The sequence below is a fragment of the Emys orbicularis genome, chromosome 1, assembly GCF_028017835.1.
Source record: "Emys orbicularis isolate rEmyOrb1 chromosome 1, rEmyOrb1.hap1, whole genome shotgun sequence".
Lineage (NCBI taxonomy): Eukaryota > Metazoa > Chordata > Testudines > Emydidae > Emys > Emys orbicularis.
Window position 1 is genome coordinate 201,779,791 of NC_088683.1, and position 110,051 is coordinate 201,889,841.

The following is a 110,051-nucleotide window of genomic DNA, read 5'->3' on the forward strand; positions in this document are numbered from 1 at the left end:
TGAAGGTTGTTGCTCTCTTGCTTGGTCTGCAGACTGGATACACAAAGTACAAAGTACTGCTGTTTTCTCTGTGAATGGGATAGTCGTGCAAGAGATTCCCACTACATCAAGAAAGATTGGCCACTCCGACAGTCATTGGAGCCTGGGAGGAAAAGTGTTCAGCATCCACCACTTATTGAATCAAGGAAGATTTTTGTTACCACCCTTACACATCAAGCTGGGTCTGATGAAGAACTTTGTCAAGGCCATTGACAAAACACAAGCAGCTTTCAAGTACCTCTGTGGAAAATTTCCAAGGTTAAGTGAAGCTAAGATAAAGGAAGGTGTCTTTGTTGGTCCTCAGATTCGTGAACTTCTTCGAGATGATGCATTTGACTATGCACTGCGTGGCAAGGAAAAGACGGCATGGAAAGCCTTCCAGTTAGTGGCAATAAATTTTCTCAAACAACAAGGCAGACAACTACAGGTTGTTGGTGGGAAAACCTCCTCAAGGCATACAAAAGCCTTGGTTGCAACATGTCACTAAAGATACATTTTTTTTGCACTCTCATCTAGATTTTTTTCCCACCGAACTGCGGAGCAGTAAGCGACGAGCACGGCGAGCGATTTCACCAGGACATTGCAACAATGGAGAAACGCTATCCGCGCAAATGGAGCCCATCAATGCTTGCAGACTATTGCTGGACAGTGACAAGAGATGCTCCATTTAATGAATACAAGAGACAAGCCAAGAAGCGCCGAGTAGGCACTGAATAGGACTCAACTATGTACATAATAGTTTTTTGCCTTTTGTTTCATAATAAATTTTATTTATATAACCCTTTTGCTGATTTTTAAAGTGTTACATAAACAGGACAGGTGAAATATTATCATGTAAAGCAACCATAAACACATGAAAAGACCTAGGTTTACAATTTATGATTAAAACTCTACTATCTACACAATATACATAGACATAAAATGTAAAAACTTAAATATCTTAGAAACAGTAGCCAATCAGTTGTTTTAATTGTCATATTTGAATTCAGTACATCAAAATACATAATAAATAGCACATTTTATCTCTGAAGCAGACGACTTCTCAAAAATTGTAGACCAGTGTTACCTATAGACAGATAGACTTGTGTCTCAGCAAAACCTTGTTTTTTTCCTCTTAATCAAGCAATGCCTATTATTCACTATTATTGTTGGTGTTTATTCTGAAGAGCATTATGCCTCTACTCAAAGGATGTACCTATAAATCTGACCTGTGCAGCCTAAGTGGGTTTTATTAAAGTTGATGAAGATGCTAGAAGTACATTAAGGCTGCAAAAGACAGATTCCTGCCCTGTGAATTTATTTTCTGATAATTGTTATTTCTATTACAATTATCAATATAGTATCTGAGTTGGGAGGAACTGTGGTTTTCAAAATTACCCAGGGTTTGTATAAATTTACTATCATAGGTGCTGGAACTAGGGGTGGGAGGGTGGCTTTTAACACCCCCATTATAAAAATTGTTCCAGCACCCTTGCTTACTGTTGTTGTGTAATCAATAACATTAGTGAAGGTGTGTGGTTAGAATATAACCACGTGTTTGCAGTGTGCCAAATGCAACAAGTGAAAGCAAAGGGACTTTTTAACCACCTGATGCAAGATTTTCTCACTTAAACCACAAATCTATACACAATACTGCACACTCCTCTGTAAGCTTATACCACGTGTGGTCATGATAACCAGAGCATGTGTGTCTTTATTTCTCAAACCATGGAATAACTATAGAACTACTAAATACATTGCATGTAGTTGGCACTTTTGGTCCCCTCAGTACTGCTTCTATTAAATCAGGTTCATTTAGAGCATTCCAGATTGTTCAAAAGTTTGGTTTTCTGCCAGTTTAAAGGAAAAAAATCTACCCCTACCTAAGGTAGCCCTGCAAGGGGATTTTGCACGCCACAGGGATATCATCCACAGAACTGGATCTGCTTATTACGGGATTGGGGCCTACAATTTTATTCTTCATCCATTATATATTTTCTCATTTTACATGGTTATATGGTGCTATAATTTAAAACAATACCCTATAAACACTAATTTTTAATTGAACTTACTATTCAGACTTGTATTCCATCACCACCTGCTTTCACATGCTCATACTATCCTTCTCCATGCTTGGTTTTAGTCTAAAGCTGAACTTTCCTGTAAACTGAGCAAAATTCACTCACACATTTTTATTGTTTAATTAAAGGAGAGGCAATGGAGTCTAGTGCGCTGGCTGGGAGCCTGGGACTTACGAGCTGGAGTTTGGCTGGGGGTCTCTGTAAACCAGGAACAGGGTTAATTTTAGGGTTACACGTGCCCTCCGGGACAACTGCAACCACAATTAGCAAACAAATAACGGGGCCAAAAAGCTGCAGGAGGCCTTGGTGCTCTTCCTCGGGGGCAGGGTCATTTTCCCAAAGGGCTCAGCACTCTCGGTGAGTGTGAGTGGCCCAGCCCGGCAAGCCGGGTGTGTCCCAGTCCCACCCCCTCCTGCGGCTGGGCTGAGGGCGAGGGCTGCGGTAGCTGACGCACCAGGAAGTACCGCAAGGCCGCGGCTTCTCTCGGCCACCACAGGCGGGAGGGGGCTGTTGTGCAGCAGGGACCGCGGCTTGTGCCCGCCCGCAGGGTTATTAGGCGAAGGGCAGGGGCGGGCGCGCAGCAGCCTCCGCTGGAACAGCCCGGTCCGGCCCAGCCGCCGGGGCTCCGCAGCCGCGTCACAGTCGGGGGCGGGAGCCCTTCAGCGCCCCGCTGCCTCAGGCCGGGGCCCCACGCCGCGCCGCCGGCGGCGTCTGAGCAGCCCGCGCGGGGGTCCCCGGCTTTGCTAAGGAGGCGCTGGGCCGAGCCGCCCCGGGGCCCGCTCCCCTATCCCGCCGCGGGCTCTGCGCGGCTCCTCCCTGCCAGGGGGCACTGCTGGCCGCCGCCCCGCCCCGCCCCGCATGTGGGTCGGGCCGGAGCTCCGGGAAGAGGTGGGTCCCAGGCGCTGCACATAGATCCAGGAGCAGCAGCGGCCGAGCAGTGACCCGCCCGGGCTCGGAGCCAGCGCAGTGAGCAGAGCCCACCCACTCCCCGGTCAACAGCAGCACCCCGACCTCGGCCATGCCGCGCCTCGGCGCCGCGCTGCTCCTCTGCCTGCTGGTGCTGAGCCTGCCCGAGCCCCCTGCCGCAGGTAGGTGCCGTGAGCCCTAGGCCGTGGGGCGCCCCGGGGCTGTGCGCGGGGGGCGCTGGCCCTTGCAGCCAGCGTGGCGGGACAAGGCAAGGGGTGTGGCGGGGAGCTGGGGGGCTTGTTTTGCTGCAGAGGCCCTGGTCACCGGGAAACCAGGCCTTAGTAGCGATCTGCCTGGGGCGATTCCTTGGCTGGGGGGCTCCGTAGGGGCGTGGGGGGAGAGAGCCCCTCGGGGAGGTTTCAGACAGTGGTTAGTCGGAAAGCCGCTGGGGACGCATGTCCCTGCGCGAAGACTATGAAAAGCGATAGATGAAGCCAGCGATGTGTTAAGGTGAGCAAAAGTCTCCCTTGATTTTCAGTTCACGCCTAGGGACAATCCTTTGGAGGGAGGGAGGGCGGGGGTTGTAAGTTCTGGGGACATCACTCGCCTTTATTTTTATTTTCAAACTTAATTGCTGGTTTTAAAATGTGTTGCTGTCTTTCGTATACACTACAGGCAACTCTCCTCCCCATAACGCCTTGACAGTTGCTAATTTATAAAAATGCTACGTCTAGATACACAGTGATGCACAGTGCTTGTACCTGGGGAATGGATTTTTGCTGCTCTAAATCTATGGTAGAGCCAGACCTTCTGTGGTAGATAGGCCTTTTCCCCTTTCTAAGTTTTATTTTTTTTTAATGGCTAAGCTATGTATCTCTTTGGATTTCAACTTGTCTGTAAACATTTTACTTATTGGGAAGTAAGTCATTCTTACTTGTGATGTTATGTCATTGTGCTGCCGCCTGGTTATCCCAACATCAGGGGCGGAAATCCCCGTTGCAACTCGTGCCTTGCAGCAAGCTGTTCCAGTATTCTCACGGGTAGGGGCTAGAAAGCGAGAGGAGTGTATTATAGTTTGCCTGCCATCTGCTATCCTATGCTTCCCAGATGTAATTTTGCTTTATAAAAAATGCTAACAGGCGAAGTGTCGGATACACAAAAGTTTTGAGACACAAAACTATGTTTTGATATTCAAATTAATAGAAGAAATCAAAGAAATTTAAATACTGGAAGGAACTCATTTTGTGTGTTAATACAGTGTAGCAATACATGAATAATACATAACATCATATAACTCAGATAAATGCAAAACAGATGCACAAAAGGGCCATTTAAAATGGTGTTTGTCTTGCCTATGAAATTCATTGTTCTGTTTTATACTTGGCTGTGTTTGTCTGTGCTGTGGGTGTGTTTTTCTCTGTTTGTTTTAGCTGCGTCTCATTGGGGACGGGGGGGGGGGGGCTCATCTGTTTCAATAATGGCTGGCAGACTTATTCTGCATTTATTAATTTGGGATGTTTTAACCCAGTTGACTTGCAGTTGCATTCTTCACAATCTCAGACTGTAGTAACAAAACCAGTAAAATATTCTTTGAAATTAGAGGCAGTTTTGTATAGGTGATCATTTATTTGTTCTTTGGATTTTTGGTTATTTTTTGTTTTATGTGTGAGTTATCAGATACTAAAATTTGAGTAACGATAATTAAGTGCCACAGAAATTGAGACCTGAGATAATACGAGGCTGCTTTTAAAATATAAACCAGAGTAAGCAAGGTACTGGACTTCACTGTGTAATGTGGCCCTATTATAATGTCTTTTCCTGTATCTCCAGTAAATATGGGTAATATAAAGCAGAATCACCTTTTATTCCAAAACATGTATTATGCTAGTCCAAATAAAATGAGAAGGAAGAGTCCTTACAAAATTGATGGTACAGTTTGAGAAATCAGTCATCTGAGCTGAGTATTTTCCTTTACAGTGTTCCATGGAACCAGTCCCATTTCGCAATAATTTGCCGTTTGGCATGTGCCCCATTAGCTTGGTATACAATTGCAAAATTGTAGTTTAAAACAGTGTGTGTGTGTGTGTGTGTGTGTGAGCAGTTAGTTACATGAAGAATTGCTATTGAAACTTTGTTACAGTGTTTAAATGTGGATAAATTCTAGTTCTGAGAGAACATAAGTAAAAAATGAAATTTGACTATTTTAACTATTACCCCAAACCCTCTATCTTTTATCTATTATGTTTAGGGTTGGAAGAATTAGATTTTATCAGTAAATGTCAAACATTGATTTCAGCATATAAACACAAACCAACAAAAAATATTTCCCTCAATAATAATTGAAATTTACAGATAGGCAATGTAGGGGAAACGCTGTTTGAGAAATTATTAGGGTTTGATTTGAGGATATTTACTTTGTATATTTTTGGTGTGATGTTGACAGTTTGTGTTTTTACAGGTTTAAAGTTTAACAGCTTTAACTTTCTGAATCTCAATATCTGTCAATAAATAACTATTGTCTGACCCCATCTCTCATAATTTTCTGCAATTATGAAAATTTAAATTGATGAACATTCAAAAAAAGCTTTAAATCTATAATCATTGAAATTTTCAAAAAATAAAAGTTGACCTCTGCCTAACTATGTTGCATAGATTTCTGACTCCTGAATTTCCATTTTGTGCCACTGCCTAAATCTAACTGCACCTTGAGGTATTGCTTCTCAAAGGCGATTATTTTGCTTCATGATCAAGTTCATGATCTGTCTGATATAAAGATCTAGAATTAGACTGATCTGTTTTGACAGATTTGCTGCCAGGTGATAATGTTGGAGTACTTACTTCAAACCTAAACTCAACCTTAATTATTACCCCAAACCCTCTATCTTTTTTACTCTTACAGTCACTTATTCATATTTATCTTATAGTATCTTTAGTGTTCTCAATGGTGAACATTGGGAATTACTTGGAGGGAAACAATAAATCTTTAATTGTATCTGGACTATGTCAGAAGTTTCTGAAGTCCAGAAACAAATAACTTGTTCCCTCCTTTGTAAATGCTCCTTTTTCTGAGAGAAAAGTTATTTTAAAATGACACTAAATGTGGGTCTCGAACATTAGAAACATATAACAAGTCAAGGTTTCTTGTCTGCAGCATCTTGCAATCTAAATTAAATTGAACTCTCTTCAGACATTTCCTTTTCAAGAAGACTTAAGTACTGGATGCTTGGAATTATATTTTAATAACCTTGTATTTGATTTTAAAAAGAAAATGCTAAACACAAAATTATCAATTCCATGGAAATGAAAAGGTTGTTATAATGAAGTACTGCAGATTTAAATGAAAATTATTTAAATTAAAGCAATTTAAATCAGTGTTTTAAATCATTGATTTTTAATCAGCTTTTCCATTTGTACTTCAGTTATTTTCTAAAGAAAGATGCATTCTCATTGGTTGATATAACCATTAAAACATGTTGATTTACAACTAAATAGTTTTTACATTCGACTTGTTAGCAAAAAAATTTATCTAGTTAGAGCAATGGTTTTCAGACTGCGGGTCTCGACCCAGTACTGGATCGTGGAATGTAAGGCACTGGGTCGTGGCTGCTCTGGTCAGCACCGCCGACCGGGCTATTAAAAGTCCCGTTGGCAGTGCTGCCTGGGTAAGGCAGGCTAGTCTCTACCTGTTCTGACAGCATGCTGCGTCCCGGAAGGGCCAGCAGCAGGTCTGGCTCCTAGGCAAGGGGGCCATGGGGTTCCGCGCGCTGCTCCTGCCCGAGCACCGGCTCTGCACTGGGGGGGGACGGGGACAGTGCCTGTGGGCGAGAGCTGGGCGAGAGCCGCGTGCGCCTCTGCCTAGGAGCCAGACCTGCTGCTGGCTGCTTCTTGGAAGCCTGCCTTATCACTGCTGCTGACCGGGAGCCACCCAAGGTAACCCTGTGCCCTGCCCCTTTGAGCCCCCCCAAACCCGGAGCCCCTTCCTGCACCCGGACTCCTCATCCCTGGTCCCACCCCAGCCCAGAGCCCTGATCCCCTCCCAGCCCCCGCCCTGAGCCCCCCAAACCCAGAGCCCCCTCCTGCACCCCAAACCTCTCATCCCTGGCCCCAGCCCTGACCCCCTCCTGCACCCAGAGCCCTGACCCCCTCCCACACCCCAACCCCCTGCCCCAGCCCAGAGCCACCTCCCACACCCTGAACCTGTCATTCCCAGCCCCACCCCGCAGCCCTCACCCCAACCCTCTGCCCCAGCCCTGAGCCCCTCCCACATCCCAAACCCCTCACCCCCAGCTCTGTTGGGTTGCAGACATCAACAATTTTCTTCAACTGGGTCTCCACAAAAATGTTTGAAAACCACCGAGTTAGAGAATACCGCACTATATACATTTATTTAAGCAATTATATAACTTAATATTTTCAGATTCTTAATTGTACATTTTTAGTATATTAGAAAATGGTGAATGATTTGTCTCAATCTGCATTAGGATGGTAATTGGAATTTAATTAAACACATAAAGCAACATATACAATTTATTAAAACACCCCTAAACGTTTTGCATACATAAACTTCAGTGTTTTTCCATGAGCAGCAGAGTAAGTTTTCATGGTGGGTGGAGTCATAAATAATCATAATTTGACAACTGAGTCAATCAGAGCTGAGGTAGAAAGAAGCTATAAAACAGGAGTATGAAACCACCCAGGTGGGGTCAGTGGATGGTCCTGATGAGATACATGATGGTGTTTCCTAGAGTCAGAGGCCGGCTCCCTATGATAACTTTGCCAGCCTGTTGCACCCAGTAGCACAACTCCTGGCTGCCCCACACGATCGAGCCCTTAATACAGTACATACATATCGTGCCATATTTATAAAGCTTGACCTCAAAAATTAGATGTTTTCCCCCTGATTCTTTATATAGAAAAACAGTCCCTGTAACTCTAATTCAGAGGGTTTTTAGAGACTCATGGATTCAGCATATTTAGTTTTTATTTAAATGTTGAGAGATTTAGGCCTTAATTTGTTGTACATTGATTTAATTTTAAATAGGTTTATTTTTAAAAAGAAATATTTTAAATATAAAAATAAAAAAATCCAATTTAAATAAAAAATATTTTTCTCCCCCTGCCCCCCATTCAGTTTTATCCACCCTGAAAATTACACCCACCTTATTTGGCACAAAGCTCAGAAGACTCATGTATAGAAATGACCTCTTACTGTGTATCAACTGTCAAGTTAAAGGTTTTGATTAAAGTAGTCATTTCGGAGCCCACTGACTGGGACAGTCCTGCTTCTGAATAATGATGTTGCTTCATACCAGCAGTATGTGAACCCAGTGTCAGGAAAAAATGAACTAGTTTCCTTCCTCTTTTGTTACTTCAGTAACAGTCCAGAAAAAAATTAGAATGTGCATTTCTCACCTTCAGCATTCTTGAATTGGCACCTATCTATGGTTGGCTAAGCGAATTAGCTGGTTATACAAGATACTGTGCCATGTGCATCAGACTAATAGTGAGCCCTAGCTGTTCAAGTATTCAGGAGTTTGCATGATACCATGATTCAAGAAAAGGTTGCTCTTAATATTTAAGCAAAGGATGCTCAGCAACCTTAGAAATACACACTAAATAGCAAATGAAACTATGCTGTGAACACCATTTAAAACTTACTTTTCATTGATCTTATGACAGCCAGCCCTGCCACGGATGGCAAGTTCATATTGTTCCTGATTCTCCAGAGTCACAGTTGCCAACTGTCACGTGGTAAATAAGCACCTGACTTTCACAATAAGCCAAAAATCAAGCTAATCCCATTTCAGAACAAGACCAAAACAAGCCAATCCCCCCAAACCCCAACACTGTGACTAGATCCCCCCTGGCGTGCAGTCTGGGAGTGTGGTGGGCCCACTGTGCACCCCAACTCTCTTCCCCACCACCCTTGCCTCCCCCTTGCCCCTGCTTGCCGGGAGCCAATTTAAAAAAAAGAAGCAACAAGCTACAATCCAAAAACTAGCCAACGAGCAACTCACAAGCCAGTTAAGCCAAAAACAAGCCCAATTTCTGCATTTTTTTTCATGGGTTTGGCATATTTGCCCAGAGTGTGCTATATTGGTGACATCAAGTGAACTGCAGTAGGCTCAAAGACATTTTTCCCCAGTATTGTCCAGTTTTGCAAGTTTAAAAAGACAACATTGCAAAACCAGGAAATGTAGTAAAATTCTATACATACCAGAGGCCCTGTAGGCAAGTTCTGTGGTTAATGTCACCAGGAAAAATGTACTCTGTGGTATTGCAGTGAGACTGGGCACTCAGGAATTATTATTATTTATTTTAAAGAAGGGCTTCTTAAGCTAATACGCTAAAAGTTCCTAACTAATGAGACCATTTGGCATATTACACAAAGTTATTGGAAATTCATTAAAACTGGATGGGAATTGTTTTACAACACATTTTGTACAGGTTGTATTGTACTTCCCAATGTCTTCAAAGTGCTTTGGAAACATGCTAATTATTAGCAAGCCTAATAGTTTTTTATAACTATTTTTTCTCTCTCAATAACTATCCCTTAGTTCCTTTGACTTGTTTTGTTAATATCTGGTTTTGAAGTTCTTAAGCTGCATTTCTGCTCCTCAAGCCAAAACAGCAATAAACTACCCAGAGGAAAAAAAAATCTATTCTGATAAATAGAAAGCATCATATAAGGCCTAATTTTATGTGCAGAGGCTGGGCTTAGCATGGGCTCTGTAATATACCTAGGTTTATATCTATTTTAATAATAAGAAAAATCATATGAACTTGAATGAAAAATGGATATTTTAAAAAAAAATCACAACACTTTCATAACACAAGGCTGCCAGTCCTGTGTTAACTTTCCCTAGCTTAACTTGCCCGTATACTGTTTTCTAAGGGCTAGTCTACACTGAAAACTTACATTGGCTTAGCTACTTCACATGGGGGTCTGAAAAATCCACACCCCGCGGGAAATATAGTTAAACCAACCTAGCCCCCCAATGTAGAGAGCACTAGGGGCAGGTCTTCACTTAAAATGCTGCATCAGCACTGCTGCATTTCTTCAATGAAGACTATCTGTGCTGATGGAGAGCTTCTCCCGGCATAGGTACTGCACCTCCCCGAGAGGCGCTAGCTACGTCGATGAGAGAATTCTCCCATCAACCTAGCATGCCTACACTAGGAGTTCGGTTGGCTTAACTGCGTTGCTCAGGGGTGTGGATATTTCACACCGTTGAGCGACGTAGTTATGCCAACTTAATTTCCTGGTCTAGAGGAAGAATTCTCTCATCGACATAGCTACCACCTCTCGAGGAGGTGCATTGACTACAGCAACAGGAGAACCCTTCCTGTAGCTGTAGTGAGTGTCTACACTGAAGTGCTACACTGACTCAGCTGCAGTGCTGCTGTAATGTTTTAAGTGTAGACAAAGCCTAAGTGACTATATGAATGTGAGATTAATAATGTGCATAGCATTTCTTTATCCCAAACGACCCCAAACTGATTTTCAAATTTTGATGAGCTACCTCTGGAGCCACTTCTAGAGTGGTACGCAGCTTGTATCATGTTGCCCACGTGTAGTAAAATACAAGTTGAAAACAGGAAGTGAATAATAAAACATCTAACTGGAACTTTAGAATAAGTATACGTAGGCACAACATAAATTACCTTATGGGAACTGGCCTAATATTTGGGGTGTTATGCAATCATATGGGATTTGTAATAGTTATATTGTTGTTTTGGTTTAAAATATACATCCTCACAAAAATAATGCTCTTTAGTACATTGTCATTAGGTTATGGCAAGATATGATTACCCAAAATAAAACAAGTTATCTCCCCTGGGTCAATATTAAATATTTATTGAAAACGATTTTTGAAATAAAATAGAAATTAATACAGCTCTGAAATTGTCAAATGCATATTAGCCACAAGCATGATTAAAGAATTAGAAAACATGATCTATATAATGACAGGCTTAAGGAGCTCAATCTATTTAGCTTAACGAAGATAAGGTGAAGGGATGAATTGATTACAATCTAGAAGCACCGATGTGAGAAACAAATATTTAATAATGGGCTCTTCAGTCCAGATGAGAAAGGTATAAGAGAGTGCAATGTCTGGAAGTTGAAGCTAGACAAATTCAGACTGGAAATTTTTGACAGTGAGGGTAATTAACCATTGAATAATTTACCAAGGGTTGTGATGGATTCTCCATCACTGACTATTTTTCAGTCAAGATTGGATGTTTTTCTAAAATACGTTCTAGGAATTATTTTTGGGAAGTTCTGTGGCCTTGATACAGGAGGTCAAACTAGATGATCACAATGGTCCTTGGAATCTATGAATAAGTGTATGGATGTTTGATATTTTCACATTCAAATGAGAAGACAACCTTTGAAAGGCATAAAAGTCATTGCATATGCTGTGAGCAAGTCAACTGCAAGATTGCATTGAGTGGGAAAAGGTGAAAAACGAATTCAGCCCAGGTACAATAGTTTTCTATCCCATCTGTCATTGTATACAGAACAAAACTCAATGCTTGGGGACCACTGTAGCTTTCAATACTTGAATCCATCTTCATTGATTCAAATTATAAAGCTAGATGCTTATATGGGATCTGAATATTAGGAAAATAAGAACATAAGAATGGTCATACTGAGTCAGAACAATGGTCCATCCAGCCCAACACCCCATCTCCTGACAGCAGCCAAGTGACACATGCCTCAAAGGGAATGAACAGAACAAGGCAATCATCAAGTGATCCATCCCCTGTCGTCCAGTCCCTGCATCTCGCAATCAGAGGTTTAGGGACATCCAGAGCATGGTGGTGTATCCATGACCATCTTGGCTAGTAGCCATTGATGAACCTATCCTCCATGAAATAACATCTATTGGATCTACAGCTGAAAAGTGCTATATAGGAGCCAGTTATTTTATTTTATTATATGATGTTTTTCATCAGAAGATGTCAACGTGCTTAAATAGTGTAAAGAACAAAATCAAGAGCATAAAAGTTAGGAAATGCCAGAATTAAGGTTACCTGTGCAACCTTAATTTGGCCCTTTTGTGCATATGCATTATGATACAGTCTTTAATTACATTATCTCACTTTTTCCCCACAGGACCTTGCCTCATTCAGTGCACTGGATAGATGGTGCCCACTTAAGGAGCCTGTTATTCTCTTCTTACTGTTCCAGTGTGGCCCCATGCCATATGTACTACACTTTATTCAAACCCTACTCTGAATTATTGATTTCCTTATGGTTCTTCTGTGGCATTCATTGAGTGCTTTACAAAGATAAATTAAGTTATTTGCACAATACTGCTGTGAGGTGAGAGGAGGTATTATCTCCAGTTTACAGATGGGAACTGAGAGAGAGGTTAAGATGAAAATTATGCATTAATTTTGGGTGTCCAATTTGAGATGCCTGGGACCTGATTTTTTCAGAGTACTTAGTGTCCAAAGCACTTCACCCACTGACTTCAGTTTGCAGCTGTGAGTGCTCAGAACTTTTGCAGCTCAGACCCTAGTCTCAAGTTGGGCACCCAGAAAAGGAGGAACACACAATTAGTGACCACCTGTGAAAAGTTTAGATGAAGTGACTTGCCCAGCATCACTCGGGAACTCAGAGGCAGGGACAGAATCCTGTTCTCCAGAGCACCATTCAACTGCCTTAACCATGAAACTGCCCTTTCTCCTCCTCCCAATCCCCTGCCTCATTTATCACACTTTCAACTTCTGCAGCAAATGAAGAAGGGATCCTACAGATAATAGCCACCTTCACTACACAACCCTGATTCATCCATTGAGCAGGTCTATCTTGTGCACTGAATGAGGGTGATCTGCCTGGTGCATGGGCACTGACTGAGGCAGAGTCCTTTGGAAAATGTGATCATATAATTAAATACTGTATTGTAAATGCACAAGGGGTTGCACAAGCAACCTTATGTCTGCCATTTCCTAACTTTTGAATGCTTGAGTTTGCAACCTTAATGTTCTTTTAATGTTAGGGTGGTGGTTATTTTTCTTTCGTGTAACATCCAGTTTTTTTTAAAAAAGCAAACTGAAAAAAACAAATTGTTAAGCATTGGAATAAATTGCCTTGGGAGATTGTGGAATCTCCATCCTTGGAGATTTTTAAAAGCAGGTTAGACAAACACCTGTCAGGAATGGTCTAGATAATATTTAGTTCTGCCATGAGTGCAGGGGACTGACCTCTCGAGGTCCATTCCAGTCCTATGATTCTGTGATTTTTAGCTCCAGAACTCTAATAGGTCTGCTGAGCATGTGGACACTGAGATGGTTCAAAGGGTCGTAATTTAGCTAAATTTGGGCATTTTTTTCATGAGAATGGCAAAAGGACATCACCTGTCAAATTTCAAGTTCCTCTGCTCCAAAGCATGGAGGTACTTGAGCTTCTCAATAAAATGGCTGCATGAATTTTTCCTAACTTGTTTTTGAAAATGGCTGAACCATTTTGCCTGAAACTTTCCTGTGGGGATGTAAAGTTCCATGAGAGGGTAAGGGTCACAATGGGACACTTGCCTGGCAATAAATCATGGCCTTATGTAAGGCCCCCTGGTGGTTATATAAGATGAGGCCTTATGTAAGCCCCCCTGGTGGTTATATAAGATGAGGCCTTATGTAAGGCCCCCTGGTGGTTATATAAGATCATGGCCTTATGTAAGGCCCCCTGGTGGTTATATAAGATGAGGCCTTATGTAAGGAACAATTGAACCAATCTGTGTGGGGCTATACATGTGATAAACACATGATTCTCCTTCTTGTCCAATCGGTAGATGTGTAATTATAGCCTAATTGTGTTATGTAATGTTAAGAAAGACTATAAAAGAAAGCTTGTAATAAACAGAGTTGGAGTCAGCTTAAGTCAGCTTGCAACCACATTGGTCGTGTGCTTTATCCGCTCGGCATGGGACCCCACACTTTCCAACAGATTCAGCTTGAGCTAGACACCCAGCATGGAAAATTTCATCCCAAACAATTAAAGTTTGGCAAAGTTATAAACAACTGGTTCAGGGTTCTATAACTGGAAGTGTTGGGTAACCTGTGTATCAGAGTGGTGTTGTCAGTTAAATCACTTTATTTTTATTATAGGTGAAATTTTTTCCCCTATAGTTTCCTCTCCCAAATCCTTCCTTCAGGATATTGGATTTATTGCAAACTGTAGCTTGTATCTAGTATTAGGCAATAGTGCAGAAAACAATAATAATGGGTAATAGAGATGTAAGGGCATTGGTGCATGGTACACTTGGAAACAGAGGGTGGGGAGGTCTCTTGTTCTACAGTAGTTGGGGGGAAAAGGGGCAAGTTTGTGGCAAAGCTATATAAATACGTCTCATGAATTTTGGAGACGAGGAAAGGTGATTTCAAATCTGTAGTTACTGTGTGTTGAAAGTTTTATTTACTGTTTTGATGTTTTTCTCTCTCTATTTTAGAATCTCCGCTCCAGTTACCAGCACCACAGAATGTGACAATTTACTCATATAATTATCAGAATTTATTGAGATGGGCTCCTGTTAAAGTGGACAATGGCTCAGTGTTATATACGGTCCAGTATAGTACGTAAGTAAATAGTTGCAGTATACTAAATTGGTTTCATTCTAATAGAAAAGTATAAGCTTATGTACAAAGTGAGGTTTTTAATAGAAAGGTTTTCAGGTACATGTGAAAACAATAGGGAAAGCAAAGTTCTTGGACTAAATTATTTCCACTAAACAAGGAAAAGAATGAAATGCTTCCTTTTTCCCAATTTTTTTCACTCTTGTTCCAAACCAGTTTTGCTAATATTCTTCTTGAATCCCATGGTTATTTATACTCAGGACGTTCTTATTTTAAACATCAGTATAGATAATAAGACAGAAAATATCATATTGCCTCTATATAAATCCATGGTACGCTCACATCTTGAATACTGTGTGCAGCTGTGGTCGCCCCATCTCAAAAAATATATATTGGAATTGGAAAAGGTACAGAAAGGGGCAACAAAAATGATTAGGGGTATGGAACAGCTTCCATATGAGGAGAGATTAATAAGACTGTGACTTTTCAGCTTGGAAAAGAGACGACTAAGGGGGGATATGATAGAGGTCTATAAAGTCATGACTGGTGTGGAGAAAGTAAATAAGGAAATGTTACTTACCCCTTCACTTACACAAGAACTAGGGGGTCACCAAGTGAAATTAATAGGCAGCAGGTTTAAAACAAACAAAAGGAAGTATTTCTTCGTACAACGCAGTCAACCTGTGGAACTTTGTCGGAGGATGTTGTGAAGGCCAAGACTAGAACAGGGTTTAAAAAAGAACTAGATAAATTCATGGAGGATAGGTCAAGGAATGGGTGACAGGATGGATCACTCAATGATTACCTGTTCTGTTCATTCCCATCTAGCCCAGTATCCTGTCTTTCGACAGTGGCCAACGTCAGGTGTCCCAGAGGGAATGAACAGAACAGGTAATCATCAAGTGATCCATTCCCAGTTTCTGGCAAACAGAGGCAAAGGGACACCATCCCTGTCCATCCTGGCTAATCGCAATTGATGGACCTATCCTCCATGAATTTATCTAGTTCTTTTTTTGAACCCTGTTATAGTCTTGGCCTTCACAACATTCTCTGGCAAGGAGTTCCACGGACTGACTGTGCGTTTTATGAAAAAAAATACTTCCTTTTCTTTGTTTTAAATCTTCTGCCTATTAATTTCATTTGGTGATCCCTAGTTCTTGTGTTATGAGAAGGAGTAAATAACACTTCCTTATTTACTTTCTCCATACCAGTCATGATTTTATAGACCTCTATCATATCCCCCCTTAGTTGTCTCTTTTCCAAGCTGAAAAGTCAATGTTATTCATCTCTCCTCATATGGAAGCTATTCCATATCCCTAATCATTTTTGTTGCCCTTTTCCAATTCCAATATATCTTTTTTGATATGGGGTGACCACACCTGCACGGAGTATTCAAGATCTGGGCGTACCAGGATTTATATAGAGGCAATATGATATTTTCTGTCTTATTATCTATTCTTTTCTTAATCTCAACATTCTGTTTGCTTTTTTGACTGCTGCTGCACATTTGAGTGGATGTTTTCAGAGAACTATCCACAGTGACTCCAAGGTCTCTTTCTTGAGTGGTAACAGCTAATTTAGACTCCCATCATTTTATATTTGGGATTATGTTTGCCAATGTGCCTTACTTTGCATTTATCAACATTGAATTTCATCTGCCATTTTGTTGGCTAGTCACCCAGTTTTGAGAGATACTTTTGTAGCTCTTCACAGTCTGCCTGGGACTTAACTACCTTGAGTAGTTTTTATCATCTGCAAATTTTGCCACCTCGCTGTTTACCCCTTTTTCCAGATCATGTATGAATATGTTGAATATGACCAGTCCCAGTACAGATCCCTGGGGGACACCACTATTTACCTCTCTCCATTCTGAAAACTGACCATTTATCCCTACCCTTTGTTTCCTATCTTTTAACCAGTTAGTTGTTTCCCATCTTTTAACCAATTAGTGATCCCATGACAGTTTGCCCGGTACTGAAGTCAGGCTTACTGGCCTGTAATAGTTGAAGGTATTCAGCCTCTGGGCTTACAGAATGTCCCCTGTCTCATTAAATTTTTAATTGGTTACATTTTGAAAAGAGTTTCAGATGCTTTGAGAGAAGGCGTTGCATGGTTATAGAGTAAAACTGCTTGAAAGTTGTACTTTTATATCAAATGTTGATTCTTTAGAAACTGGCTAGGTGTAAAGAAAGAAAACTCTCTCCGAAATATCAATCAGTTGTGCTAGATGCAGCAGCGAGGTGATTCCACTGACTTATTCTTCCTTCATTTTGTATTGTAGATTGGCCTATGACTGGGAAGAAATTAACTGCACAAACATTACGAAGACTGAATGTAATTTCACACATCCAAAGATCAAAAGCTTTTGGACAATTACTTTACGTGTTAGGGCTGAGCTAGGACAAATGAAATCTGACTGGGTGGAAACAAATAAATTTTTTGCAGACCAAAACAGTAAGTCTTTTATGATCTCAACCTCTCACCCCCTTACAGAAAATATTTCTGGTAATTGTTATTATATTGTGTCTTGGTTTTCTTCACTTCGTATAATATATGAGAGGACTCATAAGAGAGGTGATGGGACCTGCTGTGTTAGGAATCTGTTTTTAAAGTCTATTTCAGTTTATATTGCTATGCCAGTGGTATAGATACAGAGACCTAGTAGAAACTGGTATCTGTCAACTTTTCTGTAATGATATTAAAACAAGTTTCTCGTCTACACTTAGCAACTGAGCTCTTTTCAGCACCAGTTGATGGGGGAATCTGTTAATGACAACTAATTTTCCTAGATTGAACAGAGCCCAGGAGAGCAATAACTTAACTTTTTTATTTTCCTGTAAATTTCGGGCTTTTCTGCGCACCTAATTTTGTGATAACTCCTAAACACATTTTAGCACCAAACACACACAATTTCAAAAGTACCTACATTATGCCCTAGTTCTGTAGTATAAAGGGGTCAGGGATATACAGGGAGTACTAATACAGTATACTCCCGTTTATCCAAAACCCCTATTAGCTGAACTTCCACGTTATCCGAATCCCTTTCTTGTCCCCCAGCATGAGATGCCTGACCTCTGCAGCCTGTATCTCATGCTGGGGGGCAAGGCAGAGGTTCAGATAATAGAGCATCCATCCCCAGCCAGGGCTGTGGGGAGGAGGACGAGCCCCTGGCCATGGCTCCTGCCCTTTTAATTATCCAAACAAAATCAGTGTCCCCTGTGCTATTCAGATAACGGGGAGTATACCATACTGACAAAATAGAGGTTAATGTGGTGGCTGTGTGAACACATTTAATGTTAACTTTTAGAAGTATCCATGAGTTCCCTTGTTATGGTTGGTTTCTGGGCTAGGAGGAGATTCAGTTGTGGGTTTTCTTTGTTCAAAAGTTAAGTCTGAAATAATGTTTAGAGCAGAAGAGATTCATTCATTATTCCTTCTTATTTCCCAACCTGGGGAATGGATCCTGTGGATGGGGGCATCCGGCTAGCTTAAAGGGAGCGCAAAGTGAAAGGGGGGGGGGAACTGCATGATTCCACACCTACCCCTTCCCCGCTTGTGTATCCAGTGCTCTGGGAAGTTTCAATTGGCCCCTTGAAAGCCAGCAGCCTTCTCTGCCTTCTCATGTGGCACCTCATGTAGCCAATCCTAAAATCAATTCCTGTAAACTCAGATGTTAGCCTTCTAGCTTGTGTGTATTTTTCCCTATGGCATTCAAATCAGCCATGTAGATCACACCCCAGATCATGTTTCACACTCTGAGCAGTGAGAGAGAGAATGTACGGGGGGGAGAGTTACCTGCCAAGGGAAACTTACAAGCAAAATGTACAGAAGAGAGGACACATTAAAGGAGAGACAGCAGTTGCAACTGTAGTAGGGCATGATGCAAGAAGAAACTAAAAAGTTCATGATCCAATGTATTAACAAGAGGGCCAACTTTCTCCACAATAATTTTGAGCAGAGCAGAACCATTTGAATGAAGCAGGGTAAAGTTTATTTTTGTTGTTTGTCTGTTACCGTAGCATGGATGACATTGCAACATAATGAATATAAACATGTCCTGCCGTTATAAGTTAAAATAATAAGCAGAAGTTACAGGAAAGGATCAGTTTTCTCTTGTGTTCGGCTAGGCTTTCTGACTTTTTTTTCTGGTCTTTTAACATTTGTTTTTTATATATTTGTAAAATGGCAGCATGTAGAGCTCAGAACCCCAGTGTATTAGGCACTGTCATACAAATTACTTCCAGACTTTGGTGACCACCAAAATGTTCAATGGGAAAATTAAAATATAACTTATGAACATAAGTGTGACGGGTTCGGTCACAGGGACCCCCTTGGGACTGCGACCTGATGGGCTGAGACTACCTCTGAGCCTGGCAGCTTGGGACTTCAGTACCCTGTCTTTTTGAGCCAGACACGCAAGCCTGCTACAAATACAGACTCCGCTCTGAACCATGTCCCCCACAAGCTGCAGACTTAACTGAAAACAGCTTAAGAAGTGCTCCTGTCTCTAGCACCGAGACACACAGTTTCCAATGGGATCCAAACTCCAAATAAATCCATTTTACTCTGTATAAAGCTTATACAGGGTAAACTCATAAATTGTTCACCCTCTATAACACTGATAGAGAGAGATGCACAGCTGTTTGCTCCCCCAGGTATTAATTACTTGCTCTGGGTTAATTAATAAGTAAAAAGTGATTTTATTAAATATAAAATGTAGGATTTAAGTGGTTCCAAGTAATAACAGACAGAACAAAGTAAGTTACCAAGCAAATTAAAACAAAAACACCCAAGTCTAAGCCTAATACAGTAAGAAACTGATTACAGATGAAATCTCACCCTCAGAGACGTTCCAATAAGCTTCTTTCACAGACTAGACTCCTTTCTAGTCTGGGCCCAATCCTTTCCTGGGTATAGTCCTTGTTCCAGCTCAGGTGGTAGCTAGCAGATTTCTCATGACTGCAGCCCCCTTTGTTCTGTTCCAACCCCATATATACCTTTGGCACAAGGCAGGAATCTTTTGTCTCTTTGGGTTCCCACCCCTACTTCTAAATGGAAAAACACCCGGTTTAATATGGATTCCAGTACCAGGTGACATGGTCACATGTCCTGTGAGACCCAAACCTTCATTCTTCCCGGCCTCACTCACAGGAAGGCTTGCAAGTAAACAGAGCCATCTACAGTTAATTGTTCTAATTGATGGTAACCATAAAGATTCTAAACCACCATTAATGGCCCACACTTTGCATAAGTACAAAGGACCTCAGAGTTATATTTTATATTTCTAGTTTCAGATACAAGAATTATACATTTATACAAACTGGATGACCACACTCAAAAGATTGAGCTTTGTAATCATACCTTACAAGAGACCTTTTGCATGAAGCATATTCCAGTTACATTATATTCACACTCCTTAGAATATTTTCATAAAATCATAAGGAGTGCAACGTCACAATAAGATCCACTTCTTTTCCTCTTCTTTAAGCCTTGGCTACACTGAGAGTTTGCTCCAATCCCAGCCATTGGAGACTAGTCACTGATGTAGCTGGAGCAGTGCAAACTCCTAATGTAGGCAGGCATAGCTGCTATTCACACTGGTGGGGCCTAGCCTTGCTTGAAATAAAGGTAACCAGCGGTAGTGCAAATAGCAGCTTTGCCTGTCTATACCAGAGGTGGCACCAATGCAGCTACACCTGTGGCTAGAACCAGGATAGATCTCTAGCAGTAGACAAGGCCTTGGTTCTCCTTCCACCATGTTGCATGCATCTAACTTCTCCTCCTTGCTTGCATCAGTCTTCTCATCCTTCTTCCTCTAGAATCTTTTGCTTTCTTTTTCTCTTCTTAGCAACTGCAGCATATAACAGTAGTGCCGTGATTGAAATACAGGAGCACTTCACAGATGCAGCTGGCTGTGAATTGAAACTGAAACCCCCCCCAAGCCCCTTCACCCCCCTTCCTGGGGAAGCTTGAGAATAATATACTAACCAATTGCCTTAGCAATGTGAGCACCGATCAGACCCTTTGTCTTCAGGACACTTAAATCAGTCAGGTTCTTAAAAGAAGAACTTTATTTATAAAGAACAAAATAAGAATCACACCTGCAAAATCAGGATGGAAGGTACTTTACAGGGTAATAAAAAGATTTAAAACACAGACGATTCCCCTCTGGGCTCAGCTTCACAGTTACAAAAACAGGAATAAAACTACCTCTGTAGCATAGGAAAAGTCACAAGCCAAAACAAAAGATAACCTAACGCATTTCCTTGCCCTACTTACAATCTCTGTGGTTTTAGATGGATTATTCCAGGTATATTTTCAGGAGATGTTGTACCTGGTTGACTTCTCCCCCCATCCAGAGAGGGAACAACAAAAGAGAACAACAAACAAATCCTTCCCCCCCATATTTGAAAGGATCTTCTTTTCTCATTGGTCCTTCTGGTCAGGTGCTAACTAGGTTATTTGAACTGCTTAACCCTTTCCTCTACATTCATGACACAGCCAATATTTAGTGCTATGAAGCTATTTGAAATAATTAAGGAGTAAATGTATTTGAAAACTTTATATCTCTTCCAGATAACAGGCTGTTGTATTCAGTAGTTTCTTATTATGTATCAGATCAAAACTAGTAGGAACTGTGCTCATTTTTTCAAATTCCAAATGTTCATCTATTTTTTGTTCATTTTCAGCTACTATAGGGCCTCCTGTTATAGTAAATGTGGATTCAACGCCTGATTCAGTTTTCCTTAACTTCTCGCCCAATGTAAAAGAAGATAATTTACAATATCTTGTGCGCTACTGGGAGAAATCAACAAATGAACGACATGTAAGCATTCTTCTTATCTCTCCTTTCTTTGGCAAAATGGTAGAAAGAAATGGAGGGCAAAGTTGTAATATTGACCTTTTTTCCAGCAGAAAAGAAGCTTGTTGGTTAACTGAAGGGAAATTAATCTAATCTGGGCTCAAATGTATTATGTGTTGTTAATTGAATGGATGTAAAGTTTTCCAAAGCCCTTAAGTGACTTAGGAGTCCCATTTTCAAAAGTGATTTGGGCTCCTAACACCTTCGTCACTTCTGAAAATCAGACTCTTAAGTCACTTAGGCACTTTTGAAAATTTTACCTAGGACCTCTGAGATTTTTCTCTCTATCTCAGGTCTTGTTTGTACTGGGAATTTCAGCCACTTGTGTCCAGTTACTGGAGTAGCTATGCTGGTTCAAATCAAAGCCTTAATGTAGACAGGTGCAAAACTGCTACAAGACGTGATTTGTGCATTATCAAGTAAGGTGAGCTGTGCCAGTTCAAATCATGGCCTATAGATAGGGCCCTACCAAATTCACAGTCCATTTTGGTCAATTTCATGGCCATAGGATTTTAAAAATTGTAAATTTCATGATTTCAGCTATTTAAATCTGAAATGTCATGGTGTTGTAATTATAAGGGTCCTGACCCAAAAAGGAGTTGTGGGGGGATCGCAAGGTTATTGTGTGTGGGGAGGAGGGAGACGGGGGGGCAGGATGGGTTGTGGTACTGCTACCCTTACTTCTGCGCTCTGCTGGTGGCGGCACTTCCTTCAGAGCTGGGCAGCTGGAGAGCAGCGGCTGCTGGCCAGGAGCCCAGCTCTGAAGGCAGAGCTGCCGCCAGCAGCAGCGCAGAAGTTAGGATGGCATGATATGATATTGCCACCCTTACTTCTGCACTCCTGCCTGCAGAGCTGGGCCCTCAGTCAGTAGCCGCTGCCCTCCAGCCACCCAGCTCTGAAGGCAGCAGTGCAGAAGTAAGGGTGGCAATACCGCGACCCCCCTAAAATAGCCTTGTGACCCCCTCCCCACTCCTTTTTTTGGTTAGGACCACCAATTTGAGAAACACTGGTGTCTTCTGTTAAATCTGTATAGTATAAGGTAAAAGCACACAAAAGACCAGATTTCACAGGAAGAGACCATATTTCATGGTCCGTGATGAGTTTTTCATGGCCATGAATTTGGTAGGGCTCTACCTATAAAAGTTTTGCAAACATATGGTGTACTCCAAGTTACTAGTGTAGTTCTACTTTTGTTTGGACTACCAGTGGCTATAAGCAGGGCAAATTCCCAGTCTAGACAGGCTGGCTTTGGGGTGAATAAACTGCCCACAAATGAGGAATTTTTGTTTTAAAGACAGCCTTTATCACGCTCCTGCCTCAGGGTCCTCCTTGCCTTTCATCTCTCCAGCCTTGGGGTTCCCCTCCCTGCAGTACCAGGACCTGGGTCCCACAACTCTGCTCTCTCCACCACCAACCAGGACTGGGGTCCTCCATCCATCTGCTTTTCCACCTCCCCTCCCCCTCCCAGCCCCCCAGAGAAAACAGATCTTAGAGCCCCTCCTCCATGCTAGAGCGTCCTGGGGTCCCCCAGCACCAGGGCATATATAGGCCCTCCAAGAGCCACCCAGTTCCCGAGACATGAGCTCTAAGTGTTGCGAATGCGTAATTACATTTTTAAAAAAAAATCCACTGAGGGTAGCAAGACCATATGCATCTGGGAAGTGAGTTTGCTGCGAGGAAGTCAGGGAAGGTGGATTTCAGAATGTAAGTGGCATGACACTGATCGTGATCAGTGAGGTGTGGTGTGGTTTTTTTTTTAATTATATGAACTTCATTATAATTATATTGTAGTTCTTTTTTATAACAACATTATAATTTATACAGCTGGGCGCTATCCATATTTAACCTGCGGCCAGCAGCTGCCCTTGAAGTTCACTGTAACTAGATTACATCTGTATAAAAAATGTTAAGCGTGGCCCCAGACATGCTGATTTGCCCTGGGCCCTGCACCCCTCTAGGGACGGCCCTACCTCTGGCTTTCCAACTACTTACCTGTTTCATTTCAGTTAAGCTTAGCTGAGCATTTTTTTTGAAAAAAGACAGTGCCAAGGTTAATGCACCTCCCTCCTTTCCCAGAAAAATTGAGTTTTCTGACACACTTTTAACATACTCCTCTTCCTCTAGCTGACATACAGATGAGACAGAACTCAGACCCTCATGTCATAGCTTTTAGCTTTGACATTAAGAATTAATCAAGTTCTTAACTGAGCTACCCAGCACTGAAAAAGGCAAACTGCTAGCTTTGTTAGGACTGTGGACATAAAAATGCATTTAGCGTTGCCCTACAGTTCTCCCTGCTAGCTCCATTCTTGTGAGTAGGCAAAGAGATAAATTGAAAGTCATGATCTTCACTGGACAGAACTTCATCTAATTCAGTTCTTGCTGTCTGGGGCCAGTGGCTCTAGTGTCAAGAGTGGAGGGTTGATGCAAAACTTGAACACCATACTTGCATCTGTCTTTAATCCCTAGATAATGGTTCTGGGCATCCTAGCCTAGAAGCTGGTATTTTAAAGCAGCAGATTTGTTTTTGACGATATTTTTGTTTTGTTGTTTTTCCAACTCCTCCTCCTTCTGCCAAATCACCTTTAACTGCAGGAATTGGCACAAAAATACTGCAGACTTTCAGAGATTCTAAGGGTGTTCCGTGTACAGTGAAATTTTACATTAACCTACATGCATTCACAAAATAAATAATCATGTCCGTGGTAGATGGGGAGCGTAAATAACCAGACTTTGTTTCATTGAAGCAGAACGCCTCTATTTAATAAGATTTGCATTTAAAATGCACTGCAATAAGAAGCTCATACTGTTACACTACTTCTTTTGCATACTGTATAAATGTTAGTTATGCAAAATAATACTGTGAAGCTTTTGAATGGAAACTTGTGATTTCAAGTTGATTGTATTGAAGAAAACTCATAGTAGAAATCTGTTTTTTGTAATATTACTTGCACTAACAAAGAACTTAACTTTTTTTTTTTTTTTTTTTTTAAATAGGAAACAGAATGGACCAAGAATACCCGAATCGGACTTCTGAATCTAAAGCAACTGACAGTGTATTGTTTTCAAATACGAGCAAAACTTCACTTATTATTCAATGACAACATTGGACCATTCAGCAAAACAGATTGTCACAAAACTGCAACTAGTGGTATAAATCTTATTTCATGAACACCTGTTTTATCTCTTGTGTAATGAAACTGGTATAAAACTTGAGTCTTAAATGGCTGGCTGTTTGAATTTACTGCATCACACAACCAGTACCTGTCTTCAGTTCTAAAGGGCACTGTTTTTAGTAGTTCAAGGGCATATTCTCGTTCATTTTCACATAATGAGTTTTTCAGCAGCTCAGTAAATGAGAGAGTAAAACAGAGCATCTGCCTCCCTTTCCTCACCCCTCCTAGATAGATTTTTTTTTTTTTTTTTTGATGGCGCTATTAAGGTACAAATACAAATATATATTGGTATTCTAAGGGAAAATTACTTACTGGTAATTCCTTTTCTCCCCTGGGGTCAAATTTGTTTGAGGGAAAATGATGGTACTCTCCCAAACTCACCATGTCCCTCTCTGCCCTATCCCATTCACCTGATCACCTGCTGTGCCATTGTGTGGAGAACCAGGGCAGGAGAGAGAGAGATCGGAGGGGAGGGGTGAGACAAGGTTGGGGAGGGCAAGGACAATTCAGAAACTGGTAAAGTTTGGTCCCATCTATACTGTTGGCCAAAAGGTTAGAATCCGGTCTGTCTATATCTGAGCTTAAGCCTGGTTTTAAACTCTGTTGTAAGGCCTGTGTAGACTTAGGCCCTCATGTTACGTCTCATACTCTAACCTGGAGGAATCACCTCTAGGCAGTATAGGCTCCATGCTCACATACTCCTTTTTCTCTCCTCTCCTTACACAAATGTGTCAAACAAGGTGCCGCTTTAGGGCATGATCCTGCAAAATGCTGAGCACTCTGGCTCTAACCTAGCAAAGCTCTTAAAATACAGTAACTCCTCACTTAACATCGTCCCGAGTAACGTTGTTTTGTTGTTTCGTTGCTGATCCATTAGAGAACATGCTTGTTTAAAGTTGCCCAATGCTCCCTTAGAACATTGTTTGGCAGCTGCCTGCTTTGTCCACTGCTTGCAGAAAGAGCAGCCCGTTGGAGCTAGTTGGTGGGGGGCTTGGAACCAGGGTGGACCGGCAGCCCCCCATCAGCTCCCTGCTCCCCTAAGTTCCCTGTGTGGCAACCGCCCAGCAGGCTATCAATTGCCGGCAGTTCAGCTGTCCCTTCCCCCACTGCCGTGTGCTGCTCCTGCCCTCTGCCTTGGAGCTGCTCCCGGGAGCCTCCTGCTTGCTGGGGGGGTTGCGGAAGAGGGGTGCTAATGTCAGGGTGTCCCCCTCTCCCTGCTCCTGTACCCCATCTCCATAAGGCAGGGGGGGACACGACAGGGCTCAGGATGGAGGGAGCTTGCTGGCAGCAGCTGCTGTCTCAACTTGCTGATCTACTTAAAAAGGCAGTTTACTTGGAGTGGGGTCAGCATGCTTAAAGGTGCAATGCGCATCTCTCTCTCTCACGCATGCATGGTGTGTCTCTCTGTCTCTCTCTGCCATGCTGTCTCCCCTCCCTCCATTCGTGCTGCCTTGTAGAGTGTGTAGCTACATTAACAACAGGGATCAGCCGAATGCTAGTTCATAATTTAGCAATAAGGCATTCCCTGGGAAATATCCCACCCTCTTCCACCCACTGACTTCACCACCTCAACCAAGCTTCACAATCATCATTGCTGTGTACAGTATTAAACTGTTTGTTTAAAACTTATACTGTGTATGTCTGTATATGTCAGGGGTCGGCAACGTTCGGCACGCGGCTCGCCAGGGTAAGGACCCTGGCGGGCCGGGCCAGTTTTATTTACCTGCTGACGCGGCAGGTTCGGCCGATCGCGGCCCCCACTGGCTGCGGTTCGCCGTCCCGGGCCAATGGGGGCGGCGAGAAGCCGCGGCCAGCACATCGGTCGCCCGCGCCGCTTCTCGCCGCCCCCATTGGCCCGGGACGGCGAACCGCGGCCAGTGGGGGCCGCGATCGGCCGAACCTGCCGCGTCAGCAGGTAAATAAACTGGCCCGGCCCGCCATGTTTACCCTGGCGAGCCGCATGCCAAACGTTGCCGACCCCTGGTATATGTGTGTATATATATACTTTGGCAAAAAAAATTTCCCTGGAACCTAACACCCCCCCCCCCCCCCCCCCCCGTTTACATTAATTCTTACGGGGAAATTGGATTTGCTTAACATCGTTTCGCTTAAAGTAGCATTTTTCAGGAACATAACTACAACGTTAAGCGAGGAGTTACAGTATGTCCTTAACTTTAAGCACATGTGCACACCACTGGAACGTCTCATATGTTAAGTACATGCTTCAGTGTGAGAGTGCATTAGGAGGGCAAGGTGGATGAATTTAGATAAGAGTTAAGCCTCTGGGTCTGCCATTCTGGTACCTCACACTGAATCATTGTTTAATAGAACAATGCAAATTATCCAGGGCAATTCACTAATATTAATATTTCTTCTGCTTAATGGGATTTGGATCTCAGCCTGTGAATTTCTACATTGTTTGGCTTAAGATTGCAGTGTTCATTTTAAACAAAATTTTGAGAAGTATGTGTATGTCTACACTATGAAATTACTCCGATTTTACAGAAGTTGATTTTTGGGAACAGATTGTATAAAGTCGAGTGCATGCATCCACACTAAGCACATTAATTCGGTGGTGTGCGTCCATAGTACCGTGGTAAGCGTCGACATTCCGAGCGGTGCACTGTGGTAGCTATCCCACAGTTCCCGCAGTCCCTGCTGCCCATTGGAATTCTGGGTTGAGCTCCCAATGCCTGATGGGGCCAAAAATTTGTCGCGGGTGGTTCTGGGTAAATGTCGTCAGTCAACCCTCCCTCTGTGAAAGCAATGGCAGACAATCATTTCGCGCCCTTTTCCCTGGATTGCCCGAGCAGACGCCATAGCATGGCAAGCATGGAGCCTGTTCAGCTCACCGCAGCAGTTATGAGCATTGTAAACACCTCGCGCATTATGTACTTGCTATTGATGTGTTTCTCCTCCTTTTCCTGACAATTTTGGATAAAGTTTGTGTTTCCCATAGCTCTTTTACTCCTGTGTTAAAGCTGGAGAGTATCATTTTGTCTTGTTTTTTGATAGTGTCCGTCACTGTCATGTCTAAGCCTTGATTCTAGGAAAAGAGTTACATGTGCCTCTGGCAGAAGCTACGCATGACATATAAGTTATGCAGTTATACTGCAATGCACAATAGGTGAAGCTTCTGTATCATTGTGTTAAACAAAGGAAGTCTATAAAAGCCTCCTGCTTATTATGATGCAATTTAAATTATTATCCAAGACAATTGATTAGTTTTCACATTAAAAAGTTATCAAGACTTGTTGATAAACTTGACACCAGTGGAGTAAAAAGAAAGAGCTTTTGATACATATATTACATAGTGATGCTACTTTTTTTTCTCTTTTCAGATGGAACCAGAGCTGGATTCGTAGTAATAATATTTGTTGCAGCCACAGTTACTGTGGTGATCTTAGCAATTGTCTGTTTCCTTTTTATTCAGAAATTTCATCAAGTCATTAAATATTGGTTTCAACCACCTTTTAAAATTCCACTGCATATTGAAGAGGTATGTATTTTTTATCTTTCTGTTTAGCAAAAGAGGTGGTGGTGTGACTGGAATGAACTGGTTAGGTTAGTTGAGGTCACGTAGAAGCTACAAAATATTAAACTCTTGCCTTTCTGAGTTTACATCCAAACTCCATAAATGCAGTATAGCTTGTTGTTTTTCATAGTTAGTGTGGCTGTAATGTTACTCCAATTTATGCCATTTTACTTAGCTGGAATCCCTTGCTCACTCTGTACTTAAGTACAGATATTGTGGTGTTCCTTTGTGTGAAACTGTCGTAATATGAAAAAAGACTCAATTTTTTGTTTTAAAATAAAAATAATATTGATTAATCAGGGTTGACGCAGACCAATTCTTCACTACAGAACTGAGACCAAATTGCAGGTGGTACAGTATTAGTAGTTTCTTTGGGGGTTAAGTAGACTTTTTAAGGATCAGTTACTGAATTACAGGTGAGCACGTTCCATTGTGGAGACCAAATATCAGAATCTCTGAGGGCCTGGGGAGATGGAAAGTATTGGGTGTGGGGGTTTGATCTTGGGGTTTTTTTTTTTTTTTTTTTTTTTTTTTTAATGGTTTCTTGCAATTCACAGATGAATGACGAAAGATGCATGTGACTTCTTTTCTGGCAGGTCATGCGTCTCTGTACTGAAGAACATTTCAGCTCTGTTCATCTTCCTCTTTTTATGTTTTAAACAGGAAATGTTTTTCCATTGTTCATGAATTAAAATTTATGGCTTGAGACATCTTCCACATCATGGGCGGTGCTTGGGGTGGGGGCAGCGTAGAAACATTTCTACTATCAAAAACAATCCTTTGAGCTAGGGTGCTTTTGAGATTAAGGAACTGGATCAGGACTTCAGGATCTGGGTTCAGTTTCCAAGTCTGCTATAGATTTTCTGCATGACCTTGAGCAAGTCACTTAATCTGTGTCTGCCTCAGTTCCTATCTGTAAAATGAAGATGATGATTTCCCACCTCAAAAGGGTTTTGTGAGGATAAGTTTAATAATTTTATGCAATTAGATATTATTATGATGGGCAGGGGGGCACATAAGTACCTAAATATGTTCACTTTTTAAGAATACACAGTATATTATGGAAAGGATGGTAAGAGTTAATCTGTTTTCTAATGCTTACTCTCCATCAGAATTTATAACCCTCAATTGGCGTGGAGGTCATTAGGATTTCAACTGGATAGTAAGCAGCAGAAATCAGGCGAATGCTTCAGCAACAGTGAACCTGTTTTCAGGCAAATAACACTGATAATGATACATATTTAGAAACGATTCTGCTTGCATTATTTGTTTTCCAAGAGGGCTTAGATGGCCTAGTGGTTTTCTTCTTCTTACAGCAGGGGTGGGCAAACTACGGCCCAGGGGCCGCATCCAGCCCTCCAGACATTTTAATCTGGCCCTCGAGCTCCTGCCAGGGAGCAGGGTCCAGGGCTTGCCCTGCTCTAGCCGGGGAGCGGGGTCGGGGGCTTACCCCGCTACGCGCGGCTCCTGGAAGCAGCAACGTGTCTCTCCTCTGGCTCCTACGCATAGGGGCAGCCAGGGGGCTCTGCACGCTGCCCCCACCCCAAGTGCCACCCCCGCAGCTCCCATTGGCCGGGAACTGCGGCCAATGGGAGCTGCAGGGGTGGTGCCTACAGATGGGGCAGCGCACAGAGGTGTCTGGCTGTGCCGCCGCATAGGAGCTGGATGGGGGACATGCTGCTGCTTCTGGGAGCTACTTGAGGTAAGTGCCACCCGGAGCCTGCACCCCTGACTCCCTCCCGCGCCCCTGCCCCAGCCCTGATCCCCCTCGCATCCTTCAAACCCCTCGGTCCCAGCCCAGAGGCCGCACACCCCGCTGGAGCCCTAATCCCGTGCCGCACCCCAACCCCCAATTTTGTGAGCATTCATGGCCCACCATACAATTTCCATACCCAGATGTGGCCCTCGGGCCAAAAAGTTTGCCCACACCTGTCTTACAGCTATGGATATGTGAAAAGATTGTCATTAGAACAAGTTACCATAGTTAATATATGGCAGTGGCTTCTGTTTCATATGTATTTTTTTAGCGTTTCAGAAAGTGTCACAGTTCCTCCTTTAGAGCAAATTCCAGGCTTTCAACATGTGAGTTACAGGAAACAGATTTGATATTGTCCCACTCCTTAGGTGTAGCAAAAAAAATCACAAACTGATTATTTCTTGAATTCATTAAAATGTACTTATTTGCTCTGTCTTTAAAATCTACCTGTAAAAAATAATTTGAATCTGATTAATGGCAGAGATAAGTGTCATGATAAAATAACTTTAAATTGTTCCTTTTCCCTGCCCTGTCACCTGTATCTATAATTAAAACTCTGTTAATATAGAAGCCAACTAAAATGCTATGCCATGTTGTAGCTTGTAACATTATGAAAGTTTTTGGCTTCTAGGCTTTCTTACTAGCCCTGCAATAACTCCTCAACTCCCCCGAATCCACAGGTTGGGACTCCCGATCCCAGCTCGGTGTCCGACTGCATCCCTCTCCTGCCGGCGCCACGCACTGCTGCCCTGGTCTACGGTCCCAGTGCTAGCCCTGCGGGGGGGGGGGGGGGTGTCTTGTGGGGGGGGGGGAGGGAGGGGGCTAGTGCTGGGGCCGAGACCCGGGCAGCAGCGTGCGTCGCCAGCAGGTAGGGGACGCAGCCCTCCTGACAGACACCAACCCAGGGTTGGGAGGGGTGGATGGAGCTCGAGCCCTGGTGGGGCCCCCCCTTTGCCCCATGGGTGTGCCCGGCAGCCTGTGTGCCCCAGGTGCCTGCTAAGTGGTAAGGGGTGATGTGGGGGAGGTGGGCCCCCCATCCCTCCTGCCCCCCCTCTGCAAGGCCCCTATCCTTCCTGCTCCCCCACCCCCTGCCCGGGCATTGCCTGCCCATGTGCCCAAAAGCTAGGACCCAGCCAGTTTTCCTGTCCTAGCTATACCACTGATGTAAAGTGCATGAAACTTTTGTTTGCTCCACATCCAGAAGTGAATTTCTGGTGGCAGGCATGCAGCCTGATGGCAATTCTATAGTGCTTTATACTGTGTATAAAATATAGTAGGTATATTACAGCCCAGTTCCTGTACTTGACCACCCAGTCTTAACATTTGAGATGTCAGCTAACTTGAACACCTACCTGTGAAATTAAATAACTCTAGCTAATAGAATGCTGTGATTAATCAACATGTAATGTACTCTATTGACTTGCATTATATTGATGAAGAATGTATCATTGGATACTTTGACTAATTCAGCAACTAAAAGTTTCCAACTTAGAGCTGTAACACTTAAATTTTGTTGGTAATGTCAGAGCTCTGTTTGTAGGTGACAGGCTATCAAATGGTTAATTTGTGGTGTGTTTTGCTTTTAAAAGATAGTTGGAGTAGGTCATGTTTGAAAGTTGTTTCATGACAAGTGTCTCTAAGATGGGAAACAGGCTTTTAAAACATTTAATGCTGTGTATTGATGAAACTGGTTGTCATAATGGAAACCTTTTAAACCAATTAGAGCACTGTGTTTTGCAGAAAATGACTTAACAGTCAAGTCTGAGCTAATCAAGTTAGGGAAAAAAATGTTAGTTTGCTGTACTGTTAGTTTAAATACCTATTTGACCTTTGATTTAGTTTTTCTTTTTTTAAAGCTCTTTGCATTTATTTCAACATTGCACTAGTACTGTGTTTCTATCAAATGAGTCACAGGTGTGCATCTATGCTCACAAGTACAGAGTCTGATTACTGTGTACGTGTGATTATGCAGCCTCAAGTTCTGTGTGATGGACGCATTTTTGAAAGGACTATTGATGGTAGCTTTGGTTTTTGTAATGTGACCTCTAAATAGAGCCAACTTTTAAGATCACCCTCTCCAAATTATTACACTAAAAATTGCTCCATATAGATACTGTAAACACAGTACAGTTGTGAAATGTATGTTAACTATGTAGGTAGAGTGAAAGTAAGTTTGGATGCTTCTATATTAAAGTGATATTTTAACATGGAGAAATTCCTACTCTGGGTAGATAAAGTGGTAAGAAACTACAGAATGCTCCTGATGCATATGTGGCTAAAATTACGAAGTAGTTAGAGGCTGGAAAATCCCTACTAAATTTACTTTCATTTTGCCTTGCCAAGTTTTCTCAGCTGATATCAATAGATGATAAGAAATAGAATGGAAATTCCCCAGTTCAGTATGAAATGAAAGATGCTGCAGGTTTTCTCTGCTGTCTTCCAGTAAGCAACAGAATCCCAGTAAATTTAACAGAAAAGTACATTGGGACATTTGTGGTCATTTAAAAATGATTAATCGTATATCAGATTAACTTCTCAGAGTTATTCCTGTCATCAAAAATAGGAATGATTCTAACACGAAAATACTTGAAGGCCAAATTCTGCAGTCCTAATTCAGGCAAAATTCTTAGTGACTTCAGTGGAAAGTCAGTGACCTAAGGACTGCAGGGTTTGCTCTTTAGTTTGTGGGGATTTGTTTGCATAAAAAAAAAATTACATTGCAAGAAACATTATTAATATTGCAAAGTCAAGCACTTAAAATTTGGGAACTACCCGAAATAAGGTTGCTGCTGCAACTTGAATTAAACTCCCATGTATGTATGCATTCTGATTATAGTCTTTAATTACATGATCAAACATGACTTTTTCCACAGAATTTCTGTCTCATTCAATGAGTGGGTTATTCAATATTTCTTTTTATCCCCCTCATTCTGTGGGTGGCCCTACACACTTCATTTACTGCACACCCTTCAAACTCTGCTTTCCCCATACCATCTTTAGTGCTTCACAAATGTCAATGAATTTATCTTCACAACACGCCTGAGATGAGTGGGTAATATCCCCATTTTATGGCTGGAGAGCTGAGGTATAGAGAGAGAGTAAGGCCAAAATTACCAAGTATCCACTAATTTTGGGTGCCTAACTGAAGACATCTGGGGGCCTGATTTTTCAGAGAACGTGGTATTTTTATAGCATGTTATGTGTTGAGAGCACAGCTCCCATTGACTTCCAATTGCTGGTGTGAATGCTTAGCGCTTCTGCACATCTGGTGCCAAGTGGCTTATTTCAGGCATCCGGAACTGGAACACAGAGGCTTGGTCTCCATTACCAACTTATGTTGGTATAACTGTTACACCTGGGGGAATTCTGTGCCACTGCGCATGCACAGAATTCATGTCCCCCACACATTTCTTTGCTTCCCTGCAGAAAAATGACTTTCTGACGGGGAAGCAAAGGATCGCTCTTGTGGCTTTCAAGTGACCCTCCCCAGTAGTTACATTTTGGGTGCCCAGGGCAGCCGACAGAGAGGTAAATCACTGTGGGGCAGAGGGAGGGACTGGGGAAGACCCAGCTGGTGGCTCCTACCCTGCGCCAGGCTCAGCTGCTAGTCCCAGCAGAGTTGGGGAGGATGGGACTTCCTCTTCCCCTGCACAGCTGGCACCCAAAGTCAGGTCAGACCCACCTCCAGATTTCTCCCCAGGCTCCAGGAAGCTCTGCAAACTCTTCCACACCCCACCCTTCCCACCCACTTCCGGCACCCATTGCTCCTCAGCTCTAGGGGGAGGGAACACTGTACGGGGAACTGCTCCCCCATCTGCCCAACCCCTGTGCATCGAGACCCAGATCCTCCCACCGAGCCTCAGCCCCCCGCACACCCAGAGCCCCCCACCTGAGCCCCACTCCCTCTGCACCTGGACCGCACCACTGAGCCCTCCCCCACCCAGACCTCCCCCACTGAGCTCCAACCACCTTCACCGGCACCCCCCTGCAGAGTCCTATTACCATTGCACCTGGAACCCCCCAACAAGCCCCTGTGCATCCAGAACCCCCCACTCCTGGATCCCCCACTGAGCCACCTGCACCCAGATTGCCCCACACAGAACCCTCCCAACCCACACATGGATCCCCCCGCACTAAGCCCCTCCACACTTGGATCCTGCCTTACTCAGCCTCACTGCCCGCCCACCCTGGTGTGCCTGGCACGGAGGGGCAGGGCCCTGGGGTGTTTCTGGGGCAGGGCCGGTCCTTGTGCTGTGTCAGGGTTGGGTGCAGCCTCACACCACTGAGTCCGTGTACCCGGGGAGGAAGCTGCACAGTGATCTCCCACCTCTTTGCAGCCAGTGGCCTGTGCTCCCCAATGCCATGATGGAGCCTCCACATTTATTTGACAAATAACATTTTGAAGAATTTAAAAATATTGTGAACAGAATTTTTAATTTTTTGGTACAGAATGCCCTCAGGAGTAAATTGCGTCATACAAGGGTATGGAAAATCCGCATCCCCAAGCAACAGAGGCAATATTTTGAACCCACTCCTGTTTATATAAAAAAAAAAAAAAGATATAAACCCTAGCAGAAATCTGGAGGGGGCATGTGACCCCACGTGCGCACCCCCCCACACACACACACACACACGTCACCTCTGCCAAGCGACATAGTTATACCGACCTGACCCCAGAATAGACAGTACTATGAACTGGAGGGCTTCTCCCATCAACGTAGCTATCACTTCTTGGGGGGGGGGGGGTGTATCTCCACTGTCCTGTCGGCGTAGGTAGCATTTTCACTAAGCGCTACAGTGGCACTGTAAGTATAGACAATATCACAGTGGCCACCTGTGAAATTTTTGGATTACCTGACTTGTCCAGTTTCACATAGGAAATCTGTGGCAGAGGCAGGAAAAGAATCTAGTTCTCCAGGATGTTGTTCTATGTCCCTAACCAGGACAGAAGACCATCCTTTCTCTTCATGAAATCCCTTGCTTCATTCACCACACACCCTCCAACTTCTGCTACAAACAAGGCACGGGTCCTATAAACAATAGTCTCATGCACTACACAACCTTGATTCATTCCCAGAGCAGGGCCATCCTGTGCACTGAATGGGGAAGGGACGGGGTGGAAAACATAGCATGTGATCATGTAATTAAATATTGTATCATAACGCGTACGTACAGAAAGGCTGAATTAAGGTTACAGGCAACCTTCATCCTGGGATTTCCTAACTGCTGAGTGCTTGACTTCAAAGGCACCCTAATGTCCTTTTAATGTAGTATTTTAATGTAATTTTCCTAATCTTTTAAAAAATGAGGAAAAATAATCCCATCGTGTGGAAGCAATTTACTCCCACCTGGGTCATCAGCAGGGTTCAGACCTTTAGATCCACAGCACGGAACTTTATCACTTGAGCTAACTGTTATCCTCTCTGTGAGCCGGTCTTTAGAGGGGGATGAGCCACACATTTTGCCAATGGGTTTCGCAGAAATCTTCTGACAGCAGGGAAATGTAGATATCTGGGAATCCTGGTTTGATTCCGGATTCTGTAGTCTAATGATTAGGTCCTTCTTTCCCTATAGCTTCAGCCCACCTGCCACTCCCTGTCTCTAGCTCCCTTTCTCCCTTCCCCTTGATTCCTCATCCATCTGCATTCCAGTGTTTGCTTCGTCCTTCTCCATGCTGCCTGGGTGCCAGCAGGAGGAACACTGAGACACAACATCCCTGCTATTCTGGTGCTCAGTGCCACAGCAAAAGCTCGGAGAAGCCGTTGCTGGGAAAGTCCTGCAGAGCCCCTGCAGCCCTTGGGATGAAACATGCTCTGTGTAGATGGAATCATCAGAGAATTTAGCTGCCAAACTCTAACAAGCCTCTACTGAGCATGCACAGTTTTTCAGAGGCTTATATCTTGGCCAAATTTGGGTGAATTTTCATGGGGATTGCAAAAGGCACATCCCTGGCACCAAGGCAACCCCTCCCTCCAGGCCAAATTTCAGGTCCCTGCTCCAAAGCGCAGAAGGGCTAGAGCAGGGGCGGGCAAACTTTTTGGCCCGAGGGCCACATTGGGGTTGCAAAACTGTATGGAGGGCCGGGTAGTGAAGGCTGTGCCTCCCCAAACAGCCTGGTCCCCGCCCCCTATCTGACCTCTCCCAATTCCTGCCCCCTTACTGCCTCCTCAGAACCCCCGACCCATCCAACCCCCCTCACTCCTTGTCCCCCAACCGCCCCCTGGGACCTCACCCCCTATCCAACCCCCGCTGCTCCAAGTCCCCTGACTGCCCCGCCCCCTATCCACACCCCTGACCCCTAACCGCCCCCTGGGACTCCAACCCCTATCCAACCCCCCTGGTCCCAGTCCCCTGACCCCTATCCACACCCCCCCCCTGAGATTCCCACAGTTATCCAACACCCCCCACACACACATGTTCCCCACCCCCCAGAACTCTGCCCCATCCAACCGCTCCCTGTCCCCTGACTTTCCCCTGGGACCCCCCGCCCCTTATCCAACCCCCCGGCCCCCTTACCATGCTGCTCAGAGCAGCATGTCTGACAGCCGTGCCGCCCGGCCGGAGCCAGACACGCTGCCGCGCTGCTTGGCAGGAGCGCACAACCCCGCTGCCCAGAGCGCTGCCCGCATGGTGGCGTGGCTGCGGGGGAGGGGCCGGGGGCTAGCCTCCCTGGCCGGGAGCTCAAGGGCAGGCAGGACAGTCCTGTGGGCCGTACTTTGCCCACCTCTGGGCTAGAGCATCTCAACAGAACAGTTGGAAGAACATTTTTAACACATGCAAAACGTATTTTTCTGTAATCTCCTCCTTGGAAATGGCTGAATTTTTTTTTAAACTCCCCCCTCCCCCCCCCCAAATAATCAGCCTGAAGCTGACACAATTAAAGTACAGCAAAATTATAAACAACGGAAAATAGGGTTTTATAATGGAGAAGTGTTGGGTAACCTTAATTTTTGGGTGGCATATCAGCTCCTCATATAATTACACATGTTCCTAAACCATATAGCATGAGGTTGGTCTGTTATAGCTTTTGTTCTGCAGAGTGAATTATAACTAATTACTGGTTTTTGCTTTTTTTTAGTATTTACAGGATCCTGAAATGCCTGTTTTAGAAGAATTGCAGAATAATTGTGCTGAGGAAGATCCCTGGGACTCCTTGTCAGTTGTTTCCAACGCAGAAGGAAGTCAAGCCCTTCTGAACACAAATGTTCAGTCAGACAGCAGATCCATTGAAAGTGAAAAAACTTAATTACATTGTGGTAGAAGCACTTGTACCAGTGGTATTGCCTTGATGCTCTAGAAAGATGATAGTGTCACTGTCGACAAACCAAGTTGTGGGAGTCTTGACTTCCTGAGAACGTTGTGTAACCTTGAGTGAGGTTTTTTAATGGTTTCTACTGCACTTCACCATATGAAGTGCCTTCTCCAGGAGAGACTTTTTAAAAACAGATTTGAATGTGAACTGGAAATGAACACTAAAAGAGCAAGAAAAGGACAACAACATGATTGGAGTTAAATGGCTGCATTTGAACATCTTTGCAGAAATGACTGCACTATTACTATGAACATTGTTGTTGGTTATTAGGTTTGTCTAGGTTCTAACAAATCTTAGTGGACCGTAGCACTTTATAGTAGGATATGGTACTAGAAAAGATTTAAATTAGTGGATTATCGCACCATGAATGACTATTGGTCTTGGCCCATCAGTACTTGTATATAAAGTCTGTCCCTTAACACACAGTAAGTTAGCACTCAGAAAATGACACTTAAACTTTTACATATGTGAAAAATTGCTCTGTGTATGGTGCTCTATATCTGATGGAAATAGTATGTTTTCAGGAGTCCATTTTAAGTGTCCCCCCCCCCTTTTTTTTTTTAACAAAAAAATTGTTCCAGTAAAAAATGAAAGATTTATATGAGCTGAAGAGAAACCAGCACATAATTCACTCCCAGTTAAGGAACTGTCGTGGAAGGAGTACTTGCAGGGACAGACAGGTTGGATCGCTTCTCCCCTGGGCCTTCTGATGCTTGCACAACAATGGCATTAATTTCTTCTAGGACTGCTGTGTGAAGACGCTCTCTCTGTAGGCATCACATCCTTTACGATGAAATGAAAACCTAAAGCTTGTATCAGACACTAAAATATAATAGGTTTGGCTACCTGGAGAGCCCTTCCTAAAGTCATTCAACTGAACTTGTCAGGTTTTGATGCACATGAACCAAAACTTCCTTGCCCAGAGTACACATAGGCAAGATGTGTCAAAGATCGGGTTTACCCACAACTAGTAGACACTAAGAACAAAGCCATGGTTCCCTCACCTGCTCAACCAAGTTGTGACTGCTAGTGAAGACAAGACCCGGGATGTGGAGTGTGGCTGTTTGGGAAATGAAGCATCCGGAAATTCTTTACACCACTTTATTGTATACGTGAAAATCTTGCTGTTAAAAATCCTACAGTGTGTATCGGAATATTATTTGGATTGATAATTAATAGAAATAATTTAAATATGGAAAAAGTAGTTTAATGTGTTTTGTTTCCATATGATTTTTTTCCTTCAAATTCCATGTGGTCATTTGCTGTTCATTTAGAATCTAATCAGTGCCTAAATTAGGAAGAAAGGACTTCTTTCATGTGACAGTTATGAAGAGCAGAGCTTTATGGGCGGAGATATGGTAAATTAGCATTATAGAATGCCCTTTCAGTGCCTCTCTTCTTCATTTTCCAGATTGACCCTTTAGTCCTATGAAAATAAGCTTCAGTTATGGTTCTTGACCGAATTTAAAAATAAGCACAGTGGCAGTCTGCTCCTGTCTGGGATGGGGAGAAGTGCTTCTGTGGCTCCAAACTAAAATTCCGTTCACTTTAAACAATGTATATGATCAAATGTGACTCATCACTTTCAAATTCAGTGACTTCATAAAACATTTTCCAAACATTCACCTCATGTGTTTAACTTATTGCTTTAAACAAGTTAGTGTTTTTTTCCAGTTCTGGTAACGTGGTCTATGTTAAAGTTACCCTCATGATTAAGGCTAAGATTTAGCCAGGGGTATTTTTGGTGAAAGTCATGGTCAGGTCACGGGCAATAAATAAAAATTCATGGCCGTGACCTGTCCATGACTTTTCTCAAAAATACCCCTGGCTAAATCTCTACTTCTGGGGCCTTGATTTTCAGGGGGGGGGACCTGGCTGGGGGGAGAGGGGAGGGGCTGCTCCAGTGCTGGGGGTTGACTGCCCCCCAGCTGCCACTCTCCAAACACCCTCCAGGTGCCCCTGGGGCTGCTGCTCCAGCTGCCCTGAGACTGCTGCTGCTCGGGCGGTCACCAGGGCACTCCTCAGAGCCAGCCACATCGGCCGCTGTTCCGGCGGTCCCTGGAACCAGCTACTTGGGGCCGCCCAAGCAGCGGCCAGTGCGGCTGGCCCCGGGGCAGCCTCTGGGACTACCTGGGGCTGCCCCCAGAACTGCTGCTTGGGCGGTCCCCAGGACCAGCCGCTGCTCACATGGTCCCTGTAGCCAGTTGCCCAGAGCCTCCTGAGCAGCAGCCAGTGTGGCTGGGGCCAGCTGCTCGGGTGGCCTTGAAGTCAGCTGCACCAGCAGTCACGGAAAGTCATGGAATCCGTGCCGTCTGCGCCCTTGTGTAAGAATCACAGCCTTAGTCATGATCATTATTAATAGCTGATCATGTTAAGTTTCTTAATGAATTGGGTGGAGAGGAGCTCAGCTATTTTATTATTTATAAAACCATCCAGCTGTGGTGGTACTGGTAATTCATAGTTCATTACAGTACTAAAAGGGAAATGTAAACAACCCTACACAATCCAAACATTTCACCTAAATACATTCAATTCTATATAGGTTTTTAAACCACACTCACCACTGTATTCTCTCAGCACCTACCAATCATGCATTAAGCAATGTGACTACACATCGGTCACAGGCTGGTTGGTCTCGTGTCCTTTTCCCAGAGGAAGAAGCATGTGCAGTAATATCTTGTTCTGCTGGGATGTTTTTGTTTTTAAAATATCTTATTTGCTTGAGAGAAGATTAAGGCAAAGAAATGCACTTTGCATGTGAGCAGAAAGGTTTGTGATGATGCTTTGCAGGGAATTTATTCCAGGGTGTTGGACCAGCCTCTGAGAAAGTTCTGTCACCCACACAGACAAGGTTTAGTCTTAATGTAGAGAATTCTGTTGTGCTACAAGAGCATAGTTGTCCAAGATCTTTGTCCCAGAGCTTTCAGTGGTCTTGTATATTGTGGGTGCAGGCTATGAAGCACTTTGAGGATAAGGACTGAGATCTTGAACTTGCTTTGAAATTCTATGGGAAGCCAGTGCAGAGGACAGTTGTAATGAAAGGAGAACATGACAAGGTGAAGATGAAACTGACTGATAAGCATAATGTAAGTTACATGGTTTTGTTAATGTTGTTTTAGTGATATGCTCTTTGGTTCATTGCTCTGATTTCCTCATCTTTTCATCTCTATCAGCAGTCTTGCTGAACCACTATTTGTATTACCAGAGTGCCCTGGAAGCACCAGTCATGGACCAGGACCCCACGAAGGTAGGTGCTATACAAAAACAGATGAATCCATCCCCAAGGAGCTTACAATCTAAGTATAAAGACAAGGAATGGATACAGACAGCTGTCCAGTACCATCCCCATGCCACAGTGAACTTGGAGTATTAAGGAACAGCTAAGCTGTACACAAGTTTCCCTTTTATATTAAAATGTAGTACAGCCACCTGAAAGAGAGAATGCTAAAATCATGTTAAATATTAAACTAAGGGCCAGTTTCTTGGGGGATAATACCTGACAACTAGCTATTTAAAAGCATGGGGACTGCTCAGCCAGGTTTTGGGTGGTAGACGGGGGTTGTCCAAGTGAAACCTGTTTTGCACCACCTCCTTACTACCAAATGTTTCTGTAATTCTCAGGATTTACTCTTCAGCCTGCCTACCTTCTCCTGCAACTAGGAGCGGGGAAAAGGAGTAGAAGAACAGCTTAGGTTGGTAAGCTAGAGAAAAGGCACGTCAAAGTGCGACAGGTTAAATGAGGAAATGTACTGAAGCTCGACAACACTGCATTTCCACAGTGCCACACTTAATCCGAGAACCTTGAAGCGTTTCACACACAGGAACCCTCCCATCACCTCTGAAATAAGTTACTTCTCCAATTGTTTTCTGAAGCTGCCGTAAAGCCACATGCTGGAGTCCGTCTGTCTCAGTGGGCATGTACATGGGAGTAGATGGTATTAAGCTGCTGGTCTTCTCTCAAGTGAAGGGTAGATGGGTATCTATTCCCCCTGCGAGGGGCTTGTCTACACCGTTTTTATAATATGGTAGAATCTATAGTCAAAACAGTTCAATCAAGCTGTAGACTACCTCCATTAGGTCAGCCCTGGGGATGGGCACATGTTTTTTTGTAGTACTTTGTATATGTTTAGAAGCTGGCAGTTAAAGCAGTACAGCCCCCTCCTCTGGGCACAATTTTATCAATATAAGATGTCTATAGCAGGATAGCTTATTTCTGTTACTGGTATAAAGGCACTTTATAATGATAGAATTGTGTCCACAGGTGGGGGTTGTACTGCCTTGACAGTCAGTTTCTAAGCATATACCAAGTGTTACAGAAACAGGGGGTAGGTCAGCCCTGGGGCTACCAGTTTTGACTGGTGTATCCTGCACTGTCTTTAAAAACAGTCTTCCAAGGGGAACAGTGAGAGCAAAAAAAGTATATGGCTTCAAGACTGAACTTGGTAAGTTTATGGAGGGGACGGTATGAGGAGACTGCCTACAATGGCATATAGCTGATCTCCAACAGCCAGTGATGGAACACTAGATGGGGAGGGCTCTGGCTGGTCGGTCTTGCCCAGATGCTTAGGGTTTAACTGATCACCATATTTGGGGTCAGGGAGGAATTTTCCCTTGGCTCAAATTGGCCAAAAGACTGGGGGTTTTCACCTTCTGCAGCATGGGGCCTGGGTCACTTGAAGGTTTGAACTAGGGTAAATGGTGGATTCTCTGTAACTTATCCACAGAGACTCCAAGATCTCTTTCTTGAGTGGTAACAGCTAGTTCCACGCCAACATTTTGTATGTATACTGTAGTTGGGATTATGACTTCCACTGTGCATTACTTTGCTTTATCAATATTGAATTTCATCTGCCCTTTTGTTGTCCAGTCACCCAGTTTAGTGAGATCCCTTTCTAACTCTTCCCAGTATACTTTGTACTAACTATCCTGAGTAATTTTGCCACTTCAGTATCTACCCTTTTCCAGATCCTTTATGAATAGGTTGAACAACACTCATCCCAGCCAGTGCAGACTCCTGGGGGATACCACTATTTACCTCTCTTCATCAATCTTAAAAAAAAACAAGCTAATCCAGTGACAATTTAAACCAGTCTTATAATGCTTAGAATTATGAGGCTAAAAGCTCTAGTGAGGATGGTATGTAAAGGAGGGATGCATTCATCTTGATACTCCCACTGCAGGGCTGCTCCTGTGATATGGGAGCGTGGAAAGAAGTAAAAGAGATCACCCACTGGTGGGAGAGGGCTAAACCTAAAAGCCAGAGAACATTAGTGGAGTTAGAAACAGCTACACCACATAGCGGGCTTCTATTTAGGCCCCTCCATTGCTGGTGCTCCTTCTTCCTAAGCTCCAGTTGCTGCCTTGAGGTAGCAGCAGTCACAGCTGTATTCAAGACAGCACTGTCCCAGGTGGGAACCTGGGCTTCAGCAGGATCAGGGCAACATTCCCTTCTGTGCCCCCCGAGCTAGGATGCACATAGAATGCCACTTCGAACACATAAGTGGAGCTAACCACACTGTCTTGCAGATGAAATATAATTGAAAATTTAAAAGGATACCATACAAAAGCATTAATAGGCTAGATGTTTTCACTTTGCAAGAAAATCACCATCTATAGCCACAGCTCATGGAAGGCTTCAGTTCTGGCATGCTACAACTACTTGGTCTGATCAGCTTGAAGCCAAGAGGTCTGGAAAATAACTTGTTTTAATATTGGCTGACTTGTGCAAAGTCACTCTGCCATACTTGCTTTTCAGTCATGAAACAGGATACTACATTTTTAAATAATGTATAGTGGTGTTTGGCAATTTTTATGTAAGATCTGTACAAGCAAGAGATTAGTCTCAGGAAGCCTTTATTGTATTGCAGTGAAGTTATAATTGAGCAAATATAAGCTATGTACAATTCACACAGTTTAACATCATCAAATGTAACCGATTCAGAATGAACTTGCAGTTTGGTGGACAAATCAGGTCGGAAGTAACAGTCAAGGCAATGGCACAACTCAGCTATGGCATTTGCTTCATAATATGCCCACTCGAAAGATCCCCAGAAAGGAGTGGGATGGGAAGAAATCAAATTAGCAGGAAAATTAGTTGCCATACATGTGGAATATTTTTCACGCTGTCAAAGTTATGTTAATACTATTTGTAGAGCAAGCTTATGGTATATGAAAAAAATTATAAAAGCTGGGAGTGAGAAAAAGTAATCTCACTTCACTTTATGCTAAATGCTTTAGATATAGGTAGAACTGATAAGAGAAGGATGTCAAACGTGTAACCAAAACTGTAGAACATGTACAAGGTCATCCAATATAGATATAAAAACATAAAATTCTCCCTTTTTGTCTTCTCCAGTTAGAACACACTGGACTCCAATAATAATGGAACCATTTCAACTCAATTCTTTCCTAAGTGTGTACTCATTAGATCTAAGAAATATACATGAAATTTTTTTTCATAAAAATGAGGAAAAGTCATCCTGCCACATATATTTCATCAGCAAAATGATCCCTGAAGAAAAGCTGCATTAATGTAACTTTAAAAAGTTAATGTCTTTCATGTATTCATCATACTCAAATATATCAGTTTCAGATGAATTTAGGTTTTTCTTGAATGTAATGGTAAATATAGCTAATCGCAATAAGTTACTGAACACTAGACATGAGTGTTTCATTTTACAAGAATCATGTCATTAAATTGTGTTTGTGCTATAATAATGACAGGATTAAAAATAAAACTGGTCACTCAAATTGTCCCTTTATTATGGGACCTTGTTAAAAAGTCTTCACCTTTTAAAAATAGTTCAAAAGCTATTCTGTATTTGACTTTTTCAAACCTTTATATAAAATTCTTCTTAAAATCTCACTCTTAGCCCAGGATCTAATCAAGATTTTTTCCTCTTAGCTATCCAGAAGTTTAGCTGAGACACTTTGAAGGACTCACTTCTACTTTGAGGTATCCAACTAGGCATTGCTGCATAGCTTGTAAAATCAGCTACAGCCCACCAGTGCATAAAAGTAATAGTTGATTTGATACAGTGTGGGCTTGATCCTGCAAACTCTTACTTGCTTGAGAAGTTCAATTGAAGTTTGTCTCACATGTGTGAGGGTTTGCAGGATCAGATCCTACATGGTGTTGCAAGTTCATGTATGAGAGCAGAAATAAAGACTTCAGAAATAAAAAAATTTAACATTTGCTTTAAGATATATACATACACAGCCATATAATGTACATATTCACAAATCTGTCCTATGAAAAAAGGGAACTAATTACAGAAAACTGTCAAACCATTTTTGAAAATCTCATAGTTCATTCAATTTAGAGAAAGCAAAAGAACATTAACAAAAATATTTAATGCAACATCTGAGTATTTGGCAAAATGTAAAAACAAACAAAACAAAGATGTCTAGATACTGAATACACTATAAAGGGTATGGAATTAATGCTAACTTTGATTATATTATCCCCATAACTCTTCTGTTCTTCCAAATTTGTAGATCAGAGTACTGTAAAAAAAACAGAAGTTTACATGTAATGTGGAAAAAGGTCACTTGACATAGGAACAGAGGATACTTTAAACTCAAGTTTTGCACTTATAATTTGGGATGAAAGAAACGAAGTGTAAAATATGAATTCTTTAGCTACAGTACATTTAGACTCCCTTTGCTAATCTTAGCTCAGTTCACTTTAACATCTTTAATTTGAAAATCTACTTTTACATATATTTAATCCCCTTAAGCAATAACTCACCAGACTCAGAGGCTATATATCCAAGAGTTCTGGTGGAGTTTAACTATGAACGGTTTCAGAGTAGCAGCCGTGTTAGTCTGTATCCGCAAAAATAACAGGAGTACTTGTGGCACCTTAGAGACTAACAAATTTATTAGAGCATAAGCTTTCGTGGGCTACAACCCACTTCTTCGGATGCATATAGAGTGAACCATATATTGAGGAGATATATATACACACACATACAGAGAGCATGAACAGGTGGGAGTTGTCTTACCAACTCTGAGAGGCCAATTAAGTAAGAGAAAAAAAAAAAACTTTTGAAGTGATAATCAAGATGGCTCAGTACAGACAGTTTGATAAGAAGCAAGTGTGAAAATACTTACAAGGGGAGATAGATTCAATGTTTGTAATGGCTCAGCCATTCCCAATCCCTATTTAGCCCTATTTAGACACAATCAACTCAGGGCTAAATAGGGATTGGGAATGGCTGAGCCATTACAAACATTGAATCTATCTCCCCTTGTAAGTATTTTCACACTTGCTTCTTATCAAACTGTCTGTACTGAGCCATCTTGATTATCACTTCAAAAGTTTTTTTTTCTCTTACTTAATTGGCCTCTCAGAGTTGGTAAGACAACTCCCACCTGTTCATGCTCTCTGTATGTGTGTGTATATATATCTCCTCAATATATGGTTCACTCTATATGCATCCGAAGAAGTGGGTTGTAGCCCACGAAAGCTTATGCTCTAATAAATTTGTTAGTCTCTAAGGTGCCACAAGTACTCCTGTTATTTTAACTATGAAGTGGCTGAGCTAACAACACTATGCAATCTCTTTTAACAGCCGCAGCTCTGAGGACTGGAGGGTAGTAAATGTACCAATTTTTAAAAAAAGTTCTAGGGGTGATCCACAGAACTCTAGAGCAGTAGACCTCACAGGTGTAACTGGCAAACTGCTTGAAAATTAAAAATAGAACAAAATATGTGAAAGATCATGATATGATAGGGTCTAACCAGCAGTTTCTGCAAAGGAAAATAGTGCCTCTCCAATCTCTTAGCATTCTCTGAACACATCAATAGACAAGTCATAAAGGAGAACTGGCTGACAATTTATTTAGGTGTCCAAATATGCTTTTACAAGGTCCCTGCACAAGAGGTTACTAAAAAAAGCTAAACGTTCATGGAGCAAGAGGACGACAAGCATTGTCATGGCTCAAACATGGCTAGGACAGAGAAAACAGAATAGGAATAAATGTGAGTTTTCCACATGACAAAAAGTCGATAGCAGATGCCTGAAGGTTCTGTACTAGGTCCCATGTTATTCAACCTTTAACAATGACCTGGAAAGGGGTGAGCAATGAGGAAGACGACAAAAAGTTATTTAGGTTAGACAGGACCAGAGAAGACTGAGAGGAACTTCAGAAAGACCGAAACGAGCCAGATGAATGGGCAATATGATGACGAATGAAATTCAGTGTTAACAAATGCAAAGTAATGCACACTGAATGGAAAAAATTAAACTACTCATACTTTTGATAGGGCTCTAAATTAACTATTAACTCAGGAAAGGGACCTGAGTGTCACTGTAGACAGCTCAACGAGCAGCTGAAGTCCAAAAAGCAAACACGATATTAGGCTGTATAAGTAACGGGATGGAGAATAATACAGCAATCACTATAATATTTACATAATATCAATGGTGTGGTACTGGTCATCCTATCTCAAAAAGATTACTGCAGAATTAGAGAGGTTCAGAAAGAGGCAATGAAAATGATCAAGGACCTGGGAAAAAACCTCCTATGATGAGAGAATGAAAAGACTAGGACTGTTGATTTTAGAAAAAAGATGACTATGGTCTAGAGAGGATAGATCAGGAACGTCTGTTTTCAGTGTCTCATAACACAAGTACAAGGGGGCTTTTACTGAAATTAAAAAGGTGAGAAATTCAAAACTGATAAAATACTTTTTCACACAGTATATAGTTAGACCTTGGAACTCATTGCCACAGGAAGTCATTGAGGCCAAGAAATTAGGAAGATTCAAAAAGGAACTAGGACATATTGATAACAAGAATATCCAGAGTTATCATAATTAATGATGCACTTTTGGAAGGGATATTAAACCCCATGCTTCAGGGCTTAAGCCTAATTATCTATTCAAGACCAGGATGAGAGCTAAGGGGGGGGGGGCAGATTACCCCCACATCTGCCTATTGTGGGGTTCTCACACCTTCATCTGAAGCTTCTGGTACTGACCATGGTTGGAAAGAGGATTCAGGACTTGAATGGCCCAGATTCAGTAATCAGTTACAGTTGGGCCAGCTCTAGGTTTGCAAGACTCTGTTGAAGAAGAGAGAGATGAGACCTTATACTGACTTTCATAAGCTGCATATTTGAGAATAGGAGGATTTGGCACGTAAATCCCATTTTAGAGATGTTTTCATTAACAAAGGTGTCAGAAGGGTTTCACCAGCTAGAATGTGAAGAGACCAGGTTTAAAAAAAACTAGGAAAGACCTCCACATTTCATTTTTCAAGTATGGAAGGGGTAAGGATGGGCCATAGGGTGAGGGATGGGCCAGGGTGAACATTGGTTGTGGATGCTGACAGAGTAGTAGCCTACACTAAGGTCAACAGGAGTGGCTCAACCTTCTTAAAAATCAGGCCACTTATTATAGTCCTTAAATATGAATGTGGGAGCCCAAATTTAGGCTTCTTAAAAAACTTTAGCTTCTGCCTTTAACATTTGTTTACGAACAGCATTTAATTGTATGAAAACAAACACGCTTTGTATTCCTGTGAGTAGAGAGAAACTACGTTTAATGAGTAAAACAGAAATGGACTTCAGTTTGGCATGAAAACATGTAGGTTACCTGCTTCATAACATGACTGTGGGTAGAATAAGATAGATGCCAGCAATGGTTTGAAATACTTAGGCATAAGAGAAAAATAACTTACCTAAAAAATATCAATGCATTTTGAAAAAACACAGCTAATCCTGGGTACACATTCGTGTCTACAAAATAAAAGTGAAAGATATATTAAGTTTAGTAGCTTCATATTGGAAAAGTGTATTTGAGACTATTCATGGAGTCACCATCTTGACACAAACCAAGCATACATTGCTCTGAAGGGGAATGGACAGTGAAAGACAGCACTGCCCTAACTCACAGGGGTGTTGTGAGGATAAAACATTAAAGACAGTGAAGCATCCAGAGGCTATGGTAATGAAGCCATATAAGGGGGAAGGATAGCTCAGTGGTTTGAGCATTGGCCTGCTAAATCCAGGGTTGTGAGTTCAGTCCTTGAGGGGGCCACTTAGGGATCTGGGGCAAAATCAGTACTTGGTCCTGCTAGTGAAGGCAGGGGGTTGGACTGGATGACCTTTCAAGGTCCCTTCCAGTTCTAGGAGATAGGATATCTCCATTAATTTAAGTACCAAAGGTAGATAGCAACTGTCACTTCTAGTACTTACACAAGTGATTGTAAATTAGAACATAGCCATTGCAATTCAATATGTTACATGGATGACCATGTAAGAAGAGAACAAAATAAGGTCCCAACAAATAAATGGAAATGTTCAAATTCTTATAAAAGTCTGCAGTTAGAACCACAAAGGATTCCATGACTTGTTCTGTTCTGGGTTTCCCTCCTATCGGATAGAGAAAGTTTTATTCATATGCAAAATATAAGAGTTAGTCAGTGAACTTGAGTAATGACCATAAGTGTATTAGTTAAAAAAGGAATTGGTTAATAAAGTTTCACAAAACCCTTAGAAATGGAGGCTTCACTAGAATACTTGAAAAGTGAATACTGGTTTTGTATGCTTAAAAGACATTCGAAGTTCCACAGGGATAGAGAGTTTTATGTTAGTAGACAGACTAAAGTTCAAGCATCAAGACTATAGACTAGATAGCAGCACATGTATATATAGTTTCTTCTTCAAAATAAGTCACTAAAATCAGTACAGGAAAGAGCTGAGAATTTCATTTACAGTTTCTCTTAATCTGAGCAGCACTATGGCTCCTTACTTTACTCACCAGATCTCTATTCTCTGAACTTGCAAAACTCTCAACAACAACATCAACACAAGAGGTACATGTGTAATGGAGGTAGAATTTGCCATTGAGGTCAACAGTACAAACTGGAGCAGGTCACTTTGCACTGTATGTGTAGACTTTTTTTCACTGCCACTTTGGAAATGTCCCCTCCCCTCCATTAAAATGTAATAAGGAAGGAGCCTTACTTTGTGTAACATATGCTCCAAAAAGGATCCACATTGAAGCAATAAGTGAACCAAACATCAACATGAAACCAATAAAGAGCCAGACGCGAGCACCTGCAAGAAATATACTAAAAGCATTAAAAATAATCTTCTGATCAGTAGGAGATAATGTATCATAAAAGAGAGTGGCCCAAATCATCCCATCCTGACCATGGGAGGAGGCTCTGGAGGGAAAAATCTCCACCAGGATACCCTTGCAGAATTTCTACCATAGCATCCCACCGGAGAGAAGTAAGGCAGGATTTGCCTCTCCTGATGTAATAGGTCGTAGGGTCTGTCACCAAATCTGGGGATCCCTCAGGTATTCACAGAAGTCCAGGGCCATCTGTGGACAGGCCCCGTGGCTCCACAATGGCTCTAGCCCCAACAGCATTCCTCATCTCCTAGCAATGCATCTCCAAGTGGAGCTATGTTGCCAGAGACTTCACTCGGCCACTGCAGCCCATGGAACTCCTGGAGTGAGAGAGGAATCCCAACAGAAAAGATAGCAGAACCCCTAAGCTGTGCTATCTTTTCCAGGGGGATCATGTGAAGCCCTCTGGCCACAGTCCCGTGCCCACTCAGTCTCCACCCCATGGGAACTCTAGATACAGAACAGCCTCTGGAAGTTCTGAAGGAGGGAGAACAGTACCTTGTGGAAGTGGGAGAGGGAATAGCTATATGCAAAGGATCTCCTCCATGCACAGATATATGGGTCACTCCAGGCCAATATTAATAGTCAGTGGGTACATGGACAGGTGATAGAAGGTTTGAGGGGGCTGGATTGGTTTTAAAAAATCATGCCCTGTGTAAAAAAAAATGCATAGACGTGTACAAAGTGAAATTAAAACCTGTACACAGGAGTCCCATAGCAGCTCTACCTCCATGTAGAAGCCCTGAGCAAACAGATGATACACAATGACCAGGCCAGGGAGTTTCTACACTCTCCAAGGCCAATTAGATGGGCTTTATGCTGGCTTGAAGTAGCCTAGCACTAATGGAAGTGTTTGGGGTGGAACAGGAGAGAGGGCCATTGGATCCACAGAAACTCCCCACACAGACAGCACGGAGGAGCAGCAGCCCCTTTTCCAACCCACAGGCTGGCATAAGATTCAGAGTGGCTGTACTGCAGCCTCATCAACCCATCTCAGGTTGTGGATTGGGATTTTACTCCCTCAGTGCTCATGCAGGATGCACAGATAAATGCGAGTTACTCAAGCTATATGTATTTCCTGAATCTCATCTTTAGTAGGAAATCCAGAATTCATGTTCTAAGGCTCAAAAATGGCAAAAAAAATATTTTTCAGAGGTTAATGAGCAAGGAACGTTTTTTCTAAATTCTATGAGGTTATCATGAAATTCATTACAAACTGCAGTTGTTTTCATGTAGCTCTTTTAATGCTGATTAAATAAACCATTTACCTGTTCTTCCTAGACATCCATCGCTGTAGCTATCTCCTCTCACCTGTGCATTTGATACAGCATTTATCCTGGGACAAAAAACAAACTCAAATACATAAGTTTATAAGTCTAAAGCTTTACTAGAAAAGCCATTTGAAAATTATGATGGTTAAAAACAAAATTAAAGTTTTTAAGAGACGTGAAAAATATTCAGAGAAAGTTACTAGGCTGGTCGTTCCCTTCCAGTCACACAGTTTGTAAACTCTTTGTTTAGACCAGATTTTGCAACTGGATCCACAAGGGCAGATTTCTACACCCACACAGAGCTTCAGTGAAGTCCATGGTATCCTCTCAGGTGCAAGGTCTGCTCCAAGGCAACAAGCATCTGAGCCTTGTTTAAGTGTCCTTTTTTTAAAAATAATTGAAATATCTGTAATATATTCCTGGCTTAAGTTAAATGCATTTTTTTTAAAGTTAAAGACACACCAAATAGGTTTGTGGGATGATTGTGATGAAGACAGTAGCATGAATCACTCAACTACTCACTACTACTAATGGTCTAAATTCATCTCTGATGCTACCCTGAAAAAAAATGGTCATCAAAATAAGTTTTAGACCCAGAGAAAGAGCTGTAGGAGTAGTTAGCTACATCATGGATCAATCTGGCCTAATATGCTTCATGTTAGTATTATTGCATAATATATCAGAGGTTTTTCTCCAGGAATATGAGCACTTGTTATAAAAGGAAAAGATGATGCCTTATATTAAGCCAAGATATATATAATTTTTAAAGATAAAACTTAAAGGCGGCAGAGAGAAGAAACAAATAACCGTGTAACTACCCAAGAGAAAAGGAAGCAGAGACCAAGAACTTTGCCTTCTTTTGTGTATTACGCAAAGGAGGTACTGGTGGATTAGCGAAAAGTAATGATGCTGATGGTTCAAATTTAGACTATATATATATATATGGAGAGAGAGAGAGAGAGAGAGAAAGCTGGTTAAATTTTCCACTCTGTAAAATTATGCATCTATGCATTTACAGGAAGTAAGTACCTTTTTAAATACAGAATTATCATTAGCATACTTACATGAAAAAGGCTAATGTGGAAAACACTCCACAGGTGTGGAATGCATGGTTCATTTGTTCTGGTTTAGGATAAACTACTGCAGCATCTATCATTATCCACCAGCCTGTGAAAAACTAGAGAAACAATGAGACCATCACACAGTATTATGAAGCTGGAGGGGTCTGAAGATAAACTCTCAGCATGTTTTCTTTGTCTAACACTTCATGCATATTGCTAACTTAATTTCTTCTTTTCACAAATACGCTCTTAAAAAAGTTTGCTGATATGTATATTCTGTAATCCAGTAAAGCTGAAAAAAAACCTTACTGCTGACATTTTCAAAGCAGTGTTTGGGATTTAGCCATAAATCTTCTATTAAAATTAAAGAAAAAGGTATGGCTAGATTACCTTCATTGCCTTAAAAACTTGAACATATGTTCCCAATATATGAATGATTTAGCCAGGTAAAATGTAAGTGCTGTAACATACCTTGTTATGCCAGACACACACACATATCACATAGGAGTCTAGTCATGGACCAGGACCCCCTTATACTAGATCAGGGGTCGGCAACCTTTCAGAAGTGGTGTGCCGAGTCTTCATTTAGTCACTCTAATTTAAGGTTTCGCGTGCCAGTAATACATGTTAACGTTTTTAGAAGGTCTCTTTCTATAAGTCTATAATATATAACTAAACTATTGTTGTATGTAAAGTAAATAAGGTTTTTAAAATGTTTAAGAAGCTTCGATTAAATTAAAATGCAGAGCCCCCCGGACCGGTGGCCAGGATCCGGGCAGCGTGAGTGCCACTGAAAATCAGCTCGCGTGCCGCCTTTGGCACACGTGCCATAGGTCGCCTACCCCTGGACTAGATGACGTACTAACACAGAACAAAAAACAAGGCCTTGCCCCAACAAGTTTATGATGCTAAGTATAAGACAAGAGACAACAGATGGAGACAGACCGACCGACCAAAGGGGGAATACGAGGAAACAATACTGGTCAGTATGATGGGCTGTGCTCTCAGCACACAAACGGTCTAGCCGTTGTCAAGTATTTTGTAGGCCTCACAGCAAAGGAGAGTTTTATGGACAGATTTGGAGGAGGATAATGAGTTAGTTTTGCGGATGTTTATAGGGAGCTTCTCCCAAGTGTAAGGGGCAAAATGGGAGAAAGCATGAAGGTGCTTGTTTGAAAAGTCAACAAGTAGGTGATGGCAGCTGGCATCATGGGCTGATCAGAGGCAGGAGTCTACCTTTCAATACTACATTAGATTTAATAGGTAGGGTGGGGATAGGGCCATGAAAGTCTCTGAAAGTGAATACATACCTTCCAACAATTTAACACTTTTTAAAAGAAAATCAATACCGGAAAAAGAAAAAGTAGTATCGGAACATCAAATTCAAACATAGTGTACACATCCAGGTGAACTGCAAAGGTTTTCCTAAACAAACTTGAAAAATATGAAGAAATATATTGGTTTAAGAATGCAGTTAGCACTGCAATTTAACAAAATTTGATTTTGGAATGTTTTATTTTCAAAGATTAATACTAAATGAAGTATTAATGCCACATTAAATAAGATGACAAATCTGGATTCATTTGTGTAGTTTGAATACTTACCAGTACACCTGCAACCACTGAAGCAACTGCATTTCTTCTTTCACTCCAGTCAATACACTCACACTCTGGCCATCGGAAATTGTCTAGGAATCCTGCCATTTCTTTAATGGTTAGATTTTTCTTCTTTATCTGTACTCTTGCATGAATTTTTCATTAACTGTTGAATCCTAAATAATTTAACAAAACAGCCAGACAATTTAGAAATTTCATGATTTTTTTCCTTAAAAAAAAAAAAATATATATATATATATATATTTGACAAGTTTGTTAAAGACAACATCCATTTTAAAAAAGCATTTTTTCTCAAATCAAATTTGGGCTAACATTTTGGTTTGTAAGAACAAGCTTTTACAAACTAAGTCTGTCATAACTATAAAGGGAAGGGTGACAGCTCTCCTGTGTACAGTGCTATGGAATCCCTCCTAGCCAGAGACTCCAAATCCTTTTACCTGTAAAGGGTTAAGAAGCTCGGGTAACCTGGCTGACACCTGACCCCAAGGACCAATAAGGGGACAAGATACTTTCAAATCTTGGGGGGGGGAAAGGCTTTTGTGTGTGTCCTTTGTTTAAGGGGTTGTTCGCTCTTGGGACTGAGAGGGACCAGACATCAATCCAGGTTCTCCCCATCTTTCTAAACAAGTCTCTCTTATTTCAAAATTGTAAGTAAAAGCCAGGCAAGGCGTCTTAGATTTACTTTGTTTTCTCAACTTGTAAATGTACCTTTTACCAGAGTGCTTATCTTGTTTGCTATACTTTGAACCTAAGACAGAGGGGATTCCTCTGAGCTCTTTAAGTTTGATTACCCTGTAAAGTTATTTTCCATACTGATTTTGCAGAGATGATTTTTACCTTTTGCTTTAATTAAAAGCCTTCTTTTTAAAAACCTGATTGATTTCTCCTTGTTTTAAGATCCAAAGGGGGTTTGGATCTGTATTCACCAGGAGTTGGTGAAAGGAAGGAGGGGGGAAGGGTCAATTTCTCCTTGTTTTAAGATCCAAAGGGGGTTTGGATCTGTATTCACCAGGAGTTGGTGAAAGGAAGGAGGGGGGAAGGGTCAATTTCTCCTTGTTTAAAATCCAAGGAGTTTGGATCTGTATTCACCAGGGAATTGGTGAAAGGTTTCTCAAGGCTTCCCAGGGAGGGAATTCTTAAGATGGTGGCAACGGACCAGAGCTAAGCTGGTAGATAAGCTTAGAAGTTTTCATGCAGGCCCCTACATTTGTACCCTAAAGTTCAAAGTAGGGATACAGCCTTGACATGGTGGCACAGCGGTGGGATCGTTTTAAACCCAAAAGCCAGTAAGAGATTTTTTTTTCCTTCTAGCTGCTTGGAGAGCAGAGCTGAAGGTAGATGCATATCTTATCTCTCCTTGCCTGAAGGCAGAGGTGTTAAGTTTTTTTTTACAAGGTCCTTTGTTAAGAGAAGGGTTCAATTAATGAGCAAACAACTGGTAAAGATAATTTACAAGCTGAATTGTGTTTTTTTTCTTTTTTACATCCTCGGAAGTAGCTAGTTAGAAACTCTCTGTTAACTCAGCAGCACTCAGCAGGAGCCTGAGCTAAATACATCCCAGTTTCAGTCAACTGCAGAGGGTGAGACCCAGCACAAGAAAACCAGGAAAATGACTACCAGTGAAGCAGCTAGCAAACTAGAACTGGCCAGACTAGAAGCAGAAGAAAATGAGAAAAAACATCAGAGACTACTTCAAATTAAAAAACTCGAGGAAAAAGCCAAACAGGAGGCCCATGAAAGAGAGGAGAAAGCCAAAGAGGAGGCCCACAAGAGAGAGATGGAGCTGGAAAAAGCCAAAGAGGAGGCGAGAGAAAAAGAAAGGAAGCATGAACTGGAAGCAGCAAGTGCTAAGCAGGATGCATCAGACCATCCTAACAATTCCTCTCCAAGTACCACTTCCCATCCCAGGAAATTCCCCACCTACAAGGCAGGCGATGATACTGAGGCCTTCTTAGAAAATTTTGAAAGGGCCTGCCTTGGATACGACATCCCTCCAACCCAGTACATGGTAGAGCTGAGGCCGCAGCTCAGTGGACCCTTAGCAGAAGTGGCGGCTGAAATGCCTAAGGAACACATGAACAGTTATGAACTTTTTAAAAACAAGGCCAGACTCAGAATGGGGCTAACACCTGAGCATGCCCGTCGGCGGTTCAGAGCCCTAAGGTGGAAACCTGATGTGTCATTTACCCGACATGCCTATCACATTGACAAAAATTGTGATGCCTGGGTATCAGGAGCAAATGTTAAATCTTTGGAAGATCTGCTTTCCCTAGTAAAAATGGAGCAGTTTTTAGAGGGTGTCCCCGAGGAAATAGAAAGGTACATCCTAGATGGGAAGCCCAAAACTGTAACCGAGGCGGGGGAGATTGGAGCCAAATGGGTGGAGGTGACAGAAAAGAAAAAAGCTAGTAGCAGTTGGAGCGAATATCAGCAGGGGCAAGCCGAAACAAAACCTTATCACCGGGGACAACCCAAGACCCCACCCACATCCCAAGTGTCAACTATCCACCAATCCCTAGTGGACCCCAAACTCATCAACCCGGAGGCTACAGTGACAATTCAACCCTTCGTGTCACAGTCTGTAACCTTGCCTACAGCCAAGTTGCATGTCCAGTACAAGGGCTGGTCAGGAATGTGGACTTTTGCAGTCTATGACAATTATCCCATTCCCATGCTACTGGGGGAAGACTTGGCTAACCATGTGAAGCTAGCCAAGAGGGTGGGAATAGTCACCCGCAGCCAGGCTAAGCAAGCTTTCACCCCCATCCCTGTTCCTGAGCCGTCCACCAGGACCCCGTCTGTGTTACCGGAGACCCAAACACAGGTGGTGGAACCGGATCCCCTGCCAACGACTGCAACAGCCGTAGTGGATCCAATCCCAGAGACCCAGCCAAAGCCAGTCCCAGAACCGGAACTGGCAACGCAACCAGCACCAGAACCATTGCCAGCACCGAGTCCAGCGCTTGCAACCCCGTCTACAACTCCAATGCCAGAGGGCACCAGCGAGCCTAAACTGGCGGAAGCAGCAGATAACCCTACCCAAGAGGCTCAGCCAGAGCCTGAGATACCACATAGTGCACCAGCGGGCAGCGGTTCACAGTCAATGGAAAAAACCCCAGCCCCTACATCGCTTCCAGAGGGACCAAGCCCCAGTCCACAGTCCAAGGAGGAACGGATGTCTCCAGCATCAAGGGAACAGTTCCAGGCCGAGCAGGAAGCAGATGACAGCCTTCAGAAAGCTTGGGCGGCGGCACGGAGCACCCCACCGCCTCTCAGCTCTTCTAACCGATCCCGGTTTGTTGTAAAAAAAGGACTTTTATACAAGGAGACTCTTTCTGGTGGGCACCAGGAAGACTGGCATCCTCAAAGACAGCTGGTGGTTCCCACTAAGTATCGGGTAAAACTCTTGAGCTTAGCCCATGATCATCCCAGTGGCCATTCTGGGGTGAACAGAACCAAAGACCGGTTGGGGAAGTCCTTCCACTGGGAGGGAATGGGCAAGGACGTTGCTAATTATGTCCGGTCTTGTGAGGTGTGCCAACGAGTGGGAAAGCCCCAAGACCAGGTTAAAGCCCCTCTCCAGCCACTACCCATAATTGAGGTCCCATTTCAGCGAGTAGCTGTGGATATTCTGGGTCCTTTCCCAAAGAAGACACCCAGAGGAAAGCAGTACGTACTGACTTTCATGGATTTTGCTACCCGATGGCCGGAAGCTGTACCCTTAAGCAACACCAAGACTAAAAGTGTGTGCCAGGCATTAGCAGACATTTTTGCCAGGGTAGGGTGGCCCTCCGACATACTTACAGATTCGGGAACTAATTTCCTGGCAGGGAACATGAAAAACCTGTGGAAAGCTCATGGGGTGAATCACTTGGTTGCCACCCCTCACCACCATCAAACCAATGGTCTGGTGGAGAGGTTTAATGGAACTTTGGGGGCCATGATACGTAAATTCGTAAATGAACACTCCAATGATTGGGACCTAGTGTTGCAGCAGTTGCTTTTTGCCTACAGGGCTGTACCACATCCCAGTTTAGGGTTTTCACCATTTGAACTTGTGTATGGCCGCGAGGTTAAGGGGCCATTACAGTTGGTGAAGCAGCAATGGGAGGGGTTTACGCCTTCTCCAGGAACTAACATTCTAGACTTTGTAAGCAACCTACAAAACACCCTCCGACACTCTTTAGCCCTTGCTAAAGAAAACCTAAAGGATGCTCAGGAAGAGCAAAAGGCCTGGTATGATAAACATTCCAGAGAACGGTCCTTCAAAGTAGGAGACCAAGTCATGGTCTTAAAGGCGCTCCAGGCCCATAAAATGGAAGCGTCGTGGGAAGGACCATTCACGGTCCAGGAGCGCCTAGGAGCTGTTAACTATCTCATAGCCTCCCCCACCTCCAACATAAAGCCTAAGGTATACCATGTTAATTCTCTTAAGCCCTTTTATTCTAGAGAATTAAACGTTTGCCAGTTTACAGCCCAGGAAACTGATGACGCGGAGTGGCCTGCAGGTGTCTACTATGAAGGAAAAAGGAATGGCGGCGTGGAAGAGGTGAACCTCTCCACGACCCTGGGACGTCTGCAGCGACAGCAGATCAAGGAGCTGTGCACAAGCTTTGCACCGATTTTCTCAGCCACTCCAGGACGGACCGAACGGGCATACCACTCCATTGACACAGGTAATGCTCACCCAATTAGAACCCCACCCTACCGGGAGTCACCTCATGCCCAAGCGGCTATACAAAGGGAGATCCAGGACATGCTACAGATGGGTATAATCCGCCCCTCTACCAGTGCATGGGCATCTCCAGTGGTTCTAGTTCCCAAACCAGATGGGGAAATACGCTTTTGCGTGGACTACCGTAAGCTAAATGCTGTAACTCGTCCTGACAACTATCCAATGCCACGCACAGATGAGCTATTGGAGAAATTGGGACATGCCCACTTCATCTCTACTTTAGACTTAACCAAGGGGTACTGGCAAGTACCACTAGATGAACCCGCTAAGGAAAGGTCCGCCTTCGTCACCCAGGCAGGGGTGTATGAATTCAATGTACTCCCTTTCGGGTTGCGAAATGCACCCGCCACCTTCCAAAGACTTGTAGATGGTCTCTTAGCGGGATTGGGAGAATCTGCCGTTGCCTATCTCGATGATGTGGCCATTTTTTCTGATTCATGGACAGAACACCTGGAGCACCTGAAAAAAGTCTTCGAGCGCATCCGGCAGGCAGGACTAACTGTTAAGGCTAAAAAGTGTCAAATAGGCCAAAACAGAGTGACATACCTGGGGCACCAGGTGGGTCAAGGAACTATAAATCCCCTACAGGCCAAAGTGGATGCTATCCAAAAGTGGCCGGTTCCAAAGTCAAAGAAACAGGTCCAATCCTTCTTAGGCTTGGCCGGATATTATAGGCGATTTGTACCACACTACAGCCAAATCGCCGCCCCGCTGACAGACCTAACCAGAAAGAAACAGCCAAATGCAGTTCAGTGGACTAATAAGTGTCAAAAGGCCTTTAACCAGCTTAAGGCAACACTCATGTCTGACCCTGTGCTAAGGGCCCCAGACTTTGACGAACCGTTCCTAGTAACCACAGATGCGTCCGAGCGAGGCGTGGGAGCAGTTTTAATGCAGGAAGGACCGGATCAAAAATTCCATCCTGTCGTGTTTCTCAGCAAGAAACTGTCTGAGAGGGAAAGCCACTGGTCAATCAGCGAAAAGGAATGCTACGCCATTGTGTACGCGCTGGAAAAGCTACGCCCATATGTTTGGGGACGGCGGTTCCAACTACAAACAGACCATGCTGCGCTACAGTGGCTTCATACCGCCAAGGGAAATAACAAAAAACTTCTTCGGTGGAGTTTAGCTCTCCAAGATTTTGATTTTGAAATACAACACATTTCGGGAGCTTCTAACAAAGTGGCTGATGCACTCTCCCGGGAAAGTTTCCCAGCGTTAACTGGTTAACAATTGTTCTTGAAATAAAACATATTGTTAGTTTTTATATAATCAGTAGTATGTCTAAAGGTACATGTGTTTTATTAACTCTGTTTTCTCCTAAAGCTCCAGGAAGAAATCACAGCCAGTGTGGAACCAAACGTCCAACACTATCTGTGATTTGGGGGGCGTGTCATAACTATAAAGGGAAGGGTGACAGCTCTCCTGTGTACAGTGCTATGGAATCCCTCCTAGCCAGAGACTCCAAATCCTTTTACCTGTAAAGGGTTAAGAAGCTCGGGTAACCTGGCTGACACCTGACCCCAAGGACCAATAAGGGGACAAGATACTTTCAAATCTTGGGGGGGGAAAGGCTTTTGTGTGTGTCCTTTGTTTAAGGGGTTGTTCGCTCTTGGGACTGAGAGGGACCAGACATCAATCCAGGTTCTCCCCATCTTTCTAAACAAGTCTCTCTTATTTCAAAATTGTAAGTAAAAGCCAGGCAAGGCGTCTTAGATTTACTTTGTTTTCTCAACTTGTAAATGTACCTTTTACCAGAGTGCTTATCTTGTTTGCTATACTTTGAACCTAAGACAGAGGGGATTCCTCTGAGCTCTTTAAGTTTGATTACCCTGTAAAGTTATTTTCCATACTGATTTTGCAGAGATGATTTTTACCTTTTGCTTTAATTAAAAGCCTTCTTTTTAAAAACCTGATTGATTTCTCCTTGTTTTAAGATCCAAAGGGGGTTTGGATCTGTATTCACCAGGAGTTGGTGAAAGGAAGGAGGGGGGAAGGGTCAATTTCTCCTTGTTTTAAGATCCAAAGGGGGTTTGGATCTGTATTCACCAGGAGTTGGTGAAAGGAAGGAGGGGGGAAGGGTCAATTTCTCCTTGTTTAAAATCCAAGGAGTTTGGATCTGTATTCACCAGGGAATTGGTGAAAGGTTTCTCAAGGCTTCCCAGGGAGGGAATTCTTAAGATGGTGGCAGCGGACCAGAGCTAAGCTGGTAGATAAGCTTAGAAGTTTTCATGCAGGCCCCTACATTTGTACCCTAAAGTTCAAAGTAGGGATACAGCCTTGACAAAGTCTAACAGCAATATATCCACAATTAAAAAAAAAAAAAATCTAAAACCTACAACCCAAACAATGAAGGGTTATGCTAGCATGAGAACTTAAAAATTATTAGAAATTGAATACTCTATTTTCATCATCCAAGCTGACAGAAATGCAAAAATAAAAAAGCAAGCAAAACAACATAAGTGGTAAAAACTAAATATGATTTTTAACCTGAGAGTGTCACTTCAAAGGCACAACAATCTTTCAGCCACTACAAATACTCTTGTAGACAAAAAGAGAAATATCACAAATGCAAGGGGATTTAAGAAGTTCTGGTAAATGCATAATAATTGGCCTTTACATCAGAGCATCTATTAAGTTAGATTCCTGATACCAGTTGTATTCAGGGACTAAAGATGCTTGGGGAGTACTGCACTCACACCACAGAGAGAAGGTAATAAACTTGTTGATTCAGCTAAGGAATAGTGTTAATAAAATTTGAAAGGTGTCTTATTTAGTCCTTCTAGACCAAGGAGGTAGGTGCATCACTGCAGAATCTTAAAAGTGAGAAGGCTAAAGCAGGGGTAATTAAAGAGAAAGCTGTAAATAACTGTAAATAGAAGTGAAATAATTGGGCCTCAAACATTTTATTGGCTGATCACTAACTATAAAAGTTTCTTAACTACTATGTTATTGTTCATAGTCTATTACATTTTCATCTTTATAACATATCCTCCATTTGCACATTCCTTACATTTGATATGGTACAGGCTTGTATACCTGGTTTTAGCTTTATTTATTTATTTATTTATTTGTTTGTTTTTGGTGTTACGAGTTCAAATATTTACAAGATTTACATAGCATATTAGCAATTCACAGCAAGCATTCCTGATATCTAATTCTGTTTTAATATTGTAGTTAATCATTTCTCTAATCTATACAGAATAATCTACAAATATTGTTTAACTGTACATTATGATTAACAATTAACTATCTTAATCAAAGTACAGGAAAGATTGCTGTGGAGGTTTTTAAATTCCAGTGTTATCAAGAAAAATCCTCCATTGAAGGTCAAAGGAAAATTAAATCAAATACTCAGTATCAGCCTACACATGAATAAAGGGCACTTCTTGTAGTTTAGATTTTTATAGAAGAAACAAGCAATTCTGAATCTAGTACTATGATCTCATCAATGGTCATGGTGACATCTTAAACCACTAAAGCAATCCTGGAACAATTGGGTAGTCAACCATAACTTCCAAATGAATGTATTGCACAAATAAAAAAAAAAAATTTTAAACAGCAGTAATGGATACGAGTCCAAGATCCAGCTCTTACCTAGAAGATTCTAAAAGACTCACATTCCTTCCAACTCTTCCACTAGTTCCCTCTGTGTTTCCCTTCCTGTATCACAACTCTACGTTGGCTCCTACTGTGCTTCCTTCTCCACCCCATCTTTAAGTTGCTGATTGTTCCTCCCGTAATTTCTTCATTTCCTTTCAACTCCCGGTGGCTCCTGTTTCCTTCCCCCTCCTCCACTGATCTCCCTATCAGAAGGTCTGGTCCATCTCTGATCATCTCATTACCACTTTCTCCATGAACTACAGGTTCCTTTGTGTATGGTATTGCAGCCATTAATTACAACAAAATGGCACATGCAGAAACATGAAACATTTTTAAAAACATTTTATTATGGCAAAGTTACAATAAAACGTTAACATACTACACCATACATTACTTATTCAGGCTCCAGTTAATATTCAAAGATCCTGGATAAAGATTCTGGCCTGCTGACGGGAAGCCTCCCTCCTGAGTGCACTAGAAAGGGTGACCAAATTTCTAGACACCTATCCCATTTTTGGCACTTTTCTTGTGTACATACTTGGTGTGAAAGCTTTTTCATTAGAAGACTGTCCATATTTTTCTATACTACTGTTCCCAAGAGAATGGGTCACATTTCCAGTAATGTGCAATACAGAGTCTAGCTGCTAACAAAAAAGATCTCTAACAAGCTAGCATTTTGTTATAAGATGAATCTCTAATAATTCCCTGCCCAAACCATCTAATTCCCTGACAAGCACTACATGTGCAAGTATGTTATCCTTTCCCCATAATCACTCCATCAGAGTGCCACCCTAGTAGCAAAAATATGATGGATCTTCACTGGAGCTAAACGCCATCTTTATAGTAATTTCCACCTAAGTCCTAGGAAAGAGAGAATTTTTGTATTTCACATAAAAGCCGCAAGACGCTTTGTTTACCTGAGCGTCCGCAGGTACGGCCGCTCGCAGCTCCCATTGGTCGGGAACGGCGAACCGCGTCCACTGGGAGCTACGAGCGGCCGTACCTGCGGACGCTCAGGTAAACAAAGTGTCTCGTGGGCCCCAGGGCTTACCCTGAACAAGCCACGAACCAAGTTTGGGAACCCCTATATTAGCTGATGGGTGTAAATGATCACCTTTTAAAAATCATGACTAGATGACATTAATAAAACGGCAGGTTTTGAATATGTACATATCTGAATTCTCTCTCAGTTACTCTGATTACTGAGATATTAGCCACCCTCCTTGAGGTGAGCGTGGTGTGTAAAGTACCATTGCCTAACTATCACTGGATCTTTGTGGTGAAGCTCATTAATCTCTGAAATACTGGGAAACAGAACAATTTCTGTATAAATACTTTGCAAAACCTGCAGTGTAAATTCATACAATTTGCAACACATTTCAACTAGCAACATGGTATGTGCTAAAATTAAGAATATATTGTGCTACTGCACAAATACAGAAAGGAAAGAAGAACTTTAGGCTGATCCATCAGGCATGTAAGAAAAGGACTGCAACATTAGTAACTCACATACATTTACTTTTCAACTAGATCATCTTTAGGGGAGGACTAAGAAATTATGGCATGAATGGTTAGGACAAAGCCACAGACAACTGAAAGCATCACTGAGTGGTTGTGCTTGAGAAACAAACAATAACATAGTGAGGCAATACATAGAGACTGCAATATATTTAGTGATATAAACCTTTGTACTATATTTGCCCAGAAATCGCATGCAAGAGCTTAACAGAATAGCTATCATTCAACAAAAAAGAAGGAGAATGAAAATATACCAATTGTAGAATCCACACAACTGTTCACATAATCTTTATGTAACACAGTACATAAAGATTAAAGGCAGAGTTATGTGGCTGTCAATAATTCCCCCCCGAGTTTTGCCCACATTCCAATAGATAAAGTGAAACCTATACTCTTCTCTCCCTGCCAGATTTGCTTTATTTTCTTTGAGGTTTGTAGGTTTTACATTTGTATGTTAATACGTTTATAGATTTTAGGTGGGTGGTACGAATTATTCATATTTATGATGCAAGAATGTCTTTGCCAGTGGCATTTTGCACATATAATACAGATCTCCTGCTATAATCTCTCACCTGCTTAAATTTGAAAGCTAGGAAATAATATAATTGTTACTTAAATTAAACTTCAGCAAAGGTTTGTAGTGCATGATCCAACATCTCTCCAGTAATGTTAATGCCTTATAAAAATGTCAGGTTTTCCCAAATGGAAGACTTTTAAATTCATTCTGATACTGAGATTACCTTAAATGGGTTTCATGGAATTGGTTTGCATATGAATATTTTTCTTTTTTCCTGAGCAGTAACAGCAGTTATTATTAGTCAGGGCATGACAATTTACCAGACAGCTGCTTGTCAGAGGAGTAAGTCTACCTGCCATAGGTTGGTACTAAAGATGAACCCACTAGTAAGCTCCATGATTACTGTTCTGGTAAGAATCACAGCAATTACCCCCAAGCTGCTGAAAAGTAGGGTACTGAGATTCTTACCAAGATTTTGGTACCAGAACTTGCTCCCCCTCTTGTTAATGGGTTTAGTGCCTGATAAATGTGAAGCCCCTCCTATACCCATCTGACACCTGGAAGGGAGAAGGAGATTCATCTTCATCCGGACCCCAAGTCCAGAGCCTCCTGGTTGTACAGGTATCTGCTACTTTAGTCTTTTCCCAATCAACTGGTTACTACAAGAGCGGGTCACCACAACTCTATTCCTCACCCAGTTTTCTTAACCCCACCTCATAAATATTCCAGTGCCTCCTTCCACTGCACCTCACATCCTGCCCAAACAGCAGGAGAGAAATTGACATGATTGTCAGTTTCACATTGCTCAGCACTGTAAATATCATCAGTGAAACTGACTAGACTTATTAGTTTCATATTTACTTTCACAGAGAAAGGATATTGGGGAATATTTAGGAAATAAACTCAAATACTCTATGGGGTTTCACAATTATGTATAGATAAAGTAATCATTCTAATCATATTTACACTTTCAACAATTGTCAAATATAAAATAAGTAGTCAAGTTCTAAACAGGTCACATTTACTTTAGAATGCTAGAAGTTCATGAAAATTAAGCAATCTTTTCACCAAGAAAGCTAGAAGCAAAGCATTTAGCTATTAGCCTCAGCCAGTCATTTTCTTCAAAGAAAACTACCTTCCCAAAGGTTATTTATTAATTTTTAAAAAGAGTTCTTAAAACAAGAGAAAATAAGAATGCTACCTGATATTTTCTCCCTGATCCCAATATTACTCAGACATTTCAGAGAGAAGTAATATTATTGATATTGTGCTATAGTGGACATGTTAAGGGAAATAGCATACAACTCAGTATACAAACAAAATTACTGCTTTAGAGACAGATATGTCAGAGTTACAGACACAGTATAACTTAAAATAGCAATAACTTTACCCAATTTATTAATTTGATCTGCCTCCCACTAAGAAGGATCAATGTTTCCTCTCTGTTCTGGTTTGCTAAGAGGTCACCCTCTCATTGAAAGAATGCCTGCTAGATTTTCAGATGACTACAACATCCAATTCTTAAGAAGATTCATATGGTTAAATCATTTTTTTCCTTTAAAAAAAATTCTTTAGTCAAAAGGGCAATGTGAAATACAAAAATTCTCTCTTTCCTAGGACTTAGGTGGAAATGTAGTCTGTATTTTTCCCATCCTGAGGTATTAGGAAAATGAGTAACTATGCAGATTTGTAATTTCAAAACAACATGTGTCATTAACCCTAGTAAAACTTGTCAGAACTCAAGTAATTTGGTGGTGATAGAAATATGTATATACAGTCTACACTTGCAAAAAAAGATATTTAAATTTTTTACCATTCAAAAAGTTGAACACCAAATTAGGGATGTTTGGGTCACTAGGGAAATCTGAAAGCTCACACAAAACTTCTCTCAGCATTTCAGTAACTATCCACACACATCAGATTCTATTTTTAATACTAACATTATGGCCAAAAATAGTGAAATCAGGGAAGCTGTTGCCCCCTTTTCCTTGCAAATCTAATAGGTTTTTTTAGAAGACCTGCTAGCTGAAATGCAAAACAATCTGCTGCCAATGCATATTATTTTCTTTATTACAGAGTGCATTCCTGATACCCAGAACTGGCTCTGAAACATGAGTTTTGTTTGAACTTGACTTTTCAGGCCAGAGGGATAGTGCAACAATTAACATGAGTAGACCTGATAAAAATGCCAGCAGGTAGCATTTTTCTACAATAAGAGCTCATAATGGACAACACAATTTTCCTGCTTCTTCAGAACATGAATATAAATATGAAGAATAAATAAGCAATGAAGAATAGTTTGCAAATGAACTGGCTCTGTGGATGAGGGGAAAGCAGTGGACATGTTATTCCTTGACTTTAGCAAAGCTTTTGATACTGTCTCCCACAGTATTCTTGCCAGCAAGTTAAAGAAGTATGGGCTGGATGAATGGACTACAAGATGGATAGAAAGCTGGCTAGATCATCGGGCTCAACAGGTAGTGATCAATGGCTCCATGTCTAGTTGGCAGCCGGTATCAAGCGGAGTGCCCCAAGGGTCGGTCCTGGGGCCAGTTTTGTTCAGTATCTTCATTAATGATCTGGAGGATGGCGTGGATTGCACCCTCAACAAGTCTGCAGATGACTCTAAACTGGGAGGAGTGGTAGATATGCTGGAGGGTAGGGATAGGATACAGAGGGACTTAGACAAATTAGAGGATTGGGCCAAAATAAATCTGAGGTTCAACAAGGACAAGTGCAGAGTCCTGCACTTAGGATGGAAGAATCCCATGCACTGCTACAGACTAGGGACCGAGTGGCTAGGAAGCAATTCTGCAGAAAAGGACCTGGGGTTACAGTGGATGAGAAGCTGGATATGAGTCAACAGTGTGCCCTTGTTGCCAAGAAGGCTAATGGCATTTTAGGCTATATAAGTAGGTGCATTGCCAGCAGATCGAGGGATGTGATCATTCCTCTCTATTCGGCATTGGTGAGGCTTCATCTGGAGTACTGTGTCCAGTTTTGGGCCCCGCGCTACAAGAAGGATGTGGAAAAATTGGAAAGAGTCCAGCGGAGGGCAACAAAAATGATTAGGGGGCTGGAGCACATGACTTATGAGGAGAAGCTGAGGGAACTGGAATTATTTAGTCTGCAGAAGAGAAGAATGAGGGGAGATTTGATAGCTGCTTTCAACTACCTGAAAGGGGGTTCCAAAGAGATGGATCTAGACTGTTCTCAGTGGTACCAGATGACAGAACAAGCAGTAATGGTCTCTAGTTGCAGTGGGGAAGGTTTAGGTTGGATATTAGGAAAAACTTTTTCACTAGGAGGGTGGTGGAGCACTGGAATGGGTTACCTAGGGAGGTGGTGGAATCTCCTTCCTTAGAGGTTTTTAAGGTCAGGCTTGACAAAGCCCTGGCTGGGATGATTTAGTTGGGGATTGGTCCTGCTTTGAGCAGGGGGTTGGACTAGATGACCCTGAGGTCCCTTCCAACCCTGATATTCTATGATTCTACAGAATAAGTAAAGAAAGATATTTATATAGGGGTCTACTTTGGAGACCGGCTCTGACTTCAGTGTGAATTTAACCCTGGGTGCCCTGCTCCAGAGTTCAAACCTTCAATGATGCTGAAGGAGCTCATCTGCTGTAATCTGCAGCCCATTTTTCTAACATAATTTGAGCATGGAAGGTACCTAGAACTCTGCAAACAGGAAGCCTCAAACTTTCCTATGACAATGATATTTATGGGACTTCAACTATGGAGTTTCACTTAAAAGTTAAAAATAATTTTTAAAAATATCCTTAGTTACTTATGTATCACCACAGATGTATAGAATACTATATACTTGTGTGCCTAATATCCTAGATTATTAATAATTAGCTCTTATATAGTACTTTGTTTTCAAAACTTTTAACCCATCCTCAACATCTCAAGGAGGGAAGCAAGCATTACTCCTGGGGGAATTCTGAGCCACTGCGCAATGCAGAATTTTGCAGAAATCAACATTGTGCGCGCAGAATTTCCTTCCCCCCACAGAAATGGGCTGTAGTACCGCTAGCCACCACTAAGGGCTGATGGGCCAGGCAGAGCCCAGCTCGCACATAAAAGACACTTCCAGGGGGAGAAGGAGGGAGCTACAGGATTCCTGGCAACTGCAGTTCCCAGCATGCACTGAAGGAAGGAGAGGGCAGTGCATAGGAAACTCCATGCAAGTCTGGGCCCAAGCATCAGGCTGTTTCCCCCTCTGGATACCTGGGGTCTGGAGGGGGGAGGGTGCTGGGAAAGGGTGGGGGCCCTAGTGGGGGAAGGTGGTTCGGGTGTATCAGCTGGGAGGGAGGAGTTGTGGGTGTCTGGCCTCCTGGCTGGGCTCTGAGGGGAAGGGGGTAGAGAAACAGGAACTGGGTTGTCATAGGGGTTTCTTTAACTCTCTACTCCTGGGGGAATTTTTGTGTGCGTCTGTATTGTTACAGATATACTTGCTGACAGGTATTTTGAAATAAATTACCAAAATAATTGAAACTGGCGTGATTATGTAGTGTTATTTTGACAAATAAAATCTGCAGAATTTTGAATTTTAAAATATTGTGTGCAGAATTTTTATTTTTTTGGCGCAGAATGCCCCCCAGGAGTAAAGCATTATTACAGCCATTTGACAGATGAAGAAACTAAGGCCCTGTCTACACTGGCAAGTTTCTGCACAGTAAAGCAACTTTCTGCGCTGTAACTCCCGAGGTGTACACACTGCCAAGCCACTAAGTGCGCAGAAACTGCGCAGTTGTAGCGCTTTAAAAAACACACCCCAACGAGAGGCGTAGAGCTTTCTGCGACGGGGCTACAGCGCTGCGGTGCCAGTATAGACACCGTGGCGATTATAGCACTGTGTTTGGCCTCCGGGAGGTGTCCCACAATGCCTGTTCTCACCTCTCTGGTCAACAGTTTGAACTCTACTGCCCTGCCTTCAGGTGACCAACCATCATCCTCATCCCGTAAATTCCTTTGGAAATTGGAAAGTCCCCTTCCTGTTTGCTCAGTAATGCATGCAGTGGTCTCAGCGCATCTTTCCAGGTGGCCATGCCTGCTCCACGCACAAGGCGATCCCCCACTTGGAGCAATGCTGAGCTGCTGGACCTCATCAGCATTTGCAGGGGGGAGGCTGTCCAGTCCCAGCTGCTCTCCATCCATAGGAATTATGATACCTACGGACAGATTTCATGATGCATGACAGAAAGGGGCCATGACCGGGACACATTGCAGTGCAGGGTCAAAGTGAAGAAGCTGCGGAACGCCTACCATAAGGCGCGGGAGGGAAACCACCACTCCGGTGCTGCGCCCACAGGCTGCCAGTTCTACAAAGAGCTGGACGCGATACTCGGCGGCAACCCCACCTCCACTGTGAAGACCACTATGGATACTTCAGTGGCTCATGTGCCAGTCGAGAGTGGACCGAGCCACGAGGAGGAAATCTGGGACGAGGATGTGGAGGGGGCGGGGGACCCAGAGGCAGAGGATGACTCGGAGGCCAGAGATGCATGCAGCCAGGAGCTCTTTTCTACCCCGGAGGAGGGTAGCCAGTCACAGCTGTCAGAGCTTGGCAAAGCACAAACAGGAGAGGAGGCACCCGATAAGTGGATCTGATTTTGGGAATCACTGAAGCGAGTTGTTGGGGTCAGGAGGGTTGCAGAAAGCAGGCTTGTCTCCCACTGTATGCCTAGTCTGAGAGGTAGAACAGGCTGTTGATTGATTCCCTCACTTCAAGGGAATCTCCCTCAGAGATCTCCAGGAAACTCTCATGGAGATACTGGACAATCCGCTGCTGCAGGTTCTTGGGCAGAGGTGCTTTGTTTTTTGCCCCATTAATAGTAACTTTCCCGCGCTACTGTGCTGTCACGGGGGTGGGAGATCACTGCTGCACACAGGCGAGCCACATAGAGGCCAGGGCAGAAGCTGCAGGCTTGGAGAAGACCCTCCCTTGATTCCCTGCTCACCCTCAACAGTGAGATATCTTCCGTAATGATCATATCCTGTGGAAAGTCTGGGGACAGGAATGATTATCAGGCCCCCCCTACAGTGCTGGCTCTCTCCAAGAACCATGTGCCCAGTGTACAGCAGGGTCCGGGAAGAGTGATACCCTTCCCCTGCGGCTACCCACCATTTTGGAAGTCTTGTGGCTCATGTGTGCTTGCCTGGGGTCACCTAGTTAGTGAGAGGTGTGAGAGTATTGGCTGTGTTTTAAATCACTGAATCAGTGTTCTCTGTTTTGCAAACAATACTGCTTCTGTAGAATGTTGCGTTTAAACTTCACAGAGATGACCTTGGGAGCCCAGCCTCTCTCTTTGTTATCAGCAGCTGAACGGCTGCGCAGAATTAGAAAGCAGCCAAGAAGAACTAGGAGGACTTTCTGCATAATGTTATGATGTACTCCGCCGCTGAGAAACAGGAATTGAAGGAGTGGCGGGACAGCGAGAAGAGAGACCAAAAGGAGAATACGGCATGCCAGAATGAAGCCACAGAGCGGCTCTTAAAGGTTACGGAGCACCAAGCAGACATGCTCCAGGCGATACTAGCTCTTCAAATGAAGCAGCTCCACGCCCTCCCTCCCCTGTAGCCGCTGTCGCAAAACTCTTTCCCATGCGCCCCCCAGACACCGCCAACACACTCTTATCAACCTCCTGGCTCCAGTCTATACCCGAGGCATTCCACTCCTCCCTCCTCACAGTCCAGCACTGTGGACTCCAACTGCACTCAACACCCATCCTTCTGCAGTTGGCCCTGCTGAAGTACAGTACCCGCTGCATTGTACTCCAAAGGAGAAGGCTGGATATGATCCCTGGACATACACAAATCTTTAGCTGTCCTGGGACCCCTCCTCCTCCTGGGACCTACCCTTATCCCTCTCACTGCTGATGGGTTTTTTGTTTGACTCTCTCCTCCAGTTGTTGTCTTTTAATAAAAGAATTGTGTTGGTTTGAAAGCAATCTTTATTCTATTAATTGAAAGCAAAAAGAGCACTGCAAAGCAACATACAATTATATTACACCCACTTATTGCATCATGTGCACCAATCACCTCCTAGCACAGGGGTAGGCAATCTATGGCATGCGTGCCAAAGGCGGCACACGAGCTGATTTTCAGTGGCACTCACACTGACCGGGTCCTGGCCACCAGTCCGGGGAGCTCTGCATTTTAATTTAATTTTAAATGAAGCTTCTTAAACATTTTAAAAACTTTATTTACTTTACATATAACAATAGTTTAGTTATATATTATAGACTTATAGAAAGAGGCCTTCTAAAAACATTAAAATGTATTACTGGCACGCGAAACCTTAAATTAGAGTGAATAAATGAAGACTCGGCACACCACTTTTGAAAGGTTGCTGACCCCTGTCCTAGCATTACAAGCACTGCACTCCCGAGCATAGCAACAAATATTAGTGGCTTTCAGCTTCAAATTGCTGCCTCAAGGCATCCCTGATCCTTATGGCCCCGCGCTATGCCCCTCTAATAGCCCTGGTCTCTGACTGTTCAAATTCAGCCTCCAGGCACTGGGCCTCTGCAGTCCAGCCCTGAGTGAAGCTTTAATCCTTCCTTTCACAAATATTATGGAGCGTACAGCATGCAGCTATAAGCATAGGAATATTGTCATTGGCCAGGTCCAGCTTCCCATAGAGGCAGCGCCAGCGGGCTTTTAAATGGCCAAAAGCACACTCAACAGTCAGGCTGAGCAAGTGCAGAATGTTGTTGAACTGCTCCTTGCTGCTATCAAGTTGCCCCGTGTATGGCTTCATAAGCCACGGCATTAAGGGACAGGCGGGGTCTCCCAGGATCACAATGGGCATTTTGACTTCCCCTACAGTGATCTTCTGGTCTGGGAAGAAAGTCCCTGCTTGCAGCTTCCTGAACAGGCCAGTGTTCCGAAAGATGCATGTGTCATGCACCTTTCCAGACCAGCCTGCGTTAATGTCTGTGAAATGCCCACGGTGATCCACAAGCGCCTGGAGAACCATTGAGAAATACTCCTTGTGATTAATGTACTTGGTGGCTAGGTGGTCTGGTGCCAGAATTGGAATATGCGTGCCATCTATCGCCCCTCGGCAGTTAGGGAAGCCCATTTGTGCAAAGCCATCCACAATGTCACACACGTTGCCCACAGTCACAGTCTTTCGGAGCAGGATGCAATTAATGGCCCTGCACACTTCTGTCAACACGAGTCCAACGGTAGACTTTCCCACTCTGAACTGATTAGCGACCGATCAGTAGCAGTATGGAGTAGCCAATTTCCACAGTGCAATCGCCACGTGCTTCTCTAATGGCAGGACAGCTCTCGTTCTCATGTCCTTGCACCTCAGGGCTGGGGCGAGCTCATCATCCAGTCCCATGAATGTGGCTTTCCTCATCTGAAAGTTCTGCAGCCACTGCTCATCATCCCAGACGTGCATGACGATGTGAGCCCATCACCAGTACTTGTTTCCTGAGCCCAAAAGCGGTGTTCCACTGTGGTCAGCACCTCCATGAATGCCACAAGCAATCTTGTGTCGTAGCTACTACGTGTGGCGAGATCAATATCACACACCTCTTGCCTTTGTAATTTAAGGAATAACTCTACTGCCACTCATGATGGGTTGGTCAGAGCGAGCAGCATATTGGTCAACAGTTCAGGATCCATTCCTGCAGCCAGAAGAGGTAGGGCGCGCAGTACACAAACTGTTGAAAGCTGGTGCCAAATGCAGACGGAAGCACAGGGATTGCTGGGATGCGAAGCAATTTATCATGGGTCATTGGGACAGGACCCAGGATGCCCCGTAACCCCCTCCGCCTTCCCACAAGTCTTAGTGGCAGAAAAGAAAGAGGTGTTCTGTGGGATAGCTGACCAGAGTGCACCGCTCCAAATACTGCTGCAAGTGCCACAAGTGTGAACACACTATTGCGCAGGCAGCTGACAGTGTGAACACACAACAGCAGTTTCCCTTCAGAGCTCTCTGAGTGGCGCTGTAAGTGCCAGCACTAACTTTTTCAGTGTAGACTTGCCCTTACTGCAGAACAAGAGTGTCACTGGAGGTAATGTTAAACAGGAATAAGGCACGCTTGTTCCAGAATAAGAGCGTACACACATGGAGTTGGTTGGGAACAGCACTTTAAATTCACACCCTACCTTAATTGGCATTAACTTTGAAGTACAGACAAGCCCTAAAATGGAACTAGAACTCAGGAGTTCCATCTGAAATCCAGTCCAAAAGGCTAGTCTCCCATGAAAACACGGAATGGGAAAAAGTTTACCTATTATGCTTTTCATTTATTTTTGCATTTCCTAAAGTTTGTACAATGAAAATCCAGTATAGGTGGTCTCTGCACTTTCTGGTGTCTCTGCGGAGTGCTGCCTCTCCTTGTTTTCAGATGAGAAAGAACGGATAGGAGGGGGGAAGAAATTAAAACCAAAATTTCTTTCAAAAAGGATAAAACATCACTCTAAAGACAGTTAAAAATACACTTATTTTATACAAGAGTTTGAGAATCCTTGAACTAGTCCATTATAATCACTTGTTTTACATGGAGTTTCACTTTCAGGTTTTCACCCACTGTGACACACTGCTACAAGATATGGGCTGTGACGCAGAAAGAGGGGCAAAGAGGCATGAGGGGAGGGGATAGGCTTGGGGGGAGGGGCAGGGCAGGGCCGCATTTTGGGTGCCGGTGCCCCTTCCCCCCACTTTTAGGGAGCATCCATTCCCCAGCACCGGGAGCAGGGGGAAGGAGGTGAAGGGGCAGCCCCCCCCCCCAGCTAGGGTGACCAGATGTCCCGATTTTATAAGGACAGTCCCAATTTTGGGTCTTTTTCTTATATAGGCTCCTATTACCCCCCCTCCCATCCCTGTCCCGACTTTTCACACTTGCTGTCTGGTCACCCTACCCCCAGCACCGGGAGCGGGGGGGAGGTAATGGGCCAGCCCCCCAATGCAGAGAGCGACGAGAGATTTTCACCCTCACCCCCAAGCGCGCGGAGAGCCGTTGGCCTGCGGCCGTTAGGAGGGGCTCCCGTGGAGCGCGTGGGGTCTCCTGCCGCACGTGGAGCAGGCGGGGGGGGGTTAGAACGGGCGGGGGGAGGGAGCGCTCTCTCAGGAACAGCCCCTACCCCAGCGGGAGGCGGCAGCCGTCAAGCTGCTCTCCGCCTCCCTTCGCGAGGGGCTCGCTTCGCCCGCCTTTCCCGCGAGCTCGCCCCCTCCCCGCGCGCTGGGCCCGTCCTAGGGGGACGCAGGCACCGAACCTACCCCGTCCTGCGTGAGACACTTCCTGCTGCCACAGCCCAGCCGGCCGGGGAGGAGGGGCAGGCGAGGAGACTGACAGGCGCCTCTGCCCAATCAGCAGCCGCAGCGAGGCGTCACAATGGGCTGGGCAGGGAGGAAGGAAGCACAGCGCTGTGGTTAACCCGACCCGGGCGTGAGGCTCGAGCCCAGTCCAGGCCCTTCCCCGGCTGGGAGCCCCCAAAGCAGCCCCTGCCCCTCCCCCTTCCCTCGGAGCTGCAGCATCATCACCACCGGGACCCTGAGTCACTCTGTTCCCCCCCCCCCCTTTGCCGCACCAGGCAGCCGTGGCATGGCCCGTGCCCCTCTGGCAGCCAGGGCCTCTCTGGCAGCACCAGGCGGAATCCAGCCTGCATCACAATGGGTCAGTGATGTGGTCCAGCCTGCATCACAATGGGTCAGTGATGTGGTTACAACACGCGCAACCCAAACCTTGGGAAGGAAGGACAGCGGCCGCACAGATGTGCTGGGAGCTCAGTCCTGGGGGGCAGTGACACAGAAAAAGATGTGGGGTTGGTGGTGGATAATCAGCTGGACATGAACTCCCCGTGCGATGCTGTGGCCAAAGGGGCTAATGTGATCCTAGAAGGCATAAGTAGGGGAATCGCAAAGAGGTTATTTTAAAATTTGGCACTGTTGCGACCACAGCTGGAATCCGACCTGTGGCCAGTTCTGGTGCCCACAGTTCAAGAAAGATGTTGATAAATTGGAGAGGGTTCAGAGAAGAGCCATGAAAACGGCTAACGGATTTGAAAACATGCTTTATATTGACAGACGCAAGGAGCACACTCTATTTAGTTTAACAAAGAGAAGGTTAAGGAGTGACTTGATTACAGTCTGTAAATACCTACTTGGGGAACAAATATTTAATAACAGGCTCTTCAATCTGGAAGAGAAAGGTATAACACAGGGGTGGGGAACCTTTTCTATCAGGGGTCATTGACCCACTGAAAAAATCAGTCGCGGGCCACACACAGCCCCCCCAGGCTGCCCCGGGGCTATGGCGGGGAGAGAGGACTCCCCCCAGCTCTCTCTCCCCACAGCAGCACCTGGGCTGGTGGGGAGAGGTGCCTCTCCCCGCTGCGGCAGGGCCAAGGTTGGGTTGGGGCCGTCGGACAGATGCCTCTCCCGTGGCAGGTCCGGGGCTGGATTGAGGCTAAGGGATAGGCGCCTCTCCCACGGCTGCAACAGGTCTATGCCAGGGCTGAGTTGGGGCCGTAGGAGAGGTGCCTCTCCCACAGCCGTGGCAGGTCCGGGCCGGGGCTGGGTTGAGGCTGGGGGAGAGGAATCTCTCCCCTCCGCAGCCCTGAGCACCTACCCGGCACTTAATAGGTTGCCTCCCCCCCACCACCGCAAAAAAAAAAAAAGATTTAATTTTATATATATACATACACACACCTGGGGGATTTTTTATTTGCCTTCTGGGTTTTGAGGCGCTATTATTTAACATTTTTAAGTTTTTCTCAGCAACCATCACTGCTAGAAACTATCTTTTTTTTTTTAAATAAAAGACAAGAGTTTCATGTAAGTGCATTATTCCTGAGCTGGGACTTTAAGAAAAACACCAAATGTCACAAGATTTGTGATAAAATCATGACAGTTGGCAACACTGAGAAACCCAAGGCCTGGCCTTGTTACACTCCTACACTACCCCACACTCAGGCATCTCAAAGTAACCTGCCCTTTTTTATTTCTTTATGATTAAGGCTGCGTGTCTGTCTTGGAGGTCACAGAAGTCACAGATTCTGTGACTTTCCGTGACCTCCTTTACTTCTGCAGCAGCAGGTGTGGCTGGCTCCGGGACTGCCTGAGCAGCTCGGGCAGCACATGGGCCAGTCACTCCGGCCGCTGCTGAGGCAGTCTCAGGCCACCGCGCCTCCTCCCCCCGTCCCCGTAGCAGCAGGAGGAGTTTGGGTGTGGGAGGGGGCTCAGGGCTGGGGGTTGGGGCACAGGAAGGGGTGAGGGCTCTGGGCAGCACTTAGCTTGCGGGGCTCCCCAGAAGCAGTGACATGTCCCTCCCTCGGCTACTAGCTCTGCACACTGCCTCCGCCTGCAGGCACCGCCCCCGCAGCTCCCACTGGCCACGGTTCCTGGACAATGGGAGCTGCAGAGCTGGCAGAATGCGGAGCTAGGAGCTTAGAAAGGGACATGTCACCGCTTCCGAGAAGCTGGGTGGGGAGCCTGCCAGCCCCTCCAATCCCCCCCCCCCAGCACCAGCGGGGGTTCCAAGCTGCTCCCACCCAAGCACCCACGGTGCCCCCCAGACCACCCCCCGAGCACTTGCAGCACCCCCCCAGACCGCCCCCTCTCGAGCACCTGTGGCCCCACCCCACACGGCGCCCCCCAGATTACCCCCCATGCACCCATGGCATACCCCAGGCCACTGCCCCCCCTGAGCACCCGCAATGCCCCCCAGGCCACCCCTCCATGAGCACCCATGGCATTCACAAAATTTAATCAGGGGTATAGTACAAGGCATGGACAGGTTATGGGCCGTGAATTTTTGTTCACTGCCCATGACCTGTCCATGACTTTTATTAAAAATACCCGACTGAAACGTAGCCTTATTTATGACGTATAAAGAAGCCTTTAACGGTGGGGTTTTAAAAAAAAAATCCCTAACTCCCCTTTTTTTAACCTTAGAATATCAGGAATATCAAATCTGCTTTGGAGGACTCAGAGGACTGGGAATTTCCTCTTTACCAACAAGAACTTTTATACCATTTGTAGGATATTGGAGTTAAATAAAATTAACTTTTAAAAACAGTAAATAAAATTTATTTCCTTTACATTTAGGCAGGTTTGGTATGTATGATACTTGTGATGTCATAATCATACTAATTGTCCAGTCAGCCATTCAGTCTTCTAGGGAAAACACAGCAGCCAAGACCTGAATTTATTGTTAAAAAAAGAGGGGGGAAATAAAAATAAAAAACCCCAAAAGGTATCAGGCCTTCTTTATATACTGTAAAGAAGGAAAGACGGGAATATTCTCTTTTGTTCCTTTGCAGGTTGCTTTTAATAACTGTAGATTCATAAAGTGAAACATGTCCTTTGTTTTCTATCTGCAACACGGAGAATGGAGCCCACTCTAGAATGTTCAACAATTTGATATCACACCAGTCACTTTCTTGTGGATAAAGTTATAAGAAGCATTTTATTCCATAATACAATGACTGTTATTCTCTTACATTCTGGTTAGACAAAAGGGTCTCCTTTTATTATAATTACCTGTAACTGGAATTCCCAAAATGTCTACTTGGAATAATATTTAGAGACAAATTCTCTTTTCAGATATGTACAGTAACTCCTCGCTTAACGTTGTAGTTATGTTCCTGAAAAATGCAACTTTAAGCGAAACGATGTTAAGCGAATCCAATTTCCCCATAAGAATTCATGTAAATAGGGGGGGTTAGGTTCCAGGGAAATTTTTTTCATCAGACAAAAAACTATATATTATATAGATATACACACACTATACGTTTTAAACAAACAATTTAATACTGTTCACAGCTATGATGATTGTGAAGCTTGGTTGAGGTGGTGAAGTCAGAGGGTGGAAGAGGGAGGGATATTTCCCAGGGAATGCCTTGCTGCTAAATGATGAACTAGCACTCAGCTGAGCCCTCAAGGGTTAACACATTGTTGTTAATGTAGCCTCTCATCAAGGCAGCACGAACAGGAGGGAGGGGAGACAGCATAGCAGAGAGAGACAGACACACACCTTGTGTGTGGGAGAGAGAGAGAGATGCACACTGCCCCTTTAAGTAAGCTGACCCACTCTTAAGTGCATTGTCTTTTTAAGTGGATCAAGAAGTTGAGACAGCAGCTGCTGCCCCAAGCTTTCTCTGTCTCTCTCCATCTGTGTCCCCTCCCTGCTCTATATGGAGAAGGGGTAAGCGGGGTGCAGGAGCAGGGCGGAGCGGGACACTGATATTAGCGCCCCCCCCTCCCCCCCCCCCCCGCACAGCAAGCAGGAGTCTCTGGGAGCAGCTCCGAGGCAGAGGGCAGAAGCAGAACATGGCAGTGGGGGGAGGGACAGCTGAACTGCCGATTGATAGCCTGTTGGGCGGCTGCTGCACAGGGAACTTAGGGGAGCGGGGAGCTGATGGGGGGCTGCTGGTCCACCCTGGTTCCAAGCCCCCACCAGCTCGCTCCAACGGGCTGCTCTTCCTGCAAGCAGTGGACAAAGCAGGCGGCTGCCAAATGACGTTAGAAGGGAGCATTGCGCAACTTTAAACGAGCATGTTCTCTAATTGATCAGCAACGTAACAACAAAATAACGTTAACCGGAACGACTAAGTGAGGAGTTACTGTACATATGTATACCTCCCATTAGCTTTCATATGATTTGGGAATGTGTATTTGAGGTGAAATTTGGCCTTTCACAGCTAAGGCTCTACTATCTCCCTTAATCTTTCACACAACTTCTACGTATTTCAATTAGAGTTATACATGTTGAACAAGGATAAAATATGATCCTTAAACAGTTCCTGTATGTTCAGAGGCCTTACTGCACATGTAAACAACCCTATAACACTGGTGAATATTATCCCTATTTTACAGATCCTGTGTCACAGGATTGACTGGCCATTTACAGGATTTATTCTCAGCCCCACCTGTGCCTTGTCATCTGGTCCCAGGTGATGGATTTAGGCCAGTGGTTGGGTCAGGTGACCAGGCCTAACATGATCATGACCAGGGCCAGCTCCAGGCACCAGCTTGTCAAGCAAGTGCTTGGGGTGGCCGCTCCGGAGAGGGGCGGCACGTCCAGGTATTCGGCGGCAATTCGGCGGACGGTCCTTCACTCCGCCTCGGAGCGAAGGACCTCCCGCCGAATTGCCGCCGCAGATCGCGATCGCAGCTTTTTTTTTTTTTTTTTTTTGGCTGCTTGGGGCGGCCAAAACCCTGGAGCCGGCCCTGATCATGACAGGACTTGGTGGTGATGCGGGTCTTCAACTACCCAGACATCTGTTAAGAAAATAACAAAGAGGGCACCAATTATTCAACAAGTTCTCGGAATGTATTGGAGACAATTTTTTATTTCAGAAGGTGGAGAAAGGCACAGTAGGGGAGAGGCTGTTCTAGATTTGATTTTGACAAATAGGGAGGAACTGGTTGAGAATTTGAAAGTGGAAGGCAGCTTGGGTAAAAGTGATCATGAAATGGTAGAGTTCATGATTCTAAGGAATGGTAAAAGGGAACACAGCACAATAAAGATAATGGATTTCAAGAAGGCAGACTTTAGCAAACTCAGGGAGTTGGTAGGTAAGATCCCATAGGAAGCAAGTCTCTGGGGAAAAAGTTCAAGAGAACTGGCAATTTTTCAGAGAGACATTATTAAGGGCGGAAGACCAAACTATCCCATTGCGTAGGAAAGATAGGAAGTATGGTAAGAGACCATCCTGGCTTAACCAAGAGATTTTCAATGAGCTGAAAATCAAAAAAGAATCCTACAAAAAGTGGAAACTAGGTCAAATTACAAAGGATGAATATAAACAAATAACACATGTATGTAGGGACAAAATTAGAAAGGCCAAGGCACAGAAGGAGATTAAACTAGCTAAAGACATACAGGGTAACAAGAAAACATTCTACAAATATATTAGAAGCAAGAGGAAGACAAAGGACAGGGTAAGCCCATTAATGCAGGGGTGCTGGAACAATTTTTATAGTGGGGGTGCTATGAGCCATTGAACCAAACTGTAAACCCTCTATATAATGGAAACCACTTCAAGTCAGGGGTGCTGCAGCACGCCCCGAACCTCTAGTTCCAGCATCGATGCATTAATGGGAGGGGGGGGACATAAACAGAAAATGTGGAAATAATAGAAGTGCTAAATGACCTATCTGTTTCATTTGTCACCAAAAAGTTTAGTAGCAATTGAACATCTGACTTAGGCCATGTCTACACTACCAATTTGTGTTGACAAAAGTGATGTCGATACCCAAAAGTTGACACAATAAAAATCGCAATTTCATATTCACACTTGCTCCCTCTATTGGCAGATTGTGTCCACAGTGGGGGCACCATCATCGACAGTGTGAGCAATGCACTGTGGGTACCTATCCCACAGTCTTTCTGTCGCTAGGTGTTGTGGGACGACGGAGCGGATCACAGCGCATCTTGGGACAGTGCTAAATGTCCCATGATGTATTGCTTTCTGTCCCAGCACTCCATGGGCTTTACGGCATTTTTTCAATGGCCCCTCTTTGCTGTGCACCCCGGCATCTTTATGAGAAGGGATGGATCCAGCACTGCTCTCCTATGCTCTGTTAACTGTCATGAAGTCATCACAGAGGGCTGTGCAGTTAATTGTGAAGTTCCTAACTTAGGAAGACTCGCATGCATCTGACATTCTGCATGATATGGATAGGAGCAACTTTAGATGGCTTTTGGCATTCACAGAGCAGGTGCATAGGGTAGACTGTTGCTTTTGGGCTTGTGAAACAAGCACTGAATGGTGGGATCATATCGTCATGCAGGTGTGGGATGACGAGCAGTGGCTACAGACCTTTCAGATGCAGAAAGCCACCTTCCTGGAACTGTGCATGGAGCTCGCCCCAGACCTGCGGTGCAAAGACACCAGAATGAGAGCTGCCCTCTTGGTGGAGAAGTGTGTGGCCATTGTTGTGTGGAAGCTGGCAACTCCAGACTGCTACCGGTTGGTCGCAAATCAATTTGGAGTAGGGAAGTCCACCGTTGGGGCTGCGTTAATGCAAGTGTGCAGGGCAATAAATCGCATCCTGCTATGAAGGACCGTGACTCTGGGAAATGTGCGTGAAATAGTGGACAGCTTTGCGGAAATGGGTTTCCCTAACTGTGGAGGTTCGATAGATGGCACACATATTCCAATTTTGGCACCAGACCACCTTGTGACAGAGTACATCAATAGGAAGGGGTACTTCTCCATGGTGTTGTAGGTACTTGTGGATCACCATGGGTATTTCACTGACATCAACGCAGGGTGGTCTGGGAAGGTGCATGACGCACGCATCTTCAGGAACACCGACCTGAACAGAAAGCTGCAAGCGGGGACTTTCTTTCCTAACCAGAAAATTACAGTGGTGGGTGTTGAAATGCCCACAGTGATCCTGGGGGACCCTGTGTACCCCGTACAGCCGTGGCTCATGAAACCTTACATGGGACATCTGGACAGCAGTAAGGAGCAGTTCAACAACAGGCTCAGTAGGTGCCGGATGACAGTTGAATGTGTCTTTGGCAGATTAAAGGTGCACTGGTGATGCCTTTATGGCAGGTTGGACCTCACTGAGGATAATATTACTATGGTCATAGCTGTGTGCTGTACGTTGCATAATCTCTGTGAAGCTAAGGGTGAAAGGTTTGCTGGGGGGTGGAGTGCTGAGGCAGACCGCTTGGCCGCTGATTTTGAGCAGCCAGATACCAGGGCTGTCAGAGGAGCCCAGAGGGGGGCTATTCGAATCAGGGAGGCTTTGAGGCAGCACTTTTACAATGACCACCAGTAACATATATCTCTGTCTGAGCTGTTTCAATCTTACATTACATGTAGTTTTCCTAGGGGGCAATGGTGACATTTGGGGCCTTATATTCCTTTAATAAAGTGATTAAAATGCCTGTGGCATGTATTGGCAGTGCCTGCAATCTCACCTTGTAGGGGAAAAAAATAATGATTTACCATTATAAAAGTTTGCTTTTATTGCATAAGAAACAGCACACAAACACACAGATGCTTGGTGGGAAAGGAGGAACCAGGGAACGGCAGACTTTCACAGCTGTGTGTAGGTCCAGCTATCACTGTGTAAGTTGTCTGAGGTGGAGTGAAGGGGAAACTGAGAAGTCCTGGAAGGTGGAAAGGAATGTGCAGGTGGAGTTGGGGGCATGGAAAAGAGTTCTGAATGTGCTGCAGTGGAGGACAAGCACTGTTCTGCTTAGTCTGCAGCATTATTAAGGACTTCAGCATCTACATTTGCTCCTCCCTTACTTTAAGCATCCACTCAGTAGGGTCCTTAACAAACATGTGATTCTCTTTTCTGTCCTGCCGTTTGGGTTCCCAGCACTCCTTTCGTTCCCTTTTTTCTGCATTGGAGCACTGCAGGACCTCCCGGAACATGTCATCTTTGCTGCATCTTGGGTGGCTTTCTTATCTGGCCGAGCCGCTCAGCCAGGGTGCGTGGGGTGTTCCTGAAGGCTACATCTGGTGAAGCACAGGGGACAGTGCACAGAAGCAGGATTATAAAATTCACGCACAGTATTGAAACATTTCTGTTAAACAAATTGTAATGGGGCAAGACTCACCACCACGGCTCCTCCTGCTTGCCATCCTGGGAATTAGCTCTCATTTCACCGGAGCGCCCTCGTCTAGTGGTGTCTCGCCCGTCGTCACTCTCGCCTCCACCTCTAGGACCCACGTCGCTCCCCAGACCACGGCGTCCTCTTCTGGACACAGCCCTCCGGCTGTGCCCCACTCGGTTTTTCCCCCCTTCCGGGGGACCCAACAGTGGTCCAGCCTCTTGCCTCGGTGGCAAACTGCAGTCTCTGGTCTAGCCACTTGCCTCAGTGGCAAACTGCAGTCCATGCACTGGCCACTCCCCTCAGTGGCAAGTGAGGGGGCAAAGGGGCAGAGACCCGGCCCAGGGACCCTATAGCCAGCACCCACATACTGCCCCTCCTCCTACTCCGCCATCTGTTTCCCTGGGCCACTTCCCTGCAGCCCTAGCACCTTCTCCGCCCTTGTATCAGGGCCTCAGTCTGGCAGCCGTCAGGCTGGAGCTCCCTCTTGCTCCCCCTGACCCTGCCAAGCACTGCTCTGTCTGTGGTACTGTCGCTCTCAACCCTCCTACAGGGCAACCAGCCCTCCTCCCTTGGCTTCCAGGGAGAGACTGCCTCTGTTCTGCTCAGCAGCCCTTCTTATATGGGCCAGCCTGGCCCTTATTGGCTGCTCTACTAAGCCGTCTCCCTATTGGCTGGCTCAATAAGCCCTCTTCTAATTGGCTGGGTTTTGCGCAGCCTCCCCAAGGCTGCCTTAACCCTTCTTCTGCCTGTGTGGGGCAGCCGCCCCACTACACATCTTTTGCAACATTGTCATCACTTTCTCACTGACCCTAGTCAGGCACAAATCTCTGCGAACACCCAAAGCATGGTGAGTGTTGGCGGGGGCAGGGGACACTCTACATGGGGAAAAGAGCACACACTCTTTGCAAGGGTCGTGGTGCAGCATTCTAGGGAACAAATTCTAAAATTCTCCCACACTTTTCCACAGGTGGAGGTAATTCTAGCAGACATCTCACTGCTAAGAGTAAGCAGGGTAGCAAGGGTACATCTACTCCATGCTTGTGGCTTCTGCCCTTCTCCCTATACTGCTCACCTATGTGCCGCTTTGGTCCCTGCACAAGTAATTGCCGAATGGCACGGGAAAGCTTCCTACAATGGGGAAAGGAACAAAGCTGCTCTGCCATGGAACCTTCGGCAGAGGATTACTGAGTACCGCCAGGAAACTTTCCTGGAGATCTCTCTGGAGGATTCCCGTGAGATCTCAGCCTGCATAACACTCTGTTCCGCCGTACTGATTAGCTACACAGGGAAACGTCCAGCTTACAGAAACACAGACAGCTTCCCACATTTGTATGCCCTGAACCCACCTCTGCACTACACAAGCCACAGCCACTTACCCGAAGTCTCATCTCCTGCTTCTTGCTCGACGGAGAGCAACTGCTGAGCCTGGCTAGGCACCGCTGGAGTGGAGAACAGTTCCTGGCTGCCTGCTCCATCGGGCAACCCCACTGGGAGCTGCACATCCTCATTTAACTCCACCTCTTCATCAATAACTTTGTCCTCCATGTTATGTCCTCTTTCCGCCGCCTCCGTGCCCTCCAAAGTATCCACGGGGCTCTTGGTGATGGAGGTGGGGTCGCCACCGAGGATAGTGTCCAACTCCTTATAGAACCGGCAGGTCTTAGGTGAAGCACCTGAGCGATGGTTTGCCTACCCTGCCTTATGGTAGGCCTGCCTCAGCTCATTTATCTTTGCTCTGCACTGCAGAGTGTCCCGATCATAGTGCCCTTAGGTATCCCAATTCCTGCGGCTCAAGCACAGCTGGGACTGCACAGCCTCCTTTTCCCATATACTGAGCAGATCCAACAGCTCTGCTGTGGTCCAAGTGAGAGAGCATTTGCTGTGATAACCAGTCACCTGGGAAGATTCAATGAGACCTCTCCACACCGAGCACACAGGAAATGGAATTTCAAAAATTCCCAGGGCTTCTAAAGGGGAGGGGCGGATGGTTGTTTTCTTGGCTGCAAGCAGTGGAGTTCAAATTGCTGACCAGAGCAGTCAGGATGGACAATGTGGGACACCTCCTGGAGGCCATTAAAGTGATGAAATGAAGTGTGGTGTCTACACTTGCACTTTGTCGACAAAAATATAGAGGAAAAAGATGTAAATCTTTCATGAGGGTGGATGTATTTTGTCGCCAAAACCAGGCATTCTCCCCAACAAAAATCACCTGCCAGTGTGTATGCACTCATGGTTTGGGTCGACAAACGGCAGTTTTGGCGACAAAACTTGGTAGTGTAGACAAGGTCTTAATGAATGCCAGTGAAAATGAGGTAGGATCAGAGGCTAAAATAGGAAAAGAACAAGTTAAGAATTACTTAGACAAGTTAGATATCTTCAAGTCATCAGGGCCTGCCATGAGGGCAGGGGACTGGACTCGATGACCTCTCGGGGTCCCTTCCAGTCCTAGAATCTATGAAATACATCCTAGAATACTCAAGGAGCTGACTGAGGAGATATCTGAGCCATTAGTGATTATCTTAAAAAAGTCATGGAAGATTGGAGTGATTCCAGAGGATTGGGCAAATATAGTATCAATCTATAAAAAGAGGAATGACAACCCAGGGAATTACAGACTAGTCAGCTTAACTTCAGTACCTGGAAAGATAATGGAATAAATAATTAAGCAATCAATTTGCAAACACCTACAAGATAATAAGGTGATAAGTAACAGTCAGCATGGATATGTCAAGAACAAATCGTGTCAAACCAACCTAATAGCTTTCTTTGACAGGGTAAAAAGCCTTGTGGATAGGGGGGAAGTGGTAAATGTGGTATATCTTGACTTTAGTAAGGCTTTTGATACTGTCTCGCATGACCTTCTCATAAACAAACTAGGGAAATGCAACCTAGATGGTTTGAGACTTGCTGGTTTGATATACGCAGCTGTAGTCCACCCGTTGAATAAATTTTCCTCCCAAACAGATCCAGTTTCTTTAAGTCTTTCTGTTTGGGGGTAGCACTTGCTTAGCTCTGTCTATCCCTCGCATTGGCTGCCGATACAACTAGGGACCCAGGAGGAGGGTGAGAGTATAAGTATTCATACCCCTTGGCTGGCATGTCGTATTTCTTCTCTGCCCTCTTCGAAGTGGGAGGGAGAGAAGTTGGGGTCTGCCACAGGGACTGGACCCATTACCGCCTCGTTAATGGATAGGGCCACCTTACATGGTGCTGCTGCAGCCAGAATGTCAATGAAGCTGTGGGATGATTCCTTGAACTCCTCAACCTCTAGCCCCAGGTTGGCCGCTATCCTCTTTAGGAGTTCCTGGTGGGCTCTAAAGTCATCTTGGGGCAGCAAGCCACTCGGTCCTGAGGCAGCCTCACCTGGGGAGGAGGAAGAGGCCTGTATCGGAGGGGGAGCTTCCTCCTCTTCCTCTGCCTCTAGTACCTCTATTGGGTCCACATCCTGTATATTGGTACCGGGTTTGGTACAGGAATCGGGGTCCGGTGCTGAGCAGAGCAGTGCGGGAGCACACCACTTGGATGCAACCAAGTAGGACCGGTGGGATGACGAACCTGGTACAGGGGGAAAACCCCATAGGTTCCAGAATGGCCATTGCATAGGCCACTGTCCACCTAGCCAGGTACCGGCAGGGGGACCCGCACCAGGGTCTGGCAGGATGTAAGACCTGTACCGGAGGCGGCTCTTAGGGTGGGCTTAGGGCTCCATCTCAGACTCCAGTGAAGAGTCCTCCCAAAGTGACCATGGTGGAGTGGTTCCCCTCACTTCCACTCTGCGGTGCTGAAGATCTGAGGACCAGTGCCGGACTAGCGACGACCTCGCCAAAGAAAGCAAGGTCGGCTTGCTCCTGGAGGGTACCAAAGATTCCGGTGCCGGGAAGAAGCTTAGAGCACCATGTTCTCTCCTGCTCATGCCCATCAGCACCGGTGGTTGTCCCATCCAGGTCAGCAGTACCAGGAGGGATAACAAGACCCTGGCCGGTGCAAAAGCCGCCAGAGTAGAAGGCACTGTGATTCTTCCTGGCATCAGCAGGGAGTCCCGCACCAGACTCAACATCCCTCTGGGCAGAGTTGATGGTGCCACCATGGGACCGGGGGCTGAGGAGTGGTCCAATGTGGGTTGCACTCCATTGTCTTCCCCATTTGCCCTTCTTCGGCACTGGAGAGTGCCCTCTCTTGGAGCGCTGCTTTTTATGTTTCTTCCCTAGCACCAGAGATGGAGAACAGTGCCAGCATGGTCAGTGGGTATTGTAGGCAGGGGTAGGCTGTGCCTTCCTAAACAGCCTAGTGTGGCCCTGCCCACACTCTGTCCCCAGGCCAGGCCCCCTCTTGCAGTTCCCAGAGCGCTCTGCCTTGGTTGGCCCAGGCTGGCTGGCCTGCATCCCGCAGGGAGTTAGGTCGGCTGGTGCCGGGGCTGTGCCGTGATACCAGTCAGCTCTGTGTTCTTGGGGAACCAGGGTGCAGTATCCAGCCTGTCTGACTCATGAAAGGACACCGCCCCCCCTCCCAGCCTCTGCTTGAACCAAAACCGATCAGAAAAAAGACTTACAAAAAGCAATGAAAAGGCAGTGGGAGACACACCTAAACCCCTCCAGACAAAGGTGACAGGATTAAGGAAACTCCCCTAGCCTCATTTGCATCGGAGATGGGACAGGGAGGCATCTCTATTAGCATACAGAATGGAGAACAGAGATTCCAAGGCAAGAACCGCACTGAACTCTGGGACCAGAAAAGCAGGGAAGCACTGCATCCTGGGGGATCTCTGCTCCAGATGTTAAAGAACCTACGCCTGCACACACCCAGCTCAGCAGTTATCAGACCAATTCTAGTAATGAATCCTTGATTGATATCCAAAATACTGAAGCAGCTTAACTGTATTGTGAGCTCCCTGGAGGGAACACCACCCATAGCTAGGAGTGATCAGCCCCTATTGTCTAGCCTAAAGAAAATACTTGAGTCATCAGTTTACCCATAAACAAATCTAGTGTTCTCCCTTGAACCATTGTTTCTCTACAAAAACCCCTACCTGTGTTCAAGTAAGTGCTCTGGTGCATGGATCCAAACTCTGCATCAGTTCCACTGGGATTTCATCTTCTCCTGACTGATTGTCCTGGGGGCTCTGCCTGTCTCCAGCACTCAGGACCCTGAGCTACCACTATCACCTGTCAAGTATCAGAGGGGTAGCCGTGTTAGTCTGAATCTGTAAAAAGCAACAGAGGGTCCTGTGGCACCTTTAAGACTAACAGAAGTATTGGGAGCATAAGCTTTTGTGGGTAAGAACCTCACTTCTTGCATCTGAAGAAGTGAGGTTCTTACCCACGAAAGCTTATGCTCCCAATACTTCTGTTAGTCTTAAAGGTGCCACAGGACCCTCCACTATCACCTGGGAACCCCGACCAGTTCAAGCTTCACGGACTGGTGAAATCCCGCTCTCTGTCAGTTTTCTTTCCTACCTCAGGTATAACTTTCTAACCCTGACTTGTTTGATCAGGTATAGTTTTCTATATATGACTTTTGTAACCTTTAATAATGTAACTTATGTTGGTTTAGGCTCTCCTTGTGTAGTTATCACTATTATTCAATAAATAACTTTTATGGTTAAGCTGGTTGCTTCCCTCTCTCTCTCTCTCTGAACTTTACTCTTTTGTGTTTTTAGCTTCCCCATTTACTCTGCAGCAACCCTTCTCTTACCTAAGCTAAAGATCCCTGTAGCACCCAAAAATACTATGGGGTTTGCTCATCAAGTGGGTTACTACCAGTACAATTGTAACGTGAAAGTGGGGATAGGGACGTGCTGAACCTGTGACATACGAAGGTGGCAGCTTGGAAGTGCTGCTTGACCCAGACTACTGAGTCCAGGGGCATATAAGGGTGGCAGTTTGAAAGTGCTGTTCGATCCAGCCTGCTCAGGCTTACTCTATTCCGGTGCGGTACCTGTGGCATATAAGAGTTGCAACTTGAAAGTGCTGCTTGACCTGGTCCATTCAGAGGAAGGTGTGTGTGTGTGTTCATCTAGTTCTGGAGGAACCCAGCCCTGGGGAATCTAGGTCCTGCAGGATAGCTCCATTGGGAGAGGACTTGCAGAAGGGAGAAGTAGAGCTCCATATGAAACACAAGTGACACAAGCAGTACATTAATAGAATTACAGAACCACCACCCCCCCAAGAGTAACCCTCATAAATGAGCGTACCCCAAAGTAACAGGCAAATCTGGTAACAAATCGGTGGAGAAACACGGGCAGCACGTGACCCTAATCACATGGTAATTGTTGAGTAGTTGCTGTGGAGTAGGGAAACTGAGGCACAGACCTGAGCAAGCTTTCTTTTCCTTTTTTAGACCAAGCTCCTTTAGCAAGGTCTCTCTCTCTCATAGAATATTTGGTAACCTTCTGTTAAGAATCGTGCTTAGAATACCTGTAGAACTGTGCAATACTGTAGAACTGGGCAGGTTACGAGTTGTGCCTTAAAAATAAAGGTTTTAGAGCAATACTGTGACTAGTGAAAGAGCTGTTGGTGGGGATCATTAGTGAGATAAGGAAGTAGAGATGGCTGAAAAAGACCTTTTGGCTGGTCGCTTGAGACATGACAAAACTAACAGGTTAGCGAGATGGGTAATGAAGAAGGGGAAATGCCCCTGGGAAAGGGGGTGCTTTAACAGTGAGAATCCCCTGACTGAAGCTAGTCTGAGCTTTGAACAATATTGCACAACCTTTAAGCCACGGGAAAGAGGCTCTCCCTACCAGCCAGATGAAAAGGCCTAGCGAAAGCTGCAGGGAGGTGCTGAACCCCAAAGAGGCATGAGGAAACACCAGGTGGAAGGACCTGGGTTGGGGGAAAGAATGTTCAGTCCAGAAAGGGACTGAAGAAAATGTGGAGTGAGGGAAAGTCTTGTTTAGATTTACATTGACATTTGAATTGTGATGTTTTAATAAAAAAGAACTAGAAGTGCTGTTTGACTCACAAGTAGTTCGGTATAGTTTTTGAGAAGCTGAAAAAGGGGAAACTGTCTGAGGCAATGGTAGAGTTTGAGGCTGAATTGAGTATAGATACATTCTGACTACCTGCAGTAGCTTCCCCTCTGTGTAAAATTACCCATTATTGATACTTTTTATGTAGTTCCACTGGTGACAGCACTAGCGTAGAAAATTGTAATCATTGTCTGTATTGTAATCATTGTCTTCTAACACTGTGCAAAGCAGGGCTAGGTGATACACTGGTGAAAGACTGGCATGCCAGCACTTTCACCATTGCTACCCCCAGTGCAGTTGTTGTAGGTATTCCCAGCTCAGTTCACTGGGCCACCCTGCTCTGGAGCATATAAAGCTGAGTGCTCTCAATCTAGACATTAGAATTATTTAATGTGTTTTGCTGGTTAGAATCCCCTCCTCCATCTTCCTGAATGCACATTTCACACTATCTCCAAAATTCCATAAATGGGCTCTCATATTGATCCTGTTTTGTGTACTTTCTCAAGCTTTTCTTGTTCTAGTAGTAGCATGGTCCGGGGTGAGTCCATTAAGATTTTGAATCAAGTTTTCTTTCAAGCCAAAAAGTTTAAAAAGTTACCTACTTTAGATCTAGTTGTTGAATGGCTAATCAGTGAAGGAAAAAACAGGGAGGTTTAAAAACTGGTTCCTAGTGTGGTCAGAGGATCAAAACTTCAACCTTAAAAGCAGAGCAGTGAAAAATTTGACTCAAGCTGTCAATTACTAACTAGCTTCCTTCGTGCTTCCTGTACATGATTTAATTAGCTCTCTATTTCTTGCTTTCTGGCCTGTTTGTTCTCAAAGCAATGGAGAGAGACAAAAGGATAGATTAGCACCAATATATATTGAGAGATCCACTGTCTCTCTAAACAAAAAGAGTTGCTGGGCAATTGCCCATTATAAAGGACTTAATATGAACCAGGTTTTAGAAATCTTGAGGCAAAATACTAAATTTGGATTAAATTCAATATTGGAGATGTTAGCTGGCAGTCTCACAAAACAAGTGTTCATATTCAAATGACTGGTTTATCTACAGCAGGGTCCGTCAAAAAACAGAGAAGCAGAAATTAGAAAGAGGAAGAAAGTAAACAAAAAGAGGAAGAATTTTTAAAGATTACTCAAAAGGAACAGAGACTAGGATGATGGGGAACTAAGAATGAAACAAAGACAGGAGCAACATAACCCAAGGCATATAGAGAGATGTCAAGTGGAAACAAACATAAAATGCAAAGACACTAAAGGCAGACATAAGCCCTGATCCTGCAACCACTTGTGTACGTGAGTCCTGCCAATGAGATTTAAATGTCTCAAACCCACCAAGGCATTCACAAATCTACCTATTCTTACCATTGTTATCTTCATCCTCCCTCCCTCCTATTTTTATAGACCTTGTTAGACCCTGATCCTCCCCTCACCCATCCCCGACTCCCACCCAAAGTTCCACTAATCCATGGGGTTCTCTCTATGGGCACAGGAATCTGCCCATGCAGTTCAATTGTAGAAACAGCCTTACATCAAGCTTTTCAGAGCAGGAAACGAACCTTATGTCTGTACAGCACCCAGACCCTGATTGGAGCACTACGTCAGCATAAATAAAATATAATCATTATTACCGGATTGAAGCAGGAATCTTGCCTTATCTTCTACTTGTAAAGTGCCACACCATCTTTGGCACTGAGGCTAGGTCTACACTACGGGGGGGGGAGGGGTCGACCTAAGATACGCAACTTCAGCTACGTGAATAGCGTAGCTGAAGTTGGGTATTTTAGGTCGACTTACCTGGCTGTGAGGACGGCGGCGAGTCGACCGTGGCCGCGCCGCCGTCGACTCCGCTTTCGCCTCTTGCCGCGGTGGATTTCCGGAGTCGACGGCAGAGCCATTGGGGATCGATTTTATCGCGTCTTCACTAGACGCGATAAGTCGATCCCCAATAGATCGATTGCTACCCGCCGATCCGGCAGGTAATGAAGACGTGCCCTCAGTAATATAGTAAGAGCTCCCCTTCCATGCACTGCACCTTTTGCTACCCACTCAGTACATCTCTCTGAATTCACACCACTACATTCTTATCCTCTCCTCCAAGCATCTGGTGGTGCTAGTAAGGGCACCAGATGGGGAGGACTCTGAGTTACTACAGAAAATTCTTTCCCAAGTTTCTCCCTGGCGGGTCTTGCCCACACGTTCACGGTCTAACTGGTCAGAAGGTTGGGAAGAAATTTTCCCCCAGGTCAGATTGGCCAAGACTCTCGGGGGGGGGGTTCACCTTTCTCTGCAGCATAGGGCACAGGTCACTTGAAGGTTTAAACTAGCATAAATGGTGAATTCTCTGTAACTTGAAGTCTTTAAACCATGATTTGAGGACTTCAGTAACTTAGCCAAAGGTTGGAGGTCTATTTCAGGAGTGGGTGAGGTTCTGTGGCCTGCAACCTGCAGGAGGTCAGACTAGATCATCACAGTGGTCCCTTCTGACCTTAAAGTTTATGAGTCTACGATTCCTTCCTCCACATTATTCTCTGACGCTGTTGCTGCTCTCTTCTTCCCCTGGTGATTTACATCTCTTGAACTTTCCTCACCCCCAAACAATGTTTCTGGCCAGTTTCTACACCAGTTCGTGCTGCTAATCTCAATCGTGGGCAGGTGGGGGCCTCCCCATATGTATTGCCCATATGTAGGAAGTGGAAGGAAAAGCCACACACAAACATGTGGGGAAGCAGTTTCAAAAATGCAAACACTTTTTTCCCATGTTCCATTAGCTGTGTCAGCTGCTTCCTGCAAGAATGCATACTTGGCAACTTCTCTTGCCCCTTGCTTGTCCTCTGCTCTTCCCTGTAGTGCCCCCTGTTGCTTCTCCTCAAAACCTTCTCTGTTGATTATTCAAATGAAGGTGAATGGCAGCCCTCAAGACCCAATAATACCTTTTGTGCAACAGTATCTGCTGCAGGGATGTTTGAACTTTGGAGCCCAAGCTCTACAGCTACTGGAGCAGGATTTAGATGCATGGTAATGGTCTAGTAATTAAAAGAAATTGAAATGCAGGTTTGGGTAGGACTGAGCAAAATACTGACACCAAGGTTGATATAGGATAGTCTATTCCAACAAGTACATAACTAATTTTTATCTGAATATTAAGATCTCATATAGACAAGCCTTTCAAGGCACTTTCTATCTAATTATTCACATAACTCCCTGTACATGTACATAGTCAGACACCCTTTGTATCTGGAAGTAATATCTTAATTTTATTATTTTCCACAAGTCAGAACTAACAGAGAACTCTCATCAATCTCAGATTAGAGGCCCATTATTAGACCTCACATGGGATGGAGAATTTACTGCTCTCTGGGCAGTTCTTTCTTGGGTTTGTATAATTCAAATACACTTCTTAGATATTATGGTGCTAGGGGCTTTAGAAATGCTGATTAGATAGCATGATATTCTTAAGATTTCATAGTCTAAAATATGCAGAAAACTGACATTTGTATCAGTCTTTCAAAAATATAATCCCCCACATGCCAGGGGCAAGTAGAATTTAATTCCCCCCCATCATCAAGGTAAAGTGTGGAAAAGCAGATCTTGTGCCCGATAATTTTTCATGACCATTTTGTAAAGCTGATTTAAAGTACAAGGAATCTATTCACATCCATTCAGTTTGCAGTTGAGAAATGAGCAACTATTTTGTTTGTACTGTTGGATTAGTTTAATTAGAAAAGCCAGTCAAATTCCATAGGTCATCTGGACAAATAGAAGGTACAATCTTTTCAATACTATTGTGTGAAATGGCTTTTATCTGCTGTAATTAAGCCCTAAATTTAAGCAGACGTCTGCCTGGTCCGAAGTTTCCATTATAAACAAGAACTACTAAAGGTCACTTACACTCTTCAATAAATAAGCAGGCATTCATACAACAGTGACATCTAAAATGAGTACAAAGTTTGTGAAAGGCTAACATCTTCCCTGAGATGCTAAAATAATGTATTCCAGCACTCCATGGCTTTGAGTATTGCTATTCATAACATAAAAAGGAAAATGTACCCATTTCAGCTGTCAATGGGGTCACTGAAGATTGAAAGGCCCTAACTGTGACCTCTTGAATTTTTCTTTTTAATGTCTAGAGGATGATGAAAAATGATTCTCCTTATCCTACCAAAACTAAAGGGTGCAGTGCAAGCTTCTCAACTGCATGACCCAACACCAAAAAACTCAGCTCAGTGGGATTGCATACGAGTTTGTGCACATCACACCAGTCTTTTACTTGCTCTGTCTGCTCATTTCTTATGAGGGGATGGACTACAGAAACGGACAAGAATCCTGGTCTCTGAAAAACCTGAGAGCCAATTTCAGTCTTTTGCCATATCACAGAAACAGAGAATGCAAGGACAGCACAGGCAGAGTACAAAATGAGTGTATGTGTAAACAAATGAAATAAATTCAGGTTTGATTGTTGCTAGATCACCTGTCAAGGAGCTGTGATTTTAAAACTGTTTCAGCTTTCATTTGGAATGGTCAGATACTAGAAGCAACCATCGGGGGGACAAAAAGTTGTTGTGGTCTGTCAGCTTTCTCAGTGTCCTTTTAATATATAAGAAGCATTTAGAAAATGGAACTAGTAACTATGCTCCCAGCATTCTCAGGAAAATGTTCAGTCTACTTATCTAAAGAAATATGTACAGTACTAGCTCATGCGAGCAGGGACTCTAATATTAGCCACAATTCCTTATACCAGAAAACAGTCTCTGACATCAATATTTTTTTAAATAAGAAAAATGTATTACTTAGAAGGGCTCTTTTTTTTAAACCTGCCCACTGTCCCTTGCTGTGAGCATTCAAACTAAGAGGGTAGAATGGTTCAATTAATAGAGCACAGGATAGGAAGTTAGGAAATATAGATTCTATTCTTGGTTCTGTCACTAACTTGCTGTCATTTCTTTGCACCTCAGTTTCCTAATTTGTAAAGCAAAGATAATGGTACTTTTACAAGGTTTAATTATTTCTGATTTACCCAAATAAAACATTGGCTCGATATATGCAGAAGAATAAGCCTGACAAAAGCAAAACTGGCTGAGAAAAAATATTTATTCTTAAGCAGCTTTCATATTGACCACTTGGAGAGCCAGGTCAAGCAGCTAGATTCCTTCTAAACATTATAACATTAAAACAGGTAGGTTTTATATTTTCAGTAAACCTGAAAAATTCTCTCTCAAACTACAAAATGTATTAACATGAATATTTAATCAAAACTGGTATATCCGTTTTATTTTATTTCAGCATAAGATTTATCCACTTCAAAAAGCTGGATTTAAGTCTAAATATTTTAACTTTTTCCTGTTCATTTTCCTTTGTATCCACATCAATGGTCTTTGTTTTTTCCATCAGGATCTCATAAGCCGCCTGTGCTCGTGCAATTTCTTTGTCTGCATTAAAATGAACCATTTGTCTTTTCAGAATGGGAACAATTAAATTAAAGTCATTAATTCTTTTGTTTAGTTTCTTGATATCTTCTATTAATTGTTCACAAATCTGACTCCATTGTTTCTGTCTACATGGTGTCATTGGCTCTCCAAGTTTATTCCTAGATGCTACTATGTTCTTTCTTAGTTCCTCAATAGTTTCTCGTATTTCTTTCTGCATCAGAATCCATTCTGGTTGGTATCCATTATCTATTAGAATTCTGTTCAGGTTGTGAGTCATAGGATCAATATGTGGACAGTATGAAAATTTCTGCAATGGTTTTCCTTTACCACTGAGGTTATCAAAGTCTCCTTTAGCCATTGATTCCTGGATGAGGTCTTCAACCAAACGGTCAATTGCTTGGGTTATTTTTACCTTCTTACTCTGCCTTATATCTTTGGCTATCATAGCGTTCATAGCATACTGGCTCTCGAGTTTCTGCTTTCGATATTCCATCACCTGCTCAGCTGCACGGTCTACTCTAAACTGCTTGTACTGTCTCTCTCTTTGACTCGGAGTCCCAAAACCAACACCTTCAAAACTTAAATACTGCCTGTGCTGTGGCGCTTTGGATTTGAATTTGGTTTCTTCTTCATCTTCACTTTCACTTGATTTCATTTTCTTGGCCACATCAGAAAGCACAGTTCGGTATGCTTCTTCTATCTGCACAAATGTTGCGGAATCAGCTGTGATGGAACCACTGTCTGGATGATACTGTTTGGCAAGATTTGTAAATGAATTTTTTACATCATCTAGGGAACACCCCTCCTGAAGTTTAAGAAGTCTGTAAGAGTCTTTGATGTTATTTTTAGACTTGTAACCTGACAACATTCTATGCTCAATGATATAGGGATAAGGAAATGTTTTTACTTTTTTTGGAATCATTGTTGAAAGTGCCCAGAGATGACATCCAATTTTTTTTGTCAATATGACACAAAGCCACTTCATATTTCTTCAGATGCTGCTACATCCTAAACAATGACCTGGAAAAAAAAAAAAACAGTGAACATAAAATGAAACTAACGTGTTGAATTTTAAAAGCCAATATTATTTCATAAAATCTTCTGACATCAACTAGTTTTCGTTTACTTCCAAAGATTATCAAAATTCAGATTAATTTTTATGTACAAAGATCTTTATTTTAGAGGCCAACTCTCAGTCATACACTTACCAATATATATATTGTAACAGCAGATTAGCACTGTTTACACACAGAAGAATCCTGTCTATACTACAAATGAAAATTCATTTGCACCACAGCTCTCCCAGTATCCCAAAAAAGCAGTTCTCTTTTGCAGGGTAAATATCCTAGGCTTTACACAGGTACAAAGTTTTAGCATGTTTCTTAAAACACAGTTAGGTCCTCTCTACATTGCAGAGAGCTGTGCTTTATAACTATGTTGAAGACATAATTGTGTAATAACAGAGCCCTGCCAATACAGTTGCATTTTAGTCAGGCTCTAAATATAAAGTACCCACCAGCTGGACTCTATATCCACACTTATGAATGCCCCAGGATCTATTTTTGCGAACAGGGGCTGCTAACAGGGAGTTTTGCAAGGGAGTTTGGAAGCGGAGTGGGAAGGGGGCAAGGTGCACTTGCTGTTCTTTAAAACCTGTAAACTAAACTACATTCAAAACTTCTTGATTTAAACAAAACCCTTTCATTAACTAGGTAGCTGCAGGAGACAATGCAGGCAGAAGCCCAGCAGCAGAGTGAGGGCTATCCAGTTTATTGCGCTGAGTGCAGCATGTATGATTACACTGGTCTACAATTTTTGAGAAGTCGTCTGCTTCAGAGATAAAATGTGCTATTTATTATGTATTTTGATGTGCTGAATTCAAATATGACAATTAAAACAACTGATTGGCTACTGTTTCTAAGATATTTAAGTTTTTACATTTTATGTCTATGTATATTGTGTAGATAGTAGAGTTTTAATCATAAATTGTAAACCTAGGTCTTTTCATGTGTTTATGATTGCTTTACATGATAATATTTCACCTGTCCTGTTTATGTAACACTTTAAAAATCAGCAAAAGGGTTATATAAATAAAATATATTATGAAACAAAAGGCAAAAAACTATTATGTACATAGTTTCGTCCTATTCAGTGTCTACTCGGCGCTTCTTGGCTTGTCTCTTGTATTCATTAAATGGAGCATCTCTTGTCACTGTCCAGCAATAGTCTGCAAGCATTGATGGGCTCCATTTGCCCTGATAGCGTTTCTCCATTGTTGCAATGTCCTGGTGAAATCGCTCGCCGTGCTCATCGCTCACTGCTCCGCAGTTCGGTGGAAAAAAATCTAGATGAGAGTGCAAAAAAATGTATCTTTAGTGACATGTTGCAACCAAGGCTTTTGTATGCCTTGAGGAGGTTTTCCACCAACAACCTGTAGTTGTCTGCCTTGTTGTTTCCGAGAAAATTTATTGCCACTAACTGGAAGGCTTTCCATTCCGTCTTTTCCTTGCCACGCAGTGCATGGTCAAATGCATCATCTCGAAGAAGTTCACGAATCTGAGGACCAACAAAGACACCTTCCTTTATCTTAGCTTCACTTAACCTTGGAAATTTTCCACGGAGGTACTTGAAAGCTGCTTGTGTTTTGTCAATGGCCTTGACAAAGTTCTTCATCAGACCCAGCTTGATGTGTAAGGGTGGTAACAAAATCTTCCTTGATTCAACAAGTGGTGGAGGCTGAATGACTGTCGGAGTGGCAGTCATTTTCCTCCCAGGCTCCAATGACTGTCGGAGTGGCCAATCTTTCTTGATGTAGTGGGAATCTCTTGCACGACTATCCCATTCGCAGAGAAAACAGCAGTACTTTGTGTATCCAGTCTGCAGACCAAGCAAGAGAGCAACAACCTTCAAATTGCCACAAAGCTGCCACTGATGTTGGTCATAGTTTATGCACCTCAAAAGTTGTTTCATGTTGTCATAGGTTTCCTTCATATGGACTGCATGACCAACTGGAATTGATGGCAAAACATTGCCATTATGCAGTAAAACAGCTTTAAGACTCGTCTTCGATGAATCAATGAACAGTCTCCACTCATCTGGATCGTGAACGATGTTGAGGGCTGCCATCACACCATCGATGTTGTTGCAGGCTACAAGATCACCTTCCATGAAGAAGAATGGGACAAGATCCTTTTGACGGTCACGGAACATGGAAACCCTAACATCACCTGCCAGGAGATTCCACTGCTGTAGTCTGGAGCCCAACAGCTCTGCCTTACTCTTGGGTAGTTCCAAATCCCTGACCAGGTCATTCAGTTCACCTTGTGTTATGAGGTGTGGTTCAGAGGAGGAGGATGGGAGAAAATGTGGGTCCTGTGACACTGATGGTTCAGGACCAGAAGTTTCATCCTCTTCCTCGTCTGACTCAAGTGAGAATGATTCTGGTGGATCAGGAACCGGCAGTCCTTCTCCGTGGGGTACTGGGCGTATAGCTGATGGAATGTTTGGATAATGCACAGTCCACTTTTTCTTCTTTGACACACCTTTCCCAACTGGAGGCACCATGCAGAAGTAACAATTGCTGGTATGATCTGTTGGCTCTCTCCAAATCATTGGCACTGCAAAAGGCATAGATTTCCTTTTCCTGTTCAACCACTGGCGAAGATTTGTTGCACAAGTGTTGCAGCATATGTGTGGGGCCCACCTCTTGTCCTGATCTCCGATTTTGCAGCCAAAATAAAGGTGATAGGCTTTCTTAACCATAGTGGTTATACTGCGCTTTTGTGATGCAAAAGTCACTTCACCACAAACATAGCAGAAGTTATTTGCACTGTTCACACAAGTACGAGGCATCTCTGCTCACTTTGGCTAAACAGAAATGTGTCCCTTTGCAAAATCAAACACTGACAAATAAGAGAGCACGACACTGTATGATTTCTAGAGCTGATATAGGGCAATTTGTTCAGCAGAGTGATGTAAGCTTCGTTATGATTGCATCATCCATGACTTCTAGGAATAACATGATGCAATTCATATCATGTATGACGCAATACCAGCTTCAGATTGCATCATTCATTGTTTTGCCTAAAAAGCAAGTACTGTTCAAACCCAGTCATAGATTTATTCATAGATCCAGTCAAAGATGTATTTTAGTCATTTTTGGTTTAAATTGAGATCCCTTCCCTTTATAACTCACTTATCCTCCGCCATTCCCAAGTCAAGGGTCGTATATACTGACCCAATAGCATATCTTGAAAACTAGAGCCAATCAACAATTTTAAGCATCATTTTCGTTCTCAGTGACCCAGAATTAGTAAAGTTTGACTACATTTATTTCAGAAGCATTTTGGCTGTAGAGCAGTGTTACCTGCCCTATGGGCGGGTGGCGTATGTGTGCATTCGGTGCAAGGAGCTCCTGGCCCTCAGAGACCGCGTATGGGCTTTGGAGGCCAGGGTGGCGGAACTAGAGGAGCTAAGGGAGGCAGAGAGGTATGTTGATGAGGCTTTCCGGGACACTGTAGAATTGTCCCACCTTCGGTCAGACAGCCCCTGCGCTGTTGAGGAGGATGAAAGGCCCAGGGAAGCAGAGCAGTCAACGGGAGCAGAGGGAAACCTTCCCACAGTTGGGACCCTTCTTCCAGATGGTGTTAGGGTATCCTCTCGCACTGAGGTTACCTCTCCGGGAGAGGGAACTCCAGTCACTAGGAAAAGGCAGGTGTTAGTAATGGGAGAGTCGATCATTAGAAACATAGATACCTGGGTTTGTGATGACCGGGAGAACCGTATGGTGACTTGCCTGCCTGATGCGAAGGTTGCGGATCTCTCAAGGCATCTAGATAGACTTATGTGTAGTGCTGGGGAAGAGCCGGTGGTCGTGGTACATGTAGGTACCAATGACATAGGGAAGGGTAGGAGAGACGTCCTGGAGGCCAAATTTAGGCTGCTAGGGAAGAGACTGAAATCCAGGACCTCTATGGTGGCATTCTCAGAAATGCTCTCAGTTCCACGCGCAGGGCCAGGTAGGCAGGCAGAGCTTCAGACTCTCAATGCGTGGATGAGATGATGGTGTAGAGAGGAGGGGTTTAGATTCATTAGGAACTGGGGAAACTTTTGGGATGGGGGGAGCCTATACAGGAGAGATGGGCTCCACCTAAACCAAAGTGGAACCAGACTGCTGGCACTTAACATTAAAAAGGTTGCAGAGCAGTTTTTAAACTAGGAGATGGGGGAAAGCCAACTGCTGCAGAGGAGCATGTGGATTGGACGGAGACTTCTCTTAGGGGAGAGTCTAATGATAGAGAATCTCCAGGTTATAGTCAGGAGCAGAGGATGGAAGAGGATAATGTAAGGGCCAGCTCAGACGAGAAACATTCACATAAAGAATTGGACACATCAGAAAAGGGCAGACAAATAAACAGTGACAAGTTTTTAAAGTGCTTGTACACAAATGCTAGAAGTATAGATGATAAGATGGGTGAACTAGAGTGCCTTGTGATAAAGGAGGATATTGATATAATAGGCATCACAGAAACCTGGTGGACTGAGGACAATCAATGGGACACAATCATTCTGGGGTACAAAATATATCGGAAGGACAGAACAGGTCATGCGGGGGAGGGGGGGAGAGAGAGTGGCACTATATGTGAAAGAAAATGTAGAATCAAATGAAGTAAAAATCTTAAATGAATCCACATGTTCCACAGAATCTCTATGGATAGTAATTTCATGCTCTAATAAGAATATAACATTAGGGATCTATTATCGACCACCTGACCAGGACAGTGATAGTGATGAGGAAATGCTAAGGGAAATTAGAGAGGCTATCAAAATTAAGAACTCAATAATAGTGGGGGATTTCAATTATCCCCATATTGACTGGGAACATGTCACCTCAGGACGAAATGCTGAGACAAAATTTCTCGATACTTTAAATGACTGCTTCTTGGAGCAGCTAGTATGGGAACCCACAAGGGGAGAGGCAACTCTCGATTTAGTCCTGAGTGGAGTGCAGGAGCTGGTCCAAGAGGTAACTATAACAGGACCGCTTGGAAATAGTGACCATAATATAACAACATTTAACATCCCTGTGTTGGGAAGAACATCTCAACAGCCCAACACTGTGGCATTCAATTTCAAAAAGGGGAACTATGCAAAAATGAGTGGGTTAGTTAAACAGAAATTAAAAGGTACAGTGACTAAAGTGAAATCCCTGCAAGCTGCATGGACGCTTTTTAAAGACACCATAATAGAGGCCCAACTTAAATGTATACCCCAAATTAAGAAACACGGTAAAAGAACTAAAAAAGAGCCACCATGGCTTAACAACCATGTAAAAGAAGCAGTGAGAGATAAAAAAGGCATCTTTTAAAAAGTGGAAGTCAAATCCTAGTGAGGTAAATAGAAAGGAGCATAAACACTGCCAAATTAAGTGTAAAAATTTAATAAGAAAAGCCAGAGAGGAGTTTGAAGAACGGCTAGCCAAAGACTCAAAAGGTAATAACAAAATGTTTAAGTACATCAGAAGCAGGAAGCCTGCTAAACAACCAGTGGGGTCCCTGGATGATCGAGAAACAAAAGGAGCGCTTAAAGACGATAAACTCATTGCGAGTAACTAAATGGATTCTTTGTTTCAGTCTTCATGGCTGAGGATGTTAGGGAGATTCCCAAACCTGAGCCAGCTTTTATAGGTGACAATCTGAGGCCTTGGCTACACTTGCGAGTTGCAGCGCTGTAAAGCCGCCCCCAGCGCTGTAAAGCCGCCCCCAGCGCTGTAACTCACTCCCCGTCCACACTGGCAAGGCATTTGCAGCGCTGTATCTCCGTGGTTGCAGCGCTGCATGTACTCCACGTCCCCGAGAGGAATAGCGAGTATTGCGCTGCGGCGCCAGTGTGGCCGCCCAATGCGCTGTGACTGGCCTCCAGAAGTATTTTGCAGTATCCCACAATGCCTGTTCTCGCCACTCTGGTCATCAGTTCAAACTCTACTGCCCTGGCCTCAGGTAACCAACCATGTGACCCACCCTATACATTCCCCGGGAATTTTAAAAATCCCCTTCCTGTTTGCTCAGCCCGGCGTGGTGTGGAGTGCTATCAGCGAATCTTTCCAGGTGACCATGCCTCCACGCACCAAGCGAGCCCCAGCATGAAGCAATGCCGAGTTGCTGGACCTCATCAGTGGGGGGGAGGAAGCTGTACAGTCCCAGCTGCGCTCCAGCCGTAGGAATTACGATACCTTCGGGAAGGTATCAAAGGACATGATGGAAAGGGGCCATGACCGGGACGCCCTGCAGTGCAGGATTAAAGTGAAGGAGCTGCGGAGTGCCTACCGCAAAGCCCGCAACGCAAACGGCCGCTCGGGTGCTCCCCCCGCGACCTGCCGATTCTACAAAGAGCTGGATGCGATACTTGGGGTTAACCCCACCTCCACTCCGAGCACCACCATGGACACTTAAGAGCCGGTGTGGGGGGGGGAGGAGGAGGAGGAGGAAAACGGGAGTGAGGGTGGTGGGCCGGATGGAGACACCCCAGAATCCCTGGAGCCATGCAGCCAGGAGCTCTTCTCGAGCCAGGAGGAAGGTAGCCAGTCGCAGCGGCCGGTACTTGGTGGAGGACAAACAGAAGAGCAGGTTCCCGGTAAGCGTTTTTTTTTTTTCAGGAAGGAATTTTTTCGGTGTGGGCTCTGTGGGAGAGGAGGGTTAGGCATGCATGCCTAGATGCGGAATAGTCCATTGATGTGGTTTATCACATCGCGGTAATCGGCCTCGGTAATCTCCTCGAATGTCTCATCCAGAACGTGTGCAATGCGCTTGCGCAGGTTTATCGGGAGAGCCACCATGGTCCTTGTCCCAGCCAGGCTAACATGTCCGCGCCACTGTGCCGCGAGGGGCGGAGGGACCATTGCTGCACACAGGCAAGCTGCATATGGGCCAGGGCGGAAGCCGCATTGCAGTAGAAGACCCTCCCTTGCTTCCCAGGTCACCCTCAGCAGCGATACATCATGGGGCGTTGGGACAGGACCCAGAATGCCCCGCACCCATGCCCCCTTCCCACAACCCATGGCACCAGAATGGGAAGAGGTGCTCTGTGGGATAGCTGCCCATAATGCACCGCTCCCACTGGCACTGCAAATGCTGCAAATGTGGCCACGACAGTGCGCTGGGCAGCTGTTAGTGTGGAAAACACTGCAGCGCTTTCCCTACTCAGCTGTACGAAGTCAGGTTTAACTCACAGCGCTGTACATCTGCAAGTGTAGCCAAGTCCTGAGGAACCGTCACAGATGAAGTGTCACTAGAGGAGGTTTTGGAATTAATTGATACACTTAACATTAGCAAGTCACCAGGACCAGATGGCATTCACCCAAGAGTTCTGAAAGAACTCAAATGTGAAGTTGCGGAACTATTAACTATGGTTTGTAACCTGTCCTTTAAATCAGCTTCTGTACCCAATGACTGGAAGATAGCTAATGTAACACCAATATTTAAAAGGGCTCTAGAGGTGATCCCGGCAATTACAGACCAGTAAGTCTAACGTCAGTACTGGGCAAATTAGTTGAAACAATAGTAAAGAATAAAATTGTCAGACACATAGAAGAACATAAATTGTTGGGCAAAAGTCACCATGGTTTCTGTAAAGGGAAATCGTGTCTTACTAATCTATTAGAGTTCTTTGAAGGGGTCAACAAACATGTGGACAAGGGGGATCCAGTGGACATAGTATACTTAGATTTCCAGAAAGCCTTTGACAAGGTCCCTCACCAAAGGCTCTTATGTAAATTAAGTTGTCATGGGATAAAAGGGAAGGTCCTTTCATGAACTGAGAACTGGTTAAAAGACAAGGAACAAAGAGTAGGAATAAATGGTAAATTCTCAGAATGGAGAGGGGTAACTAGTGGTGTCCCCCAAGGGTCAGTCCTAGGACCAATCCTATTCAAAGTATTCATAAATGATCTGGAGAAAGTGGTAAAAAGTGAGGTGGCAAAGTTTGCAGATGATACTAAACTGCTCAAGATAGTTAAGACCAAAGCAGACTGTGAAGAACTTCAAAAAGATCTCACAAAACTAAGTGATTGGGCAACAAAATGGCAAATGAAATTTAATGTGGATAAATGTAAAGTAATGCACATTGGAAAAAATAACCCCAACTATACATACAATATGATGGGGGCTAATTTAGCTACAACAAATCAGGAGAAAGATCTTGGAGTCATCGTGGATAGTTCTCTGAAGATGTCCACGCAGTGTGCAGAAGCAGTGAAAAAAGCAAACAGGATGTTAGGAATCATTAAAAAGGGGATAGAGAATAAGACGGAGAATATATTATTGCCCTTATATAAATGGATGGTACGCCCACATCTTGAATACTGCATACAGATGTGGTTTCCTCATCTCAAAAAAGATATACTGGCACTAGAAAAAGTTCAGAGAAGGGCAACTAAAATGATTAGGGGTTTGGAACGGGTCCCATAGGAGGAGAGATTAAAGAGGCTAGGACTTTTCAGCTTGGAAAAGAGGAGACTAAGGGGGGATATGATAGAGGTATATAAAATCATGAGTGATGTGAAGAAAGTAGATAAGGAAAAGTTATTTACTTATTCCCATAATACAAGAACTAGGGGCCACCAAATGAAATTAATGGGCAGCAGGTTTAAAACAAATAAAAGGAAGTTCTTCTTTACACAGCGCACAGTCAACTTGTGGAACTCCTTACCTGAGGAGGTTGTGAAGGCTAGGACTATAACAGTGTTTAAAAGAGAACTGGATAAATTCATGGAGGTTAATGGCTATTAGCCAGGATGGGTAAGGAATGGTGTCCCTAGCCTCTGTTTGTCAGAGGGTGGAGATGGATGGCAGGAGAGAGATCACTTGATCATTACCTGTTATGTTCACTCCCTCTGAAGCACCTGGCATTGGCCACTGTTGGTAGACAGGATACTGGGCTAGATGGACCTTTGGTCTGACCCAGTACGGCCGTTCTTATGTTCTTATGTTCCAATGTATACTTAAAAGTTTATTGGACCAGACCCTGGTGCATTTTGCAGCATAAGTTAAAGCCATATTCATATTATTCAGTTATTTAGATGGCAAATTGCTGTACCCCAGCAGGACTCAAATATCCTAGATGCCAACCTCTTTTACTTCTGTTAGTAAGATAAAATAAATCTAGAACATTAACTTTTTAGTAAGAATAGAAAAGAGCAATAATGCCTTAACTTTGATTCTGCTGAGAAGACTGGCTGCTGAAAGCGCTGGGATCCCAAAGCAATTCTTTTTCAACACTTACATAAAAGATAAATTTTCACACAAAAATCAACTATAGAAAGATAGGAAGCAAGCAAAAACTATACACCTAATACACCACTGAAACAACCCATTATTGTTCATGAGAATCATCAGCCTAATTCCTTGTACAGTACACTAAGATCATCTTTACTTTCATGGCCACCACCACCACCGCAAGTCTTTGTGTCAGCTTGCATTTCAAGATATATCATCTACTACAGGACAAGCCCAACAAGGAAAATAACAGAACACCACTGGCCATCACGTACAGCCCCCAGCTAAAACCTCTCCAGCACATTGTCAACGATCTACAACCTATCCTGGAAAACAATCCCTCACTCTCACAGACCTTGGGAGACAGGCCAGAACTTGCTTACAGACAACCCCCCAACCTGAAGCAAATACTCACCAGCAACTATACACCACACCACAGAAACACCAACCCAGGAACCAATCCCTGTAGCAAACCTCGTTGCCTACTCTGTCCCCATATCTACTCTAGCGACACCATTAGAGGACCCAACCACATCAGCCACACCATCAAGGGCTCATTCACCTGCACGTCTACTAATGTGATATATGCCATCATGTGCCAGCGATGCCCCTCTGTCATGTACATTGGCCAAACCGGACAGTCCCTACCTAAAAGAATAAATGGACGCAAATCAGACATCAAGAATAGTAACATACTAAAACCAGTAGGCAAACACTTCAATCCTCCTGGACATTCTATAACAGATTTAAAAGTAACTATTCTTGAACTAAAAAACTTCAGAAACAGACTTCAAAGGGAAACAGCAAAACTAAAATTCATTTGCAAATTTAACACCATTAATTTGGGCCTGAATAGGGACTGGGAGTGGCTGGCTCATTACAAAAGCAGCTTTGCTTCTTCTGGAATTGACACCTCCTCAGATATTATTGGGAGCGGACTACATCCACCCTGATCGAATTGGCCCTGCCAACACTGATTCTCCACTTGTGAGGTACTCCCTTCTCTTCATGTGTCATTATATAATGCCTGCATCTGTAACTTTCACTCCATGCATCTGAAGAAGTGAGGTTTTTTACCCACGAAAGCTTATGCCCAAATAAATCTGTTAGTCTTTAAGGTGCCACCGGACTCCTTGTTGTTTTTGTAAATCTAAAAGTAATACTCAATTGTTGATAATTTTAAATAAAAGCTGCTACAATTATGTATAATATTGAATACATCGGTGTGTGGTGCTTTATGCAGGATAGTTATGTAAGACCTATGCAAAATGGTATTTTGTACTATCATGCGCTACAAAAGTATTTAACTAAAATGGCATCCTCACCGTTATGGTGATTTTGGCCTTAATCCTGCAATTTACAACAGAGGAGGCCTTTCTTCTCTGAGAGAGGCATCTGTGAGAAAAATATTATTGCTGTTTAATAAGCATTCATTAAATGAACATTTCCACCAATATAGAACTGTAGTGTAGACCTGGCCTCACTTTGCTCACAGCAGTAGAAGGGTTACTCTAGACTCACCGTTTATGGTAAAACTTGATTTTCCAGCTCTAGAGCTACTTTTCCCCACAGACCAAACAATGCCTTCGCAGCAGTAAGTGCCAGCTGTGCAATGATGTGGGGGGAACCCTCGAGATCAGTGACGCTGGCTCACCCTGGGACAGCTGTTTCCCACTACATCACAATGACAGATTAACAGCTCCGCATGAGCTCTGACACGCTGCACCGGGCGCGGCCACACGGGGGCTCAGAGGCCAGGGTGATGGGCCACTTCCGGAGCTGCAACCAAGGGGCCGCCTGTGGGTGGCGCTGCCATTAACCGGCCTTACCCCGCTCAGTGGGCGGGGCGCAGCAGGGAGGGGGCAGAGGGGGAGTGACACTGACACCGAGTCCCTCCCCCCAGCCAAGGTCTCGGCACAGCCCGCCAGTGTCACACCCCTCCCCCCCATGGGGGCCGGGCCGGGCCCTGCAGCGCCCCTTGCCCCCGCCTGTCAACGCCGCTGCAGCCCGACGCCCCCGTCTCACCTGGCCCCCTCCGCGTCCCGCCCCCTCCCGCCCCCGTGCTTGGCGCATGCGTAGAGGTGCGGGAAGGCACGCGCACGTTGAGGGGTGGTGTCTGGAAGCGCGGAGGGGGGGGCAGCTCCTTTCACCCCGCGCTCAGGGACGGCTCCTAGCGGCTCTCTCAGGCGGAGCGGCCCCGCCCCTCCCATTCCAACGGAGCCGACGTGCGTACCGCCTGGGATTGTGGGATATGTAGTCCCGACCATAGACAGAGGCCTCTGGCCTCCCTGCCAATGCGTGACCCCGACCGCTCCTGCGTCCGCCCCACACGTGACAGAGTCTGGGTTTGTTGTGACCCGCGGCCTGCGTGAGAGAATTCAGGGGCTGTGGGCGGGAGACCCCAGTGTGAGGGGGCGGGAGGGCGTTGAAAGCTGTCCGGACACAGTGGGAGGGGCCATCATCGGGGAGCGGCCGCGTGCACAGGGCTGGCAGTTAATTGGGCAGTACGTTTGTTGGTGACTGTTCGAGCCCCGCCCGTCCCTGGTGACACCGCAACAAACAAGAAATTAACCCCCCTCCCCCGCCAGTGCCATCTGTAATGCACAGCCCGCCCCTGAGACAGTGTTTAACGTGTTCCCCATCAGCAGCCCGAAACACCTGCAACTTATTTGAAAAGCCCATGTTGTTGGGGCCTAAATGCCCTATGAAGTCCCCTGGGAAACAGAACAAAACTGTCAGGGCCGGGCCAGCTGTTAATTTATCACAGTTAGGAACATGGCCACTTGGAAAGACCTGTGCATTCCTTATCCCGAGAGAGGGGCTGAGTGAATGAACTCTCAGTGATGTCAATGAGTGTTTCAGGCTTCGGTGATGCCCTCAGTCTATCTCTTTGCTCGCTAACAAATGAACTCTGCCTGGTAGATGCTGAACTTTCATATCTTTTAGGCAGTATAGATATGAAGTGTGGTTTGTGCAGCAGTAGTTGCACTGAAGCATAATGGTATCTTTTGTGGGGTAGCGGTTTCGGTTTATCTGTGGATGGAATATTGGTTTCAAGATAATGTGTGCCAAACTCAGAAGTGATGTACATGGGGGTACAGCCAAGCTCTAAGATACAATCGTATTTGCTCGGATCCCTCAGACAGAGACAAACACAAGATCTCTATCAAGCGTTCTTAAAACTACAATACCCACCTTGTGAAGTGAAGAAACAGATTGACAGAGCCAGATAGGGTGACCAGACAGCAAGTGTGAAAAATCGGGACAGGAGGTCGAGGGTGATAGGAGCCTATATAAGAAAAGGACCCAAAAATCGGGACTGTCCCTATAAAATCGGGACATCTGGTCACCCTAGAGCCAGAAGAGTACCCAGAAGTCACCTACTACAAGACGGGCCCAGCAAAGAAAGTAACAGAACGCCACTAGCCATCACCTACAGCCCCCAACTAAAACCTCTCCAGCGCATCATCAAGGATCTACAACCTATCCTGAAGGACGATCCCTCACTCTCACAGACCTTGGGAGACAGGCCAGTCCTTGCCTACAGACAGCCCCCCAACCTGAAGCAAATACTCACCAGCAACTACACAACAAAAACACCAATCCAGGAACCAAACCCTGCAACAAACCCCAGTGCCAACTCTGTTCACATATCTATTCAAGGGACGCCATCATAGGACCTAACCACATCAGCCACACCATCAGGGGCTCGTTCACCTGCACACCTACCAATGTGATATATGCCATCATGTGCCAGCAATGCCCCTCTGCCATGTACATTGGCCAAACCGGACAGTCTCTACGCAAAAGAATAAATGGACACAAATCTGACATCAGGAATTATAACATTCAAAAACCAGTAGGAGAACACTTCAATCTCCCTGGTCACTCAATAACAGACCTAAAAGTGGCAATTCTTCAACAACAAAAATTCAAAAACAGACTCCAATGTGAAACTGCAGAACTGGAATTAATTTGCAAACTGGACACCATCACATTAGGCCTGAATAAAGACTGGGAGTGGTTGGGTCATTACAAAACCTAAACCTAATTTCCCTCTCCTGTTACTCACACCTTCTTGTCAACTGTTTGAAATGGGCCACTCTCATTACCACTACAAAAGTTATTTTTCCTCCCTTGGTATCCTACTGTTAATTGAATTGTCTCATTAGACTGACCTCACACTTGGTAAGGCAACTCCCATAATTTCATGTATTTATACCTGCTCCTGTATTTTCCACTCCATGCATCTGTTGAAGTGGGTTCTAGCCCACAAAAGCTTATGCCCAAATAAATTTGTTAGTCTCTAAGGTGCGGGAGGGGGCGGAGTTGGGGTGGGGACTTTGTGGAAGGGGTTGGAAGGGGGGCAGGAGGGAGTGGGGCCTGGGGCAGAAGGGGGTTGAGCATCCACTGGTGCCAGTAGAAGTTGGCGCCTATGCACTAACATATCTGTGTAAAAGGAGGCCTGTTTCATCTTTCTTTACACGCTTGTGATAGAATGTACCTCATGTGTCCACACCGCACTTACTACTGTAATAATCTTTGTACAAAGTATGCCTTGTGAGTTATTTGAAAACTCATAATTTTCTGGTCATTATTGTCCTGATAAAATGTGTGTGGCAACGTCATATGTGAAGTTATAATATTCCACTTTATGATGTTATTAACACATATTCCAAACTGAAGTTGGCAGACAGGTCTGTCTCAAAGGAATGTGTGCTCTGCTTAATTTGCATTTAAGCAGTAAACAGAGTCATCAAGCAGGTAGGGAAACAAAAGTATCCTCAATTAGGTGAGGAAAAAGCAGCAGGGAATATCCTTCCATATAGACTCTCTTGTCTCCCGAATGTCATCTGGAGATGCATTCACAGCCAGAGCCGGCTCTAGGTTTTTTGCTGCCCCAAGCAAAAAAAATTTTGGCTGCCCCCCCGCCAGCCCTGGACTCTCTCTCTCCTCTCCCCTCCCCCCCCCAACTGCACCCTCCTGCCACCCCAGCCCTGGGTCACTGGTAACTCGCTCCCAAGGCGGGTCATTCAGCAGGAATTTTGGATGTGCACAGAACACAGACAGGATTGGTTCCCATATGGTTACAGAACTGCAGTAAAGTGGAACAATTTTCAGCTTGTGTGATTGAAG

General features: G+C 44.2%; 3 protein-coding genes across 7 annotated transcripts; 1 reads left to right on the forward strand and 2 right to left on the reverse strand.

Moving 5' to 3' along the window:
- The first annotated feature begins 3,002 nt into the window (after positions 1-3,002).
- Positions 3,003-38,851, forward strand: IFNGR2 (interferon gamma receptor 2). Of its 2 annotated transcripts, XM_065404880.1 has the most exons (8): positions 3,003-3,187; positions 14,462-14,588; positions 15,414-15,476; positions 16,867-17,039; positions 21,275-21,411; positions 24,445-24,598; positions 27,965-28,122; positions 36,993-38,851. In XM_065404880.1, exons 1-8 carry the CDS (start codon positions 3,118-3,120, stop codon positions 37,158-37,160), a joined length of 1,050 nt encoding a protein of 349 aa, XP_065260952.1. In that variant the 5' UTR covers positions 3,003-3,117; the 3' UTR covers positions 37,161-38,851. The 2 variants fall into 2 exon arrangements, with proteins under 2 accessions (XP_065260952.1, XP_065260961.1); XM_065404889.1 differs by lacking the exon at positions 15,414-15,476.
- A 4,253-nt stretch (positions 38,852-43,104) lies between these two features.
- Positions 43,105-73,998, reverse strand: TMEM50B (transmembrane protein 50B). Of its 3 annotated transcripts, XM_065404020.1 has the most exons (8): positions 73,941-73,991; positions 72,952-73,057; positions 53,311-53,477; positions 51,710-51,822; positions 50,643-50,710; positions 49,203-49,295; positions 47,915-47,972; positions 43,105-44,732 (listed from the first exon to the last, which is right to left on the reverse strand). In XM_065404020.1, exons 3-8 carry the CDS (start codon positions 53,407-53,409, stop codon positions 44,687-44,689), a joined length of 477 nt encoding a protein of 158 aa, XP_065260092.1. In that variant the 5' UTR covers positions 53,410-53,477; positions 72,952-73,057; positions 73,941-73,991; the 3' UTR covers positions 43,105-44,686. The 3 variants fall into 3 exon arrangements, with proteins under 3 accessions (XP_065260092.1, XP_065260083.1, XP_065260100.1); XM_065404011.1 differs by lacking the exon at positions 72,952-73,057 and having other exon boundaries at positions 73,941-73,998; XM_065404028.1 differs by lacking the exons at positions 49,203-49,295; positions 72,952-73,057 and having other exon boundaries at positions 73,941-73,998.
- Positions 73,999-94,289: 20,291 nt separating this feature from the next.
- On the reverse strand, positions 94,290-107,087 carry DNAJC28 (DnaJ heat shock protein family (Hsp40) member C28). 2 transcript variants are annotated; one of them, XM_065421628.1, is made up of 4 exons: positions 106,941-107,087; positions 106,241-106,310; positions 105,478-105,563; positions 94,290-95,664 (listed from the first exon to the last, which is right to left on the reverse strand). In XM_065421628.1, the coding sequence occupies exon 4, from the start codon at positions 95,627-95,629 to the stop codon at positions 94,490-94,492; it is 1,140 nt and encodes a 379-aa protein (XP_065277700.1). In that variant the 5' UTR covers positions 95,630-95,664; positions 105,478-105,563; positions 106,241-106,310; positions 106,941-107,087; the 3' UTR covers positions 94,290-94,489. The 2 variants fall into 2 exon arrangements, with proteins under 2 accessions (XP_065277700.1, XP_065277709.1); XM_065421637.1 differs by lacking the exons at positions 105,478-105,563; positions 106,241-106,310.
- Between the last annotated feature and the right edge of the window lie 2,964 nt (positions 107,088-110,051).

Excerpts from the sequence above, each read along its gene's own strand:
- IFNGR2 (XM_065404880.1), top strand. The coding sequence starts at position 3,118 with ATGCCGCGCCTCGGCGCCGCGCTGCTCCTCTGCCTGCTGGTGCTGAGC. Across the intron at positions 17,040-21,274 it reads ATTTTTTGCAGACCAAAACA|CTACTATAGGGCCTCCTGTT; the intron begins GTAAGTCTTTTA and ends GTTCATTTTCAG. Across the intron at positions 24,599-27,964 it reads TCACAAAACTGCAACTAGTG|ATGGAACCAGAGCTGGATTC; the intron begins GTATAAATCTTA and ends TTCTCTTTTCAG.
- DNAJC28 (XM_065421637.1), bottom strand. The coding sequence starts at position 95,629 with ATGAAGTGGCTTTGTGTCATATTGACAAAAAAAATTGGATGTCATCTC.
- TMEM50B (XM_065404011.1), bottom strand. The coding sequence starts at position 53,409 with ATGGCAGGATTCCTAGACAATTTCCGATGGCCAGAGTGTGAGTGTATT. Across the intron at positions 51,823-53,310 it reads CAGTGGTTGCAGGTGTACTG|TTTTTCACAGGCTGGTGGAT; the intron begins GTAAGTATTCAA and ends TTGTTTCTCTAG. Across the intron at positions 47,973-49,202 it reads TGGAGCATATGTTACACAAA|ACACGAATGTGTACCCAGGA; the intron begins GTAAGGCTCCTT and ends TTTATTTTGTAG.